The sequence below is a fragment of the Argentina silus genome, assembly GCF_951799395.1.
Source record: "Argentina silus genome assembly, chromosome: 1".
NCBI lineage: Eukaryota > Metazoa > Chordata > Actinopteri > Argentiniformes > Argentinidae > Argentina > Argentina silus.
The window spans coordinates 31,213,735-31,323,734 of record NC_139655.1 but is presented as its reverse complement, the minus strand read 5'-3'; the positions used below and the strand labels follow the sequence as shown (position 1 = coordinate 31,323,734).

The window sequence follows — 110,000 nt, the reverse complement described above, 5'->3', positions numbered from 1 at the left end:
TGGTTGCTATGGCAACATAGCACCATGACAAGTTAAAATTAATTAAATTACATTGAATGGTTATTTAGCATTTTTCTGCATTAGAGATGTCTTCTAAATGTGTTTCTCTTAATGACATGATATCACCAAATGACAGTTTTCATAGTGTAGGTCTATTTTCTGTGTGAGCGGAATACTTCCTGGTTTGGTGGGAGGAGGTTGTCATGTGTGCGAGTGGATGATGGGTAATATGAAAGTCATTTGGTTGCTTTTCAATCAAATGATCAGGGGGAAAGGTTACTGAAACATATTCAACCTTTAAATCCAAGGGTTTTATATGTGTTGATGTGTGTGTGTATACATGTTCATTGCACATAACTCAGGTGCTAATCAGCCGCAGTGAAGTCCAGTTGTACTCTACTTGCCGATGTTAACTGGATATCCTGAGTGTCTCCAAGACATAGCCTAATGTCTAAATATCTGTGGAAAAAGGATAAACCTCAAGCAAATCTCAAATGACACACAGTGCAGTGTTCCATGCAGTGCACTCAGTCACATAGGGGAATAGGTAGTTATTTGGGATGAAGCCTTAGAAATATGTGTGGTACAAGGACATTAGATTTACCTCGTATCATAGATGTTTCTCCTTATTTTACTTTTATCATTATGCTGTTTTGTTTTAGCTGCTTTTATCATTCACTATCCAGACGATGTTAGCCGAGAGTTGTATTGTATTTATCAAATGCCTGCCTTGTTTTATATATTATTGAGACCAGCCTTGGAAAATATGTTTGTGCACCTGTTTTCCCTCCTGACATCATATATTATGCATGGTTGATACCTGAAGAGGAGTTTGGCATGTTTTGTAAAGTGTGTGTGTTTGTCCATATCACTCATTCTGGTTTAGGATTGCAAGGTAGGAGGGAGACAATCCCATGGAAATACAATAGAACCAAACACCCCTGTTTAACCGTGGTAGACTAATGCTAATGTTTTGGGCTCAATTTATTTTCAACTAAAAAGAAGAATTGCATTTCTAATCCAATAGTTTAACAGCGTAACTTATTTTCAATCAGTATTTTCTAATTCAATTGATAACAGTTGAAATGGTTGACCCCAACCTTCTTGAAAATCAGTGAGAATTTTCAGAGAACAGCTCATCTGTGCCTGTAGTTACTTGCTCTCGCCGACAGAGCGGGATAGCTGTGTCGTTAATGCGGAACAGTTGTTTAAAATCTATATATTTTTTAACTTTTGTATAAGTATGAATGGCACCATCATTTAGTCATTATATACTGTATTTATGCCATCGATTACCAATGCATGTATCTTTATTTTTTTTTTGCATTCAGAAAAATAAAGCTAAAATATATTGTAGGACTACCTTGAGTTTGTGGTCATTATTTTATGAGTAACACATTATGGTGAACCATCAGCTTGATGGAAGGGTATATACAGGGGCACCGCCAGGTGGGTGGGAAATCGATCTTGGGTCAACGGCATAAAACTATTTTAATGCCTCCTAAATGGCAGAGCAAACATAAATAATACTGTACCCAGTGTAAAAACCTGTGTGGTGAATCCTCCCACTAGCCTGCCAAACACCCTTTTCATAAAAATGGTTTATTCCACATATCGTAGCCTACCCTATAGTACACATTGCAAGGAAAGCGCAGTACACAACAGAGCAATGGTCTGTTAAATGCTGCAAATTCCAGTCAAATATATAGTTTATGAGGCCAACAAAATCATGTCTCAACAACAAGTGTAAATGACATCATGGAGACGATACAACTCATCAATTGTGGAGCAGCGCTGACACAGACTTCTTTACCAAGCATCTGTTTACTGTAGTTATATCAGTATTACAAACCATTGAGATGGGACAGTTTGGGTGTTTTTGCCACCAAAATGCTAACTTTGATATACTTGGGTATCCATAAACCATAAAAGAGTTTTACTGAAAAGAAAAAGGGAAACACCTAGAAGCAATATCCGAATGTCTGTCAATCCTACATCTGAAGCTCTATGTCTAAACACAGTTATGTGCAAAGTGTAGGAACAAGTGATTCAAACATTTGACAATGTGCTGAATTGTTCTATGTTCAACAGTTATTTAGCGAATGAACAAACACATGTCCATTAGTTCAATAAGTAGTTCCATTGTTTTAAATGTTTTAACTTCTTTCAAAGCTTTCTATGAAATGATTGTTTCAAAGAAGGCCCTGCCACCATTGTTGGACTGAGGACCGTGGCTCCCATTGAAGACACACAGAGGACATGACCTTGGTTGTTTTGAGCCCCCCCCCCCTCTCTGGGATAGAGATGCTTAAGGGCCACTAAAACACACAGGCATATTCAGTTAAAATATCCTTATTCATGTGAAATACATCTGCTGGGGAAGGATTCCTCATGAACCCCTACATGGGGTTTGCTGATCTTAGTACAAAATGGACCCTGGCTGTGGTCTGTGAGGTAACAATGACTGAAGTTAGAATTCTACTAACATATTACACACATCACATCCAGTCATTAAGGATGTCACAATTGACAATGTGATGACATAACAATGTAGAACATGCAGCTGGGGTTCTAGAATCCAGCTACAGTACACATGCCATTCATTTACCTGCAATTCCTCTGTGAAGAGCTTGATAGATAGATGTTATTTGTTCTTTTCACTGTTTTTTTTCACCTCTTGTTGTCTGAAAGGGCCATTAGACATGAATCCTAGTGCGCCTATTCAATTGATGGCCTCCTTGTATGTAGGAGATCTCCACAGGGACACCACTGAGGGAATGCTGCATGAGAAATTCAGCCCTTGTGGTCCAATCATCTCTATAAGAGTGTGCAGGGACATGATAACACGCCGATCTCTTGTGTATGCCTATGTCAACTTTCAACAGCAAGCTGACGCAGAGCGTGCCCTGGACACCATGAACTTTGATGATGTCAATGGAAGACCTATGCGCATCATGTGGTCTCAGCGTGACCCTTCTCTGAGGAATAGTGGGGTAGGCAACATCTTCATTAAGAATTTAGTGGAGACTTTTGACAGCAAGGACCTCTACGACAGGTTCTCTGAGTTTGGGGACATACTTTCCTGCAAGGTAGTATCTGATGAGAATGGCTCTAAAGGCTATGGCTTTGTGCAGTATAATACCCAGGAGTGTGCTGAGAGAGCTATTAAGAGACTCAATGGCACGTTATTGAATGACAGAAAAGTGTTTGTTGGACACTTCAAATCTCGCAAAGAACGAGAGGCTGAACTTGGATCCAGGGCCCGAGAGTTCACTAACGTGTACATCAAAAACTTTGGAGAGGATATGGATCACCAACGCCTTAAGGAGAGGTTTGAAAGATTTGGACCAGCCCTGAGCATCCGTGTCATGACTGATGACACTGGTAAGTCCATGGGTTTTGGATTTGTCAATTTCCAAAGGCATGAGGATGCCAAGAGGGCCATTGATGAGATGAATGGCCGGGTGATAAATGGGAGGCGGGTCTACGTGGGCCGCGCCCAGAAGAGAGGAGAGCGCCAGACTGTGCTGAAGCGCCAGTTTGAGCAGATGAAGCAGGGCCGCAGGTGCGCCAGGCGCCATGCTCACAGAACCAACCAGCGCATGCAGAGGATGGCCAGCGTCGTTCATGCCGTTCCCAACCCAGGCATCAACCTCTACCAGGTTGCTCCCCCACCTGGATTCTTCATGGCAGCCATTCCACAGGCCCAGAACTGTGCTGCTCCATATTTCACCAATCAGCTGGCTCAGCTGAGACCCACTCCTCGCTTGGCTACCCAGAGTGTGATACCTCTGCACTTCCAGAACATGCCCAACACCATGTGTCCATCCGCTACCAGGCCTCAGACCTTCAATGCTATGAAGACCACACCCTCCCAGTTGCCCCATATGATGACCTTTCAGCGCATAGGTCAGTATATTTTCTGAAGCAACGCTGGTCATAGTGGTCTGACAACACCACTTGCCAAACATTTACCATAAATATCCCTTTGATTATGATGATCTTTCCTCTCAGCTACCCAGGCCTTGAGACAGCGCCCTGCCAGTGCAGATGCAGCTACAGCACGGATGCGCACCGTGCCCCAGAACAAGTACACAGCTGGTGTACACTACCCCCAGCAGCACATGGCTCCCCAGCCACAGGTCCCCATGCAGCAGCCTGCTGTCCATGTCCAGGACCAGGAGCCTCTGACTGCCTCCATACTGGCTGCCGTTCCCCATGAGGACCAGAAACAGATGATAGGTGAGTCTATTTGTTTGTTTTTATGGATCCCCATTAGCTGTTACTGTTACTGTTACAGATATTAATTCTCCCTCCCTCCAGGTGAGCGTCTCTTCCCATCTATCCACAACATGCACCCCAGCATCGCTCCCAAGGTCACCGGCATGCTGCTGGAGATGGACAACTCTGATCTGCTCCACATGCTGGAGTCTCCAGAGTCCCTGCGCTCCAAGGTGGATGAAGCGGTTGCTGTGCTGAAGGCCCACTGGGCTGAGGAGGCAGCACAGAAATCTGGCCACATCCCAGCTTGAGTTCCAAGCGGCTAACACATAAAAAGGAGATCCGGACTTTGAAACCTACTTCACCATAAAAAAATATTGTTGTTCTGCCCCTCGTCTACCTTCCACTGACCTAGCCCATTCCTGTGTTGACTACCCGCCTGCCTACCTGACCCCTGCCTGTCTGACTACCCACCTGTCTGCCCGACCCCTGCTCGTCTGACTACCCCCCTGCCTGCCGAACCCCTGCTCGTCTGACTACCCGCCTGCCTGCCGAACCCTGGACCGACCCTGGACTACTCGACTACCATTCCTGTGTTGACTACCTGTCTGCCTACCTGACCCCTGCCTGTCTGACTACCCGCCTGCCTGCCCGACTCCTGCTCGTCTGACTACCCCCCTGCCTGCCGAACCCTGGACTGACCCTGGACTACTCAATTACCATTCCTGTGTTAACTACCCGCCTGCCTACCTGACCCCTGCCTGTCTGACTACCCGCCTGACTGCCCGACCCCTGCTCGTCTGACTACCCGCCTGCCTGCCGAACCCTGGACCGACCCTGGACTACTCTCTATTGGATTATCTTTCTCTCTCCTACCCCTATTCCCCTGTTATAATTAAATACGCCTTCGGGCTAAACCCCACCACCTTCTCTGTGTGCCGTTAATCTGGTTCTTCAGACGTTCACGGGTAACATGAGGAATGGTATGAAAGACACATGTTGGCATGGAATGGAATGATTACAATGAGCCCGTCCTCCAATTTCCACCTCTAGCCTCCACCAGCCTCCACTGTTTATGTGATGTATAAAGTTTGATTTACTAAGACAGATACATCGTTAGGATGCACCAGTTGGTCTGAGGTTAGTACTGAGGTTATGGCTACTTTGCATGTGTGTTCCCCAGGAGGTGGATCCTGTCCAAGACACTGCATGTGTGTGTGTGTTTTCTACATTAACAGGAAGAGGACAGATATCAAGGTCCTGGCTCCTGCTGATAACCTGTACCACCACTGGCTGATGATCATCGCCATGGCCGTGCTGTACAACTGGTGCCTCCTGGTGGTCAGCTATGGTATCACGCCTCTCTGCATCCCCCCAACCAGTGACTGACATGGTTTATCTCCTTTAATGACATGTGCCTTCTGAACAAGAGAAAACCATGTAGTGTCCTCAGTAACCCTTAAATGCCATGTGTCTTTTGGACGAAATACCTCCATTACCCAAAACCCATGATAAACAGCAGTAACTATAATCCATGGTAACCTAAATTGACCCATACAAACTCATGCTGGTCCACTTGCTAGTCTGGGAACCCCTTTGTGCATGCGTGCGTGTGTGCGTGTCTGTGTGCTACAGGGCCTGATTTGATGAGTTATAGACCAGAGGTTCCATGGTGTGGCTGGTTCTGGACTACCTGTGTGATAGTCTCTACATCCTGGACATCCATTATCCAAAACCCATGATAAACAGCAGTAACTATAATCCATGGTAACCTAAAGTGACCCATACAAACTCATGCTGCTCCACTTGCTAGTCTGGGAACCCCTTTGTGTGTGTGTGTGTGTGTGTGTGTGTATGTGTGTGTGTGTGTGTGTGTGTGTGTGTGTGTGTGTGTGTGTGTGTGTGTATGTGTGTCTGTGTGTGTGTGTGTGTCTGTGTGCTACAGTGCCTGATTTGATGAGTTACAGACCAGAGGTTCCATGGTGTGGCTGGTTCTGGACTACCTGTGTAATAGTCTCTACCTCCTGGACATGGTGGTCAGACCGAGCACATGTCAGATGTCCTACGCTCAGTCACACCTAGTCTGACCGTAACCCTACCTCTAACTGACCGTGCTCTGACCATATGTAGCAAGGCAAAGCAAGGCAAGGCCTTAGTCATTTTGGTACCCTAGGCAAGATTAGGATTAACAATGGCTTAGGTTCTAGGAAGGAGCAGTTATCCAGATTGCAACCGACTGTATGATTGAGCGTAGGACGTCTGTCCTGTCCTCAGTCTGACCACCATGTCCAGGAGAGACTATCACACAGGTAGTCCAGAACCAGCCACACCCACACACACACACACACACACACACACAAAAACGCACACACACAAGCGCACACACATGCGCACACACACACACACACGCGCGCACACGCACACACACACACACACACACACACACACACACACACACACACACACACACACACACACACACACACACACATACACACCTGGCACGTTCTCACACCCTCTCTCCCTCTCTCCCTCTCTCCCTCTCCCTCTCTCTCTCTCTCTCTCTCTCTCTCTTTCTCTGCAGGTGCGTATATTCCAGGACTGCGAGGCCGGCCTGCTAGTAGAGCTGGTATTCAAGCTGCGCAGGACTTCAACCCAGGAGACTACCGTTTCCCACTATCTGCTGCAAGGGCGACATCATCAAAGATCTCTGAGTTACCGTCACTATGGACACCAACCACAGTCTCCATCACTGTTGGGACCAACATTCAACTTCATCTTGCAGACCAACAACACCCCATGTCACCATGTAGAGTAGGGTTTGATTTTTTGCCATGGAAAATTAGCGTGTTTGAGAGCATCTGTTTTGAGCAGTTGCTTATCAGTGGTCATCAGTGCCTTTCAATGCCTGTTGCATGATGGGGATAAAATTAATCCGACTTGCTCCTACTTGGACTGCTTGAGAGTCGTGAGATCGAAGCTCACACAGTATTTAGAGCAAGCGCCATGCAGCCCCACAGTCACTCCTCACCGACTGCATGGAGCATAAAGTACCTTCATTGTGGGAGTCACTTTTCATAGGAATGTTTTCTTAACATGTGTACTTGAATCAGGGAAATACTTATATGCCACGATGTGTAGACTGGTAGGATATAAATCATGATGTATTCAAGAGATCTATTGATTGCAGATGTACTGTATGTTCAGTTGATGGTTGTGTTATGTGGTGGTTATTCAAAGATAATTCAAAGGATGTTCTATTGAGGATTGTATAAACAATAGCAGCCATGTTGTCACGAGCATGTTTTCATGCCGTGCAGTCAGAATTTCACTATATTGTCCCACTTGAGACTGCATACTGTAGATGTACTGCCCCCGCCTGTTCTTGTTTAGCCATGCTTGGTTTCTCGTCGTTTTGGCTCTTCAACTCAAACACGGTCACAGTCTGTAAAAGGGTTGGTGCGGAAGGGGAAACCCCTCCTTTGAAATTGACGGTTGTCAGGACAACATAATGCTTTGGCAGTACATCGTTTCCTGTTTGATTCATGAAATTCTGTGTTCGTAAGGTGCTTATGTTCTCAACTGCACAAACTTCTTTATCATTTGAAAAGTCAGCTTTTTAACCACGCTCGCTCAACTATCGCCTTTGGAAAGGGTTCGGGTTGCAACATTCCATCTTTAGCTAGCCAGCGAAGCGGGTGAAATGTTGCACCTGCTCAAATATGAATGAATATTCCTCTAGTTATTTCACTGTGTCGACAGGATTTCACTGTCAATGTAACTACGATTTCGTACACAGAAGATACACAGGAATGTATTGGCTTGTCATATTGCAATACTGTATGCGTCATTGATTTGGAAAACTGAAATCAAGGGGACTTTACTTTTTGCCAGGAGAAATAGCCACAATGTGTTTCTAGTATACCTTTTTACATGTGTCATCTTGATACATTTTTAACTCTATGTGGACTGTAGTTTATTGATAATCATATTTGATATCTTAACATTTGGTAATTATTTTATCCTGTTTGATGGTATTAGAACAGGCAGAGTGATGTCAGATTTGGCGAAAGAGAAAGCAGCTCGTCTTCTGAAAAAGAGAGGCAGTGTATCATCTCTTGGCAGCCATGAGGTCAAAGCCAAGGAAACAGTGGGAAAGACCAAGGAGTGAGTATGCATTTGAATGGCACTCAAAATAATTTAAATCAGTGCAATGATCCTCACCATTTACGTATATGCAGTTTCTCTTTATCCCTCCGATGTGACTTGCCATGCATTGCTGTATTTATAACTGATTGGCAGAAACAGCTCAGTCAAAGGGGTAAGCGTGCTTAAAGTGAATGGTGAGACTGGCACACAAAGTCAATATCAACAGAGACTTGCGTAGAGTATTATGTTCTCCTGAACATTGCCTGTATGTAATGTGTGGGTCTTCTTAACTTGTAGCTCCATAAGCACCGTGTCCTATATCGATGAGCCTGGTCACCATGACGATAACCCTCGACCTGCTGTGCAAATTGAGAACACCTACCATTTGGGTGAGAATTTCATTTACATCACATACAAACCAATACACCTGCATGATAAGCATCAGTAAATGTCTTCAGAGGAGCAAGTTTTTGTCATATGTTCATTACAATTCAATCATGCATGCACCTTATCTACAGCTACAGTACAGCACAGTTACATATATATTCTTGACACCACATAGCTACACAGTAGCTACAGTTTATTTCATTGCATTGTGTAATGTAGGCTTTTGTGAACAGTTTCCAAAGTTTGGTTTTGCCCTCTTGAATAGGACCTTGTAGGCGCTTTCCAGTTCTCACCGTCAATGACATCTTGAAGGATGTACTTGCCAGTTACTTGCAAGAGGAGAAGTATGAAGCTGAGCTCTGCAGGCAAATGACAAAGACCATATCCGAGGTAACATTCTCAGGGTATTACTGTATATGTCCACTAATATTGATGTCTTTGCTTTGGTAGAAGAAGTCATGAAAGTATTTACAAGTGATTGAAATGACAAGGTAAATGAGTAAATTACTGTCAGTATCTTCAGTCCTTATGATCAGTACTCCAGTCGTGTATCCTTGGTCCAAAACTATCTCATTCATTAATGACATATCATTGTCTTACCACAATAAAAAATTGGCTAAAGCAGAAACAGACTGGCATCCAGGCTACATCTGTTGACTTCCATCTTTCAGCAGTGTAATGGTTGATCTTCCTGTAGGTGATAAAGGCCAGGGTGAAAGATCTGATGGTTCCCCGCTACAAGATCATTGTTTTGATCAGCATCGGGCAGCTAAGTGACCAGAACATGCGCATCGGGAGCCGTTGTCTGTGGGACGCATCCAGCGACACCTTCTCCTCACACACTTTCAAGAACAGCTCTCTCTTCGCTGTGGCCAACGTCTACGCTGTTTACTTTGAGTGAGTCACAGTTACTGATAACTGCCATGGACTGTGAGTAGTGGTGCAAACTGCTGTCTATGTCACATGTTTTATGTCCATATTCATGACATGGACTGTTAGTACTCACATGTGTATTACCTTTATTTTCATATCATTAAGAATAGTTGTGTGGAAGGGACTCCTTCAGATGAACTGATGGTTTATTTATCATGAGAGAAATGCTGCTAGCATAGCATTGTTGTTTTGTAATTAGTTCAACCATAAGGGTTTTTAAACATATAAATGTAGTATCTGAAGCAATGATTTGATGGTCTCAGGTAAAGGGGCATGGTGTATACTACATGCCTTTGTGGGAGAATGTTACAAAAAGTTATCTGTAATTTGTACCAATTATGACCTTAATTTTATTTGAGGTATTTAACACTTAGCCTCTCAAATGCAAAACAATGAACTATATACTAATGTGTAATATAATATTGTAAGATACATTATAATGTTTGCAGTGAGCATATTTTGACTATTGCCCCAGATTTCAGGGGACATGTTTTACTCTCTGTATAGGTGGATTCTTGGTCTGTGCTGTGTAATTCTAAATAACTACTCTAAACAACACTCTGAGAGTGACTGTCTGATTGTCATTCAGTGTAAATGTTATTGGTATTAACAATATCATATGCTGCTTTGTGTGATAAAAGAGCAATCAGTAGCAAGACATTGTAGTGGTGAAGGTATTTATTGTTGACATGAACAGTGAAGGAAATGGCATTATCATTTTCATGATGCAGTATTGCAGTGTGTTTAACTGATTTCCATTGAAGCCTATCAACTGGATGAAAAGTAACTTTCAAACAAGCAGTAAGGACAAGGCTTCCCCTTTCCCTCTGTAGCAGAAAAGGTGAGCTAATTATTCTGACACCCTACTGTAGATGACAACACACTGTGGTCCGGGCTTTGTTCAGGTCTCACCTGTGTCGCTCTGTTACAAGCCCAGTGTCCCAGGGACCATTCTGGTCCACGCTGCCTGGGTAATATTAACAACAACAGTTATCATGGTTATAGTTGCTCATCTTAGCAGTGAATCTATTTGTGAACCTTTCTCCATCTAGACCAATCATTGCATTCAATCACACTCTTGAAATCAGGCTTGCGGATGATGTTGTGTTCCAGTTTGCTGTAAAAGGAGCTGCGTATTGACCATCAAGTGTCTTCTCCTGGGAGCCTTCTCCCCCTGGACACCGGACACATTCCTGCATCATATACGTGTAGTGCCAGTGACATGAATCCAACGTTTTTGAAACATTGCTGTTTTTCATAGACCGTTTCCCAGGTTTATTGTCATACTCTGGCTAAATGTTTCCTAATGATGGTTCTTGAGAAATATCCAGTTACCTGCATTAATAAAACAGATTAGGCAATTACTGTAATAGCAACACATTGGCATGCATGGCTATTTTGCTCCCTCTTCAACAGTTCCAAGAAATGACATAACTGCAGTTTTGCATGTCACAATCTGCAGTGGGTTTGTCATACACTCAGCCATAGAAAATTAGAACCAGTGATTCCTGTCTAGCAAATAATTGTCCTCTTTACCAATGGTCATATGTGTCAGTGTAATATTTTACCCTTGCAGCAGTTATGGTTTGTTTTGTCAAGTAATGAAATAAATGGCGATGCAGATCTGATGCAGACACATGCATTTTTGTGTTTTCCTGATGAATTATGTGAATTATTTGAATTTTTTGAGACAAAAAGTGATGAATGATATACTGGTGAAGTACTTGTGGTCGGGGCATATTATCCAGGGTAACTATCGTCACAGTCCGACAATAAGACTTTTCTGATCTACTGAGATTTTCATGCACAACCATCTCTAGGGTTTACAGAGAATGGTCCGAAAAAGAGAAAATATCCAGTAAGCGACAGTTCTCTGGGCGACAATGCCTTGTTGATGCCAGAGGTCAGAGGAGAATGGCCAGACTGGTTCGAGATGATAGAAAGGCAACAGTAACTCAAATAACCACTTGTTACAACCGAGGTATGCAGAAGACCATCTCTGAACGCACAACATGTCGAACCTTGAAGCAGATGGGCTACAAAAGGGGGTCCAACCCAGTAGTAGCACAACATGTCGAACCTGATAAAGTGGCCGGTGAGTATAATGGACTATACACAAATAATATTCCTAAAATAAAATATTCCTATAATAAGGCTAAAGATGATTTTTTACTACCAATCTACTCAACAACACATATCAAGTGAGTTTCAACTATGAGGGGTGTCATACAAAGTGTTCTTGGCCTTTTACTGTGGCCCAACAGTTCAAAGTGCCTCGTCTAGATTGAATAGGGAACACATAATGGACTGTACATAAATAATATTCCAAGGCTAAACATGATTTTTACTTTTTACCACTCTACTCAGTCCATGATCTGTTTCCTATGCAATCTAGAGGTGGCACATGTAACTGTTGGGCCACAGGGCCAAGAAGACTCTGTATGATGCCCATGGTTGAAACTCAATTGATTCATATTCTAGAAGTGTTGCACAGAGTACTGTGGTAGTAAAAATCATACCTACCTACAGATCTGAACGGAGCTTGCACACCATGATCTTTTCTAAAACATTTCATTACAATGGGGGTCAGGGCAACAGGTCGGTAGTCATTGGACAAGGCTTTTGGGGGACTGGGTTGATAATGGTCTTGTTCCACAGAGATGGAACAGTATGGGAGTCTACAGTCCTCTGAAAGATAGAGCACCAAGTCTGAGTAAGTTCCTCTGCACATATTTTTAAAAGAAAAGCCAAGATGCCTGTTGCCTTATTCATACAGGTGTGCTTAAAAACTCTAGGGACAACTATAGGGTTGATTTCCAAGCTAGGAACAGTCACCAATAACAATGAAGTCAATCACATTATCACACTCAACAGAGAAGTCATGTATACCAAACCTTACAGAGAAAAACATTTAATTTAATTCACTTGCTTTTGTCATCAGGTGTGTGCAAAGAGGTTTTTTGTGGGGTTCATGTTGGTAATTGTTTTTATCGACATTGTAAGAAACTATTTTTCCATCAAGTTCTTGTGATGTTTCCTTGCCTCCTTGAGCTTTTGTTTGACCTTTTGCACACATTTCAGGTCCTTCTTTTTCAATGCTTGCCTTGTGGTTTACAGTGCTTTACCTCCTTTGTGATGTATGGTTTGTTGTTTGGGTATGTCTTTATTGTCTTTTTTGGTATCACACAGAAACAGTATGTAGTCTGTGACAGCCTGTGTTGACTTGTGTACACCTAACTCATAAGTCTGTACACAGAAAACATCCCTTCAGTGTTTCTATGCTGTCCTCAATTCACACATATTTCACAAGGGGTTTACTGCTCTTGAGAGCTGTACAGTAGGTGGGAATGAGCTGGACTGGAGTGTTGAGATCAGAGTTAGACAGTGGTGGTTTGGCTCTTGCTGGGTATGTATTTTTAACATTTCCATAACATTTCCATAATCTGTCAAGGATTCTGCTATTTCTAGTGTCATTTTTAACATATTGACAATGTTTGGTTTAGGCCCAGTGCACCAAACCAAACTTCAATTAGTTTACAACAGTCTTTTCTCATGTTTGTATGTCTGTAACTAATAAATTGAGAGAATGACTACATGCACCTTATGTTGTTTGCCCCCTGTGGAATTTCAGTCCAATTCGGGTCATTATAAACTAATTTCTCACTTTGGCTATTAAATGGATTCTGTGATGTTGAATTTGATAAATTGCCACTTTCATGAAACTAATGACGAAATGTCATCTTGAACAGGGGGAGAAAATGACAGGGAAAAGGATTACAATAAATCACCACTAGAGGGCAGTGAGACCTGACCTATTAATTTGTTCTTCAATCACATGGCTCAGTAAATGCTATGATCACACAAAAAACATAATTTATACTTTATACTTTTGAAAATATTCAGTTTAAAAAAACAAAACAGAATGTTGAGTTAGGCCAACATTCTGAGAGCCCCATTGTTACTATTTGTGTAAACTGACTTCATTTTAAAGAACTTCCATTCAGAGTTTTGATACTATTTAGACTTTTTAAACGTTAAGCCTTTTTAAGTTGCATGAATTAACATGAGTTTTTATGAGGACCATTGGGTTCCTACAGTATAATACATTTTAAAATGCATCTACTCTTTCATCTTTTCAATCAATAAGTCACATTCAGTCAATCACATTTATTTGTATAGCACTTTTTACATTTTACACTCTCAAGTGCTTCACAACAAAAACAATACAAAACAATATAAACAATAAATATAATACAAACAATATGATCTAACACCAAACAATAGACCCCCAAGGAAAGGAAAAACATTGAGAGGAACCAGACTCCAGAGGGGGCCCATCCTCCTCTGGCTGACCAGGTGCTGAACAGTAAATTAATATGGAATGTGTTGTGGTGCAAGAATTCAGGGGTCCATAGTGAAGGGCAGTTTCCTGGTGGGACCCCGGTGGGGCAACAAGGACCAGGATATAGGGTGGAGTAGACTCAATGTCTGTCTGTTTGCATGCATGTGTGGTGTGTGTTCAGGGAGCTGTGGAAGGGGGTGGATTGTGACTGTGGTCCTAGCGCCTCAGAGTTCCCAGGAGGCATTTCCCGCTCCTTTGACAAGCTGTGATTTTACACCTGCTTGTTCACACTCACGCCGAGCCAGACTGCTCACGTCACCACCTCACATCTCAACACTCTATCACACATTATTGCCCATCTGTGGGAAGGCTATTTTTAACTCTTGTATTTTTCCTCTCTTACGCACAGAAATGTTACATTTTCTTAGAGTTTCTTTTATGATACTGATATGAAAGGGACTGATTGTTATTCATACAAAGTTGTTCATGCTTGATAGATGTATAACAAACAGTATGCTATGGAATGTATTGAATTGAGTCTGCAATTAGTTAGCTGTAAAAACTGTAAATCTGTAAATGTAGGCATATTGTTGAGGTTACTAGGCTTGAGTGTTTAGGAGAACATAACCTTTGAAAGTAGAACCAATCTGATTATTCATCCCAACCCTCTTACGAAAGTGGACATTTGCTTCGTAACATTTCACTGGCTCTAAATGAAAGAGTGTCTCACAACGGTTTACTTTATAGTGTTATCTATCTCTCTTTATAGTGTTATCTATCTATCTATCTTTATAGTGTTATCTATCTATCTTTATAGTGTTATCTATCTATCTATCTTTACAGTGTTATCTATCTATCTCTCTTTATAGTGTTATCTATCTATCTCTCTCTATAGTGTTATCTATCTCTCTTTATAGTGTTATCTATCTATCTCTCTTTATAGTGTTATCTATCTATCTATCTTTATAGTGTTATCTATCTATTTACTTTATAGTGTTATCTATCTATCTCTCTTTATAGTGTTATCTATCTATTTTCTGACTGCACAGTTGTATGATGCAGTATGTGGTGTAGTGGAGAATAGTTGACTGAATCTGACTAGAAAATGTTGTCAGACCTGCGTGTATACTAAATAGCCAAATGATGACTGTCTTTCCATTCCGAATTCTATAAAAGTGGTAATAATTACATAATAATGGACATACTTTAATTACTAACATGGCCAATTCTAGTGTATGTAATTGTAGTGTATGTTGTGTAATTCTAGTATCTAGAGTATGTGTCGTACAACTGTAGCATGACTGGGTCAAAGAATAACAGAAATGTTTCATTTTATCAACAAGTGTTAAACTTGAATGTCAGAGGATGTAACAACTTTAAACCAGATGTAGGGATGACATTTCTAAGATTAGATTATTTTTCTCGCTGTGTAATTACTCCTTTGCAGTAAAAAGAAAAGAGCTGTGAAATGCATCGACATGGCTACCTTATCAATTAGCAGGGTGAGGTTAATATGAAAAGGATGGTTCACCCCCCAAAACGTTCTTAATCTATAACATACCTTAGATGTTGACCAGTAGTGACACCATCTGTGAGTACCTGTCATTCCATTTGTCACAGCAGCCTAGAGTGTTTGCGTCGTTCCACTCAGAAAGAAAAAGCAGAGACACACGAAAATAGCTCCTTGGTATACTGATGAAACCAGTGCCCTTTAACAAACCAGAAGTGGCAACCACAAAAGTTTTCCACCTCGCCTGGAAGGATATCCTAGTCCAGTACAAACAAGCCCTCATTTACAGCTGTCTGCGTTGCGGCCACAATGTAAGCTCAATTTTCATGTGGACACAATCTGAATGCGGAGAGTATCTGGATACAGTAAGGTATAAATGGGGAAGGCCAGTCCCAAGGTCAAGGCCTGCTGTGGTCTGTCTGTCTTTTTGCTAGGTTTTGTTTGTCTGTCTGTCTGTGTACCTCATCTGAGACCTCTGGACTGTGTCAAACCCACTGAACCTATGGATTCTAGTCCAATAAATGGATGCACTAGCATGAGAGTCGTTGTGTTCGTCACCTCTGTTGCCATGGTAATGGCCCGTCAGTCACCCCAGGCGGCATGCAAATCTCCTGGAACTGGCTCTAGATGAGCCCTGAAGAACATTAACACACCAGGGTATGGTTGGTTTTAGAAACACATTCATGGCCCCATAGAGAAAAATGTGTTTTTTCCACATAGACTACAGAGTGTAATTCATTCCAACCCTCCAAAGAAATATGCAAAACAAAAATTTGGCCCACTAATATCTCACCTCATTACCACTTGGCGTTCAGAAGAAATAATTAAAATAAAGAATTTATTAAATGAAAGACATCCCTATCTCATTCACTCAATGGAGCTCCAAGGGTACATCTGACTTTTTTAAGGTGTTTTTATTATTTGTTTTTACTTTATTTTTTTTAAATTATTTCTATTATTGGATGACTGCATTCACATTCCATTCATCCAGCTCAATGTAACATTGATAGGTTTCAGCCCAGGCACGATACTAGAATTTGCCCACCCTATACCCATCATGAGGTTACTACAACCTAGCCTACACATGCAAGTTTATAAAGCAGGTACACAGGAGAAGATACAGATTGGAATTAACAAGGTGACAGTGACATATTCACCTCAGACATTTTTAAGAGAAAATGTGAATTGAAAAAATAAAAACACAATAAATGTGGCTTAACAGAGCAGAATTCAGTCTCCTCTATTCCCATTCAGCATGCAGTTACCATATTCAACCATTTGTGGCCAGTTTTGAGACTACTACACTGTTGAGACCACCTATCTAAGCCTATTTTTCTGGATTAATGCAAGCAGTTGAGTGCATTTTGTGCAGTAGAATAGAGCAAACATGACATTTTTGTACAGAAGTTTTGATTTGAATTTGATTCTATTTCATCAAAATTCAAGGGAGAACCGTCCTCCTCTTCCTCAATGGATCAGCCTCCACTGATCAGTGAAGGCATCACAAAGACCGCTCCCTCTTGATTCTCTCTGGAAGAACGTCATTCACATACCCAACAATAATCTTAACTGTCAGATAATCTGGGACAATGTAATTCTTTCATTGAGAACCACAATCACCAGATGATCGACTATAATTTCATTCACAGATCCTATCTTTAATATGAAAGCAAGTCTCACACCCAACTGTTCCCTGTGCTCAGGAAATGTCACCAGAGGGTCATTCCTCAATCCCAGACTGTGATTCTGAATGATAGCTCCTCATTACAGCTCTCTATGAAGGATAGGCGCCTCCTCTTGGCAGGCATCACTGCTGCTCAGAGGATGGTTGCTTGTCACTGGAAATCTCCACATACACTTTCTGTGAGGGAATGTCTCTCTTCATACATAAAACATACATAAAACACACACACACACACACACACACACAACACACACACACACACACACACACACACACACACACACACACACACACACACACACACACACACACACACACACACACACACACACACACATATCCTGGGATAAATCGTGGAGAATGCAAACAGTATGCACCAAGAGTTGAACCCCTACGTGTTCCACTTAAACTGCTATGCAGACAACCGTTCGCGACCCCCTCTCCCCTCACGCGCTACTTTCAGCACTGGACAGCGCCGACCACGTCGCTCCACCCATCTTTCACATCGTGAAGAAGATTGGCAGAAATACTAATCACACACTTTACACTTCACACTACACTAGGAGAGACGGGACTTCGTGATCTGTTCTCCACTGTTTGCTCTTTTGACAAAGGAAGGTGGGCTGAGTTTTTCTCACCCATGCAACCGCTATAGGCTACTATAGGCGACAGCCAGCGGACCAATCCTCCTCAACAATAAACAGCAGACCTATTATAAGGAGCGGCTGTTTGGAGTTGGGAGGGCGTCACTTCAATGGTAAACTGTCTGGGCATGGGAGAGGATTGGTTGACTGTGACAGCATCTGCCCGACACCCGGTTGCAGAGCGTAAACGACGGCTGAGGAAGCAAGTGAGGTCTAGCATCGCTCTGATAGGGACAAGAATGTGAACAACTAGCAAAACGCATTGTATGTTATCTTCATAACTGCATAGGGGTAAATACGGAATCATCTCCTGTAAGGTGTTTATGATAGCCTAAATATTTAATCATTAAAGCGCAAAGGATTGATTTCGGTTATGCTTAACCGAGAACAAACGGTGTAGCCTAATTCCCTCTGTTGGTTAAAGGCGTCACGGTATGGCTTTTTTCCGTATGCTCCTGCTTTTGCAAATGGGATTCGTTTTCGGATCAAATTATGGAGGATACGTGGAATGGTCAGAGAATGACAGAGACGCGGAAATACGAGGGAAGCACCCCACTATCTACAGCACTCAGAATATCTACAAGGAATCGCTGCACCACCCAACTTATTACCCAGGACCCGCCACTGAGCGCACCGTGGTGGCGCACAAAATCGAAGAGGATCTGCCGAGGGTGGTGACAGCTTTCCTGCACACGGGAGATTCCTCGGCGCTGAAACAAGTCAACTGTTCACGGAGGTATGAGTTGAGCAGCCTTCGCGGCGGAGCGCACGTCGCCTCTCACTATTCCCTGCATAGCGTGCTCGACACTATGGCTCACGCGACCAACTTCCTCAATATGATCCTTCAAGCCAACAGGTCGCGAGAGCATAGCCTTCGGCGGGATATTTACTGGTATCACGCGTTAGTTCGGAGTATTATTGAGGGGGACCCAAAAATCCACCGGGCAGTGGTAACTTTCCATACTTCTGCGCCGACGCCGGGTCCTCACGTCTTCCTTCAAGCGACAAGAACTGAGAAAGAAGTGGTCCTCCAGGACCTCTCCAATTCTGCTCACCATCGTCTGAACAACAGGTCCCCGGATTCCGAGTGGTTTAACGAGTTCAGGGACCGAAACAAGCCGCACTTGCAGAGAAGGGCGTCAAACCAAGATGGTATAGTCACTCAGAAGGGTTACATTCTCGACAAAAGTCAGATCAAGTGGTCTGCGCCTTACTTGGAATGCGAGCATGGGACTTTCGTTCCACACTGGCTACTCACCTTGTCTGCGGGGTTCTATGGGTTGAAGACAAACTCAGCGCCCGAGTTTAGGTGAGTTGTTGTCTGCTGTGACAGCATTAATTACCTGTATATTCTCATGGACCAAGCTGCTACACATGACTGCTTGTAATGGCAATGGTCATTGGTCACTCGTTGCCTGCATGACCGCACGCTTCTTATGATTTGAGACAGGTCAGGTGAAACGCTCCAAGAAACACTTTCAAAAGTCTGTTGTAACCCCTATTTTCTTCCCTCAGTAACATAACAACAAAGTATGTAATCCAAGAATTGCCCTATTTAAATCGACATGAATGGAGTCGTAAAGTTTAGCGTAAGTCACCCCATGTGAGATATAGGGCTTGTTTGATTTCAAAATTGAATACGACTAGAATTCAGGCTAGGCGAGAAGAGGCGGGTGCAGTCTCAAGTTGGAAAATAAAGTGCAATTCTGACTGCAGAGCTTGAAAACATGGCGATCACAACATGACGGCTATTGAAATCCTCAAAAAAACGATGTATGAATTATCTTTGAATAATCACCACATAACACAACCATTAACTGAACATATTATGTTAGATCTCTCAAATCTCTCAAATACCATAATGATTATATCCTACCATAGTCTACACATCGTGCCATAAAGGGCTTTTCCTGATTCAGGTACACGTGTTAAGAAAACATTTATGATTGGCCATGAAAAGTGCCTCCCACAATGAAGGCACTATTTGCTTCACAGGGACTTGCACAGACTTATGTAAGAGCAGGGGCTTTTCCCCAAAAAAGGGCACAAGAGGAGGGGGCCGCATACGGCACTTTTTAAGTGACAGGGCAAGAGGGCAGGTTTTTTTTTCCCCTTTCGCCCCCCCCCCCCCCCCCCTCTCTCTTGTGCACATCCCTGGTGCCCTCGTGCAGTCTGTGAAAAGTAACTGTGGCTCGCTCAAAAACCTGCGTGAGCCTAGATCTCGCGACTCTCATAAATCTCAAGCAGCCGAAATCTTTGAGCAACTCAGACAGAATGTATCCCCATCATGCAACAGGTATTGATAAATAAATAAAAAAAACACATCTTGGAGGGCACTTTGTGAGCGGCAGGGCAAGGGGTCAGAGTTTTTGCCCCCTTTTGCCCCCCCCCCCCCCCCCCTTGTGCCCGTCCCTGCTGTTTCATGCAGTCTGTAGGAATTAACTGCAGGCAACTCCACTGAGCCTTGCTCTAAAAACTGCATGACTCGCAATCTCTCAAGCAGCCGAAATCTTTGAGCAAGTCGGACAGTTAGTACAGGTAGTTGAAAGCTGCTGATCGCCATTGATCAGCACTGGTCAGAAAATGTATCATTTCAAACACGCTCAGATATGGCCTACCTGCCATTGTGCCTTGTGTTCTCTCACTCATAGATATCCAGATATCGCTAGATATCCAGCGATATCCAGACATTCTGTTTCACTTAACGTATCCGCCTGGCCCTGAACAAATCCACGCGATGCCTTGGAATAGAAAATGTTTTGGCAGGACCAATCGGTGTCCTCTGATAAATCGAGGGCTTGGTGTTGATGTTGTCATAGCATCAGTTGTAGCAGAATTGGATGGCATAACTGCATTAAAAGTATCAAATATTTTTGGGGTTTACAGTATGATAAGGTCCCTTTTATGGAGAGATTTTCGCAACAAAGAAGACAAGTGTTGTCAACACACCTGAGATGGCCTTATTTATATTACAGCATATTTGATGACTGTCATTCATATTCCATTCACCCAGCTCAATGTAACATTGATAAGTTTAGGCTATTTACTACCCACCCCGGGCATGATATTAGAATTTGCCCACCCTATACCATCATGAGGTTGCTACAACCTAGCCTACACATGTACGTTTATAACGCAGGTGCACAGAAAGAGAGATACATTGGGGTTAAAGGTGACAGTGACTCATTCAAAACCGCCTTGCACACTCTGCCTGCATCTGCAGTAGCTGATCTGACCACACAGTTCAACTTCATAGCAGCCACATACAGGCAGCATCACTTTGCTTGTTGTACAGTGCCTTCGGACAGTTTTCAGACCCCTTCCCTTTTTCCACATTTTGTTGTGTTATAGACTCAATTTAAAATGGATACCCCACAATACCCCAGAATGACAAAGCGAAAACAGGTTTTAAGAAATTTCAGTAAATTTATTAAAATTGAAGTACAGAAATAGCTCATGTAAATCAGTATTCAGGCCCTTTGCTATGACACTTTGAAAATGAGCTAAAATGCAAAAATGTCATCAACAAATCAATCAATAAGTTGAATTGAGTCCATCTTAATGCAAGGATAATAGTTCATGTAATTTTGGAATTAATATCTTTGTTTTGATAGGGTCTCTGATTTGCATAGGAATCAATTACACACTGTGTCCTTCTGGCATCTACGCTCTCTCCTCCGCACCTATTCCCTTTGCCTGGGAACTAATGTGCACAACAGCTGTTTGTGACCAGGCTAAAAACCTCTCCAAGCAAACGTTCATACCATAACTGCTACAATAACTGCTGCACAGCCTACGTCGTTGTCACCATATAAACAATAGTTAAGAAACTAAAAGGAACACGCTCACCCCACAATTCCAATCTGTGTTTACAATTACGGAAAGCAACAGCAAGCAGTGACATTGGCAGGCTCCGGTGGCAATGAATTAATCAAACCAAAAGCTTACATTGATTCGGGGGAGTTGCAGTGTTGGATAGCCTTAGACAGCTTCCTAAACATATTCCTCTCTGTTTGAGTCAGGTTGTTGAGTAGTCTAAATTAGCTGCCTTAGTAAAAAAAAATCAAATAGCTGTCCTCCAGCTACACCATGGTGCTACCCAGTGGATTTTAATCATGTATTTGGTGACATGTTAATATATTTAGTAGTAGCTGTATTTAAAACTGATAACTTTTTTAATGTTTCACAATTTTTGTGTTTCACATTTTTCGGAAATCACTGAGTAGGCCTCCACTGGGGAACCTCCACTGATAGAAGCCCATATTTTCGAAGATGGCAGCACACAGAAATGGCATTTCTCTTTATTCCTGTGCCACTCACCATTTCTCATAGGAATCCATTAAAGAGATGCTACGGAATCTTCACAACAACGTCTGTATTTTTTAAACCTGCTGTTTTGAGCTAGAAATTGAGCTATAGCCTGTACATGTATAATACTGGGCATCATATCGATCACTCACTTACCCGGTGATACCGGCTGTAATTGTCGGCTGTAATGCATAAGTTTTCCTAAAGCAATTTCCTATTTGAGGATTTTCTCTCAAGATTGAGCTACGGTAGAAACCCATTTGAAACTCAGCAATCTTTTCAAAAGCTTTGCGTAGTTTCAGTGAGAATAAATATCATACTGTATCGAGAGTATGGCTGTTTTGTATTTATTGTATCTATTTTTAACTAGTTTAATTATTTTGCGTGCATATTCTTTAATAACTACCGTAAAACCTATTTTAGTGGGCCAGGCATTTATTTGCTTTAACCACAGAGCACCCCCACCGCTCAGGATTCAGTTTTACAACTTCAATTCCAAACAGTCAAGATTAAAGACAGTATCCCTCTCTCTCCATTAAAAGAACTGTTCTTCACCTGATTCAACTCATCAAGGGCTTGATGATTAGTATGTCAATTGAATTAGGTGTGTAAGTACTGGGCTGGAACAAAAGTTTAAACACCACATGGGAAGAGGATTGAGAACACTGTTTTGAGTTCTGTAAACCAACATTTTAATCCAGAGAAATGATTGGCATATAATCTATACAGAAAACCAATACAGACTTTATTGTAAAATGTTAATTATTCTAGTGTTCTTTAGAGAACATTTGAGACATTATGATTCGTTATATTATACATTTCTGTTGATCTTAATACATAACAGATGTAATTTGTATTCATGTATGTCTATTATGTATTAGTCTTGTTATTATGGCTGTATAGTTTTGTTTGTACTAGTTTGGCTGTAATGGTTTTTAAATAGTCACTCTAGAAATAAAAATGTGTCCTCTCACTCTTTATCCTTAAATCCCCTCCACACACGCACGCACGCACGCACGCACGCACGCACGCACGCACGCACGCACGCACGCACGCACACACACACACACACACACACACAGATTATTTTACTTTTCTGTGTTACACACTCTCTTTCTCCCTCTCTCGTAGCTAGGTAACTAGCTATTTATCCTATTTCACTAAAAATGAATTTGGCCAGACACCGCACAACATCATAATGGACACTATGCTATTGAAAGCAAGTGTGGCCCCAGATGCAAGGATTTTGGCATGAGTGGCGTGAGCAGTCATTTATGGTCACCCAATGCTATCGTCCTCAACAGAGTTGTTATTAACGCCCCCTCTCTCCTGAACAGGGGTGTTGTTCGAGTGGACGTGAATCTACAGGATGTGGACATTGACCAGTGCTCAAGTAGTGGCTGGTTTGCAGGAACTCACCGCTGTAACTTGACCAGTATGGAAGTGAGTCTATTTCTCTTTATGATCTATGCATCCATCCTTCCATCAATCCATCCATCCATCCATCCATCCATCCATCCATCCATCCATCCATCCATCCATCGTTCCATCTTCCATCCATCCATCCATCTGAAGAATTGGGATAAAAACACTGAAGAATAGAGAAAGGACTGGACAGGTTCAGAATAAAGACATTTATTCCCCAGTACAACTTCAAATGGTTATGGACATGATGAAATGGACATGACCAACTAACATACGTTATATCTGACTTATGGTTAATAAAGATTGATAATGATTTGCTCATCCCTGTGTGACATCCTATATTCCATTAAGAATATCCAAAATGCTATCATTATATCACTCAAATTACAATGAACGATGCATGTGAACATTAGATATTAATGGGATAACCTGGTCACAATTATGTTGTGCTGTTTTAACAGAACCTTTATCTAGCGCACAACATCACATTCATGCATATAGGAAGAATGAGATTAGATTATTTAACAGTTTCGAAGTAACATATAAAAACATATAAAAACAAACTGTAGTAAACAAATGGAAGTTTAGCCATACATTTAACGCTATCTGTGATGTCAAGGACAACACAGAGTGCCCATAGACTACCCCGAGAAACTCAAAGAAAATCTTGCTGTCCTTGTCCTTAAAAACCACCCCAACAATAGAACATAGGTGTGAGAGCCAGCTGGCCTATACAATATACATTGCAGTAGCAAAGGAATTGACAACAGGCAAGGCACAATTTCTTCAGGATGTCCACCAGCAAGCTCATTCAACTGTAAACAGGTATTTACAGAGAGAGGGGGGCACTGATCACCATTCACACTGGAAGATCAGACGATCACTGTCTTTGTCTCAGCCATATTTAAACACATTTAAATCACATGGCTGGAGCCAACAAATCCGTCTACACTTCCATCAATCTTTCTCTCAGTCTTCCAATCCATCCATCCATCAATCCATCTTGTTCATTCACAGTAAATGTACATCCAAAAGGGTTTCCGACAACGGCAAACGTGGCCGGGGAGCTTGTCAGGCAAAAAAAAACTGTCCATATTATAGATAAAACACTTGCATATTTATAGGCTGTACAGTAGAAGAATGATAGCAAATGGATTGATCATAAAGTTTTATTGAAAAGTGCTTTGCTTCCAAGTAGAGTTTCGATTATGTGCCGTGTTGATATTGTAATCTTGCGTGCCTGTGTGATAATCAACTCTGCTCTAGTCAGTGAGAGATGCGCAGCAGCAAGTAAATGTTTGTAAATGTTGTTGTTTTCATGTAGGCTATACTGTATAGTAGCCTATCTGCAGAAATAATGCAAATAATTTTGCTTGGTTTTTAGAGCTGTTTGACCTTATTGCTGCAATGCCTCCTATTGGTATTAAAGGCTGTGAAAAAAATGTTTTAAACATTCCGTATTCACCAATGTGCCTTTGTTCTGCCATGCTCTCTTCGCCTGCACCTGACCAAGGGTACCAGATCATTAGATAGCAGTTACTATGAGGTTCAAGTAGAGATTCTCAGCTTCTATTTGAGGATATTTATGTACATATTGGTTTCACCATTGAGAAACACTTTAGACATAGTCCCCCTTTTATAGACCACCAAAAGTGATGGGACAAATTGATCAAATGTCCAAATTAAGCACTCATGTTTAGTATTTGGTCGACAATCCTTTGCATGCAATAACTGTCTGAAGTCTGCGACCCATTGACCCACCAGACACTGGGTATATGCTCTGGTGATGCTTGCCAGGCCTGACATTTTGCCTTAAGTCTCCTCTTCAGAAAATTAAATCCATGTTCAATAGGATTTAAATCTGGAGGTTGACTTGGTCAGTCAACAACTTTCCACTTTTTGCACCTGAAAAACTCTCTAGTTGCTATGGCAGTATGTTTTGGATCATTGTCCTGCTGTATGATGAAGCGCCGTCCAATGAGTTTGGGGGGATTTGCTTGTACTTTGGCTGACAAGATGTTTCTGTACACTTTAGAATTCATCCTGATACTGCCATCAGCAGTTACATCAGAAATGAAGACAAGTGAGCCAGTTCCAGTGGCAGCCATACATGCCCAAGCCATAACACCCCCTCCACCATATTTCACAGATGAGGTGGTATGCATAAAAAGTGTATGGTGAATGGTGAAACCAATATGTACACATATACTATCACATACAAGCTGGGTATCCCTACTTTAACCCCATAGAGTGTAACCCCTGTAGTGTGGAGCCAAAAGAAGAAAAAATGTTTTACTGTCCCATTACTTACACAGGGCACTGTATAATAAGGCATTCTATAAAGGCAGGTGCAATAAATACAGTCGATGATTGTAACTAAGGTGAGTTTTCCAGCAGTCTCCAGTGTTGTGCTGGAGCTGTAAGAACCACCATCTACCAGGTTCCTCTCTACAAACCACAACAACAACAACAACAACAACAATAACAACAGAGAAATGGAAAAGGGAGAAAAGGACGACAGACACAGATCTGAGAGACAAGACATGAATGGTGGTGTGAATTCTGTTGGGCCAGTCTCAGACACATCTAAGAGTCAGGTTTCCTCATAAAACACATCGGTCTTGCCAAACTCCCTCATCTCTATACTCCGTCAGCACTTGTTCCCCTGACTATCCGTCAATGAAGAGGCATTTTGCGGAGACGTCACCAAACCCCTAGACTGGACTGACCTTCGGTTACATGAGCAGACAATCACCTTACCTGTACCTGTTCTCCTGGTACAGTACCTTGCCTTTGCCGTAGACCTTAGATTGGATTTGACTGACTATATGCATATCAGAGCAGTGCTACTACATGCGTTCAAGTCCCTCAGTGGCTCATCCCTTTCAACCTGGTAACACCCATGCATCAACCCAAGGCCCAAACACAAGAGACCAACTAACAGACTCAAAAGAAAGACAATGACCAAGACTGCAAAAGAACACCACATTCCAAACTCTTTCCTTGATCACAGCCATATCTTGGTACTGAAGATATTTACTGTTGTCACAGACCATGCTGTCCTTCAGTGGGTTCTGACCTCAGACAAACAGTCACCTTATTCATTGGGTTCTAAGACTCCAGAAGTTCGACTTTATCATCGAGTACCGCAAGGGAAGACTGAATGTCGTCCCAGACGCCCTCTCAAATATCCAAGAGTCTACTTATGAAGTCATTACCACCTCTACATACCATTCCTTCTTAGAGATGAGATTGTCCAGGCCTACAGTATCATAACCATCCCTTAGGTGGACACCTAGGGATCATCAAAACATACCACCGTCTCCATGCCATATCATACTGGCCAGGAATGTGGGTGGACACTAAGAAGTTTGTGCAACAGTGTTCTGTTTGCCAGCTTTACAAACCTTATGGTGGTGGCAGACCAGCTGACCAACTGTTATTGTGTTAGTGACCATTGTCTCATTGACCCAATGAGGAGCGAGTAGTAGTGCTGGGAGTAGATCTCATAGGTTCTTTCCCCGGCAGTTACGTCAAGAAGAGGGAGGTCTTCCTTGTGGTGGATTATTACACCCACTGGGTGGAGTTGTTTCCTTTAAAGAAGGCTACTGCTGCTGCCATTGCGCAAATCCTGAGGCAGGAAATATTCACCTGCCGGGGTGTCCCAGATCATATTTTCTCAGACCATTGTTTGTGTCTTCCTTGTACAAGGAATTGTGCCGCCTCTGGGGGGTGGTCCCCAAAGTAACCACGGCTTACCATCCTCAGACGAATCTAACAGAGCAGGTTAACAGGCATGATCGCTTCCTTTGTGGGTGATCACCACACCAAATGGGATCAGCACCTTCCCGAATTTAGGTTTTCTCTGAACTCCGCTGTCCAGCAGACTTCAGAGGTCACTCCAGTTGAACTTCATATCGGAAGACCTCTGAAAGACCCGATGGTCCATCTTCTCATCTGGCTGCACTGCTTCTGACATTGTACACCAGCATCACACCTTGCATGCAAGTGTAAGCCTTTAGAGCCAAAGCCAAGCAGAGGCAGCTAATAAAGGACAACAAACACTGACGTGATGTTTCCTACAAACCCATCTCTCGTGTCTGTATATGTTTCTCGGCCAAGCTTGCCCCAAAATGGAAAGAACTGTAGTATTGAGACAATTGGGACTAGTGAACTACCAAGGCTCTCTCTCGGACACTGGAAAGGACAATACATGTAGTGGACATGAACCCTCTTATCTGACTACCTAAGAACTTGACAGACGATAGAAATGGCGGTTTTATGAACTCTTCATGGACGACTTTTCAGATGAAGAGGATTTCAAAGGTTTACAGAGCTAAAGGCCTCTAGCTTAGTTCCTTCCTCAAAGCCAACAGTTCTCTTTTTTCTGCCTGCCAGCAGAAAAAGCAGCAGGTTTTTCCTATCCTTTTCTCTTTGTATGTCTTTTCTCTCTCGTAGGGCTTTACACTAAGACAAAACTGTTCATCACTTACACACACTACTTGCACTTGTGCTCCCTTGATACCATTCTATACTGTTGTGGTGTTGAATTGTTAACTGATTTCTGAGCATTCTATTTTCCTGCAAGGGAGCGTGGGGTATATTTTGATTATTGAAGACCTGTTTTGAATTTATTGATTGATTCTGTAATTGTTGGATTTAATCATTGATTCTATTGGACATTTTGGACTATGTTAGTTAAACTCTGGCCAAAGGAATTTGACTATTTTTGTGGCAGAGTTAGGAGTGCATTTCTCTGAAGGAATTCTCATTTATGATTTATGGCATATTGATGTGAAATATATTGTTGATTATTGCTCACACTACTCACCTGTTTGGGTGTATTCATTGTCTCAAGTGTTCCAGGTTGATGTTTACCTCTAGGTATTGGTGATATTGAGTGTTTACATTTCTCTGCCCTGACTATCTAGTAGCAGCAGGTTACATTCTAAGCAGTCTCTTCTGTTGATGGGTGTAGTCTGGCAGCTGTCCTTTTTCCCTCTACTTGTGTCTTCTTCTTCACAGAAATTAGGCATAGGCTGCTACACTATCTCCATGTAACCAAGAAATTCACTTAATGGGTCAGCAGTTCTGTGTTAGGGATTTATTTTGTATTATGTAAAGAATAGTAAGAGAAGGACTAGAACATTGAAACAGCATTTGCTTAACAAATGAAGCATGTAGTTTTGATCACTTGCCAGTGATCAACCTCAACACCAGGTTTTAGAAAGCGCTTTGTTTTTTACCAAAACAGCGCTCCTCACTGAACATTCTTTATCATATGATGTCATTCCTGATTTATCATGGCCCAGATCTACATACTGGACCTTTAAGTTACTGTAACATGCGTCAAATATTCAGGTACAGACTACACATGCTTATCTTCCAAGATGAGTATTCTTGACAGCTTATAAGGTGTTGAAGTGAAACTGAGAAGTCTTACCAGTGTTTCTTGTGACTGGCACCGGAGATACATCATGTTTTATCACCCTCAGAGCACAAGCCATTGACAGAACCATCTGTCTTCAGAGTTGTTGATGATGTACTAGTGTGTGTGTGATGTTTTGCTACTCAGATCAGGAGTTGCTGTTCAGGTTTGTGTGGCGTCCTGACTATGATCTATAATAAATGCAGTGTAATGGATTGCAGTAAGAGCTCTGAATTATTGACCATGCTCTTTGTCTATGTGCTCCTCCTCCTCCTTAGGGGAGTACTACTGGAGGAACATATGAAGCCTCAGTGTGTATTGTTAGTCTCTACTTTCTCTATGTAGGAATGTCTGAATTGTAATTGTATGTGATGTGGGGGGTGGGAAGGCATTGGAGTTTGAGGTTTTGAAATACTGTATTTACGTGTGTGTGTGGGGGGGTATGCTTTATGAATTAAAGTGGACAGCGCAGCATATTCTGTGATATTATATTGTGCTTGTGTCCCGTGTTACACAGGACAGGAGGTTTTGGTCTAAAGGCAAATCTGACCTTGTCATTTCAGATGAGTTGTAATAATAATAATATAAACATTATAATAGAGCTTGACATTTCTTCATAACATTTTGGAACCCATTGCACTTTACTGTCCTCCATTGACGTTGTATACAGTATGTGGTGTTTTGGGGACAAGGTCTCCAACCATTGAGTAGTACCCTTCAGTAGAATCTTCATAGCTTAAGCACATGAGGAAATAAACATTGGATACAATATTTGATACCATAAACATTTATAACATAGGCCTATTTGTTAAATAAACTAATTAAATAAGTACATCTATCTTCATTCATTTATGATTTATTCATTCATTCTTTTTAGTAAATCCATCAGTCAATCAGTCAAGCTATCAATCAAATGTGTGAGCGTTTTATAAATACATTTGTCAAAAATTTGTCACAGCTGCCTGGCCCTAACTGTAAGGTTTAGTAAGCTTATGTCTTTGACATTAATGATGCTGTAGTTGGACACAGTGGACATGGACATTCTAAGCTATCAATGGATTTGCTTTATGACATTCTTTCTTTGACTTGAAATCAAATGTAATGACATGTCATGGCACAGAAATGCCATGATAGTACTCAGGGGTTACTAATTAAATTGATGAGTCACCACCATCCTTGGTTCCAGTGGGCTGGAATCCATGGTAACCAAGTTGTAGGGGATTGACATCACACAGTAAGATAAATGTTATTTTACAACGGTTTGATCGGTTTGATCAGAACAAACATTGTGACTGTCCGGGAGGCATTCAAAGCCATGATTTAAGAACAATAATGTCACGGTTAAATCACCTGTAAGGATATTCATATGCTGCAGTAGATTTGTTTATCACGTTCCCTTGACAACATTTGTAGTTTTGGGAACTATATTTCTCAGCGCAGCTATAATGCCCTTGAAGCTGTGATTAAACGTCAATATTGTCACTTGGTAGGGGTTTGTCAGCACTCCACTGTGCGTCGTGCTGAACAACCCCCACTACCCATGACAATATTGACAATAAATCACAGCTTGTTGTCTCCTTGTTCTCCTTCTCCTCATCCATCTTTTTCCATTCAGTCTCTTCCATTTCCTCTCCTGATGTACTTTTCCTTATAGACAAATGTTTTCTATTTCCTGTAATCAATAGCTAACTGTCATCCAACCCATTCTCAACCACCATATTTCTGTACCTTTGCTCCTCTCCTATTCCTATACTCAGATGCCCCCATTTTCCTTTTTACTTGTTGTGTGGAAAATGTAAACTTTCAAAAGAAAATGTCAGTTTTGCTATTGTCACAGTCTTATTGTCACACCCTTTGGAAAACTGGCCAAAACACATCTAGGAATCCAACACACTCTCCTCCTTCAAATGTTCCCTCAAAACCCATCTTTTTAAACTTGCTTTTAATGTACCTAATGTACCTTTCCCCCTACCTTGGTCTATCAGTACCTGACTTCTTGTTTTTTGCTGTCTGTGCTGTTTTTGCTGTTGTTATTATAAATGTTCTTCTTCATGGATGTAAAGTGTCTTTGAGTACTGAGAAAAGTGCTATACAAAATAAATATATTATTATTATTATTTGGGCTTTTATTAAGCACTATATGAAATCACAGCTTGTTCCACAATCTGATTGACTACTACAGTACCTGACCATATGTTCATGTATTAGCTCGTTCTTGCAGTTCTGTCCATCCCTCTGCTCGCTGCTTTTTACCCTTTTTCATTTGCCCAGATACAGTGAGTCTGTACAGGAAGTTACTGTGTTTAAGTCACCATGAACCAAATACAACCCCTCATGCATTATAGATATTCTGTTGTAGGGGAAGTATGTTACATAAGGGTCTGCAGCTTATATAATTAGGGGGACTTCAGAATGTTTTCAGGGAGTGTGTGTGTGTGTTTTTGTAAATGTGTTGTCTTTTTCCCCTGCCCATCCTCTAAAACGTGGTGATAGAGATAAACCGCTTCAAAGGGGTTGCTTTGCTAATGAGTGTGAGCTGCTGTGACAGCCAAGGAGGTTTGTCCTCCCTCGACTCTCCCCTCCCTCCCTCCCTCCCTCCCTCCCTTCATTCATCTGCACTTCATTCACTCTCTCTTCATCTTCGTGGAGGCACTTAACACTTCAGACAAGCCCAGAGATGAAAACTTCAAATCATTTTCCCATCTGTTAATATATCATTCTAAAAATAAAATCTGATTCTTCATTCCCCTCTCCCTCCTTCTTTCATTCTTGGATAATACTCCCCAAATTGAAAAATGTAAGCACCAGATAAACACATTAAAGCCACAGTCTGTATGATTTCCAATCATTTCAAATAATGAAATACAGCCCTTGATCTACATCTATGAATGATAACTATTGTACGGTAAACCTCAATGACAGTAGTACAACTGTCTTACCTTATCATAAGCAAATCATAATCACGGTTCACTGTAAATACAAAAGCATTCACATTGTTTACCTACTTTACACTTACAACATCCAAAGACAGGCATTTGCTATACAGGTTGCTTTTGAGTTTCTTGGTGCACTTGCATGAAGCAGCCTTACACAATTTAATTATGTTTGGTCTATGCTCGCCAGAGGCTAAATATAGTTTATGAGTAACCAGAATTTGCACTTAAAAACATTGTCTTTATAAGATATGTGCATATATTAACATACTGTATGGTACAGAACCATGCAGAAGACGTAGCATCATCCACACATACGGCCTCATGCTGATATGGGCTAGTGTCAGTTATTTTAGTCTGCCCCTGCAAAAACTGTTCGCTTTGCAATCTCAACGTCAGTGCAAAGAGGGGCGAAATGTAAATATTGATGTGTCTACCTCCCTGCTTCCCTTCACTTCCCTTATCATCCCCCCCAGGATGGGAGAAGAGAGCAATGTATGGAGATAGCTTACTGGCAATATTATTGTAAATAAAAGGAGTACAACTCACAAATGTGTACGATGATCCGTAAACCAAAACCACAAAGCAGTGCTGTTGAAGCGGTGTTCTTCTTACTCTCTCACTTGGCCACTTTAGTCAAAATTATATCAAGATTATTATTATTATTATTATTATTTTAGTCCTGCTATTGAATTTTGTTGGAAAATGAAATCTTCCTCCTTGCACTTTCCAAGTGAATGGTGGTGATGTAGAATTGTCAGTGTAATTTGTCATAGGTTGATCACCCAAAATAATCATGGTGAGTTTTAGATATGAGCCCTGATATTATTTCAGCATAAATAAATGGCTTTGAAATTACACTGTGATTACTAAGAATAACAATATATGGGGTTTCAGATTATACTCATATTATGTAAAGCACATAGTGTATCCTAGTGCTGTGCTGTATGAGTCTGAGGACCACACAGGTTCTGTTTTATTCATTGCCAGAACAGAGCTGATCGGATCGTAGCGGGATGCGCTTAGGCAGCACAGAACTGAGCACTGTCTCTGGAGGTGTGTTCAGGCTGGCTTCAACACTGAAGCACAGTGCCAGGCAAACGCGCACATCCACATCTAATCTCCAACAGATAAAAACTGGTGAGCAGAGGGAAAGCAAAGAGTCGAAAAAGCAAGTTCTGTCAGAACTATCTCATATTTCACCTCCCCTGAGAGTTTCTAACTCAAGCTTTAAATATTATTTGTCTGGTTGCTTTTGTGCAGCAAACAATAATTTGGGAATGTAGTCTTGTTCCTTCTGAAATCCTGAAATAAACAAACAAAAATGCCTTTGTATATTACACCGAAAGCCTCTGTGATCTCTAGCCTATCCCATCAACAGTTATGAATATGCACACAAATGCTCATTATGATGAAGTGATAGAATTGCGTTTACAGTTGACTGTGACAGAACATCAAAACTCAGCACTCAGAAGCCTTAGCTATATAGCCCAGGAGTATGAGCCATCATAAATTAAGTTAAGTAATCCTAACAGAGCGGCAGAGGAATGTAATTCAGTGAATTCAAATATTGCCTTAAAAAATTAAAACCTAATGCCTTAATCAAAGCTTATTGGCTTTTGTATTAATTAATTCACTCATTCACTCATATTCATACTGCACATCCATAGAACTCTTGAACTCTTCTTGAGGGACCTGGACTATGTGACAAGATGGCTGGTGACAGGATGAGATCTCGATTATCAAATGAGGCGCGACTGCTGAAGGAGAATTAGACTCAACGAACAGTCAAACCATGGGACTTACACACCCAGGGCTCTTCTCAGTCAAACCATGGGACTTACACACCCATGGCTCTTCTCAGTCAAACCATGGGACTTACACACCCAGGGCTCTTCTCAGTCAAAAATAGCAGGGACGTTTCTAAGACCTGCAGGAATACATGCGTGGGTGAAATATTGCACTGTTAAAATAGGTGGAGGAGTGCGTATAACCTCTTAAGATGGACGGGCCTATAATTGGGCCCAAATTCTGCTTTAATTTGAGTATTAATTTCATTATTGATTACTTTATCTCCTTGTCATGTGTAGTATGTTATTCTGAACTATGATCTGAGCATATCCACACAAAACGTCAAGGTGTTACCTGTCAAATGGCATCCTGCTTTTGCATCTGATCATCATATTTCTAATGTTATAAGCAGTTTAGTTTGGGTCTGGTTTTTAGGAGGAAATTAGTCAAATAGGGCAATTAGCATAAGAGGATAACCAAGACTTGCAATCCGAACATTGTGGGTTCGAGTCAGCTTTGGGGGAATTTTGTCAAAAGTGCTTTTAGTGTTTTTGTTTGCTAATTAGTGTTGGTAAAGATTGCTTATACCTTCCAAGCGACAGCTTCGTGGAAACTTTAACGACAAACATCTTTATGATTTCGGGTACATTATTTACGTACAATATCGTACAAATGATTAATGAGATCACGTTAGAATTAATTAAATTTAGTAAAAATTATGGAAACACCTGACACCTCTAATCTATGTAAAGGTCTGAAATACTTGAGTCTTAGATACAGAAACCATCTACACTATTCTATTCTTTGGCCATCTCTCTGACAAAAAGGACGTGTTGGCATGAAGAGGGGGATTCTGCCTCGCTGAAACATAATTTACTCCTTAATCTAGTGTCTGCAGCATTGCAGCTGCCACAGCAATATTAAAGAGGCTGTCAACAAAACATGGGCTTATCCTAATTGGTGTGAGCTTCCTAGACTTGACTATGTAGGGCACAGTGACCACCGGTGGCTGTGAGGATAACCAAACCTTGTCAGTCCTTATAAAAGGGAAATGTCAATGGCTCTATTCCCCAGTCCTTTATTACAGTCCCCTTCGTTGTCCATCTATTGAAATGTGTAGGGCACCTTTCCAGATGTTCACTCCATGACTTAAATTGCTCATGCTGAAACGGTTTTGTTATGATGTTTTCATAGGGTAAAAAATATCTACTCCAAGAAAAAACATCAAATCCCACTCACCAAATTGTCATAAATTGATAGAGAGATTCCAGACAGTCTAGAGACCAAGGTCTTTCCTATCAGATATACAGTATTTCAGTGTGAAGCTGCAGTCTCCAGAGTCTGGGGAGAGAGTGATTGTAATGCTTTTAGGGTTTAATGCTTTCAAGATATTTATAGATCTCGGAGGAACGTTGTGTGCTTTCTCCTGTAGCATGTTGTTTGCAGCGTTCTAACTAAAGTCAGAATCAGAGAAAACCTAGCAGGCAGGATTGGCCAGAGAGCAAAAATGAGACTCTTCTCAAGTAAGCCTACAAATACCAGAGGAACTGCCTGAATTTGGTATCTGGCTATCTATTAGGCAAAACACAACCTTCAGAGAAAATCCAACCCCATGGTTGTAGCATTATTGTCTTTGTCATATGGGGCCTTCATGATAGTATCTCTCATGACCTCAATATTTTTGCAAACTAATACTTTTCATCTCTAGCTAGCCAGATCACCAAGCTCAGGAATTTGGCTAGCCAGCTAAATAACTTTGGCTTTAGGCGACAGTATATAACTAGAAAAATAAGTTCCAGAAGAATATTTGTGGGCTTACAAAGTCTTATTCTGATAGTAGATCAAGTTTTAAGATCATTTGGATGATAGATTTGCTGGGTAGTGGAAATAATGAATTGAGAGTCTTATTATGGTAGCGGATGAAGTTAAAGATGGTTTGGTTAGTTGGATGGATGGAAGGTTGGTTGGTTTGTTGGTTGGATTTATTTATTCATTTGAGTAGAGACAGATGCAATAACATTGACATATTGAAATTTCAACAAGCGAGATGCTTTGCACCATGACACGTTAGTTTGCGCTAACGAAAAAGAATAAAAATGTTTTTTTTATATATATATATATATATATATATATATATATATATATATATATATATATATATATATATATACACACACATAGGCAGCAACAACAAAAAAATAACAATAACAACAAAAAAGACAAAACATAAAGAGGAGCCTTTTTGTCTAAAATGTTCAAAGCTCTGTTGTAGAATGATTCAATAGATTTGTTTACTGTGAGTTTAACCTGAGTCATGTTGTCATGCAGTAAGATATATTTGCGAACATATCATTGTGTGTGTAAACAAAAGTCAAATGGTAAACAGTTTCTTATCAAACTAAAGCAGTTGAGACTTTCACTGTTCTTCTGAGGTTTTCACATTTAAGCTGAGAGTCAAAAAGTATGTCAGAAACCTGCTTGATTTGCGCTCCTTTGATAGTAATGTTGAGTGAACATGCAAATGGTTAATGCAAATCACTAACTGCCTGAAGACTGTGACCCATTGACCCCTCCAGACGCTGGGTATATTCTCTGGTGATGCTCTGCCAGGCCTGTACTGTAGCCATATCCAGTTGTTGTTTATGTTGAGGTCTTTTTACCTTAAGTTCCCTCTTCAGCAAATAAAATGCATGTTCAATTGGATTTAAATCTGGAGATTGACTTGGCCAATCTAGAACTTTCCACTTTTGGCCCTGAAAAACTCCCTAGTTGCTATGGCAGTATTGGGTTCATTGTCTTGCTGTATGATGAAGCGTCATCCAATGAGATTGGAAGCATTTGCTTATACTTCAGCAGACAATATGTTTCTGTATGCTTCATATAGTTCATTTTGCTGCTGCCGTCAGCAGTTACATCATCAATGAAGACAAGTGAGCCAGTTCCAGTGGAAGCCATACATGCCCAAGCCATAACACCACCTCCACCATATTTCCCAGATGAGGTGGTATGCCAGGGATGTTGGGCAGTTCCTTTTTTCTCCACACAGGGATGTTGGGCAGTTCCTTTTTTCTCCACACTGTACATTTGGATCATCATTTTTGTCTCATTTGTCCACAAGACCTTTTTTTCCAGAATTCTGCAGGCTCTTTTAGGTACTTTTTAGCAAACTGTAATCTGACCATCTGGTTTCTTTTGCTAACTAGTGGTTTACACCTTGCAGTGTTTCAGTTTCTGTTTCAGTTTCAGTTTACTTTATTGTCCCATGGGATACTTGGTTTGCAGCCAGCAGTCACAATGAAAAACATGCAATATACAAATATACAAATACAATATACAATTATGCAAAACAATTGTGGAGGACATCAATGACGTAAAGTACAAAGTTTACATCTGCAAATTCGTTAAAACAGCCCGAGCAGAGTGAAGGGCGTGGTCTTCACTGTCCAACACAGACCTGGCCTTACGGAGAACATGCTGGTTAAAGATGACAGTGAGGGGGGTCTGTTGGACATGTATAACTTTGCCAGCCACCTTGACAATAGAGCTCAGGCAGTTCTTATTCCTGATATTAAGGTTACAGTACCAAGCAATCATGGAGAAGGTAAGAACAGATTCAATAAGCGACACCATTGTCCTATTTACGTTAAAACCATTTAGCTTTCTCAGGCAATACAGACGTTGCTGACCCTTCTCACAGACAACGTCAGTGTTGGCATCTTAGTTCCATTTGTCATAAATTATTGTACCAAGGTATTTATATTGATCGACAAATTCAATACCAAGCCCTTTGATGAAGGTCTGAGATGGCGGGAGTGGTTTTCTCCTAAAATCAATAGCCATATCCTTGGTCTTAGTTACATTTAGTTGGAGGAAAGCATCATCACACCATTTAACAAACTCTTCCACCACAGGCCCATGCTCAGTTCGGCAATTTGGAGCAGACTGACAATGACTTTGAATCGTCAGCAAATTTCAGGATGTGACTGTCCCTATACTGGCTTCTGCAGTCATTGGTGTAAAGTATGTACAATAATGGGGACAGGACACACCCCTGAGGAGAGCCTGTGGAGGAGGTGCGTTGCTCTGACAAAACACCATTAACTCTCACCTTCTGAGACCTGCATGTTAAAAAGTCTACAATCCAGCCCACAAGGTTTACATCACATTTTTTAAAATAGACAAGCAATTTGTTGGCTAAAACATGTGGCTGGATTGTACAAATAAAAGTCTAGCATGTGTTTTGGAACATTCTACGTATTTAGAAAGAAAGTTGTGTGAGGTTACCATTGCATCTTCCATCCCCATATTAGCCCTATAGACAAACTGCATGGGTTCCAGTGCCTCCTCAACCATTCCCAATATTTCCTTTTTGACTAGCCTTTCAAATGACTTCATGACTAGTCATGTCAACACAACTGGTCTGAGGTAATTTAGCTCCTTGTAGAATCTACACTTTACTACTGTGACAATGATGGAGCTATTAAGTGCTTCCGGTAGGTCTTTGTTGCCATCATAGCTCACAATCCTAACAGGCTTGTTTCTCTTGCTTGCTGACCTGTCATTTTCCTCATTCCATCCCATGCTGCCTTCAGATTGTTGCTGTTTAATTTCCCCTCTAGTTTGTCTTTGTACTGTACAGTAACCTGGCCTTCTTAATCTCCGATCTTGACCTCTATCATTGCCTCCCTTATGTCTGTCTCATTGCCTTGGAGGAAGGCCACATGTTTTCTAGTCATCATATTTTTCAGGGATTTATTGACCCAAGGCTTTTTGTTGGGATACACTTTAACATGTTTCTTCAGAATAACAGCATCCTCACAAAATGAAATATAGCTACAAACAGCATCAGTAAGTTCATTAATATCAGGAGTGGATTCCTTAAACACTGAATCAATCGGTGCAATCAAAACATCCCTGTAATCCAAGAACAGAATCATTAGTCCAAACCTTGACCTCTCTTGTCTGTGCCTTCTCCCTCTTCAGAACGGGCCTGTAAATGGGGTTAGGGTGGATGGTGCTGTGGTCAGATAAGCCAAGGGGAGGCCTGGGAGAAGCCTTGTATGCCCCTCCTATAGACCCATAGGATAAATCCAGTCTTAATGTTCCTAGTTGGGCAAGTGATTTACTGGTAGAAGTTCATTGTTTTATTCAGCTTGCAGTGATTGAGATCTCCCAGTATTAAGAGGTATTAGTATTAAGGTTAGGGTTAGGGGAACCATCAGGGGAAAGAAACTATAGTTTGTGTGTGACTCAAAGATGGTATCCGCCATGATTTGGGTTAGGGTTAGCTTTTGGGTGGTTATATACCACCGTCATAAATATCTGGGGGAACTCCCAAGGGAGATAATCAGCTGTGCATATAGTCTCTCTCATGGTAACATTATTGTATCACTGCTGATTTATACACACAGACCCCGCCACCCTGAGATTTCACTGTAGTGTTTGCCGACATCCTGTCGGACAGGCACCCCAAAGCCACTAATAGCCAAGACTGAGTCAGTGTCTGCAGGCATGAGCGTGGTCTCCCTGTAATCATGTAGATGGTCTATGTTTGCCTGCAGCTAGTCAATCTTGTTTCTGAGGAACTGGACATTTCCAAGGGTAAAGACAGGAGAGGGAGGGTTTTTGCCTTTTCAGTTAAGTCGGACGCCACCCCTTTTCCCACGTTTCCTCATTTTAGTAGTAATTTCTGTCCCATTCGTAACTTCTCTGTCTCGAGAGCACCGCATTTAACCCCTTGATACAAATCGGGTCCATATGCATGTCCACATGGTTTGGATCGTCCTATTTCATTCAGACTTCCCAAGAGTATTGGATCCTGTTTATCAGATGGTGTGGTTGAAGATCCAAACTCTGAGCGTGATAAAGTAAAGTTCATAAAATGACTACAAAAAGCAGCTCCATGTTGACAATTTGTTGTGATTTGATTCAACAAACTGGACATAAAAATAAATGCCACTTGCAGACACACTTGCTGCCGGTCGGTACAAGACCAGCACCCTCTTCTTACCATAACACACATTCTAAAACTGGACAATTTTATCTCGTCTCAACTGTTTTATCTGAACTTGCCTTAAAGGGAGACTTCACTGACTTTTTTTTACCTCAAACATTATTTTGTTTACCTCAAAATCCAGATCACTGTACGAACGTGTGAGCATGTGAAAATGGCTTCAAAATGCATTCCGTAGCTAGGTAGCACAAGTTTGAGGATTTTACCCTGAGTGAAGTATTTGGGGGTAATCACATGGTTTTGAAAACCAAGGAGCTTTAGGAGGAGTGAGTTTACCATTCCTGGATTAGCTACTGCCTGGTTTGTTCACATCCAGAAGCACTGCGCTAGCGCATTCATCCATCACTTGTGTTTAATAACATGCATCTTAGCATAGATGTGGCTGGCGGGGAGCCGCAAAGCACTATGGACGTTGTAGGATTTCATCATTTGGAAATATTACTTCCAATAAAAGACTATTTTAAAAATATTTTTACATTAATTTCTCACTTTGAGACTTTATGCTGATGAGGGTGATAAATCAAACTGTGGCATATCACCTTATACATACTTAATTAATTCATACTTTTTTATCATAAAAAAAAAAAAAAAACAGGCCTTGGCACCATTTAACTTTTGCCCGGAGCCATGTGTAGACAGCCCTGATTAGTTATGTATGGAGGTTTGCTTAGCCAGGCTTAATTATTCACTGTTAAGAACCTTGAGGCATGCTTTCATACTCCATGTCAATCTACTGTATGGTACTCACTACCAGGACCTTCCTCGGGTCTGGTCGTGTATATGTTTATACTCTATAGTGCTTGTACACTTACACATGTAAATGTGCTTTGTAAAGAACACATACTCTATCGTATTTCATAACACAGATTAATTCATAAAACGGTTTAAATGTTTACCCTTGATTATTAAAAAGGCAACAATTCTTTCACTGACTTTGGGAATATCAAAATAAGTATAATATTTTTTCTTCCACCCGCTTAATGTCCCTTGGTGTGTGTTATCTTAATGAGCGTTTCCTCAGAGAGAATGTAAGCACAAAATAAGTCCATAACAACGCTGGTGGGTTTATTTACCCACACTCCCCTGCTGGGATGACGGATATTATTAATATGCTGTCCTTCTGTGCTCTCTGCAGATATTGAAAGTTTAAGTCTGACTTGTAACCTCATGGGACACCAGCGCTTTCACCTGCTCCAATAGCAGTAGCAGCTTGGTGCAGACACAATTTCATTTGACTTGCAGTTTTTATAGTATGAATGAACTTGGGCTCAGTCTCAAATAAGTGCCCTTTCCTGTATTTTGCTCTCCATTCTCGATTGAATCATTTTATCCCCTCGGCGAAAGTTAAAATGGAAAAAACTTTAAGAAGATTGAGGCCAACTTGAATAACACACAATAACAATGTTATTGCTAACTGTGTGTGTGTATCTTTTGGGGATTCATCAGTGAGCTTGGACTACATGCTTTAGAGATATGACATTGGTTGTGAGCCAAGGTGTAGCTTGTCATTCCTGCCATCAAACTGGCAACCCAAGGTGTTTATGTACAAAGGTTTTCAAAAACCTTTCATCTTTCATATTTTGCTAACCAAGCCAGTATGACTGTTTTACTTTCCCCTAACATATGTGCTGTGTATTTACATGTAAAGGAATACTACAATCCAGAAAACATTCCGGTGAATTTTGTGGTTGTCTATGAGTGAGAAAAATGTGTTGTTTCTCTGTAATCCCCTGCCCCCAAAAAAGGATTTTTAAACGCTAAAAAAATACTTGGAATTGCCATATGAGCCCTAATATGATGTGGCATACTTATCATGACAAAGTACAGTGCCCTCCATAAGTATTGGAAAGAGGAAGCATTTTGTCTTCTTTTAGCTCTATACTCCAGTTGTACTATGTAGTGGGAAGTCTGTGTTGTGTCTGTCCGACTCATGTCGATTATTTTATTCCATTACACTTGTTTTTGTACATTTGTGCTAGCACAGTACGTTCTTTAGCTCACAGGAGTTGAAATTGTGGAAATATAAACAAATCTTGGGAGAGTGCCCATGTCCGATCATCATCAGATTTCACTGTTACATTGAGAAGGAAAGTGTCCTGTGGTGGGCCAAGGAGAACTGGAATGTTGCTTACCAGGGCCACTCCATTAAGGTTTATGAGGATTTCAGCTTAATCGTTGCAAAGAAGCGAGACGCTTTCAACGGCGTCAAGTCCTGCCTTTACAAAAAGGAATTTGGTTTGGGCTCTCCTACCATGCCTGCTTTTTTTCTCGTCCTTGCAAATGTGAGCTGCATAGCATTTTTTTTAGATATTGTATTTGCATGACTTGTAGGTCAAGGCTATCTTTCCCCCCTCTGCATTCATGTGGAAACAGACTTTTTGGAAGTCATTTGAAACAGTAGAATCGACAGGCATATTTTTCTTGGCCTGGTTATTATTTGTGCATGCTTGTTTTCTTTCCATGGACAATTTCAACTTTGGTACGACTAATTTATTTTGGCTGACATTCTTTTTCCTTATTTAGTCCTCTGCCGCCATCTATCATTACAATCATTAGAATACCACATTTTGTATTTTAAAGAGCTACATACTGAATATAATGGATTGATGATTGATTAATTGGTTTAACTGTTTTAACTAAATACTGTAAAAAAGAACACAATTCCATCAATTTAATCCATTTTATTTGTACATTGAATAAGGTACAATTAAGTAGTTGTTTTTTTGTTTAAATAAAACAGTGAAAATTATTTAAACCCGCGGTCAAATGTGGAGCATTTCCCTCTTCATCACCTGCTCTCCGCATGTTGCTCTCCCTGTGCTGTGAGGGCGGAATGCCCGTCTGCTTTTTTCAGGCTTACGTCTTTGCAATTAACTTGTTTGCCAAGGAATGCGAGATGCATATTGGAAAGCTGTACTATAAAGGTTTCGATTAACATTTTCGGTCCAACTTACCTCCTTATTATAAGATAGTGTATGTTCAATGACTCCATGGAACAAGGACTTTACTGCCGATTCAGCTGCTGCTCAACTTTGCCATTTGTTCTTTATTTTGGTGCTAACTGTTACTTTTTGTGTGCAGAACGTTTCTGCTAATATTTCTTTCCCACCCCACTATTGTTGCCGTGTTTCTGCTGCTTACTACCATTGCTACCTATGTTATTGTTTTTATTATTATTATTACTTCGTTGCACTGTTGAGGAGCTAGCTTGGCCTAAGCATTTCATTGCACCGTCTACAGCTGTATTCTGTGTCTATGATGAATAAACATTGATTTGATTTGATTTGACTGTTCATCCATACATGTCAAATTCATTGAAAATCTATTTCTGACAGAACTGCTGAAAACTAAATGTTGAAGGAAAGTACCCCCCAATCGATCCAGATGGTCCATGAGCATCACTCTCTGGAATTATGCATCACATTGAAATCCTGCAAACAAGTCTTAATTCTTTATTTAGAAATTAATTAGTTTTCTGTAACTTGGCAAAGGGGTGTTATTTCCCCTGACGCCATGTGTGGGTTTATTATTGGGGCGTTTGCTCTGGTTCAGCTCATCAGAGGAAAAGACATTTAATAACATGGTTGAGATAAGTTCATTTTAGACGATACAAAATGCTCCCATGTCTGAATGATGGTACTGTACATTATACAGTATGCTTCAACATTCATTGTGGGAGAAATCTTTGATGAGGTATTTGGTTTGGTTGTTGGTATGACTTTGTGCATTACATCTTTCAACACACCATGACATGCTGGATCATATGAACCTACAGTACTTTTGCCTATGACAATCTGATGAGATCTGAAAAGCTATACAGATGATGATTTTGGTTGTAATTAGTTGATTGTAAGGCATTGTGAGCCATTTTTTTCCATGCTATTTCATAATGTCAGTGCTTTAAAAGTGTTTTAGCAGGTTCTTCAAGTGTTACCTGATATTCAGCATGTCACCATCATGCATGTCTGCACCTGCAGAAGTCTAGCAATGATATGACTGCAAATGTAAAAGTATGGAATATAATAATAATATGGAACAAGGAATGTAAAAAATACAAAGGAGCCTTAGCGTGCCTCAGCGTTTGAATGTCAGGGCTGTTAGTAACGGTGGAATCGAGTTGAGTTTGAATTGAGTTGAGATTTGAATGGGAAATGAGAAAGAGCAGTGAACAGAATAGGAAAAAAGGAATAAAGAGGGGGACTGTTGAAAGACCTTATGTAACCAACCCAAATATTTCCTTTTTTGACAGAATTCCACATTATAGTGCCAGAGAGTTTTTCATTCTGTTTTTCAGAAGAGGAACAGTATTTTTTTTTTTTTTTTTAATTTAAGTTTTGAGAAACACAAAGAGTCTGTCTGTTATTCCCTCAATCCTGTTTTCCTGCCTGTTAAATAAATTCTCTATCATTCTTTCCTTATTCTCATCTCTCCCCAGTGCACCCCCATTGTTGGCCATGGATTCGTGCTGGACAAGTACAAGTGCCAATGCAGGAGAGGCTTCTACCATCCCAGCAGAGTGGCACTCAATGGCTTTACAAGTAGGTTTAGGGCCAGCAACAGATGGCATTTCTGCTGTCAACCTGGATCACTTCTGTGACTTTAGCAATAATAATGGCTTTAGCAGTGAACACAAAACATATGAATTTGCGTCATATTTGTTTTTATGTATAGTTTAGAGTAGTGCATAAGATCTTTTGGTATTTGAAGAACATTGCTTGAATATTGTTTGGTTCTTTATTTTTTTTCGTCTTTACATTTGTACACCACTGATGAATGCACGGCAGTGGCTTGAAGGCAAAGGATCAATAGGGGACAATAAATTAATATGGTCTTCTCCATTATTTCCGCCAGACAGCATCCATGGGGATGCTACAACCTTATGGTAATGAGACCTAAAAGTATCAGTGAAAAAAACCCCATACAACTGCATCATTAAAGAGATTTCAGGAGGATACTCATTTCCAGGTCTGAATGGACCTGCCACTTTTATTTCTCATACATCCCTCAAAACCGTACTGGGTTTTTGTTGTTTCCTAGCAACAATAAAACTGTCCCTAAAGAAAAAAATAAATGAAGTAGCTAAAACAGATACCCATGGAGAGGTTCCCACAGAATTGAAATAACTTGTGCCAATAACCACCCATCTGTTTACAAACAGAAATGCTGGTGCCTCTTGGGTGCAGAAACAGAGATCAAGTAGTATGCATTTAAAAGTCAAGCATAACAAGCACAATGGCATGATACATAAGATGTTAAAACTATTCAAATGTTGTCCACATCATGCAACATGACATTGTTATTGAAACAGTATTGCATGGTAGATTTTAGTTAATTATCATGACAGGAATTTGACAGCATACCTAAAGTGTAGTATGTCCAATTAGAGTGTATCATGCCTAAGAGTAGAGAGAAATCTATCTTATATGGAAAGGTGTGAAGCGAAATACAATATTGTGGAAAGAGAATTCACCCACTAAAGTATACATCTACTGTAGCAGAGAGCAGGCAGGGTCAGGTGCTGTTATACGCATCATTAAGTTGTAATTGAGTTTGGCAGGGTAAACGAGCATTAAGGATGATAACAAAATGACTGATGAGCTCTCTCTGCAGTCTCTGTGGGTAATTGTCCCCCACGATGAAATCGTGGAGGAGACTATGGACCGGTCTCTGTCCGTTCCGTTCGTGTGTCACACGCTTTATCTCCGACATCACTGGGACAATTTTGACGACACTTGGGTGAATTATGCGTCTTGCCATACAGATGCAGCATTTACACTATTGCATTATTGGCCCAATTTTCTGCCTTCAAAAAAACTCAAAGCTGTAAGAAGCAAAATCGTTAATGAATCAAATCACTACACGTTCCGGAAACATTTCAGTCATGCAAATAATTGTCATCAATTCACAAAAGGAGGGGTGCTACGTCATTTGTTTCTGCAATTTCAGCAATTTAAGACAGCATGACGTCTTTCCACAAAAACTAACCGCATGAAACAAATGTATCTCTCGCACACACACTGATGTAGGAAGCTGATGTTACCAGGGGTTGAGATTGCACTCGTTCCTCAAAGGTATACAAAATCAAAATACAACTTGACAACTCGTAGATGAGTACAATAGAGGCAGATTGGAGGGAGAGATGTCTAGAGGAAAAGCTGCCCGTCGTGATAAATATTTCCCCAGATATTCGCTTTTCTGACTAGCTTGATGGGATGACGCACATCCACACGCACCGCACAGCTGATCAACATGAACAACTCTGCTCACAATAGTTACCATGGCATTTAAGGCTGCTCTGTAGCATCTTTAATTTCCACTGACAAAATGCCGCTACAGAGGCATCTCTGGTACGACAGGTTGAGGTGTTTCAGACAGGCCTTTTTTAGGACAGCTTTTGAAGGGCTTATCATTTGTACACAGAATTATATGACGGTATAGTACTATCTCTGTGCTGCCACATCTTCCTGAGTGTAAAGATGGCTTTGTTAGAAGAGCATTATTTCACCTGCTTTCTCAACTGCTCCTTTGTTTAGTTTTGTTTTGATTGTAGTCCAAGATGTGCATATTTTACAATAATTGGGTTGCAAATACTCATACTTAATACTTGCACATCACTTAGCAAAATCAAAACCATTGTCCTAGTGTAACTGAATGCTTTGTGTATCTGTATGCTTTGCATTTGTTCATTGTTTCACCTAAAGTGGAACTGAAAAGGAAAGGGGTACATAGTCTAACTCCACTTCACTTAATTGGGTGTTGTTGAAGACAGGGAACAAACCAATTGAACTTGTTATTTTTGGGGAGGCTGCAGCTTCATACATCACCCAGAGGAGTAAATTGTAGGAGGATGGACAGATTCTGTGCAGCCTCAGTCCTCTTCGGTGATTTAATCTGAACCAAAGCAGTTATCGCAGTTATGGTGATGCACTCTTTTGTGAAATTACCAAAAAGTGCAAATGGTCTTCAAGAAGGAACTATTCTTTAGTTAGTGTTCTTTTAAATTTGACTTCTGGTTACTATGGGTTCTTAGGCCGAAGCTCTCTTATGAACATGCACGCATGCATGAACACGCACACACACACACACACACACACACACACACACACACAATGCCTCATTAGCTTACTTCAACTGTCTTAACCCAGCAGAACCCAAAATACAGTGCCCTGCATAAGTAATGGGACAGTGAAGCTCTACACTCCAAAAGTTTGCATTTTAAATCAAACTTTTATTTGATCTTATTTGTGTACATATTGGTTTCACCATTCCGAAATTACAACACTTTATATGCATAGACCCCCTGTTTTGTAGGATTACATTTTTCTGATCTGAACCCCATTTTTCCTCTTATGTCTTAGGGTTAGGGTTAATGTGTAGTGAACAATGCACGACAAACCAAACCAAAAGTTTTTATTCCATCACTGTGTTTAATTCCAACATAGTGCATAGACAAAGTACTCACATGGCTTATGTCATTGTTACTGTAAGTAAAGCTTTGAAGTTTTATTGATGTTGTTAAAACTTTTTTTCTACTTCCCTTTGGTTAGGAATCAACAGGCAACCTTGTTACAATGTTGAATCATGACTGTCAAACCAGTCAAACTGTCAAACCATTCCTTTAATGTAGTCTGCATGCAACCTTGTCATAGTGTAATGACCGTCAAATGCAGATTTTCAGAAAACCTGTATTTTTAACACATGATTAACAATGTAGCAACACTGGAAGATGACCATCAAATGACAACCATAAACCAACATGGTATGATGGTGTTACCACATGAATACACAGTAAACGTTGTCCTACAGTTATTTTCCATTGTCTCTCTATGGTGAGCACAAGATACAAAAACATACAATGTTTAGATTTAGACATTACTGCACCATACCATTTTCAATGTCAATCTAGACACTCACATCAGTTTAATCATTATTTTAATGAAAATGGTAATACATTTAAGTTTGGCGTAATTGGATGGCTCCGCTCTGTATAGCTCCCTGCCTGAAGTTTAATAACATAAAATCCAAAATACCAATATGGGAGGGAGCCCAGGACTTATCAAACCCCCCGTAGGTAGGCTAAATACAGAGCGACTGAGGGGGTGAAGGCTGGGGTGGTGGGTGGGACTCTCATAGACTCTCATAGACAGTGGTGTCACACTGGTTAACCATGGTGGAATGTTGCAAACTTGGCTGCTTTTAAGCCTTGTCCCTGAACATGTGATGGATGTTTTTGCGTACGTGTGAATCAGCTGTCTGTCACTTGACTTGAGTGCCCTGCTGCTGTTCGATTTAGCTTCATTAATACAATGTCAGTATTTCTAAAATGGGGAGTATTAACCAAGTGGAAAGATAACATCTGCGTGTTGTATGTAACACTAAATATTCCACTCAATATTACTCAAAAAGAAAGCTAGAACTATCATAGAACTGCTATTGTACATAACTTGCTATTGAGGTTAAAAACATTTAACCACATTTTTCACTCAATCCATCTTGTCACCACTCGGCACACTTTTTGTTGTTAAAGTGACACATTTATAATGCTTTACTGATGATAAAATGGTCGGCTACAGTAATAAGCAACATTACTATCTGCAGAATTGTCTTGAACTTTGACCTGCCACAGCCTCCCTAATGCTATCATGACCCATCATCTTCTTTACTTATTGTGCTCATTATCTTTGCCCTTTCTAAAAGAGAGGGGTCCACACAGTGAAGACCCCTTTGAGGGGTCCAGCAAGTGCCTGCCATGCCGGGACGGCTGCCTCTTCTGCCGGGATGACAAGCCTTGCCTGGCCCAGAAGGATGGGACACTCCGGCTTACTGTAGCCTCCTTCCAGGGCCTCTGCGTGCTGCTGGACTTTGTCGGCATGGTGCTGGTCTACCACTTCCGCAGGAACAAGGTGACTCAGGTCAATGGGGTCAAATGTCAGGGGTTAAGACTGAGCCTATCAGGTCATTAAAGGGAAACTAAAGGGTCATTAAAGGGGTTCTCCAACTAAACCATCTATATGTTTTTCTTCATCTAAGGTCCTGACTTACTGGATAAGTTTAAAAGTGTTGATATTTAATGTGTATTTCACATACACACCTCAAAGCTACATTTCAGCAGAGAGGCAATGGAGGCCAGAGTGATGCCACTTTTATCTCCCTTTGGCCAAAGGCCAATCCATCTTCTGAATTCAGGACCTGTGTTACTACTGCCAGTCCAAATGGTGACGCAGATCGCCAGTAATATGAGCATTATTTGTTTTCCTTATCAACTAGCCTTCAGTGACTGGCCAAACCATTTAGCTCAATCTTGACAATTTACCTCAGAAGGAGAAATGTAGCCTTGAGAAATGGGTTTGCACAATAGCCAGATATTTGCCAACCAACTTTTGTTTTGATTGTAAAGGATTTTCCTGAGAAAACTCTAAAACAGATTTGCCCTATGTAGACCTTGTCCGACCTAAGGCTTCTTAGAAGGCCCAATCCATCGTTTTGCATCCATAAAGATAATGATGGTCGTTATAATGGTAAACATTTAGAGTGCATAATGCTCAAAGCACTTTACATTATACAGTATGGGGATAACTCACCACATCCACCACACGCTGAATGTGTACCACAGACAGTTATGATTTACAATATAGCCATTTTGTGCCAGAACGTTCACCACACATTGACTGTCACAGTAGTGATGCGAGTCATTGGGCCAATTTGAAGTTGGGGGTGATACGATGGCCTTGATAGTACAAGGAGCAAAGTTGCCAATTTAGCCAGGATACAGAAGTTAACACTCTTGTATTGTGATACAAGTTGTATGGCATGTGAGTCAGGACCTCAGAGAGTACATTCAGCATACCAATTTAATATGATATCAGGTACAGAATCTCATGCATCAGCAAAGCAATGAAGTGTGCTTAGGGTTAGGGTTAGGTTTAGGGGTAATGTATATTCATGAGTCAGGATGACGTCAATATCACCATAGTCACTCCTCATCAATCACAATAGGCAATTAAACTCCATAGGTCACAAACTACAGAATGTAAACAGACGTGTTATTTTTGGAGACAGGTGTCAGCGTTATGATTGTTGATGTATATCATTTTTTTAAATATATTTTAATATACATCTTGAATATACAGGGGACAGGAAATAAAATAATGCATAGGGTTACAATAATACTCTTCTTTTAATATAACTCTCTGTGACCAAGTATAGAGGAGCAGTACAACAACTCTTCCAAAACTAACTCGGCACATGCAGGTGCACCCTAGGAAAATTCCTGTCATTATAAAAGTGTAACTTGACCTTGACACAAATTTCACATTACACATCCTAACTATAAAATAACAAACCAAGGTTACACTAGCAAAAGAGAGTCAGTGTGGTAGCTAATTAACGGTAAATTCTAGTGAATGGCTAACTATAAAATAACAAATCAAAGTTACACTCGCAAAAAAGAGTCAGCGTGGTAGCTAATTAATGGTAAATTCCAGTAAATGACTCAATTTACTTTACTTGCAAGCTTAGTAAACTTTTGGCCAAATCAGAACATATTTACCATTCGTTAGCTACTGCTCAGATTTACTTTTGCTAGCAATCATAACGATGATGTCTGTCTCCAAAAATCAAATCAATGTTTATTTACCATATGCAAACCAAATGTCAAAAGGGGGAAAAAACGCACAATGCCCCTGTGTCCAATAAAAAAAAAAAAACCCTCCTCAAAGCAAAACAATAAGTGACACCCAGAGCCACTGAACCACTGACTTTGTTCATGGTTAGCCTTATCTCGAATTCTGCATCATGAAATACCTTTCGATCTCCAAAGACAGCAGCGGCTGACCAGAGAAAGGGCAGCTCATCTGTAAATAATAGCCTACCTGGCATAATCAAAGACTGCATACACTTAGCATACCCCTCTCTCTCGTGTCCAATCAAAAATAGCCTATGCTCATGTGTAGGTAATCCTCAAGTCTGTAAACTACATATCATCATCCAACCAACATTCAAGTTTTCCCCCTAGGAAACTCAAAATGATGGTGACAACTTCGATGGAGGTGATAGATAAATATGAATCGAATTCAAAGCCTTATATCAATTTCAACATCATCATCATTTCGATCAATTGCGACCTGCAAGAAACCCTCAAGAAAATGGAGGTAGTGTCTCCGGGCAGGGCTCACCAAAGGGATTCCATTCTTCCAGTCTTCAATCTAAACGACAGGGCTAACTATTAAACATTTTGAAGATTAGAAATATGAGGGGGTTGTCTCTTAAAAATAGTTTTTTTTTAACTTATTTATAGCACTTTATGTTGTTACCAAATCATCTTTTTGAAATACAGTTCAGAGACATCCCTAGAGGTGTGGGAATTTAAATAAAAGACAGTGCCTTCTAGGATATAATAGGTAATTAAATCCAGCTCAAAAGTCTCCGGTCCTTGCTAATTTTCTTTTTATTGGTTGTGAAGCGGATAAACAAAAGGAAGACCTTTACTATCCATAGCCATTGTGTTTTTTGCCACTGAATTAAATACCACTACATACTCCACCGACCATACAGTATGACAACTTTCTCTGTGGTTGAGGGGCGTTATCTATTTATTCTGTTGTTCTTTTTTTTTCTGTAGCGAATCCGAGCCTCTGGTCTCATCCTCCTGGAGGCCATCTTGTTGGGAGCTTTGCTGCTCTACTTTCCTGTAAGTCTCAATGTGCACTGATGTCTGTCTCTGTCTTGTTGTTGTGTTGATTATATGGTAATTATCCTTTTCTGATATGGACTGCACTCAGTGATGAGAACATGTAGCACCAGACCAGGGTCCAAATAGTATAGTATAGTATCAAGTATTTCAATTACTTTCAAGGCGGGTGGGGGAGGGGGGGTGTAAAATAGTATTTGTTTTTGAATGCATTAGAATGTAGTTTCAAATACAGGTAAAGTAATATTTTGAACAGAAGTAGTTGTTTTGGTCAGTTTATTTTCAAATGATCAAATACAATTTGTGTCGCAATTTTACCTACAAATTCTTAAATACAAATGTATTTCGACCCAGGTCTGTGTAACACCGTCATTAAATATGTATGAGCTGTAGCTTAACATTAGTTCTGCTTACATTAGATTGACTGCATTAGAGTCCATGTGACCTAAATAGCTGGTTAATGCCAACCTAATGCAAACCTGCAATTGATGCTTATGGGTTTCTTAAAATGTTAGCTTGCTTAGTAGCTTCAGTCCATCTTCTTGCAGGATGTGCAAGGTGTGAAATGTTATATGCTAAGCACTCTGAATTTAGATGTCAGAGCTATTTTAAATGGCAAAGAATCTAGTCTCAGAAATGCTGGTGAGTAATGCTTCAAAGTCTGTCTACAGTTGAACCTGGAGCGCGGAAAGAGCTGGAACAGATGGGGAGTTTTTACCCAATGTAGCATATGAGTTTTGATGGAGCCAGGGATTTCACTTACTTCAGATATCTACAATGGCTGCCAACAACAAAAGAGCTGTCTACAAAAAGAGTAGGAATTGATTCATTTAAATAAGCCATTTGAAAAGGAACATTAGAGGTTAGTTGACAAGGACGAGGTCCACTGCTGTTGCTGACATGAGCTCTAGAGACTGGACCTTTTCTCTCACTCCAGACTAGTTGGAAAAATATTGCCCCATCATACTACTAAAGGTGGTCTAAAAAAGGTTCTGGTGCACTCCACACATGGGTATACACACTTGTATCAGCAATACCATGCAGTGCTTGGTTGTCATCTTATTTCCATCTACACATTATTTTAGAGGGTAGGCAGCTTTGATGGTATGAACCAGGTGTGTAACTGCCTGCCCCATTTAAGACTTTTGTCTGTTTTTGCACGCACCTCTCCATCCCTCCCTACTGCCTTCCCCTCAAATCATGAAGACCGCTCTCCTACACAACTATTCCTGGACAGAAGTGAGAGTCCTTCTCCAAAAATATCCCTTTCCTCTTTCCACCCCACAGGAGCAGCATCTCCTCAATTTGATATGCACATGCACTAAGATCCTGAGGTTTCTCAGTCTCTTCTTCCATCCATATTCCCTTTCCCTGCCTCTCCCTCTCCGCCCCCCCCGTCTCTCTCTCTCTCTCTCTTACTGCTGCTGCTGTTGCCATAGCCCTGGCTTATCTTAGTGCAGCTGCTCCGCTGTGGCATGCAATGCATTTTTAAAGAGTCCATCAAGTTCTAGCACAACTTGTTTTAAAAATAAATCTGCTGATTAATTGATGGAAAAGGGTGGGGGGAGGGGAGCCACCTTTGCAGGGTGATATAAACATGTAGCTGCAACTCTGGCTTCAGAGTCCCATGTGACTTTGTCTCCCTCAGGAAAAGGTGTGTGTGTGTGTGTGTGTGTGTGTGTGTGTGTGTGTGTGTGTGTGTGTGTGTGTGTGTGTGTGTCTGTCTGTCTGTCTGTCTGCCTGCCTGTCTGTCTGTCAGTGTGTGTATGTGCGTGTCTATAGGGGGGTGTGTGACCTAGTTTTACCTCTTATTTTGTAGGTGATGTATTTTGGCCTGTCATGGAGAGCCGCGAGGCTAGTTTATTGTATAGGGGGAATGCTGAGGCCAGGATCAGCTAATCCTAGCCACAGGTTATCAGACGAGTAGGGAGAGTGAGCATGAAGGATACGATCAAATGCAATTAATGAGCATGCTGTATATTGCCCCTGCACTGTTTGATGGTTGGAGTGGTTGTTGTGAAGTTGAATTTGCTGTTGGGTATTTCTCTTTGTGTGGGTGTGTTTCATAACAGCCACAAATAAACAAAAAATGTGGGGCACAAGACCAACTCTCAATCACCATGAGGGAAGTATTGAAAAGGATGTTGAATTCACATCATCTGTGTAAAATCAACATAAAATATAAATGGTGTACTTGTGTACATACCAAGCAGAGCCATACCGCAACTGTGACTACAATCATACCGTTTCTGGCTTTACATTTTCCATGACCTGCATACAAATGCAAAGCTTTAGGACTTTAAGACTTGGATCAGGATTCGTGTCAGATGACTGCAGCATATCTTTGATTCTGTGCATTACATTTTCAGTCTTGAGCTGTTAGTGCCTTTCTGGCTGTATGGATGAATGGCTGAAGGCAGCACAAGCTAAAAATCAAGATTATAGTCCTATATATAAAAAAAAAAGAAAAAAAAAAAAGAGGGTTAGGGTTCTGTGATCTGTCCTCCAACATTTTGCTCACTTAATTTTAATTAATTTTATCAGGCTTTCAGCGGTTATCACCAAAATCGAACGCTGTAGGCTACGTCACTCAAATACGTAGTATTTGCACACCGTTAGCCAGTTGTGTGCTAACTGGCCTTAGGAAATACTTAGGAAGTACAGCCTTTTTGTCTCTGGCCTTATGAAGTATAGCCTATTCATCTATGGCCTTATGGAGTATAGCTTTTTCGTCTGTGGCCTTATGGAGTATAGCCTCTTCATCTATGGCCTTATGGAGTATAGCTTTTTCGTCTGTGGCCTTATGGAGTATAGCCTCTTCATCTATGGCCTTATGGAGTATAGCTTTTTCGTCTGTGGCCTTATGGAGTATAGCCTCTTCATATATGGGCTTATGGAGTATAGCCTTTTCGTCTGTGGCCTTATGGAGTATAGCCTCTTCATATATGGGCTTATGGAGTATAGCCTTTTTGTCTATGGCCGTAGGGAGTATAGCCTTTTTGTCTATGGCCGTAGGGAGTATAGCCTTTTTGTCTATGGCCTTAGGGAGTATAGCCTTTTTCTCTTTGATCTAGCAACTGACTCTATCGCCTGAGAACTAAGGATGTCCTAAAATGGACACCGTACATCAGAGTTGCCCACCCTCTAATAATATGAAGATGGAAACATGATGTCAACCAAGCACTGAATGGTATACAGACTGTGAATATTGAGTGCTCTCATATCATGGAAGTGTGAGTTACTTTGCGGGACTGTGGCACTGTTTCAAGCCATCTGAGAAGATGTTTTCCCTGTTTGAGAGTTGGCTCATCACTGATCGACGACAGATGTTTTGCCGCCTTAACACGGGGAGAGGGGTGCAGGTGCGCGTGTCCCTCTGCTTAATTAAATAGGATATCTGCCATCTGTCAAAATATGAATGTATCATGGGAGTTTGATAGGGGGATAAATTACTGGGTATACTATATGGGTGTGATATGAGTCATATACAGTATGTAAGCAAGATGGTAACCCAAAGAAAATGGGATTGGAAAGGCCTTCACGCTTATTTGCAGGCTATGATGGGTTGGGAGCTGAATTGAGGAAGACTAAGACTGTGTGATTTTTATGGAATGATTGGAATCCATAAAAGTCTGCAAGGCTGTGGAAGCTGTTAATCTCAACAGTTCCTTCTGATCTATGTATGTTTTAAAAGGGCATTGGTTGGAATAGTAGCATTGACACAGGGGGGAGATTTCATCTTAGAGGAATTCACAATACAAGATTTTATATCCACACAATGTTACAACACATTATGTATTCAGCATGGACTGTGTCACTCAATTCCATTTTAGTCGCTTGAGATGTGATATTTGCAGTCCTCAAATATATAATAAAACAAGCGTAAAAACAAAGACATAAGCTTTGCAAACAGCCATTGTACATTGTCTTGAGTCAGCTGTGTCCCTTAATGTACCTCTTTCAATAATGAGTGAGAACGATCTTCACACTGAGCAAAAACGACAGGGTAACATTTTCCAACCCACTGCCAGGATTTTCCCATTTAGTCAACATGCAGAAAATTAGACTGCAAACATGAAGGGCAAGGGCCCAGCCCCACAGTCAGATGTTTTCCCAATGTTTCCTGGCAATTGGGCATAACGAAAGTTAAAGTTGTGTCTGCAACGCTGAGAGAAAAGTGAGCACTTGCCGTGTATGCTAATGTTGAATGTCCCTTTAGGTGATGATACTTTACTTCAACCCGAGCGTATTCCGCTGTATCCTCCTGAGATGGGTTCGTCTCCTGGGTTTTGCTTCTCTTTATGGAACAGTGATCCTGAAGCTATACAGGTATTAGTTGTATCATAACTTGTATCATATATGTTAGTAATACTAAATAATGTATACAGTACACTGTTGTTACATTGTTGATACTGTGTAAATACATGATTTTTTATGCCACTCGATAAAAGGTGGGACAATGAATTTACTCTTTTTTTCCTTTTTTTTTTAAAGGAGCACTTGTCATTACGGTTGCAAAATTCAGAGAATTTGGATGGTTGAAAATTCCCATGGGAATGGTCAGGAAATGATTGCACACTGATAGTATTTGTCTCTGACCCTTTTATTATACTGTTCTATTACATATGAAAACAGCCTCTTTAAACTACATTTAGGTTTACATTTTGAGCTGTAACTGAGTAAGATTGTAACATAAAGTAACATTGACCTTGTACTTGTTACATTGCTCCAGATAATCCATTCAATAACATAATCGAATCACTCCCCTCCCAAAAAAAGACACATTCAGTATAGAAAATAAGATAAAGTAGTAATTAGCCTATGAAAACTACTGGCGCAAGATGAGGGCCAAATGACCAATAGCATAATTTTCACATTGAATGTCTATTGCCATTTTTTTATCCCTTTAGTTGGAATTCTTTTCTCGGGAGCTTTGACGTCCTCCTTGTTTCTATTTCTCTCACTTGCTCGACATGTGCTGTCACCTCTTTGTGTTACAGCTTCAACCTATACACTTTGGTTTAAAGCTTCAACCCATACTCTTTGGGTTACAGCTTCAACCTATACACTTTGGTTTAAAGCTTCAACCCATACACTTTGGGTTACAGCTTCAACCCATACACTTTGGTTTAAAGCTTCAACCCATACACTTTGGGTTACAGCTTCAACCCATACACTTTGGTTTAAAGCTTCAACCCATACACTTTGGGTTACAGCTTCAACCCATACACTTTGGTTTAAAGCTTCAACCCATACACTTTGGGTTACAGCTTCAACCTATACACTTTGGTTTAAAGCTTCAACCCATACTCTTTGGGTTACAGCTTCAACCCATACACTTTGGTTAAATCATAGGTCAGTTATTTTGGTAACACTTCACATGAAAGGGGTATACATAACACATTCGTAACATCTGACATAGACACTTCATAAAACCTTCATAATTGTTGTGTCAGCCTTTCATAAAGTATTTATGTAACATGTCTATATGACATACACTCACCGGCCACTTTATTAAGTACAGCTGTTCAACTGCTCGGTAACGCAAATATCTAATCAGCCAATCACATGGCAGCAACTCAATGCATTTAGGCATGTAGACATGGTCAAGACGACCTGCTGAAGTTCAAACCGAGCATCAGAATGGAGAAGAAAGGTGATTTAAGTGACTTTGAACGTGGTATGGTTGTTGGTGCCAGACGGGCTGGTCAGAGTATTTCAGAAACTGCTGATCTACTGGGATTTTCACACACAACCATCTCTAGGGTTTACAGAGAATGGTCAGAAAAAGAGAAAATATCCAGTGAGCGGCATAGAGATGATAGAAAGGCAACAGTAACTCAAATAACCACTCGTTACAACCAAGGTATGCAGAAGACCATCTCTGAATGCACAACACGTAGAACCTGGAAGCAGATGGGCTACAGCAGCAGAAGACCACACCGGGTGCCACTCCTGTCAGCTAAGAACAGGAAAATGAGGCTACAATTCGCACAGGCTCACCAAAATTGGACAATAGAAGATTGGAAAAACGCTGCCTGGTCTGATGAATCTCGATTTCTGCTGCGACATTCAGATGGTAGGGTCAGAATTTGGCGTAAACAACATGAAAGCATGGATCCATCCTGCCGTATGAACGGTTCAGGCTGGTGGTGGTGGTGTAATGGTGTGGGGGATATTTTCTTGGCACACTTTGGACCCCTTAGTATCAAATGAGGATTGTTTAAACGCCACAGCCTACCTGAGTATTGTTGCTGACCGTGTCCATCCCTTTATGGCTACAGTGTACCCATCTTCTGATGGCTACATTCAGCAGTATAACACGCCATGTCACAAAGCTCACATAATCTCAAACTGGTTTCTTGAACATGACAATGAGTTCACTGTACTCCAATGGCCTCCACAGTCACCAGATCTCAATCCAATAGAGCACCTTTGGGATGTGGTGGAACGGGAGATTTGCATCATGGATGTGCAGCCGACAAATCTGCAGCAACTGCATGATGCTATCATGTCAATATGGACCAAAATCTCTGAGGAATGTTTCCAGCACCTTGTTGAACCGATACCACAAAGAATTAAGGCAGTTCTGAAGGCAAAAGGGGGTCCAACCCGGTACTAGCAAGGTGTACCTAATAAAGATTTTGAACAGTAGGTCAGATTAAATCAGGAATGGATGTCAAAATAAAAGTCTGTCAGAATCACAATCCCCTCTATCACAATTGTGTAATTAACTGAACTGATATAAATACTTACTTGAATGAAATGTGCATTGGATGGAGCTCTCGGATTGATCTATTTATCAACAGAGGTTTTTGGATACCGCATAGTAAAGTGACTTACAATTCTATATCTATGGATACTTCCAAAAGTGAAACAAAACCAAAACACCAAAGCTCACTTTCAGACACAGCCAGCAAAATAGTACACAGATACAGCAACATCTCTACACCACTACTGAGATGAGGATACATTTCAATCTAAGTGAAGCATGGCATCCCAGTAAACATTTTGTGGTTGATTCAAAGTTGAAAAGACGTCTCTGTCCAACGTTGATGCCACACAAATTTCAGGGGCATATGTGAATGTTCAAATGAGGTCATCTAATTATACATTAAACAATTTCTGACATGTAAAGAGTCTAGCTTTCTTGTATCCATCACTAACGGATCTCCCTGCAGAGTGCCTAAGGTGGTCTGCCATGGCACCCTCGATCTCATTACCGATTGTCTGTTGATCCTATTTCATTCTAACCAACTGTCTCACTACCTATTTCAAAACAACCTCTTTGACCATCACCAATCCGGCTTTAAGGCTGGGCACTCTACTGAGACTGCTCTCCTTGCTGTCAGAGGCCCTTCACTCTGCTTGAGCTTCCTCCCTCTCCTCTGTTCTCATTCTTCTAGACCTGTCTGCTGCATTTGACACAGTAAACCACCCGATCCTTCTCTCCACCCTCTCAGAACTGGGCATCTCTGGCTCTGCACTCTCCTGGTTTGTATCCTACCTGGCCGATTGCTCTTACCAGGTGATGTGGAGAGGGATTGCTGTCCTCTCCACGAGCCCTCACCACTGGGGTCCCCAGGGCTCTGTTCTAGGGCCCTTACTGTTCTCCCTCTATACCAAATCTCTTGGCTCAGTAATCACATGGTTAATCACATGCCCGTCTGGTGTTCAATCTCCCCAAATTCTCCCATGTCACACCCCTCCTTTGCACCCTTCACTCCCGGTAGCAGCTCGCATCAGATTCAAGACCCTGGTGCTCGCCTACCGGGTGGCAAAAAGAACAGCCCCTCCATACTTGCAAGCAATGGTCAGCCCCCAAACTCCTGCCTGATTACTCCGCTCTTCCACCTCGGCTGGCCGCTTGGCACCGCCGCCTCTACGTGGATACAGCAGCCACGCTACTCGGTTATGGCTTTTCAATGTCCTGGCGCCCCGCTGGTGGAACGAGCTTCCCACTGCTGTCATGACTGCAGAGTCACTACCTATCTTCCGCCGTAGATTGAAGACCCATCTCTTCAGGCTACATCTTAACTGTCCCTCTTAAAGACCTCTTCATTCTCACTACTCCCCTGTGCACGTTTCTTTCCTATAAATAAATTGAAAAAAATAAAAAATAAAATAATAATCTTCCTTTCTTCTAGCATTGTGACTGCCAATAGCCCCTGGTCCTAGCATAGCTTACTTTTTCTTATGATGACTGATGGATAGATGATTCACTTACTTTGACAAATGTATTTGTTGTAAGTCGCTTTGGATAAAGGGTTTTTTTTTCTGCTAAAAAAAAAAGAAAAAAAAATGCAGAAAAGCATGAAATCCTTTAATTATTACTGAAAACAATGCAACAGTTCTCGGGTTCGAACAGTTCTAGGGTTCTTATTTCACACTACCATCATACTAGCTTCACAAGTCACAGTGATTCCACAGCTTATAATATGACTGATCATTGTAGAATTTGACTTACCACGCCTGGGGGTCTGTAGAGTAGATGATGTCTTGGAACTGGAGGAGGACTACTGCATCTCCAGGCATACATGTTGTCGGGCAGTCCTCCATGGTCCTTCAACATATTTTAACCCAAAAAGATGTCAAAGGAAAGGAATATACTGTAGCTATCCATCTCATCATGTTGCCATCAGTGTTTTAGTTAGACTCAGCAATATGACATCAGGTTGAGTTCCTGCTCACAGACACAGATCTGATAACAACCTCAAGCCCCTATCCTCTAGCCATTTGCATAGATCGAAGAGGAATGGATAGGTGTAAGTAATACGGCATAAGTAATATAGTAGTCATTTCATCTAGCTCTCTGATAGGCCCGATTCAATTTAAACCAATTAACTAGATACACCTATCCAATGTCAGGTCCACACTAATGCATATGGGTTTGTGGATGATGACAATAAAAAAACGGCAGAAATCAAACATGCTGGGTATTTTGGTGCAATAGAAGTCACCCAATGTCATATGATGATGCATGAGAATTGCAGATTCCAAGAGCTTCATCCAACACAAATTTCATTCAAGTAAGCATTTAAATAAATGCAGTTAATTGCACATTGCGATAGAGGGGCAAATACCATTTATTGGTTGTGTGTAACAGGCAAATTACCCAAATGACCACATTCCAACAGTTGATTTGATTGATTGTATGGCTAATAAAACATTGTTTGTTTTATAAAAGGCTGACACAACATTTATGAAAAGTGACACACTTTCATATAAAGGGTTACTGTTATTTCTTTCACATTTTTCAACTTGACGGACCAGGACAGCTGAAAGGTGTAGACAGCAGGGAGATGTCCAGGTTGCTCGGTTGCTCACCTATGCTTTGAATGCGGACTGAGAGTTGGAGATGGCAGTGTTTCCACTAAAACTTGCTGCGAGGTCCTGTACTTCTCAAAAAAGCCTATTCCATGTCATTTCCACCAATTGAAAACACAATATTATGCGCCCCCATGTGCTTTTGTAACAGGGGAACATTCCCAAAATTCCCAGGCCCATTTTTCCATGAAAAGTTTCAGGAAATTTACCGGAGACTTTCCGTGTCTTTGTAACCCTATATACAAACCAAAACTCAGAACATACACCCTTATCAAATTGAGTTTTACCCAGGACCCTATGTCACCCTAAACATAGAGAAAAGTAAAAGGTCTATTTGTGTACAGCTCCAATCAGGTACTCTTCCCCTGGCCCTTGAAGCGAGCAGATTCAAGTGAATCATAGAAGAGGATAGACTATGTTTATTATGTGATCTTGGGGAAAGTGTCCAGTAGTCATCCCCAAGTGTTCTGACAAGATGACCAACTTAAAGTTTTTACAAAATTTTACAAAATTACATTTGGTTCTTTACCCTGAAATGAGTCGATGAACAAGGACAATCTTGAATCAACACTTTGGTTCTGTTTATCTGGGCACTGTAACTAACAGCTAATTGTTAGCATTTTTAACCAAAACCTAATGCAAGTTTTGGTTACTTGGATACAGTAGGATATGTTATGAAAACCTATTTAATAGTATATATTCTAAGACATACAGTAAAGCCTATATCTTGGTCTAACCTGTTCTGTTTTCCCAACTTAGATTACTTACATTCCTCTATTTGACAAATGTTCTATACCACCCCTCAACTGTTCTCATTAAATATCTTCTCTACCACAAACACACGCCTGTACTGAAACCAATGTTGCTCCTTATGAGTTTGTCCAGTGGAGTGCCCTCTCATTACTACTATATTCTCTGCCTTTGCCAGAGTTTGCCATCATCATATTGCACATTATGCTATCCTATCCTAATGATTAATGTGAGAGGACCATGACATAGAATTCTGAGTTACACAGATCTACCCACCACAATGTCAAAGTTATCTCCACTCCCGTGCGCGCGTGGGTGCGCGTGCAAGTATATGTTCACTCCCACTCTACGAGTTCTGAGTGTGGTGCAGAGAAGAGGGGGCAAAGGGTAGCTAGCTACTTCCCTTCACAAAATTACCAATTAAATTCCTCTTGGTGTGGAACACTTGAAACCTGCCCTCAGGGTCAGACCTAATAGCAGAACCCACTCACAGATATCAAAGATGAGACGGATCAATCATGGCCTGTTCCTCACAGAGGTTGAGATGTCCCCTCCTTGCTATATCTATGCTAATCTAGCTCAGAGAGAGCACACAATCACTAGAAGCAATTGCTACTAAAAAAAAGTACATGGCCAGTGTTTAAATGGTTCACACTACCAGCAGTGGTGATCTACCTCAATGCTGCAGCAGACACGAGTTGTGAAGACGTGTGAAGTCCAGCCGAAAGCCACCACAAGGTGGTGACAAGAGCTGTGAAGGATTTACTGACAGAGCTGACATATTTGACGTTTCCTCCAAATAACCACTAAAATAAAAATGAGAGAGAATGGTTGGTGATGGTTTGTCTTCTCAGTTAGGTAGACAAAATTACGTTTATTATAGCAGCTCATGAATTACAGAGATGAAGAGTGGAAAAAGTGGGGCACACTAATGCGCATACCACGCAATCGCAAGGTTCCTGGTTCGATTCCGACCCCCGACATATCTTTTAATTTTTTTAAAAGAGTGGAAAAAGTTAAATATCAGGTTGCCTTAACAAGGACCAAGCAATGGGACAAACACATTTTTGTTTTTCAAATATCCTTATCCATTTTGCTGTCATTGTAGGTGTCGTTATCAGTTATTGAGTTATTGATCACAGTTATTGCTTATTTTTTATGCTTTCAACCTTAACCCACAAGTTCACCTGACCAGGGCACGAATAGAAGTGCCAATAAAACTTGATAACAAGTGCAAAGTGCCCCGTTATTCCTTGACCAAGCGAAAATGGGAGCGACAATACATTGTAGCAATGATGGAACGAATCTGTCCCATTTCTGCCGCTCTTGGTGCAGCACTGGGGAAAGACGAGTATGATATGTGGCCAGCCTTTACGTGCAGCTCTCTACAGACTGCATATAGCCAAAGGGATATGTGGTCTGGTTATTTACACAGCCATTCCTTTTGCGGTCGTTGTAGGTGTAGTTATCAGAGCAATTGCAGTAATTGCTTCTTTTTAATAAAGAGAAGTCCAAACGTTTTCTACCTCAACCCGGAAGTTCACCTGGTTGATCTGGTTATTTAGCCATTCATTTTGCGGTCATTGTAGCAATAGTGAGAAGGAATAGACACGTAAATACATACCAGATCCAAGTTATTTGTTGTTAATATAGTTAATAAATATTTGTTATTTGTTGATAATATTGGACACTACTGTACGTAGTGCGCCTTTATGCAATGGAATCAGTGTTTGTTCATCCTCCTCAATAGGTGCTGTTTGGTAAAAGGGTTAATTGGTCATTTAAAAAAGGAAGGAGAACTAAGGCACTCTTCAGACACTCTTCTTTATTTATTCTGGCATGTTTAATACAACAAACACTATAAAAACTGGTTTTCGTTTCTGCTTGGCCTTCTTCAGGCAGTATAAGTGGTTGCAACTGTTCTAGAAATGTAGGGGACAATAGTAGTACCGGTGGAATTACTGTAGAGGTAGTGTTACTGTGTTACAGCAGACATAGAAATTATGGTGTTGATAATACCAGTATGAGAGGTATGGTAGGAGTGGCAATAATGCAGCTACAACAGAAAGAGTAACTACTTTTACAAACCCAATGCTCTTCGCCCTAATCCAGGGTCCTGAAGGTGTTTTTGTCGCGCACTGCCCAGCGGACCCCCTACATGACTAGCTGGAGGGTCCTGCGTCTGCTGGGGGTCATCTTGCTGGTGGTCTGCTGGTTCCTGGTGGCCTGGACCTCGGCTGTGTGTCAGAGTCCTGATCTGACCCTGGCCCTCATGGACGTGGGGATCACCCCCGAGGGGCTGCAGTTCAGCATGTGTCTACTGGACCGCTGGGATTACATGATGTCCATAGGTAAGTCTGTCACTCAGCCACGGCAAATGATAGTGATGGTGAGGCTGCTAGTACTGGTGTAGTTTGGAATGTGCATATCACCATTAGACTTTTCAGGTGTTGCTAGTACTACTACCACAACTAGTGCTTTGACCGAAGAAAATGATATATGAAAATATAGTCTAGCACTTCTCACATAAAGCATACCTTTCATAATATACAGATGATGATCTTATACAGATGATGTCATCCTTACAGTGTTATGTTGACCATATCAAGATGACCGAAGTAAAGTGTTTCTGGTCACACAAACAACAACAAACAAATAACTCATTGCAACTTAAGTTTAATGAAGCATTCCTAAACCCATAAAGCCTTCATACTGTAAATGTCTCATAAATCATTCATACTACATTTGGGTGTTATAAAAGGTCCTGAAATCTGGCACTAAGTATAAGTCTTTTGCCAACATTAATGCAGCATAACATTTACTCATAAATTATATGTGAAGCATCTATGTAGGGCCTATAAAGAGTTTAAGAAGGCTTAATAAAGCCTTTAAAGTTGTAATTTGTTTAAATACCATATTTGTCACACTACAACTATTCTCATGGCTGGTTTTATCCTTGTTTGTTTTATTACTGATATCAGACCATCTGAGAACCTCAAATTATCTTGTTTAGATTCAGTTGCCTCTGGACTGAACACAGCAAGTTTAAATATGAGAAACTCCAAAGCCCCTTATAGAGAGAACCTGACAGCTGTATAATCTAATCCCCTTTTAGAGTGGATGGATCCCTGAGAGACGGGTTTCAGTTTGCGAGCCGCCAGAGAGATATGGGCAGTGATGCGAAAAGTGTTTTCACCAACGGTTTGGAGAGAAAAAATTGAAAAGGAAGAAATAGGGTGTGCAGGGGGCCCCACTGTTGAGAGAATGCATAGGAACATTGTGCACATTGTCGGAGGTGGAGACAACTAGAGTGTCTCTAAATAGATATGGAGAGCTGAGTCTGTGATGAGGGTATTGAAACAGCATCATTACACGCAAATAACTATTGGAAAGAGAGTTTATGAAGATTACGTGTTCATAATGTCAGTCCAAATTCATTCAAAAATGATCCAGCTCCCATGCATATCAATTACATACTAAGTACCAAATAATTAGTCATGATTTACAAATATTCATGAATGATAATTCACTGTATTCACTGCTGACAAATCATCATCCAGATTCCAACATGATTCCCAAGTTGTAATTCCTAATAATGATTGGTATGATGATAAACAAGTATCTTCCAAAGGATATTGAGTCAGATAACTGAGCACATTTCTGATATAGCAGAGTGAATGAGAAACGATACACAGACTTTCTCTCAGTCTGCAGCTTGCATCCACCAGCATCGTTGGAGCGACTAGAGAGGACACATGGCAGTGGTGGGTTCTCATGCTGTGGGAAATAAATGCTGACAGATAGGGAGCTCTCATGGCGCTGCAAAATTATTAACTACATTATGCGCATCAACACTGTGTTCTTAAAATGACATACTGAGGCGCTGGAATATGGCAGTTTACTTGCCGAATTGTGCCTATAAAATGTAGCTTGTGCGGTGCATAAGGCTTACCCTTAATGGTGGTATCTTATTTGATTTGCATGATTGACATGCATGATTGGTCGATGATGCAATTGAAGTGATCATTTGTGTTATATTTCAGACAATTTAGTTATAGGCTTAGTCTGTTCTAACCCACATTTTCATAGCCCACTGTTCTAACCCACATTTTCATAACCTACTGTTCTAACCCACATTTTGTATCTACCTCTCCCCATACAGCTGAATGTCTGTTTCTCCTGTGGGGGGTCTATCTCTGCTATGCTGTCCGGACAGTACCGTCAGCATTTCATGAACCACGCTACATGGCTCTGGCCATATACAATGAACTTCTCATATCTGCAATATTCCACGTCATTAGGTAAGTTGAATTAAATGACACCTTAAGATTTAATTAAAAAATGTAAATCCCAATGTATGGTATGAAATGGATATAATGAGCACATACAATGGTCAATTCTGCAAGCTTGCTATATAAGTGCCATATACTGTAGATTATATTCATAATCAAGGAAAGATGTGGGCCTATAAGTAAGAGAATAACAAGAGCAGAACATCCCTGTTAAAAGGCATGGACTACTCCCCATCATGTAAATGAATAGTGTCAGCAGGACAGCACGGATAAGCCGCTTGAAAGGAGGTGAATAAAATATGCCTGCACCAAGCAGACAGTGCATAAATCTGCCATGGCTTAAAATAAACTCCTTATGCCCTGTAACTGTCTCTCTTGAGTCTGCTGAAGCTGACACTCATGTCTGATGAGCCACCTCCTCATTTGACCACTAGGTGTGTGTGTGTGTGTGTGTGTGTATGTGTGTGTGTGTGTGTGTGTGTGTGTGTGTGTGTGTGTGTGTGTGTGTGTGTGTGTGTGTGTGTGTGCGTGCGTGTGCATGCGTGAGCATGTGTGTGTGTGTGTGTGTGTGTGTGTGTGTGTGTGTGTGTGTGTGTGTGTGTGGTGTGGTGTGGTGTGGTGTGGTGCCTGTGTTTGCTGACCTATACTTTAATACCCAGTAGTCATCATCAGCTAAATATACAAGTTATCGCTTTACTATTTATTGGAAGTGACACCTATCACATTCTTCCCAAAGCTACATGTAGAACCCTAACCCTAACCCTAACCCTATTTAATGCAATGCTGAAATTTCATTCCTGAGTTATTAAAAGGGTTAAAGCAGGCTTGGTGTAGAAGCATGAACAAGTCTAGAAAGTATTTTTCATACTCATTAAAGCTGGAACAAACTAGCCAGGTGATCCTTTATCTCCCAATAAAACCAGCCATGATTGAGTGAGGATAAAAATCATATACTTTTCATCTGTGGCAAAATTGAAAATTCAGAAGAATACACTTGAAGGGAATGCTTTGAATTACAGTCTTATAATCAGGTGCAGTCCGAATAACATTCGGCCAAAAGAACAACAAGAGAAGGCATCAGAGCAGCCTAGTGCTGGGGCCCAGAGATAAGGGCTGAGTTTGTCTGAAGGAGGGGAGAGGCGGAGAAGGAATTGAAGTTGTGATGTTGCTCTTCAAGCCACATGCCAAAACATCCCCCTTGGATGACTAACATGATTAATGATGCAGAATCGTATTACTGGAAGCTGTAACGGAGGGACAGCGACCTCCGGAGCACCTTGGCCACCGCCGCGATCCCTGCTGAATTAGCATAAGGATGAAAGAGCCAAACACCCCCTTGTAATTGACTTGCCTGGTTTGAAATTGACTTAGCTTTACCTCACTCCTCGCCAGCAATTTTAGTAAGACTTTGTTGTGAAAAGAGCTTTTGTTAAGTTACTAAGACCTTTGTTGAAATATACTGATGATTTTGAATTGATTGATTTATCTGTCAGGGACAACACATTGTTTTTAATCTGGTAAGGAAGGAAATGCCACACCAAAGTTGGTAACACTTTGCATTAAGGTCACATTTGTAAAGGGTTTATAAATGGTTTATAATTGGTTAAATAAAAATTATAAATAAATAAAAAGTTTGAAAGGTGAGTTTCACATTGTTGGCATCAACTTACAGGCTTGCTACAGGTGATACTACAAAGCCTGATTTTAGCTAGCTAATAAGCAACACCAGTGGCCCCACACAGCATATGGCTCAAGTCTCCCTCTAGCTAACACCTGTGTACTATCAGTGTTTGTAAGTTTACCACGAAGCCACACTTTTTGAGGCAGCATCTGGTCATAGCTTACAGACTGTTTGTAAATATAATATATCATTTGACAGTTTTGACCAAGAGTAAATATAGCTACACGATGGCAATGGTTAAGTTGTCAAACCCACTTCCTGGTTTGTGATGTTTTTTAAAAAGAAATAGGAGTTATATTGCTCTTCAAAATAAGAGTACTTAATAAGAGCCCTATAAACGGTTTAAATGCTACTTTAAATGAGTACATTGTGCATTGTCTCCCAGTAGTAGCCATTAAATCCAAACCTACAGACCTTCATTGGATTATACATATTTTTCAATTATTACAATATTAGACATTATTATCATGAAATACCCATGTACCCAGAGATGCTTGGGGAATCTGCACTGTCTTATTATCATATTTGGGCAAACTGTACTGCTCCTATTGAAAAGCAATGATGAGAAAACTGGTCTACTATTCCTGTTGTCCAATGAGGTCTTGCCATACCAGAAATTAATCAATAAGTGAAGGGTCTCAGTTTTTACCATATCTGATGAGGGTAGTCATGGTGGTAATTGTAGTATAGGTAGATATTATAGAGTACATTAATTTAGAGTAATTACACCCATAATTAAACAAATCCGGTGTAAACACTAGCTAATACAATTTCCCAACTGTGCAACCACTGTGCAACCATTGCAAATAATGTTGCTGATTTCACATCAAGGTTAGTTTTCAAAGCATTTATAAGTGCATTTATAAAGCATTAATAACTGGCTCATGATTGCAAGCTCCCTATTTGGCAAGCGCCAAGTGAATATCGAACAATCTAAACTAATGAGTTATAACTCTTTGTAAACGGTTTATAATTTAATAATAAACTGGTTACAAGTGATTTAATATAACTTTACTATAATAATAAACCATTTATAAACCCTTTACAAATGTGACCTTAATGGAAAGTGTTACCACGAAGTCTATTGTATATTGTTCTGTAAAGTTAGTGTTGTGATATTTTGAATAGTTTTGAGATGTCACTCACATTGTTTAGGTTTCTCAAAAGTACATTGTGTGCTAGGACATGCCAAACATACATCTACACACTCCTGCTTAAGATAATAAGGTATCATGCTGTTATGTTCTGGAACATGCCATACTGTGCTCCTTCTAAAGCATTTTCAACTAATGGATCCTCTCTCAAACCCGCTGGTGTCTGTTTACAGATTCTCTCTGGCCCCTGGTCTGCACCCTGACTGGATGCTCATGCTGTTCTTTGCTCACACACACTTGACTGTGACTGTAACTTTGGGCTTACTGTTTGTTCCAAAGGTAACTCTCTTCTTTTACCACTACTTATTCCTATTACTTATTATCTCTTCAGTCTCATGAAGGACATTTAAACAGTCGTGCTGAGTGGAGAATAAACCATTCAGTCTCTGTTCTTAATCAGATGTGTCAGAAGTATACTGTAAGACAATCACAATGGGATGATGCCAAACTAAACTGTGTCACTGTTGAAGCTGAGGTGTGTTTTTTTCCTTACTTAGTTTTTCTCCACGGGGACTCAGGCTAGGGATGACATCGCCACAGAAGCTTATGAGGAGGAGCTGGATATGGGCAGGTCTGGGTCCTACCTGAACAGTAGCATAACCTCCGCCTGGAGCGAACACAGCCTGGACCCTGAGGATATTAGGGTGAGCTGGGTCCTGAGACTGACTGGCAATTATTTGCTAAAACAATCAACAACAAAAAGTATTGTGAATTTTGGGTCACACTTTACATTAATGGGGGAGGGGGGGGCAACTTGGTGGTATGTTTTAATCTATTTGCTAAAACATAGGAAAAGTCATATGATGTGAATTTTCATATGAATCCATGTGTATGCGACCTTTGCATCCATTTCCATTTCAGGATGAGCTCAAGAAGCTCTATGCCCAGCTGGAGGTCTACAAGCGTAAGAAGATGCTGGCCAACAACCCCCACCTGCAGAAGAAGCGCAGCTCCAAGAAAGGCCTAGGCCGCTCCCTCATGAGGCGCATCACTGAGATCCCTGAGACCATGCACCGCCAGTGCAGCCGTGAGGACCGCGATGGCAGCGAGCACGGCAGCAACCGCAGCACCCTTCGAAGAAACCCCTTTGACCCGTCCCATTCTGGTAAGTCCCGGGAAGACTCCCTGAAGAGCAAGGTCCCGGACCTGAAAAAGTCACGCAGCTACGACCACATCTGTGACCAAGGAGAGGAAACTGCTGGAGGAATGGGGTCCACGGCAGACAAAATGGCTGCTGGTGGCGAGGGTTCCTTGCTGGGTTCCCTCATAGGCAGGAGGCAGGCCAAGAAGTCACCTGAGCCGACGAGAGTACAACCGGCAGAGTCCACCGAGTCGGTTCCCTTAGTATGCAAGTCGGCCAGCGCGCACAACCTCACCATTGACAAGAAGCCTATCCACCTGAGGTCGTCAATAATGCAGAAGTCCCTGAGTGTCATCGCCAGTGCTAAAGAGAAGATGCCCGGACTCACAAGCAAGACCCACAGTGTGGAGGATGCCAGCAAGAAGGGGCTGAAGGGCAGAGATGGGAGGATGTTGTCGGAGGTGGATGAGACACCAGAGTGTTACCCCAAAATGATCATCAGCCAGTCAGTGGAGTACACCAAGACCCCTAGCAAGATGGGTATCATGAAGCAGCAAGTGCACGGCAGCCAGCCGTCCATCTGTTCTGAGCCAGGGAGGAACCTCTACGACCTGTCCGAGGTGTGCCCCTGGGAGGTGGAGGAGCCCTTAACCCCCTCAGAGGGAAAGTCCCAAAAGCATGTGTCCATTGCACCAGGAGAGACCACTTCGGTTCACGGGGGCAGTGGCAGCTCCAGCAGCAACAAGGGAAGCCGATCCCAGCAGAAGCAGAGAGTTGCAGGGCAATCTCCCGCCAATCGCCGCCGCTCCAAAGACAAAGGGGGAGAAAGAGATGGAGGTAGGGAGATAAGGAACCCCAGATCTCTGCTCCCCTTTAAACCGGAGGTTTGCCCATGGGACTTTGAGGATCAACTGGTGTTAGAGGGCGATTCAGATTCCATCTCTCCTGAGAGAATTCAACGTAAGAAGAGTGTCACGCCCACCGACGGGAAGCCGAAGACCCTCCACTCGGACTACTCTAAATCCACAGGGAGTCTGTTGCAGCCGCCCACGCTGATGGTGGACATCTGCCCCTGGGACTACGATGCCCCACCCTCCCCCAACCAGGAGAAAACCTCAAGCCCCACGCCGCATTCCAAGCGGAAACGGAAAGGCTCATGCTCCTCCAAAGACAGGGGAGATAGAGAGAAAGGGAGGGACAAGGAGGAAGAGAAGCACAGGTCGAAGAGCAAGGAGAGGCGGAGCTCATCCAGCAGGCCCTCGGACAGGAGACGCATCAGCCAATCCTCAGAAGGCGGTCAGGTCGCCTCGACAATGTCAGGGAGACGGAGGAGCTCAACAAGAGACCCGGAGGTGTCGGAGAAGAGAGTGGAGGTGTGTCCATGGGAGGGAGAGAGTGTGCCCACCAGCACTGCACAAACAAAGACTTCCCCAGAGAGAAAGATTGAAAACTCTTTGAATTCTAGTTACAAACCACCAGTGGTCAGTAGTGCCAAAATGGCTGACGTTTGTCCATGGGATTTTGAAGACAAAGAGTCAGGGAAAAGCGCATGATATTTGGCGTGATATACTTTGTATGTTTTGTATTCACAGCACAGAACCCTGCAAAGTGGGTTTCAAATATTTGACATTGAAGTGTGTGAAAGTAGGCCTCTGTTTAATCTTGTATAGAAATCATTTTGTGAGGAAGAAAAACATGTCACTACTGTCTTGTTAATGCATTCCAAAAAAAGTATTTGCTGACCTTGGGCTCCAATTTGGTTCTGCGGAACAGTGGCGGGCAATGGAAAAACCATATGCAAAGACCGTTTAGGTAAGTTGGTGTCACCTCTATGTGTGTCTGCTCTGACCAACACAAACTTTGCAGTTACTGTGCCTTCGGAAAGTATTCAGACCCTGGTATTTCTGTATTTCAGTTTGAATAAATTTACAGACATTTCTAAAAATGTGTTTTCACTTTGTCATTCTGGGGTATTGTGTGTGGATTGATGGCAAATTATTTTAATTGCATCCATTTTAAATTGAGTCTATAACACAACAAAATGTGGAAAAAGTGAAGGTATCTGAATACTTTCCAAAGGCACTGTATATACTGTAGGCAGAGCAGTAAATAGGCATACTTACATAGGAAATACGTTCAAGCCTTTACACACAAACATCCTGAAAGTTGTCAAATTCCACTTCTTATCCATGGTAATATTGGGAGGGGAGAATATTATAAAACGACCCTAGGCTTGCCGAGTGGTTAGATTATGATATCATAGACACTTCAGCTTGTGGTTAAATTCGTTGCCGACTACTGGAAGTAATTTTATTTGTCACATGCTTTTATTATTACCCATTCCAACATTTGCAGTGGAATCCTGATTGGTCAATGAACATCTTCATCTCATGTTCAGCCCCACCCACCGTAGACCTGCCCTCCGCCTCATGAGCTAACTGAAACTTTGCTGAATAAAATTACCAATTTAGCACCCATGGCGATTTAACTTGTTTAGCAGCCCCTTGTGTTATTACTGGTGAAAATATGCAACTCAAAGTCACTTTACCTGTAGGAATATTTAGTCAGCACTGTTTGCTTGTACATTTGCTCAGTTTGTATTCATACATTTGACATCATACATCCCACCTGTGATAGGATGTCTTTTTCATCAGAGATGCTGTATGTCATTACAAACAAACAAATCAAAGTTTACCATTGGTGTATAAGCTTTGTAAAACTGACGTTGCATGTGGCAAAATGTTCAAAAATGTCCATGTGGTAATGATGATGTAAGACTTGATGTTGCCTATTCTAATTCAGTGTAAATTCAAAATGGAAGTGATTTAATACTTGCAATCTAGCTAATAGGCCTACATGAAGTGTTCAAGAATGCTTCTATGTGCATTGATAAGAAAAACATTTACACAGATTTTTACAGGAGTCACCATACAAGAATAATGAAAGCAGTATTAAAATATCCACAAAGGTTTCACCTTTTTTTACAATGTTGACTTGTTTTACATGAATATGTACATTGTTGGTGAAACATTAACTTGTTTCGTCTTTGCCTCAAAGACCTGAGGCCATACACATTTGTTTTAGATTTTGAAACGTATGTAGATTTATTTTAGATACCTCACTTATGGACCAAAAACAAATCTAAATTTAATTGATTATGTGGATAACATTAATTTATGCTTGCTTTCAAAATCCATGCATCTGGTTGATAGCATCTTATGCTACAACATATTGACTGAAACAATTCCATTCCTAAGACCGCACATGTGTGTGTGTGCGTGTGTGTGTGTGTGTGTGTGTGTGTGTGTGTGTGTTTGTTTGTGTGTGTGTGTGTGTAGGTGTGTGTGTCTGTGCGTGTATCTGTGCATGCATGTAAATCTTTCTGCACCATGCATGAAAAGCCTATAATGTTTGCTGCTTCGGTCTTAATACTTATTCACTCTTTGTTTACATTGTAAGGTAACAGGTTAACATCAGCTACAGGTTATTTTGTGCAATTTAGTCAAAGATGTCAGTCATTGGGGAACACTATTTCCTCTGAATCCTACACTAATGCTACTGTGACTTCTGCATGACAGTAAACATGCCCAATGCCTCACTGCCCTTTGCAAATCCTGGTCTTTTAGACTGTTATGAACTGTTTGTTAATTTACCTGTACCTTGACCACTATATTGTATCCTTGTTATATGCTTTAAATAACAAGCTGTTGCATCCACATGGGAATATTTGTATTCTACATTTATATTGTGTTCTGTTGTAATCGCATGTACATAATTACCTCCTCCTTAACCTGCAATAAATATTTATATAAAACTCAATTAAGTTTTTTGTTGTTATTTTATGGGTTTGGTGAAGAGAGGCTGCAACTGTGTGGCCTTGTTTTTTTGTGTGTCACAACCAAAACAGGTGAAAATGTACTGTATGCCAGGCTTATACTGTGCATTGCACAGGACACCACTACCATCTAGTGGAGATAATTGCACAAAACCAACAAATGAGACCAGTAGTAGAAGTCGTAGTACAATATATATTTTACCTTGTATGTTTATCTTGCCTAATTACATCAAAACACTGTAATGATTCTCCTTACCTACTGTATGGTATTTGTTTTCCTTTTGATAGGTTTACTAAGACTAATAGGCAAACTACTGTATGTGAAAGTAATTTTTTCTGCAACCCAGATATATACTTTAGGCACAACTTAGGTAATAGTACTAGTACTATCACATTTGCACACAAGCCTCAACAATAGATATCTACAGTATAGATTAAGATGCCAGGCATTGAATCAACAGATGCAGTGTTACTGTATGTGGCCTATATATATAGTGCATTCGGAAAGTATTCAGGCCCCTTCACTTTTTCCACATTTTGTTATGTGACAGCCTTATTCTAAAATGGATTTTATGGATGGATTTTTAAAATGTCCACCTGTGGTAAATTCATTTGATTGGACATGATTTGGAATGGCACACACCTGTCTACATAAGGTCCTACAGTTGACAGTACATAAACTAGGCCATGAGGTCGAAGGAATTGTCTGTAGACCTCCGAGACAGGACTGTGTCGAGGCACAGATCTGGGGAAGGGTACAAAAAAATGTCTGCAGTATTGAAGGTCCCCAAGAACACAGTAGCCTCCATCATTCTTAAATGGAAGAAGTTTGGAGCCACCAAGAATTTTCCTAGAGCTGGCCGCCCGGCCAAACTGAGCAATAGGGGTAGAAGGGCCATCGTCAGGGAGGTGACCAAGAACCCAATGGTCACTCTGACAGAGCTCCAGAGTTCCTCTGTGGAGATGGGAGAACCTTCCAGAAGGACAACCATCTCTGCTGCACTCCACCAATCAGGCCTTTATGGTAGAGTGGCCAGACGGAAGCCACTCCTCAGTAAAAAGCACATGACAGCCCGCTTGGAGTTTGCCAAAAGGCACCTAAAGGACTTCAGACAAGATTCTCTGGTCTGATGAAACCAAGATTGAACTCTTTGCGTCATGTCTGGAGGAAACCAGGCACCGCTCATCACCTGGCCAATACCATCCCTACGGTGAAGCATGGTGGTGGCAGCATCATGCTGTGGGGATGTTTTTCCGTGGCAGGGACTGGGAGACTGGTCCTCAAAGTGCCATATTTCATGTTTGTAGTACTCTACAAGTACTCTAATAGTATCTGTAGTATTACATTCACTGCATAGCATTTTAGGAATTTTCCATAGAGTGAAATGCACAGGGCAGACTAGAGCGCTCAGGACCTCAGACTGGGGCGAAGGTTCACCTTCCAACAGGACAACGACCCTAAGCACACAGCCAAGACAATGCAGGAATGGCTTCGGGAAAAGTCTCTGAATGTCCTTGAGTGGCCCAGCCAGAGCCCCAACTTGAACCCGATCAAACATCAGAGACCTGAAAATAGTTGTGCAGCGACGCTCCCCATCCAACCTGACAGAGCTTGAGAGGATCTGCAGAGAAGAATGGGAGAAACTCCCAAAATACATGTGTGCCAAGCTTGTAGTGTCATACCCAAGAAGACTCAAGGCTGTAATCACTGCCAAAGGTGCTTCAACAAAGTACTGAGTAAAGGGTCTGAATACTTATGTAAAAGTTTTTTATTTTTAATAAATTAGCAACAATTTCTAAAAACCTGTTTTCACTTTGTCATTATGGGGCATTGTGTGTAGATTTATGAGGAAAAAAATAATTTAATCCATTTTAGAATAACATAACATAACATAACATAATGTGGAAAAAGTGAAGGGGTCTAAATACATTCCGAATGCACTGTAGATACAAATGCATGCTAATGTACGAAAAATATATTATTGTTATGATATTACAAGAAGCATTGTGCTACATGCTCTGGTCAGTGGTAGGTCAAAGCTGAATACACAGTGCAACTGTGGGCTGGGCAGCAGTTATTCTGTTTTGAGACAATTAACAACAGAAGCTTTGTCTTTCATGATATGACAATATATCATAACTATGAGCACTTGCTTAGACACAGACAGACTGTCATTTTTTGAGAATTCAAGAAAATGTTTGACCCTTGTGTGCAATCTATGGATATAAAAAAAGGCATTTTTTGTAATGATTGAAATTATAGGACTAAAATCATGGTAAACATCTGATTATGTATGCTATGCAATCTTATGTGTGTTCCAATAGTTTTTGCAGTTGTGGCATCTAAAGCATTCAAAATGGCACATTATTTTGAATTCAAAGTAGCTTGAAGCTCTGCTCCATTTCTAGTTTTGCCTAAGCAAGATACATCAAGAAAGAAGTCAATTTTCATGGTTCTGTATTTAATTTCCATTTCAAAGTAGGCATATGTTATCTGTTGATATGATTGTAATATATTTATTATATTTCATCAATTAAATGAACTGTGATGAGTGACGACCTCAAAATCAGATCAATAGATCAATGTTTTTCCTTGCTTAATTGGTAAGCGATGGTGACGTCAGCTATGCAGTAGCGGGCCGGGCAGTGTCATGCGCGTGCAGAGCGAGCCTTTTTAAAGGAGGAAAACCGGCCGGGTAACTACAGTGCGCACATCTTGACGCTGGCCTGAAAACAGTCGCAGTATGGGCAACATCCAAGTAAGTGGCAGTTTGACAACATTTTGATAACTGCAATTTGCCACTTTTGATAAAGACGTGCACATAATATAAACAAATGTACAGAGCTTTATCATTCGCAGCATTCATGTTGTATTGCCTAGTGAAAGATTTGGAACAAATGACGTAATTATAAAGTGTGGCAATTTATTTATGGCAGCTGTTTCATCTTTCACAAAAAATAAAAATGTTGACCATGATTTGTGTGAATTCGATTTTAACGTTGACATTAGACTTTTCATTTGTGTGTAATTAAGTTAATTTGATATGTATTATTTCACTGTAATTTCATGAATCTGTTTATAATATCAATGTATTACTTTACGGCAGCCCAACATTTTCCAAATATGTGTCTCATGACATCGTGGAGGGGGCATTTTCTCTGTGGAATTTCTCAGAAACCCTGTTCTCTGTGATCAATAAGGCTGCATTGTCTTTGGGAAGGGTGGGCGAGGAAGGGTGGCTGACGCCGCGCAACTCTATATGCAGGGCCCCATGACTCAGCTACGGAGGTTGCACCCTTTCCTGGACTGGGAACAGTCGAAAGAGTCGAACAGATGTTTTAAAGGAGGACTATTATGCAAACATGTATTTCCCTGCATGTGTATGCTGTAGTGTAGCCTACAATAAAGAGTAGGCTTCTTGTCAGAATGAGCAAATCATGTAATATTTGATTTATCATGTTACATTTTAAGTTGCATTAGTGTCCTAGTTTTTGATATTTCTGTCCATTCTTTAGCCAACCATTGTCCCATATGAGGACTTCGATGTTGTGGCTGATATCAAGGCCATTCGCAAAGCCTGCAAAGGTTTGGGTAAGTTTATAGGTTATTATTATATATTATATTATATTATATTATATTATATTATATTATATTATATTATATTATATTATATTATATTATATTATTAAGTTCATTCGCAAAGCCTGCAAAGGTTTGGTAAGTTTATAGGTCCTCAAAGTGCCATATTTCATGTTTGTAGTACTCTTATTACATTCACTGCATAGCATTTTAGGAATTTCCCATAGAGTGAAATGCACAGTGCAGATTTTTTTTTGTATTTCTTAACACTTACATCACACAAGGAGTCATGTTGCATATCTTTTTCATCAGTTAACCAGTCAGATATTAGAGAACATTACTATATCCTTTGCTACTTGTTTACATGTAAAATACTGAAACTAAGAATGAAAAAACAATGATTTTGATTGTTTTTAGGATACTTTTCTGCCAATATCTGGCACACTTTTGTCATATGTTTGTGTTCTCTACGACCCTACAACATTTCTGACCATCTTTGGTCTTACTGCACCAATAATTAATTCAGATATGGCCATTCAAAATGAGTGTGGTCTTCCCCACCCCAAAGCGAGATCTTTAAAATGGCAGCCAGGGGGGTATAAGAGCAAATCTGTGATGGCCCTATAGCTAAAAATGCTCTTTAAGACCTGCCCTTGCTCTGTGTAAAATGTGATGCTTTTATCCCAAAAGGCATGATTTCTTCAAAATGTGGACTGTAACAGCCTGACTAATACTAACATATAATATAATATAATATAATATATAATACATCTTTAATGCCCCTGAAGGGCAATTTGTTTACCGCAAATTACAATAGAAAAATGCCAACACAAAAACCAAATGTGTAGCAGAGGTGGTTTGGAACCACACCTGTAATGACTAGTCTTGCCTGAGACCTGAACACGTGCATTAGCTCCTCAAGCTAATGTCTATGATTTAGCCTAGCAGGCAAAGGCGGATGTTTGAGTGTGACAGACCCTGGCTAGATCCCAGTCAGGTTGCATAAGGAATGGTCCAAATGTGGAGTATAATTTGGAAACTGCAAATATTTAGTTGGCACAATCTGATTAGTTAAAAGGTGTATTCCAGCCATACTCAAATAACGATAAACAACAGCAAAAACTCTTTACTGTTCTTTTTAAATGATCACTGCGCACAATACGATAAGAAGAATTTCTCACTTCCCAGGCTTATCTCACAAAATGCACTTTGCCTCTATGGAAAATAAAGACAGGCTGACATCAGCATGATTTGTGATTTGTGAACTGCACCAGCACGTCAAACCTATTTGATGGTTACAATGTTTCCAATTTTGAGTTGCGGATGCATCAGTGATTCTCTTGTCACACACAACTGCAACAAGTGGCAGCAGTCACATCTGGTGAAGCCCCTATTGCTAGCAGGCTGGCTTAACTTTTCGTCTCAATTGTGCCTTTGATCGTAGCACAGCTATGCTCAATCCACGATGTGGCACACCCTCTTGTGTGTTTCCTAATTGTCTTAATAGTGAGCTTGCAAGTCCAACTATTGTTATGGCTCATACTTATTATTATTATTATTATTATTATTGTAATTACTTTTGTAATTAATTATTACTATTGTTCTTCGACATAGTTAACTATTGTTAATTGACATACTTTATTATTATTATTATATTATTATTATTCCAGAAACAGAGAGGAGAGTGCAGAGAGGTCTAACTCGCATTGCTATGACTTTTGGTTTTGATACCTATTAAACGTTTTAAATGTTACAAATTGAAAGTGGAAGTCATGGAAACCACAAGATGCAATTCTTGAACCACTGGCTATCCGACACCTTTTAAGCTATTAACACCATTTCAACTGTAAAATGTGCCAAAAACTCAAAACTATCATCTCTGATGAAAACATTTTGACACCTATTAAACTTTTTAAACTAATAACCTTTTTTGCAATTCCAAAACCTCTCATTCAGTTAATATGGTGGAATGTTGATTTACGTCAACATTCTGAGAGCCCCATTGTCACTGCAGCTGCCATGGAACCTTCACAACTCTTGAATAAAAACAACAGGAGACCTGCAGAACACATTCTTAGAATGATAACACAACAATGCACTCTCTTGGCTACCAGTTTTACCCCACTAAAACCACTCTCAACCACTTAACCAACCATCTCTACCACTCTCAACCACTCACCCAACCAACGCTCTACCCACTCCACTGAACTACCAACCTTATATCTATCTAACTTTTCAACTACCTAGCATCATCCTTTCTTCTTTTCACCAGTCACTGCTGCTTCACTCCGTATAACCCATACTGATTAACCTCTTAATTGTTTTGATCTTTCTATACCTCCCCTATCTATTGATTGTCCCTTTCATCTATTCATTCATCCATCCAATCAAGCAACCTCTCACTTTCTTGCAACTACCCAGAAAATCATCATCAACCCTGATAAAAGCTTTCTGATTCCCATTACATTTTTAAAACTATTAAGCTATTTGTAACTCAAAAAACTCTCATCCGGCTAACCAACCTACTCTCTACCCACTCCACTGAACTACCCCTGGTTCATCCTATCTATCTACACATCAAATCTATCTATCTATCTATCTATCTATCTATCTATCGAAACATATTTAAACCATTCCACTACCAAAATAACACTTTGCAAGCCCACAAAGTTTCTTCTGGAACCTATTTTTCTAGTTTCTAATACTGTTTCCTAAAGTCTCATTATTATCTCTACAGGAACAGATGAGAAGGCCATCATTGATATCTTGGCCAGTCGTTCATCAGCTCAGCGTTTAGAAATCAAACAAGCATACTTTGAGAAGTTTGATGACGTGAGTCATTCATTCATATGCCTTTATCATCTGTAGAGTATTGACTTGAACAGTAGGGTGTGATTATGAAGGAGTGGATGTTAACATTACCACATTATTACACAGTTTGGTGACAGTCAAGTGTTGAGACTCAACTGGGTGAGCTTGTTGCTGTCTTGTGTGTGTCTCCCTATGGAGGAACTGTAGCTCACTGTCCTCACACAAGGCCCAAACTCACAGAGCTTATCTGTATCTATTCAGGAGTTGGAGGAGGTCTTGAAGAAGGAGTTGACGGGTAGTTTTGAGACTGCCATCGTGGCCATGTTGGACCCTCCACACACGTACTCTGCCAAGGAGCTGAGGAAGGCCATGAAAGGGGTGGGCACTGACGAGGCTGTTCTGGTGGAGATCCTGTGCACCAGCACCAATCAGGTCTGTCATTAGGAAACTGCTAACTAATGGAGTCCCTCCCTCCTAAACATCTATATTTCAGTTTTTTTCATCATGAAAAGGAAAGGTTTTTCCTTTCTTGTTTCTCACAGGATATCTTGAATTACAAGGAAGCATATGCTCAGGGTAAGGGTTTTTTCATAATGAATAATATGGTTACTCAACCCACACAGCAGTAGACTACTTGTATTGGTAATGTCCATGGTGTGTCAAGGGTGAATCACTTTAGAATCGCTCTCTTGATTTGCTGGTGGAGAGTAAGACATAAATTCACTTTCAGTGATTCCTTTCAGTGTCAAATTAAACTCTAGATAACCCCCAATTCTGATTGGTATCATCCAGGAATTTAGAATCCTGTAAATGTTTCTATTTCTATTCAGTGACTGAACATGACTTGGAGACTGACATTGAGGATGACACCAGTGGCGACGTGAGGAACCTTATGATCTCTCTACTGCAGGTGAATGGTTTATTCTGATAAGTCTTGCGAGTGGTGCCACAGCCACAAACACATTTATGTCTGCATAGGATACAACCCTGGTCCTATTGCTATTCTCCTACACACTCTCCTTCCTGTCTAACACTACCTTTCTGTCTGTTCTATAAACAAAAAAACACAAAAAGTTGAAAAAGTGCCACATGACATCACATCGCATTTGCACAACGTAAAACAATGACACCAGTCTGTGTTCAGCATACTTTGGCTGTATGCCTGGTTTCTTTCTTTCCTTGTTACAATTTAGGTCAGCATATTGGCCAAAAATGTTTGCTTGATGAAAAAAATATACAGTGCCTGCCTAAGTAATGGGACAGTGACACTTTTGGGTACCCTTAAACAGGGAGACTATACATAAAAAGTGTTGTAATTTCTGAAAGGTGAAACCAATATGTACACAAATACCATCAAATAAAAGCTGAGAATCTCATAGTAGTGTAGAGCCAAAAGAAGAAAACATTATTCACTACCATTACTGCCATTACTTACACAGGGCACTGCATATACGATGAAAACGTACCTTGTGATGACTCTTGGTGACTGGTACTCCTTAAGCTATCAGTAACAAGTTTATTGTGATTGATTAGATCTCTTTCTGTCTCTCTCTCTCTGCCTTTTTTTCTGATAGGCTAGCAGGGAAGAGGGTTACGAGGTGGACGAGGGATTGGCTGAGCAGGATGCCACAGCTCTGTTTGAGGTAAGATCTCACCTTAATCAGGTTATACTGTATGTAGCCTCGGGACAGACTCAGCTTCGGTAAACAGACAAACAACTCTTGCACGAACATGAAAAACAACAGCGTGGTATAGGAGGAGGGGCTCGGCTTTGTGGATGGGGTGAAGATTCCTCGGCCGCAACCGAATTTCAAATCGGAACCAATCACATTGGCTAATTTGTTATTTAACTTTTTCCTGAAGAAACTTTGTGCACTTGTTCAGCAGGCCAAAACTATTCTAATTGGTGGTGTGGAGGAAGTTTGAGATAGTTATCTTTTAGATATCTTATTTCAGAGTTTTATGAACATTATGCAGTTTGGTGTTCCTAGCTTCAATACTGTGGTTCTAAAAGAGCCTGGGGGTAGTTCAGTGGGGTGAGAGACTAGTCTTCAATGTAATATAAGTAACTACTAAGTTAAGTAACATTAAGTTAGAAAAACAGTAACATTTGTACAGAGGAGCCTCTGGGGGATTGGCGCAGAGGATTGACATAATGGGGGACACTGACTGCATTGGCCACTTCTGGCCACTATGTGTGAAAGGGGGTGTTTTTTCTCCTTTTGCAGCTGCTGCATAACATACGTTCACTAAAGCCCTACTCCCACAATGATAACGGTAAAATGCCTGAAAACATTTCCCGGTATTTTAAGTCTGACCCGTTTACACAGGCCTTGATTTACCATGATTTACCCGTGTCACCCTGTTTACACACAGCATTGCAATGCAGGTGAAGTGGGAGGGGAGAGTTGGGGAGCGTCAGAGAAGTTTAGAATTCAATGCAATTAGCAAACTTGAGGGGGGCACAGGACATTTCACCTCTGCCCTATTTACACAGACCACAGATTGTCTTTTTACCAGGACCATGACTAAATCTGCCAGAGGTAAAAGATTTAGTGGTATGCCCTACCCCAGGTCAGTTTACACACACAACAGTACTGGTAAATTATCGGGACATGCCTCTGTGTAAACGGAGCCATAGTGAGAAACTTTTGACATATATTTAAGTAACATTGAAAGTAAGCTTACAGTGACCCAATGGAATTATCCTAGTGTTTAAAGTATGCAGTATCAAACAGCTGTATTCAAGTTTATTTGAGCCAGACTACACATTGCACTGTTGAATTGGTTTTCTAAACATTATGAAGTTGGTTTGGTCTTCCTAGATTCAACATTGTAAGAGCAGTGGGGTTCTAAGAATTGCAGAGCCTGGGAATAGTTCAATGGAGTGAGATTCAATCTAGGCCTACTATAGATAGCCGAGGTCTCCATCCCACTCGTATGACGTGCTGGTACCAGAAGTAAGAATTTATACAGGAGATGCTCGATCGAGGCTTTGTACCATCAATGATTTCACTTAAATACAGAGGTTTGATTGTTCAAAAGTTCTGTTGTGTTATTAATGACATATCAACCTTACAGGAAAGCAACCAAGGATATTATTTTTTCATAAACATTATAAGAGTACAACAAAAATAGCACTATGTGAACTACATATTCCAGACCAAACACTGGCGCACAGGAGATGTTATCATTAAACCTGATGTGATACTTTTTATGAAGTGAAATAATATGATCCAGACCAAAAATAACAATACAATGTTATTATTATAAATATAATAGATGTTGAAGTAGGTTAAGTTGGAGGATTTGAGCGATATGGATATACAATACTGTATACATAAACACTGACTTGGAACCCCTTTTTTTCTGCTGATGCATGATGAAAAGGTTTTGTATTCTAATCTCTATTATCGTTGTAAGGCAGGAGAGGGCCGGTTCGGGACAGACGAGTCTACCTTCAGCTACATTCTGACACACAGGAACTATCTACAACTTCAAGCCACCTTCAAGATCTATGAGTCGGTAGGGTAGGCCTACAACTACTGTATGAGGCTCATGAGAGAGACCAAACTTCTATAGACTGTCATAGCTCTGAGCTTAAAATATGAAATTCTGCATTCTGCAAACAGTAAAGTGGCTGGGAGAATAAAAACTGTTTCTCTGCAAGTACTTACAAGTTGGAAATGTTTTGTACACAAGTGGTATGGTAAAAGCCATTTCAATCTTGTTTCAAGTTGTTCCTTTTTCTCCACAGCTTTCTGGAACAGAGATCCTGGACACCATTGACAATGAAGCCACTGGGATCTTAAAGGAGTGCTACATCACTCTGGGTATTTAAACGTGTGACATCAGTCTGATCATTCTAGATTAGTTTGGCTTTGTCAAAGAGTGCTACTTCACACTACCTATTGTATGTGAAGGGGTACAAGGATGTGATGCTGCCTCTTGGTGTGTGTGTGTTTGTCTCTCTCAATAGTGAGGTGTGCCAAAAACCCTCAACTCTACTTTGCCCGCCGCCTAAACGCTGCCATGAAAGGGGCGGGAACGGATGAAGACACACTCATCCGCATCATCGTTGGCCGTTCTGAGGTATGACAAAGTCAGTAGAACAGCTTAGGATAAGAATCCAGTGTGTTCATAAGATAATGAACATGTTGTGTTCCAACAGATTGACCTAGAGACCATTAAGGAGATGTACCTGGAGAAGTATGACGTTCCTCTGAAAGACGCCTTAGACACAGAGTGTGGAGGAGACTTCAAGCGCCTCCTATTGGAGATTCTGCACTAATGCTTCTGTCTTCTACTGTTCCCTCTCCCTCTTCCTCTTCCTTTCCCACTTACACAGACAGTACTCTCTACAGCACGGACCAAAAAACCCCACAACTACACAGTTGTATGTCTCTGACACAGACTATAAGCTAACTTTACAACCTGTTTTGTCAATGACAGAAAATTGCCAGTGAAACTAACACTGAACAGTATGTATAACTGTTATGCCATTTTACAAAACCTGTTATGTCACTCTCATGACAGCATCATGAACAGTTAGGGCACTGCATTGAGCTACTGAGATTGAACTCACACCAGTTCTTCAATTATAGTAGGTCACAGAAATAATTTTCCTCTTACATTTTGATTCTTATCTGTGGCAACTTTGTAGTAAATAATATCTGACAATTTTAGCAAGTTCGGAATGTGCACAGTCAATTTTCTCTTTCTCTGTGACATGTGACTATTTAATCATACAGCCAAATCCATTGCAACTTCGACAACTACAGTAGCCCTGAGACAGGAGTTGCTTAAAATTAATTCCTAAGCAAACATTTCTGGTTTACTGCTCACTATAGTATTTAACATATAACCTTGTTCTGTTCAATATTTTATTGACTATTTCTTCTCTTTATTTGTCACTTTTGTTTTATTTTGTCTGTCCTTGTTATGAGCTGATAATACCATGTTGGTTTTAGCGTCACCTTAACTGTATTTTCCACAAAGATGCCTTGAGCAAGATATGCAATCCTTTCTTTCTGCTGCAACACTCACCACTCAAGTGCCGAATAATCAGATTTTAGCTCAGATTTTAAATTACAGATTAAAACATGATTACATAATAACTCAATATCAAGTGAATCCAGTAGAGACCTACCGTTGTATGTCTGTTTTAGAATTTCTATTCCTCATTTGGGATTTTCAACCTTTAGAAAAAAACTGTTGACTGGTGTGGATCCATGTGGGTCACCTTTTTAATCACAGCCTTAAAACTGCCTTCTCTCACACATGTACACACGTCGGTGGACAATTCTTTTTTTTTCTATGGAAACTCAATAGACATAAACAACAATCATAATATTTATCTAACTTAATAAGTTAGCATTGTACTCATATCAACTTCATGGGTAATTGCAAGTAATATAATGGCTTTTAGAGAGCAATAGATGAGAAGTGCACTAAGATGAATGAATGAAGGATGTAATTCCAAAGCACTCAGAAGAAAAATACTGTGCCCTGCGTAAGTAACGGGACAGTGAAGCATTCTTCTTAAATCAAACAATTACTATGAGGTGAAAGTACAGATTGTCAGCTTTTATTTAATGGTATTTTTGTAGATGTTGGTTTCACATTCAGAAATTACAACACTTTTTATACATAGTCCCCCTATTTCAGGGCACCAAAAGTAATGGGACAGATTCATATTTATGTCCAAATTAAGCACTCATGTTTAGTATTTGTTCGACAAAACTTTGCCTGCAATAACTGCCTGAAGTATGCAATCCATTGACCCCACCAGATGCTGGGTATCTTCTCTGGTGATGCTCTGTCAGGCCTGTACTGCAGCCATCTTCAGTTGTTGTTTGTTTTGAGGTCTTTTTGCCTAAAATCTTATCATCAGGAAATGAAATGCATGTTCAATTGGATTTAAATATGAAGACTGACTTGGCCAGTCCAGAACTTTCCACTTTTTGGAAAAAAGAAAAAGAAAAGGCTTTTTAGTTATTTTTAACAAACTGTGACCTGACCATCTTTTTTTAGGCTAACTAGTGGTTTGTACCTTGCAGTGAACCGTCTGTAGTTTGGCTGGTGATGTATTCTGAGGTTGGTAGTCACTGACACATTCATTCATTTATTTTTATTTGTATGATATTCCAAACTGTTGATTTTGGCAAGCCTTTTGGTTATGTTTCTGACTTTTTTTCAGATATTTCAGCCATAGTAATGGCTTCCTTGACTTTCATTGACACCTCTTTGGTCCTCATGTTGACAGACATCAATAGCATTCTCGAAAGACACACACAAAGCTTAGACAAACACAAAGCCTACAGCTCTCATATGCCAGCACAAATGATGTAATGGAATACACATGCCTAACCAGAAACCCCTGTCAAGCCAAATGTCCCATTACCTTTGGTGCCCTGAAATAGGGGGACTATGTATACAAAGTATTGTCATTTCTAAATGGTGAAACCAATATGTACACTAATACCATCAAATAAAAGCTGCTTCACTGTCTCATTACCTGTGCAGGGAACTGTATATGAATTAACCCTAGCTATAAGTACAACCATACGCATGCGTAATACAATACAATCATTTTATTTTTCCTGTTAGGGAACTTCTTATGTGGAGTAGTAGGCTAAACAAGTAAATAAAGGCAGCTATGATAATTAATGTCCCTCCAAAGTAGCATCTTATCATAATTTACCACATTAACTATTAGAAAACAGTAACATTATATTAGCAGTAAGTATGTCTTGTTTTGTCTGTATTGGTAGATCAAAATATATGGTTAAAACACTAAATCATGGCAACCAAGTTATTGTTAACCTGGCCAGCCAAAGATTTGTGATTTATGTAATCGTATAAAAAATAAAACATAACTATATTTAACCAAAATATGCATCTTCCTGTGTCTCTTCAAGTCTCTTGTCCTCCAGGTAAATGTTTTTTTCCATGCCTACAAGTATCTATTATTGATGGCAGTCATTTCATCAACTGTAAATTGTATGGAATTGTCCTGAGTATCTTCTTTTCAGTAACATTTTTAAATTGAGAGCTAAACTATGGAACAGTCTCATTATTCACTTGTGATATCCATTTGAAACTCTAGATGGCGCTGTCTCTCTATCTTTACCTTGGTGATTGAGCCTAAACCTCAAGAACAATTTGTTCTGGGATGAATGTTACTGTAGCCTCTGCTGCATTGATCAGATTCAGCTCAATTTGGCCCATTTACTTCCTTTTATACAGTGTGTTTATATGGCCCTGTATTAATCATAAACAATAACAGTACCGCTACATTTATCCCTTCAGAAGTCTTTAAATATCCAATCATACATACACTGTACAGTATATCAATGGTTCTATAGCATTGCAAAATGCAATTGTTTATTTGTTGTTTTAAGGACAATTGTTTATCAATTATGATACAGTCCAATATACTGAGCTCTGTATTGGCTTTATCAATAGTTTGACTGCATCTGTGACCTGAGTATCTTCAAAAGCATTGACATGACTAAGGCAAGGAGGTACAATTGATAATGTAAATGTAATCTTTGTTAAACATTTTTGTTAATGTTGAGTGAACAAAAATGGAAATACAAAAGCTTTGTTGTGCACACAATTTGGAAATGTGACATGACAGATGGGATTGACAACAAAAACATCTGGAGCACTTTATCATTTCACTTCACTAGCAACAAGATGGAGACAAAATAAGATAAACAACAAATATTTAACATGCCTCTGCCGACTGCCTGTAAATCAAGCAGTTGTCCTGAGGAACATTGAAGTTCAATTAACATTGAAGCTGAAGAGAAGCTAGAAGCTTTCCTCCTAAACAACACAGAACTGCTTCCAGATGCTGAACCACCACAGGAGACCAATTCTTCCACAGGGGGAACAGTAGCTCTCTCTCTCTCTCTCTGTCTCTCTCTCTCTCTCTCTCTCTCTCTCTCTCTCTCTCTCTCTCTCTCTCTCTCTCTAAGGGGTTAAAACAGATAGACTCTAGTTGTGGTCTTATTGGTCTGGTCTTCTCCCTGTGTAACATGTGGAGACCACACCATCTGCCTCACTCATAAGCCTCGACCTCTTGGCAGCCTCTGTGACTCTTGTAGAGTGGTGTGCATGTATCGCACATGTTCTCTGTGTGCTGTTAACGACAAATGTGTGATGTATGGTCCCCTATAGACAAATTCCAGATTCGAGATAGAAGCATTTCGTGGCAGATTTTACACCTCACTTTTTCTGCCCAGTAAATAAAATAGCCTTTGCAGCAAACAAAGTTGTTCAAAATAACCATCATATTTTGAATAGACCATTCTCTGTAAGTCGCAGTCAAGGCAGAGTCATTCACGACCCAAAATGGCAATACACAAAACTGAAACAGTCAATTTTAACATTATATGATTTTTGTTCCTCTTGTGGGTTAAACATTTACAGTGCTGCTAGCTCAGACGGCTCTCCATCTGTGCTATATTAGCCAAAGCCCTAATGTGGGAGGCTGGCTGGATCCTCTAGACTGAGGCCAGCTCTAGGTAAGGGTTCTTAGGGTTTAGCATGGCTATAACTCACAACTTGTCAAAAACAGTGTGGAGTGGTTTCGATTTGTCCCGTGATATGCTTTGTTCCTGTCTTGTTGATCTTACAAAATATGTTTTGACATAAGCTGTCCCTGCTCATGGGACAACAAATTAGCCTCGGCTAGTCTTATGCACTGTTAAAAGAAAGTGTTGTGAAACCCCAAGACTGGTGGTTGTTAGAAATTATTTTTTATAAAAACAGTGTATTATTGCTATAATAAAAATACATTACTGCAGTGTGCTAAATTTTATTAAATGTGATGGCCTGTTGATAAATGAGCGATGGATCAAGCATTAGTCCCATAGTACGTTGAATTAATACATGGAGAGGTTAAGCCAGGTCATCAAGAAAGATGTTGCAACACACGCTTACACAAAGAGCTATAGTGGAAAGTACCAGGCTAGGGAGGACAGGCTAGGGAGGACATACCAGAGTAGGTGTCTTATCTCTTACAGGGTGCTGACTCCGCAGCTGGGATGAATGGTGTGACCAGCCCGTGAACAACAAGGGATGCCAAGTCTAAACCTCCCCAACCAAATAGCCAATCACAATCATTTTGTATACTGTAAATACTTTGTTTGACTGTTTGAATGCATCCATTTTTGGAAGGTTGGTTACAGATTAACAGCTTGCTGACTGTGATTTTCTTCACCAAAAGTGGTCCTTGTACAAGCCTAGAATACTGACATATAAATAAATAGCTAAAAGTAAGAAGTAGTTTGTCTTCTCCTTCAAATAAAGAACACGTTTTCTCACATGGTAACTGAGCTGCCACCAATTTAAAGCATTCAAAATTCCTTGGTGTTTGCAGAATATACATAAAGTACTGAAACATGTGAAGGTTTAGAGACATGTTTTAGGATGTAACACTTATCATGAGATTTGAACCATGACATCAAGAGTTTTGAACTGCCGCTAAGCTAATCTAGAGCTGTTTGAGCACCATACGTGTTTTTCAAATCACTTCATGTGCAGAATCAGAACACCTCTTTTTTTGGATCTCCAACACACCCTTCCCTCTGAAGTTTCCAAACACTTTTTTTGATGTGGATGTGGATACACTCACACCTGGCCTGGGGTGGTGGTGGTGGTGGTGGTGGCCCTGAGGAAGACGTATAGAGGTGTAGGGGCCGTGGCTTGGAATGGTGCTGGGGGTTGGGGTGGGGGGCTGAGGACCTGGGACTGAGACCTGAGGCAGGGGTTGGAGCTGTTACTGCGGTTCTGGTGTCTGGTGCTGAGGGGGCAGGGGTAGGATTTGGGTCACACTGCCCATCATCAGGAGTCCCTGCTCTCCTAGGGTTTTTTGATATACTCCTCATTGGGAGTCCTCACTACTCGGGTGTTTTGATACACTTCTCATTGGAAAAGTGTTTAAAAACTGTGGGAACAATCATGATTTTCATTGGCTGCTGAGTTATTTCATCACCAGAACCAATGTTTGCTTATCCAATTACATGCAACAGAAAGCATTAACAAGTATGGACACACTTCTGCCACTGATGCTGACAGAATTCAGTCTCCCAACTTTTCCTTTTGAGGTTTACTACCATGCATGTGTAGTTGCATTGATCAAGTGTGTGTGTGCATAACCAAGTACTTAGATTACTTGATAGGTCCATGATGCATCTATATACTGTGACGGTAGAAGCTACGCTCCGCCTGGGTCTGTGTTTGTTGTTGTGTGTGTTCTGTGTTTGTCTCCTCAATGTTGTGCAGCAGGCACCACATGGTCCATGGTCCGAAGGCTCCACCCACTTCCTGGTTGGTAGAAATTCTATCTCCTGATTGGACCATGCTGATCCTACCCATTCAACCAATCAGCCCAAGCCACATGACTATAAAAAGCCTGCTGAGTCTGTGTTCTAGAACTGTAATACCTCACCACCTTGCTTGTGTTTGTTTGATTTAGAGAGCTTGTTTAGTGCTCATCCATATGGAGACATTTGTTGCTCTGTGTGTGAGATTTTGAGGAGGTTTAGGTTGTGAGAAACAGGTAAAAGTATTTCACTTTATATATTCTCAGTCTATTCACTGATTCACATAAAGTCACCGTGCCAAGTAGTTTATTGTTAATGTTGGAGACACTAGGGCAAGGGGAGACTGTGGGTTTATGCACTTTTGTTTGAGAATGTTGTTTAGTTAGTGAGGTTTTGGTTAGTGGTATTTACTTTTATTTAGCTCAGATAGGAGCAGGGACTCACTCTTTTTGGGGTGCAGTTTTCTTTTGTTTATTTTGTTTATTTTGTTTCTCAGCGCCCATAGGGAATTTGCCTCCTTTTCGTTGTAGTTTGTAATATAAAGACATTGACATTTTCTTGTTAATAATGACTTTCATTTTACCCACACCATCGGGTTTATGTTGCTTCTCTTTTCCCCAGCGAGCTAGGGTCGTAACAATACCATATCTATAATCTACTACAGTATATGGTATGGTTAACTGCAGTGGTAGCTGGTGCTGTTGAAGATTAGGGAGGATGATTGATTTGTTGAGTAGGCCATGGCTTTATTTCTAGTACAGCATGTAGGATGACTGTCATTCATATTCCATTCACCCAGCTCAATGTAACGATAGGTTTGTGCTATTTACATACCCAGCCAGGGCCTAAGGCTATACTTGCCCATCCTATACCCATCATGAGGTTGCTAGCCTACAAATTCAAGTTTATAAAGCAGGTGCAGAGGAGGAGAGATGCATGATTTCCTCGAAGCCAACATATGGAATTGGTAAAATATAAACGTGTTATGTCAGATAAAAAGACTGATTCTGATGGTAAAAGAAATCTATAATTGCAAAGGGGTTCACATACTTTCAAGCAGCACTGTATATTATGAATGACACCACATACATACATATACATAAAAAAAAGCAATCAAAGCAAACATCAAAGGTATTTTGAGCAGATGCCGACCAGCGCTGATCAGCGCTTTTCAATACCTGTTACATGATGGGGATCAAATCTGTCTAATTTGGTCAAAAACTTGTTTAGATTTTTGAACTTTCGCTGCCTAAGCCGAGCAGCTTTCACATGAACGAGCATAGATAAATTGTCGCCTAGGGAACACTAGCTTTCTCCACCTGCCACCCAGCTGACATTAAAAGTTAATTATCCACCTAGCAGCTACCGCTCCTGTGAAACAGCCTTAATGCACAGACATTGCAGCAGCAGAACCACAAATGCCTTTTGTTGCGTTCTATATAAAAAATAATAATATATATATACATTTTATTACAGCTCACTTTGGGTGAACAAAATTACTTACTGTGTTCATTTTAAGTAACATGCTTCTTTATGACAGTTTGACACAACTGGACCTCCACACAACAGAGTGTACAAACTCTCTTGTTTTCTCGTAGCCCGGGGTCCACTGAATGGTCATTAAATAAGGCATGAAGAGGATGCTCACATTGGAAAATTGCAGCTAACATAAAACATATGCTCTTAATACACTTCAGAGAAAAACCTGCCTTGCAAAACTGTTGATGATGAAAGCCGAGAATGCAAATATCACAAAATTATAATCTATTAAACTCTGGCATCAATACAGTAATTCAATTCCATACAAGACAGATAAATGTGTGTGCATGGAATTTCTACAACAAATAAGAAACAGTACTCAAATAATAAAAACTGTTGAAACGGAACCATTAACATTAAATGCCCTTTTAATGGGTTTATAAATGGTTTATAAAGGAATTATATGTAGCATATAAACTATTAAACATTAGTTTACAGTCTAATAAAGAAGTACTAAGAGTTAGATGCTTAAAGAACATATATAAAGCTACAGTAAGCAACCAAAGCAGGCTTTTCTATATGTGATTAACATAAATTGAATCTATGCTAAAGTTGCTGGATATTGCAGGTCTGTCAATTATAGGATACATGTGCCTGCACATGATAGTAGTTACTATCTAAGCATATGTGCATGCATGTATCAGACAATAGCAACTGGCAGAGCTACAAAAGGAAGATTGGCTTGCTACATGGTAGGTTGGAGTTGGCGAGCAGACATATAACCAAGTTCAAGTCCTAATACGTTACCATGACAATTTACCCTAAGCATTCAAAATTGAAGAGATGCTACAGGATTTGTGTATAATTTCAGCCACTAGTCCTAAAAACAGGTCCCAAAATAGACAGAAATACGGTCAAGAATAGTTTTTTTTTTGCAAAATTTAGTTGACCTTAAACTGAGGACTGTAATGAGATAAGAAATTGATTAAACATTTTTTTTTTTTTTTACATTATATCATGAACCATACAGTCAACACAGTCAAGCCAAAATTGGATGGCGACAAAAATCCTGTAGCATCTCTTTAATGCTGTACGTAACCCTAACCCTTACCTTAACCATTCAAAGTTAATGCCTTATACTGCCTAACCACCACTTAAGTTGGAGTACAATGTAGTTGCATTGCTAAACATTTTTAGTAGTGCTTCATGGAATCGGGCAGATTTCATGCTAGAGTAACGTGCACATGAGCATGTTATGGTGACCTTGTATCATTACTGCATGCACGTTTTGCTATGAAACTGTGATATTGTTGATACAAAAAAGTTAAGTGTACAAAAAACAAGCTTTACACAAGTGAGGTATTGTTCTTTCAGCCATCTTTTCATCATGCTGCCACCCACAGTACCGAGACGCCACTCCCTGCCTGATGGCTGACCTGGTTGATGCGTCCACGCACACAGTCCAATGTGAAAAAGACTGCTGTTCCATTGTGGACCTGGAAGGACGCCCGCAGCCCCACGCTGGCCCATTCACTACCCTCTGGCATCTGACCCCCAACCTGCTGGGCCACAGGCACTGGCTTACCCCCCTCCACTGCCCCCTCGCCTCTACGCATGAGCAGGGTGACCTTCACCAGGTTGCAGGAGTGGATCAGCTTCAGGTCCAGGGCCAGGCTAGCAGTCCCAGTCTCCCTAAAGACAAAATAACGATCCGATTGGCCGTTTCCAGATAGCCCAACCTGTGGCACCTGCGGGCTGACCTGGCGGAAATGCAGGGGCTTATTGCGAACAGCCCCAGAGGGTAAGCCTGTCTGGGACACAGAAGCAGAGAGGGCTGAGGAGATAGCTGCAGGCACCCACACCAGGCTGAAGGCGCTGATCCCACTCTCATCGCCAAAATAGCGCACGTTGCATTGGGCCGGAGAGAGGATCTCAAGGCCCAGGGTGTCACCAGGACTGACCTCGACAGCCGATGACAGGGAGATGGAGGTGTCACGGTAGTGTACACCAGACTTGAAGGCCCGTGCCAGCTCCATACTACTTCCGTTGCGGTTGAGGTAGGCCAGCAGGTGGAAGCCCTCGCTCACGCACGCCTGGCCCATGGAGTAGAGCGCCTGCTGGAACACAAAGCGCACTGTACCGCCTTCAGTGAATCGAACACCACGCCCGTCATGAGTCAGCCCTACCACGTAAGGGTCAGAGCTGGACGTGGTCTTGAAGACAGGTCGATAGTTGGTGTGATAGTGTGACGAAGCGACTGATTGTGCCGTCATGGCGACAGCCCCTGTGTCGTGGGAAAGCCAGAGTAGGCTGAGAGAGGGGGCTGAGGGGTCGTGGAGATGCAGGCCATTGCTGCTGTAGTTACAGTGGTGGCTGGCACTCCTGAGGAGCAGGGAGAGTGTATGGCCAGGGGCCACCTCTGCCACCCCGCTGACACTTGTGCTCTGAAGCGACTTCCCTTCCCGCTGCTCCATTCTTACCCCACTGAGGTCACGGCCCTCACTGGCATTAAGTCGCAGACCCACCTGGACAAAACTGCGGCAGCCATGGCTCAGGGCAAGGTTTTCATCGGCCCACAATAAGCCGTGTTGTCGGAGCACCAAATGGCCATCTTCAGCCGAGACCAGGACGCTGTCTTCCCTGCCCTGTATGTAGAGCTGCATGCTGGGGAAAGCAGGGTTGGGGGCATGGCCTTTGGAAGGGGGCAGGTTCACATCTCCAGCCCAGGAGAGTGACAGCCTGCCATAGGCGGTGGTGGGGATGGAGCAAATGGTGTCAGTTGTGAATGAGCAGGGTGTGGCCACAGGCTCCGCCTCACACTCAGAACAGGCCTGACACTCCTCCATCTCCACGTTGTAGAAGTATACGTGTCCACACATGCCTGTGCTGGCCTCTCTCTCTGACATGCCCTGACACCTGAACCCACCTAATTGACACAATATAGTATAGACACACAATATTAGAGAATAATAATTATCTCAGACACAAATAAACTATAGTATAGTTGGTGTGTTTCGTTTAAGACGTGATTTTCTTCTGTGCATCTTCCACAGATACATCATACTACCAAACAGAGGAAACCCTCCTTACCTGGAGTATTTACACATTTTTGTCCGTCACCACACAGGTTTGATATTTCAAGGCACTCATCTCTGTCCTGGAACACAAAATGTAACTTAAGTGATAGTGTTTTTTAGTATACAGTATGTGTGTCAGTGTTATTTTTTCCCACTGCCCTTTCATATTTCCCATTATTTTAACATTATTTGAAATAGGAAGAATGAGAGAGGGAAACAGTAAAGAGGGATCACAGAACAAAATATCTGGACCCAGGGAAAGAACCTGGGTCGCTATGAGGATCATACGTGTTCAGAATGGTTGTGTTATATATTACAGCGAAGCCACACTCCAGCACCAGTGTTGTGTTTCATCAGTATGAAACTTCACTATAATAATATTCTACTCTCACCTGACATATCCTATCTGCTTGGTTGGAGCACTGGGACACGAGGAAGAACCCTGGAGGACAGACGGTGCATCTCTCGCACTGTGGACGACCTTGCCTGTAGCTGCAGTACTCATCCGGGCCACAGCTGCCACATGCCAATAGGGGGCGCCCTACGTCCATCACGCTGGCCTCCATATCTACCTTATGCACAGCATAGGCCTGGGTGTGATGGGCCTTAACCTGGCCTCTGAGGGTATCCAGGTGGCTCTCTAGCTCCCCCTGCAGGCTATGGAAGGATAGCTGCTTAATGCTCTCCAGAAGCACGCCATACTGGGCCTTGACCTGGGACCAACAACATAAATGATTCACACATTCAGACTTTATCAAACATTATCATATCGTCAGACTTCTACAATGTGAAGGAATAACCAGATTCCTGATTCATTCTGGGAAGGTTTATACAGTGCCCTGCCTAAATAATGGGACAGTGAAGCATTTTTTCTTCTTTTGGCTCTATACTCCAAAAGTTTGGATTTGAAATCAAACAATTACTATGAGGTTAAAGTATAGATTGTAAGCTTTTACTTAAGGGTATTGTTTTGTATGTGTTGGTTTCACCATTTAGAAATTACAACTCTTCTTACACTATTTCAGGGCACCAAAAATAGTGGGACAGATTCATATAATGTCCAAATTAAGCACTCATGTTTTGTATTTGGTCTAAAATCCTTTCCTAACTGTCTGAAGTCTGTGGTCCATTGACCCCACCAGATGCTGGGAATCTTCTCTATTGATGATCTGCCAGGCCTGTACTGCAGCCATCTTCAGTTGTTATTTGTTTTGAGGTCTTTCTGGCTAAAATCTTATCATCGGGAAATTATTCATGCATTTGGCATGTTCAATTGGATTTAGATCTGAAGATTGACTTGACAAGTCAAGAACTTTCCACTTTTTGTCCCTGAAAAACTCCCTAGTTGCTATGGCAGTATGTTTTGGATCATTGTCTTACTGTATGATGAAGCGCCATCCAATGAATTTGGAGGCATTTGCTTGTTCTCGAGCAGACAAGATGTTCTGTCACTAACAGAACAACAAACTGTAACCTGACCATCCTTTATGAGGATAACTAGTGGTTTGCACCTTACAGTCTCTGTAGTCTGGTTGGTGATTGGTTTCTGACACATTCACATCTACCTCCTGGAGAGTATTCCTGATCGGTGAGACAGTTGTTTGGGGTTTTTCCTAATTATGGTGAGCATTCTTCAGATACATTGTAGAAGTCTTCCTTGGACGACCAGCCCGCTTGCGATTGCTGACCTCACCAGTGCTTTTTTTGAATTTTTTTAATGATGTTCAAAACTGTTTTTTTTCAGTTTTTTCTTCAGGCTAAAATGCCTTCCTTGACTTTCATTGACGCCTCTTTGGTCCTCATGTTGACAGACACCAATAGAAGACATTGACAGCCCTCTTATGCCTGCACAAATTATGTGACAGAACACACCTGACTAACCAGAAAACCTCAGTCAAGCCAATTGTTCCATTACTTTTGGTGGCCTGAAATAGGGGGACTATGTATACAAAGTGTTATAATTTCTAAATGGTGAAACCAATATGTACACAAATACCATCAAATAAAAGTTGAGAATCTCTACTCACTATTTTACACCTTATAGTCAGATGGTTTCTTACCCTGAAAGTAGTCTATGGGACAGGAGAAACTGTAATCCATGGTTCAGATTGTTTAAAGGAGCAAGGCATAAGTTTGTTGGCCACCGCGAAATTCAGTTTGAAGTTCCAAACAACAACATCCTCCCTAATAATAATATAACCAATTTTGGAATTGGGATGAACTATCCCTTTAAAATCTACACCAGACCTGATCCATCTGCTTGTATATACTCCTCTGCTGCTCCAGGATCTCTGTCTGCTGGCTGACCAGCGCTCCCTGCTGCTCGGTCAATAGGCGCTGCAAGTCCCTGATCTCACCCTGCTGACCCTGCAGTGCCTCCACCAGCTTCTCTTGGCCCTTAGCCAGACGCAGTTGCAGCACCAGGGCATCTTCTGAGGGCACCTCGTTGTTGCCTTGGTGGATATGGAAAAATACACATGATTACACACAGACACACACACACACACACACACACACACACCCACGCACAAACAATGAAGATACACATTCTGCGTGCGCGCAGACAAACATCCACTGCATATTGTAGAACGGTGAGAGACCATTAATTGTTTTCAGTTATACGTTGTTTCAGACAGCAACATCATATTTTTACTGATTGAGAAGCTTGAGAAACCAAACTATATATATATTTTGGGAATGCTGAAAAAGATGGGAACTTAGAAATGTTGATTTATTCATGCACTTTAAGTACGCTATGCACGATGGGAACATCAGTTAAGTAAATGTTTAGTCGAAAATGTTTACTCTGAAAACTTTAGTCTCAAAATGTTGTAACTTAAGATTTGTATTCTTTTTTCTTTTTTTTTCTGAAATCCTATAAATCAGCCACAATGAACCTGATTTAATGTCGCATGTCAACTGTATCCCCAGAGGCGATGCGCCACGTTCCGATCCCAAGTCCGGAAATTCCCCGAGAAATTGAGCTGCTCTGTCCGTCATGTGAACCATGGGGGGCTGCCCGTTCTCGCCGACAGTGGCACAGGTGTCGCCTACGCACGGTTGGGGCTTCGACTTTGGTCTCATCCTGAGTGGTAATTTACATTCAAACCCTTTGCATTCCCGGGTAATACTCTCATGTGTCGTAGGTCGCGGGGAAGCATGGCAATTCCCTCCCGTGCAACCAGGATGGTAAACCTCCGCGGTGACGATTCCTGGGTTAGCCCTCTGTGTGCTGCCCATGCCAGTAGCCGTACCTCCGCGTTGTGGCTGAATAATTGTGTATGGTACAGGCGCGCTCCTGGTTTGAGGGTTGGTATGGACGTCTTGGTAAACAGGTTGGATCTGTGCTTGCCTGTCATGTGTCGAAGGGTTGAAGTGCCGCGATGCTGTGGCTGTGCGCCCCTGGCAATGAGCTCCTGAGCATGGTCTCGTCCAGCCCTCAGCAGTGAAACAGTGCGTTCCCCTACATATCTCCGCCACACTCTCAGTTGTGCTGACGAACGATGTTACACAGAACAAAAATAATGAAGTTATAAAAGCCATCTTCATAAGATCCACGCGTAGAAGTTAATTCGTCAATTGTACTGAAAACGCTGAATCTTGGCCCACATCACATCATTTTACGCATCCACGTCGCCTGCCTGTAATTCACCTTGTTCGAACATTTCCCCAAGTAAAGTACATCTTAAAGATTAACCACGACCTCTCAATTAGTGTGCACTTGGAGTGTCTGGAACTAACACTAAGAAAAGATGAATTCCTACTAGTTCTCCTCTTCTGAGCTTAGTGAGCGGGTAGTTTCTGATCCCTTACCAGTTCTGGGGGTCTACATGTGGCATTCCATGCGCTTAATTGGCAACAGGTTTCCTCTCGGTCTTAAATTAACCCATCGCTTTCCCGGACATACCACTGTGCCGAGTCACTCATTCCCATTGATGTTGTGCATGTGGTAGATATTTTTAATATTTGATTTATATTTAGATTTAAATCCCGACATTAGGGGTCTGGGTGAGAAATATAAAACGTTTTCCCTCCCCAGTAGGCCTACATCGTGACCATATGAGATGCGTAAAAACACAAGAGGAGAGCAAAATGTAAGGGATTCTGATCCAGATTATGCAGATGATGAAGTCTATCATCTCAGTATGATACACTAAGGATTACGCACGTAGTGCCACATTTCGTTTAAAACCTCAACATGGGGTGCGGGATATGGTCCTGTGATATACATATATATTTCTTTTTTACAACAAGAGTCAGACGAATGGTTTTTTATAGGCTCTAGCCAAAATTCAATACTATTACTGCATTTTAGAGGGGAAAGTAGCTTTGATCTTATCTCTGATATCAAATTAAAGTGTGCAGCAATAGTCTTTAAAACACAATTCTAGGGAATTGTAAAATAATAAAAGATATAACTTTGAGACCCGCCCTCTACCGCACACTAAATGTACACTTTATTACCCCTCTTTTTACATTTCCCTCATCTTCTCTCCCCCATGTGGCTTTGGTTAAAGTATGTGCCTCCTTTTGAAATTCAACCACAGTTAAAGGACCATGCCTGCCAGTTTTGCTTCCTGGTTTTTCTTGAAAAGAAATACTCAAAGAATGGAAGCACAGAGTAGGAGCAATTTTCAATCAAATGTGTCAAAAAGTTGTTTGACTTAGTTGCTAAAAAGCTGAAGAAGCGGGTTCGGATGGTTATATTTGACTTTGATTGCTAACTTTACAAACAGGCTAGCCACAGAACTCGGTAACTGTCTGAAACCGTCACAACACGGCACCTGAGTTTTAGGAGAAGCTAAGAAAATAGAATATATCGCCCAAAAAAACCTACTTTTGGAGATTTTCGGACTTGAATCATTGTGCAATAACATTGTGCAGCAACAGGATGTCATATATCAGCAAAAAAAATGTAGTGTAGTGTAATAATGTGGGCCTTTAAACGTTTCCTTTGCCTCCATAGCCTTAATAGAACTCCTCGAGACTAAACTCTAATGACTGAAATCAAAGAAGGGCTGTGGTGCAGGCAGGCATACTGGCTTAAATAAAAATGTCACTCACATTGGGAGTTCTCAGGACCACACATGCATCTTAGTGTGTGTATTGATGTCTACTCTACAACCTGATCAGCGATAATGAACTGATGCCCTTAGCCTTGACAAACCCATAGGCTACAACCTAATCATTAGGGTAAGCTTGTGAATCGGAGGTGGTTTGTTGACCCAAGGTTGAGTAATGAGTAGCCTTGCCAGAGACTCGAAGACTTGGTTAGTTCTCTGAGCTAATGCCTAGATTTTAGATCAGGGGGCAAACCCAGTCTTGTTGTGAAATAGCTAAATTCTCCTCTTTCGACCTTTGTATATCTAACATACATATCAGGAGAGGCTGGTGGAGGTGGAAATCAGAGGACGGTCAACTTCTGCATATAACAGGAAACTGAGCTCCTATCAGTAAGACTCAGTCTTCACACTACTTCCGATACAGAGAGCCCCACGTGTAAGGTGCACATGTATGACCAGATACAAGAGCCTCAGACTTGATATCTATGCATTCTGACAGGCGCAGCAAGAGGGATCATTGAAAAGTTGAGTGCTATGGTTGTTTTTACAAGATATGGATTTTTATCTGTGTCCTTGGGGTATTTTGGTTTCCTTAGCCCTACTGTGAGTTGATTTATAATATTGATATATGATTGTGAGAATATGTTTTGCATTCATCAGGGACAATACAATAAAATAGAAATAGGTTTATTTTGAGACATTGGCATAGTTGGCAATGGCAGATGTTGTCTGTACAATTATCAAATGTCACTGAAATGTGAATTGTGTAAAATACATTTGCTACTGTTCTAACTGTACATGAGTATCACAAATCCATACAAGATGACTAGGCCAGTTTAGGATTAAATACTTCAGCAGTCACATCAGCTTTAATTAGGGCTAACACATGTCTTCATACAGAAGCCCATGACTGCTTGTGCATTCAATTAAAAAAACAGTGGGAGCACCACACCACAAGTGGATTGAACACATGTTTAGTTAACATCAATAAGTACTGTTGCTCTTTCTGATAATTAGGCCTTAGGAGGAGACCAGGAGGTGGATGTCGGGAGACCTTGTTCCGGGCCCACACAGGACAGGCAGCCACATACTCCCCCACCTCCCTTTCCATGAAAGGCCACCAGAAACGTTTAGAGTCCGTCGAATTCCAGGGTGGCAAGAGTTGAGAGAGGTGTGAGCCCAGTAGATCAGAGATAGGGACAAACAACCGGTTTGTAGGACAGGGACATCAACACTCGCCTGTTTGACCTCTTCCTCAATACCCCATATAACAGCCCCCACCACACAGGAAGAGGGCAGAATGCTGGTGGAAGCCCTTGGGGCAGAGTCAGGGTCAAACAGGCAAGAGAGAGCATCAGGCTTACCATTCTTTAGAGCCGGTAGAACAAAGAAAAAACTAATCTATTAAAAAATAGAGCCCATCTGGCTTGCCTGGTGGATGCAACAGGGGGTGTAGATGAGTCGGCCGTCGGCAGGATCTGTTGAGGAAGACGCCATGACGAAGAGCGATCAACCGTGGACTGGTCCCTCAGGACAGGAGGAGGAACCGCAGCCCTGGATCTCTCCCTCTCTCTCTCCTGGAGACGACTGTCGATTCTTATGGCCAGAGAAAAAAGAGAATCCAAGTTGGAGGGCAGCTTGATAAATAAATAAAAAACTCCCCTTGACAACATTCTAAACACTCCCATTTACTGCTCAGGCTGTATTGGTGCAAAGTTTGTTTTGGTCGTGGCAGATGCACTTTGCGGTGACACCAAATTACCAAAATGGTCTTTGCACATGATTTTAGTGGTGTGCAACGGGCTTCAGTGGAAGCAAATTGGTGCCTGGCTCCACTCTCCCTGAGTGAGTTCTTTGACAGACAGTCCTCCACTAAGTCATAAGGGTTAAGGCACATTGACACATTTCCCAATAGTGCACTTATTCCCTTTAAGAGGCTAAGGGGTTTCATTTTGAATGAGCTCGAACATGCACGCATATGTTTCCAGCTATACTCAGTTCAGCTGCTCGCCAGGAGAGATCATATGCAGGTTGGCAGGTCGCCCAGTTTTAGGCTGTTTATGATTTAATGATTAGTCTGGAGTGACAGCTGTGGTTGTTTATGAAAACATAACAGTTTTAATAACCAAATTCATCATGACATGTAGTGCAGTACTGCTTTGGCATCAATTTCCATGTTTTTGTCCTTGTGACACAACTTGGCTGCTTGATGGTTCAGAGAACCATATTCAAATTAGGGGACTCTTTTTTTTCATGTTCTGGGAATTAGGATTGTTGCAAACGTTCTTAGACCCCTTTTTGTGTGTAGTGTTGTTTTCTTGTTTTCTGTAGTAATCTAAAACATATCATTGTTATGTGATCCAAACCTCATCATGTCCTATGCATCGAAGATCTTTAATGTACAATATGTTTTAAAATCTTGCTCAAATATGCCACTGTCCATTTGAGCTGGACCATCGTAAATCTCCTCCCTATTTTGAGTAATTATCAGTGCAAATTCATGTCATGTTCATGTCAACCATTACCTTCACAGAGTCTAGGATTTGAAATGGAGCATTCAGAAAGGTCAGAAAGGTCATTGAGCTCACAAAGAGGAATCAACTTCTCCATTGGGTGCACAGATTTTAATGGTGAGAAATAAATTCCATTCTACCTCGGTGAACTGTGAGACATTTTTGGTTTACAGTGCATTAGAGATGACAGAAAATATCATTATCACTATTAAGATCACCCACTCTAACATACAGAATCTACCCTGTAGCCAATAGTGAACGAATTTCCTTTATGAAGACCTAAAATCAGATAAAATGGTGTATGTAGTCATGAGAAAGGAAGCAGTTGTATTATCACATCTCCTTATTTGATCAGATAATCTCCACCTCTTTCCCATCTTTCACTCTGGCAGAATCTCTAAATGAGCTGGAGGACCATGACCTAGATGCTCTAATGGCAGATCTGGGCAGATCAGAGTTGGCAGAGACAAAGGAGAGACTCACTTCTGATGGACAGGCCAAGTTCACAGATGTCCAAAGCATCCAAGCGCCTCTCTCCATAGCCCAAATACCATCAATGACATTTCCACCAATTTCACCATCAATTCCACCTGAGTATCCAAAACCATTGCAACCGGTATAGATACCAACAGAGTTACATGGGTGTCAGATGGCTGATGTGGGGCAGCTCTGACACATTTGGGAGTTGTGGTTTTCATTTAAAAGAGCGTTTGGGGTTGAGTGTTTAGATCCCTGAGCTGTGTTTTGACTGTTGTTACCATGCCAACTGCAGTTTAACATACAAGTTGGTCGCTCTGCAGTTTCACCTCACATTTTCATGAAATGAACACAGAGGAGTTAAGTAGGTGATAGTGGTTCTCATGGTGAGGTCAGCTTGTGAGGAAGTGACCATAGTTTTATGAACTTAACTGGAATTAACTTAAAGCCGTTAGCCATCCTGACCTATTGTTTCAACTAAAGGTTATGATACAGGTTACTTATAATAAGGGTACAGCAGATACATTCTAAATTCAAGTAACATTTTTATTATTTGCTCGGAATATCTGCATGATCCAGAGGGCATGCATTCACAAAACTCTCAAATCATTGCATGAACTGTATCAGGATGCCCACTATCAGTAAGTGAGTCCACTCCATGCATCTATAGGGAATCTGGCAGCTGAAATGTTAACTAGCAGGTAGCAATTAATGACAATATCTTTATATCAATATTTTGGGATATGTAGGTGTATTTTGTTTTGTGGAAATAGTGCATTGAGCCTCTCCACATTTGAGCAGACTGCTTGGACTTGGGTTGGCCTACCCAGTTCCAGAAACTCAACAAGCCACACCTTTTTATTGTTGGTATTTTTATTTTATTTTTTTCCTTTTATTGAGTTTCATGCCACTTTACCATTTTGAATCATACTTTATCTTCTGTGGGGGTTGATCCACATTTATTACTTCTTGTTGGCTAGATAAAAAAGCAATAAAACTTAACAGTTTGAAGTACAATACAATTTGGTCAGTGAAGTCAGTTGTTACAGTATTACCAATGGTCAGAAAAATAAGAAGACACTGTAGTAACATAAATAGTTAATCTACTTTATACGATTTAAGTAATTTTGAGATAACAAATATTTTTTAATCTCTTTGGTTAGGATTGGCTTGTTGACAACGTCATTCAGGGAGACTGGACTACTGTTTTTACATTTTTTTTAACTTTAGCTGCAGTTTTACGATAGTTACGAAAGAGGGCGCTACTAACCTCTTGAATAAAGGATGTGAGACATTTTACATAAAACCTCTCTGTTTTATCCTCCAGCAAAGTAATAGAAAGATCGATTTTTGTTTGTTTTTTAAGGGATAGATCATTTTGAAAAATATAATTTAAGTTCTATCCAATAGTATTGCTTGCATAATTTGTAGTCCATTTTTTCCCCTGCCCCAACCCTTTCCTAATTATTATTTAATAATTTTGTATATAGTTCTTCAGATTTATTTTTTAATTCCACCCCTCAGCTGCTCCCAGTCCATCCTACCTCTCTCGATATACCTCCCTCTATTGTTTTCCTTCTGTCATATATTTTTCAAGTGCTGTGATGCCTCACGTGGTTCCTGAAAGGTATTACGCATCATTTTAGTCATACGTGTACATACGCAGTAAACTGAGCTGTTCCCTCACTCTCACACACAAGATGGCGTTAGTTTATCATCGTAAAACATATCTCTTACTTCATTATTGATGGAGACATTTGCCAGTTTTGTCATCTGCCAAGAATGTATTTTGTTTTGGAATGTGGTTTTTTTTTGGAATGTGGTTTTTTCTTTGGCCTAACCCTCCCATGGTACAAAAGGATTTTCCAGATGACAATTGTGATAACTATCTATTCTATGTGTCAATATGCCATTTTAACTAGAGCCCGGCCGACACTAGAATTTTGGGTCCAATACTGATTCACCGATAGCCGATGTACAGTATATGTTTTTTTTATTTTTTTATTTTACTGAATTCCTTTGTAGCACAGTTTTCATAAGAAAAACAATGGCAAAAGATGCTCTTAATGCTGATTAGACAAACATCCATATCCTAATTATGACCTGAAATGATCTCCATTGATAAATACAGCAACAATCATTTATTTTAGGTGCACAGTTACTTGTATTATGCCAAATGAGAATGTCACATGTTCAGTGCACTGCATATTTTTATCAATCAATTATTCAATCTATAGTGCCTACTGTAAGTATTCACCCCCCTGGACTTTTTCCACATTTTGTTGTGTTACAACCTGACTTTAAAATAGATTTAATAGATTGGTTTTATCACTGATCTACACAAAATAGCCAATAATGTTCACTCAGTATAACCCATACTGATTAACCTCTTAATTGTATTTATCTGTTTATAGCTCCCCTCTCTCATCTATCCATCCTCTCTTTCATCTATCCATTCATCCATCAATCCAATCCAAACCATCTTTAACTTTATCTGCTACCATCTGACTTTCTTTCAACTACCCAGAAAATCGTATTAACCCTGATAAAAGCTTTCTGATACCTATTCAACTTTTTAAACTATTATGCTTTTTGTAAAATTCTCATCAGATTAACCAACCGACTCTACACCCACTCCACTGAACTACCCGATCTTAACTATCTATCTATCTATCTATCTATCTATCTATCTATCTATCTATCTATCTATCTATCTATCTATACCCTTCTAACATACCATCTATCTATCTATCTATCTATCTATCTATCTATCTATCTATCTATCTATCTATCTATCTATCTATCTATCTATCTATCTAACATTCTATCCAGAGCAGACTCTCTCCCTCTGGGTCAATTCGATAAGAGTAGACAAGGTGAGCTTTGCTACCAATAGAAAGACAATCAGAACACTACTATACTATACAATACTGTGCTCAATTAAATTGACAGTAATGGAACAACAGGTTGGTATAATCAATTTGCTTGTGTTTCTTCAGTATGGTACCACCCTGTACGAGAACTATCACAGCAGTGATAACTTCCACTCTCCATCTGGTCAGCCTGTCTGCCTCAAATCCCTCCACACCGTCTACTGTGAAAAAAGGTGAGACTTGAAGGGCCAATTGCAGCCGAACAATCTGACTTGCCGATTAGCTAAGTACTTACATCTTGTTTGTTAATCTAGGGAGAATCGGTGATGACCATCAGCTGCTTGAGAAATGTAATTCACTTGCAACTAAAAAGCCGCCCAACTTATGCTGGGGAACAAGTTGTCTGCTAGATATATATGTGTAAGTTCACTTTGATAGCAGACATCAACGCCCTGTCTAAGGCTCTCTACCCCCGCCCATCTGAATTATCAGAAATCACAAAAAGGTCACCCGGCTAAAGTTGAATTAAGTTCATACTATCTCTGATACTAAAAAATAATCCACATTGCAATTGTTTCTCACTTATGAAATAATTCCTAAGGACGAAATAAGATGAATGAATGAATAAATGCCTAACATAGACCTATCATTGGTCAACCTGTACTCAGCAACACTTTTAGTATACATATCAAGTGAGGTTCAACCATGAGGGGTGTCATACAATGTGTTCTTGGCCCTTTACTGTGGCCCAACAGTTAAAAGTGCCACCTCTAGACTGCATAGGGAACACATAATGGACTGTACACAAAATAATTTAAACATCGAAACATGATTTTTACTACCACTGTACTCAGCAACATTTCAACACTTTTTAACTGCTGGGCCACAGTAAAAGGCGAAGAATACTTTGTATGACACCCCTCATGGTTGAAACTCACTTGATTCATATCTAAAAGTGTTGCTGAGTACAGTGGTAGTAAAAATCATGTTTAGCCTTAGAAAATTATTTGTGTAGAGCCCATTATATGTCCCCTACGCAGTGCAGCAGTCTTTCATCACGGTAATTAGGATATTAGAAGAATTACAAATGCTTAAAAACACAAATAATACATTGAGAGGATTACATGTTTATTTCCAGACATAGTTACATATCATTTGTGGTTCCTTTATCCATATTTAGTATTCTAAATGCCTAAACAACTTTAATTTACATTCACACAAGTGGGCAGACTTCCACTATTGTCATTCACAGAACACAGCTATGAAATGAGTGGACTCTCTAGTTCGCTCTTGTTCACTACAATAGCTTATGAAAATTGCTCTGTTTTCATTGGCATGATGTCATATCCCAGAGCCTTTAACTGCATAATTTTCTTTCCATTGTATTCTGAACAGATTTATAGCATTTTACCATAACATTCTAAATAATCTAGTATCTAGATGAATTAAAAGGCACATGATTTTAGATAAGGTTGTATCCTGTAATAATATCGGTCACGATTAGTGCAGGATGTATCCAAAGTGCACTGTTTCATTCAACCAGTCCAGTCTCAAACTGCTTTAAGTTATCAAATAATGTTTCTAATCATCATAAGCAGCAATCTGTCACGGTTGAGGATGATATCTTATCTGTATATTCTGTGTCACAATTTTCTACAACATTTATGTGATACTGTATATCTACAACATAATTCATCAATAATATATTATCAGAATTATTAGCACACACACACACACATATATATATATATATATACAATCCCTGTACATATGTTTTTACATAATATGCATGACCTTCTTTCGTGAATGTTGCACCCAATATTCAATAAAACACTCTCCTCTCAATCTCCTCCTCCAGTGTTCCTCCTTCTCTTTCCATGTGTCCCTCCTGTTCTCCTTCTCCCTCATTCATCAAAGGAGCACATGACATTTTCACTGTACTACAGAATATAATGGCCTTGAAAAATCTGCAGGGATTGTGGAGCGAGAGTAATAGCTCCCCACCAACGTTTCGAGTGGCTATGGTGTTAGCATACTGATTTATCCTGGCTGGTATGGCCACTGTTGTCAAATCATAGCTCATTACAGAAATTAGGCAAATCAAAACTACCTCAGTCTCTTTCCTGTATTCCTTGCAGCCAAGGGAAGAGAAATATGGCAATAAAATGGCATAGCAGGGCCTTTAAATCAACAGCTATGCCAACATCTTGCCATCTTTCTTCAACCCACTTCCAGACCTTTGATTATGGCAGAGGTGTCCTGTGTAATTATAGTCTCCATGTTAGGCACTGCTGGGAGAATTAAGAATTAAGTGTAATCAAAGTTTTAATCATAATGTTGATAGCCTTCAACTTCAAAATGTGTGACAGTTTTCAATTCATCATCTATCTATATATACATAGTTTACCTAAATTGTCATGAGACGAATATGGTAGCCCTTCGTTCTATCATAAACAGTCAATCAGAAGTGCTAAGAAAGAGTTATGGAAGCAAGTGAAATATAGATGCTACGTAACTAAAATTGTAACTTCACAAGCGTGTTTTACAAGTCACAAACGCACCTACCTTTTGAGCTTTGATCGAGGAACACTTTTCTAGATTGTATCCTGCCCTTTGCTACGTGTAGATCTGTGTTCACTGACTGAATGACTCTGTAAAATTCCCTCGAAAGACACATTACACTAGGCTACCATCTACAGACGCCTTCATATTTAAAATGACTCAGCGTTCACTGGAATTAATTACTCACGTATAGTAGGTGTGTGTTTACTTTTTGGGGTATCTTACTTCATCACTGCGGAGCTGACTTCATTCAAATTATGAAAAGAAAACGTAGTGTTTCTAGGTTAATATGTGTTGTTTCAATTAAAACAAGTAAACAAAAGAAAATAACTAATTGTTGTCGAAAGATATGATGTAAATGATGTCTGCGTGACCTGAGCACTTTTTGATTTATGGACAGTGGAAACGATTTAGTCATGAATGATTGGTGGCGGTGATTAATTAATTTCATTTTTGTATATAGGCTACTCTTTTGTGTTTGCGATTTGTAAAGTGTAGTTTGTATATTGTTTTGTTATTGGTCTATTTTCTGCCTTAAAGTTAAATAGATTATTAATCTTGAAAATAAAACCTGGTCACCTTTACCACCAGAAATGCGAACCCATGCAACTGATTTCTTTCTGGGATAAAACAGTCATCCAACACAGCTTTTAATTTTATCAAATGGCAGCATGCTACACCTACTTACTTGTGTTTTTCAAACCCATGCAGTGTGACTAAGAGTAAGATCTGCTGTGTTGGGCTCTCCCAGACAGAATGGCAGAGGACCAGAGAGTTGTGGCGGGAAGACCCTGCTGCCAAGATCCCAGTGCTGAACCACACAAAATCAGCTCTGGATGTAGTTAGTCCTACATCCATCTCCTCTGTCTGGATATTGTTCCCTGTAATAGTGAATCACCGAATCATGAAAGAACAAACGTCTAGACTAGGGACTGAGATTTCAAAATGTCATTGTAATCAAATTCATTTGTGCATTCTAGACCTGTGTATGTTTAGGGGGTGAAATGTAACTAATGTGAAATGTAATTTAGTTTATGGATATTGATTTTCATGAGGAAAATACTGTCAGAATTGATCAGGCATCAGATAGGTATAGTACAGTCCAGTGCTGGTTAAGCTTAGTGAGCTTCTATTTTCTAGCAACAATTTAGGCTATACTATATCACCAAATTGACAGCACACCTTTTAATCATATATATCATAATCATATAATAATCACTGATATTTCTGAAACATTTATAAAGAAATATCTTTGAGATGTTACAGATTACATGATGATCACTCTTTCACAACTCTTTCACTGTCAAATATCAAGTGAACACACCAGTATGACTTTGTTGATTTAACCCCATTTGGGATTGTGATTCAAATATCAAATTGCCATTTCCGATAATATAAGGGCCACACCTGTTGACTCACACACAGCAAATAGTTCATTGAACACGACAGTCCCAGAACTTGACAGGTTTAAAGACGCTTGTGAGGCAATTTCTCTCTTGAATTTTCTGTTACGCAGAAAACCTCTGTGTTTATTGTTTATCATGGTTACAATAAGGCAAACAGAAAACACAATAATTCATCTCAATTAATTTAACTGAATAAATATTCAGTTATTTGTTGAGTTATCAGAGACATAAATCAAATGGATAAA

The 110,000-nt window shown here is 40.7% G+C and overlaps 5 protein-coding genes across 9 annotated transcripts in view; all 5 read left to right on the top strand.

Moving 5' to 3' along the window:
• The window catches only part of LOC310813529 (pleckstrin homology-like domain family B member 2), a 56,149-nt gene extending 54,790 nt beyond the window's left edge, over positions 1-1,359 (top strand). For all 5 annotated transcript variants that reach the window (XM_083682582.1, XM_083682581.1, XM_083682579.1 and 2 more), the window contains one exon: positions 1-1,359. This exon is cut by the window's left edge and continues 354 nt beyond it. The gene's annotated coding sequence lies outside the window, so the exon portion shown is untranslated.
• Positions 1,360-2,702: 1,343 nt separating this feature from the next.
• LOC310814809 (polyadenylate-binding protein 1A-like) lies at positions 2,703-4,532 on the top strand (the record flags this gene model as incomplete). Its single annotated transcript, XM_083684324.1, has 3 exons — positions 2,703-3,909; positions 4,015-4,242; positions 4,324-4,532. The coding sequence occupies 3 exons, from the start codon at positions 2,703-2,705 to the stop codon at positions 4,530-4,532; spliced, it is 1,644 nt and encodes a 547-aa protein (XP_083540450.1).
• A 3,743-nt stretch (positions 4,533-8,275) lies between these two features.
• Positions 8,276-9,658, top strand: dynlt5 (dynein light chain Tctex-type family member 5; the record flags this gene model as incomplete). Its single annotated transcript, XM_083673574.1, has 4 exons — positions 8,276-8,388; positions 8,668-8,759; positions 9,023-9,147; positions 9,455-9,658. The coding sequence occupies 4 exons, from the start codon at positions 8,276-8,278 to the stop codon at positions 9,656-9,658; spliced, it is 534 nt and encodes a 177-aa protein (XP_083529700.1).
• Positions 9,659-18,304: 8,646 nt separating this feature from the next.
• gpr158b (G protein-coupled receptor 158b) lies at positions 18,305-71,295 on the top strand (the record flags this gene model as incomplete). Its single annotated transcript, XM_083667083.1, has 11 exons — positions 18,305-19,179; positions 23,516-23,621; positions 44,204-44,306; positions 48,466-48,671; positions 51,389-51,457; positions 55,677-55,786; positions 63,647-63,885; positions 65,697-65,835; positions 68,835-68,940; positions 69,159-69,305; positions 69,523-71,295. 11 exons carry the CDS (start codon positions 18,305-18,307, stop codon positions 71,293-71,295), a joined length of 3,873 nt encoding a protein of 1,290 aa, XP_083523209.1.
• A 4,972-nt stretch (positions 71,296-76,267) lies between these two features.
• LOC310810328 (annexin A13-like) lies at positions 76,268-84,778 on the top strand. The gene is made up of 11 exons (XM_083678034.1): positions 76,268-76,336; positions 77,094-77,169; positions 79,895-79,989; positions 80,230-80,400; positions 80,511-80,544; positions 80,799-80,878; positions 81,543-81,611; positions 83,392-83,493; positions 83,726-83,801; positions 83,948-84,060; positions 84,140-84,778. Exons 1-11 carry the CDS (start codon positions 76,322-76,324, stop codon positions 84,257-84,259), a joined length of 951 nt encoding a protein of 316 aa, XP_083534160.1. The 5' UTR covers positions 76,268-76,321; the 3' UTR covers positions 84,260-84,778.
• The last annotated feature ends 25,222 nt before the right edge of the window (positions 84,779-110,000 follow it).

Bases quoted from the DNA above. Each gene is read 5' to 3' on its own strand.
- LOC310810328 (XM_083678034.1), top strand. The intron at 79,990-80,229 runs GTGAGTCATTCA...GTATCTATTCAG, and splicing joins ACTTTGAGAAGTTTGATGAC to GAGTTGGAGGAGGTCTTGAA. The intron at 81,612-83,391 runs GTAAGATCTCAC...TATCGTTGTAAG, and splicing joins ATGCCACAGCTCTGTTTGAG to GCAGGAGAGGGCCGGTTCGG.